Source organism: Rhineura floridana, chromosome 3, assembly GCF_030035675.1.
Source record: "Rhineura floridana isolate rRhiFlo1 chromosome 3, rRhiFlo1.hap2, whole genome shotgun sequence".
Taxonomy (NCBI): domain Eukaryota; kingdom Metazoa; phylum Chordata; class Lepidosauria; order Squamata; family Rhineuridae; genus Rhineura; species Rhineura floridana.
In genome coordinates, this window is record NC_084482.1 from 93,610,266 (window position 1) to 93,712,352 (window position 102,087).

Here is a 102,087-nt window from a genome sequence, read left to right on the forward strand (position 1 = left end):
AGACTTTTCCTCAACCTGTCCCACTGAAGCCAGTTGTACAGTCAAGTTGGACAGCTCCAAGTGCAATCCATTTAGTTCCTTAGATAGAAGACAAAAGTGGCACAATCGTTATCTCAGGGTGGGTAGAATCATGCAATCATACAATAGTAGAGGTGGAAAGGACCTATAAAGCCATCCAGAACTGGACACAGTACTCAAGATGAGGCCTAACCAGTGCTGAATAGAGGAGAACCAATGCTTCATGTGATTTGGAAACTCTACTTCTGTTAACGTAGCCTAAAATAGCATTTGCCTTTTTTGCAGCCACATCACACTGTTGGCTCATATTCAGCTTGTGATCAACAACATTCCCAAGATCCTTCTTGCATGTAGTATTACTGAGCCAGGTATCCCCCATCTTATAACTGTTCATTTGGTTTCTTTTTCCTAGGTGTAGAACTTTGCACTTATCCCTGTTAAATTTCATTCTGTTGATTTCAGCCCAAATGCTCCAGCCTATAAAGATCCCTTTGAATTTTGTTTCTGTCTTCCACGGTATTAGCTATCCCTCTCAGTTTTGTATCATCCCTGCACCTCCTCATCCAAGTCATTAATAAAAATGTTGAAGAGCACTGGGGTCAGGACTGAGCCCTGTGTTACCCTGCTTGTTTTGAATCCCAACCTTCCCAGACCATAAGAAGAGCCAGCTGGATCAGGCCAGTGGCCCATCTCGTCCAGCATCCTGTTCTCACAGTGGCCAACCACGTGCCTGGGGCAAGCCTGCAAGCAGGACCTGAGTGCAAGAACACTCTCCCCTCCTGAGGCTGTAATACACTAGCTGCTATCCTATGCTGCCTCAGTGCAGCACTATCAAAACTTTAATTTTCTGTGTACATTCTTCCTTTGGCCCTAATTACTTAAGAATCTGTTCAGGAAATTCTTGAGTAAATCTCTGGTAGGAGTCATGTGAAAAATGCTGTTACAGCATAATTCTGTTCTAACACTTGTAGAAGCAGCAGCAGTAACATGTTTGCCAAAACAGATAAAGATTTATTGGAGATTAAATTCTGCTACCATCTAATCTTGGAAAGCAGTTAAAACTATTGAGTACACATTGCACTGCAGATGATCCTGTGGCTAGACTGTCTGTCTACAGCAGCACTTAAAACTGTACACCACAAAATATGAATCTGGTTAAAATTGACCATGTCAGATCAAAAGGATCCCTTAAGTGAAGGTATGAGCTGTCCTGTGGCTCAGTATTTTACTGAATGACCCTTAATGTCACTCTTGCCATGACTCTCTTCTGTGAAATGATAATGACATCAAATCCTTCCTTCATAAAGGCATTTTGGGCTTTTCATGCATGAGCACATCTGCAATGCAAACCTGTACATGTTTACTTAGGGATAAATCGATGCTGACTATAGTATACAGCCACTCTCAGATAATAATTCACAGCATTAAACAAGCATCTTCTGGAGGAAATTATCTCTTCCCCCTCTAGCACCCCATTTAACTTGGATGTTTCTTTCAAATGAATACATTGCACAAGCAGTCTTACAGAAATTTCAGCTCTTTTTTGCTTTGTGTTATGTGTGTGTGATAGATTGCTACTGGCCTAACTTTATAGAGCCCAATGCTGGCAAATAACTGTATTGGGCAGTGGTAGACTTCTGCACAGACAGCTGGTATTGGTATTCATGCCTCAGACGCCATGGCTGGTCTAGCAAGGAAATCAACACTGGAGTTTTTTTCTGGATGGATGGGCCACTGCTAATTTGCACATTTAATTAACATAATTGGAAATGTTGATGGTTGACAGTACGGGAATTGTGACAAGTCCTGTCTCTCCAACTGAGTCTTCCAACAGATTTTCAAACAAAAAAAGCTCTGATACTGCCAACTCCAAATGTTCAAAAACAGGACTAATGTAAGGGTCCTTTGATTTGCCTTCTGGTTTCTGAGCTTTCAGGATTCATTGCCAGTATATTTCCAGTTTCTTCGCTGCAACTGACAAGTGGTACAACCAGGGTTTTGGTTTTTTTCAATTAAAATTAAGATCCCTGTTTGAATAAGAGGGGAAATTGCTGCATAGAGCACAGATTTCCCACCTCTTTAAACAATCTGTTACAGACCTAATATTCTGACCCCATGCATAGCAACAGAATCTAAATCCTTCCTATCTATATTATAACCCACGCAACAGTTAAGTGGACTGTGCTATTTCCAAATCAGATTTTATTTCAGAGTAATATCCCACTCATGCATAGCATTGTCAGGTCACAACTTGGAGATCTCTTTAAAATCACCAAGTAAGTGAGAAATGCAGGAGCCACCACTTGGCCCTCCTCCTCCTTGTTCTGGAGTTCCTCTTGTTGCAACCATAAAATGTGGTGGGAAGAAAGACTAAGGAAGGACTGTGCAAGAGAAACTGGAGTTCCCTTATTTTGAACTTTTAAAATTTAAAAGAGCAGAACAAATCTCCAAGTTACAACCTGACAACTGTGAAACTCCAAGATAATCTTAGTAACTTGTGCTATATAAGCAAATACATAGAAAAACACACACATGGGTGATAGGAAGAGGGGGAGAAAAACACCCTCCCCTGCTAGTATTTACTTCCTTTCTTCTCTCATCCTATTTCTGTATAGCTTCCCTACCATCTAATATATCCACCCTCTGGAAGATTGCTTCAGCCACATGGTAGATGGTTGGAAATCAAGATGAGAGAAGAAATGCACAGGCAATACTAGCAAACTGTGGCTGGTTTCTAGCTGATCACAGATTTGGTTTTAATATAGCCAAGCTATTAATTGGTTGAATGCATCAATTAATTAACTGAACATTAAATGAATCACAGTAGAAAGGAATGAAATATTGAGGCCATTAAGTAAATGACAAAGGTCTCATTGACCAATGTTCTCTATTTACTGTTCTACCCTCAAGTCAAGGTGCATAGTATCCAAGGCTGGCCAGGTTATTTTGGCACCTGAGACAGAAAATCCCACAAGCACCTCTCCCTGGTTGCAAAAGATACCTAACTTTTTCCTGCCATTTCATGGCACCCCAAATCAGCTACCCATAATTAACTGATCTATGTTGTTTTAATATTGAATTGTGGATTTTAAATTTTCATATATACCACCATGCAATCTATTTTTGGATTATGATGCAGTGTATAAATCCTTCAAATAAATAAATGAAAACACATTTTGAGTTGCTAAGCAGACTCCTTTTCTCATTGTCATCTTATTTCTCACAGGACTGCCCAAGGAGCTGATGAGGGGATCTTTAGGAATGTCACCCAGTAGATACAGAGACAACTTGGATGGATAGAAATAAAAAATGGCTGCTCCTATTTGAAAAAGAATTCTCACGCACATACTCACAGTAGCCAACAACCATGTCAAAAAAAGGACGCAGCAAGGCTGAAAAGCCAGAGGTACTGATTATGTCCTTACAAGCTGCCAATGAAGATCTCAGGACCAAGCTAACAGACATTCAAATTGAGCTTCATCAGGAAAAGTCTAAGGTGAGTGAAGAATTGGCAGCAAATGGCAGGTGATTATAAAGATGGTTGCATTGCAAGTAATTAATGAAAAATGCCTTTTGTTCATCCCAAAAGAGGGGATGAATCATTTTAGCCATGATGTTTACTTCTGATCAACACCAGAGAAAAAAAATTAAAAGAATATTTGGCCAGTGAATTTGAGGTGCATCAACCATTTTTTCCAGACCATCTTCCAAATACTTTGCCTCTGTTCTCCTTCTATTGTAGTTGAATATAACAAACTTCATCTAAGACTGGAGGCAGCCAAGAGTTTTTAAGAGAGTTGAGAGAGGCATCATTGTCACCTGTAGTCAAGCAGATGCTGCAGGGTTTTGACACAGTACCAAAAAATGATACACCTCTTTACCGGAGGTGAAAGTAGGATAAGTATACACACTGTAAGCAGTAATCCCAAATTCAAACTGCCTTCAGGTCTCAGCAGGAGTGGGGAGACCTATCAGCCGCCTACTATGTATTCTTGTCTTATAAAGTATTTCCTGCCTTCTGCTGTAGAGGAGTGTTCCAAATCAAGAGGAAGGTATAGTGTCCCATTTGAAGTCATTGGAGGAAATGATAGAGAAAACAGTAACAGGGTTTTCTTTATGAGGGATGCACCAGTTGCCAGGTTCATAGGTGAAATAGAAAAATGTGAGGAATCATATTATAGTAGAATTGGAAGAGGCCTATCAGACCATCAAGTCCAGCCCCCTGTTTAATGCAGGAATCAAAGCATACCCAACAGGCGGCTGTCCAGCTGCCTCTTTGAATGCATCCAGGGGTGGAGAGCCCACCACCTCCCTAGGTCATTGGTTCCATGGTCATACCACTCTAACAGTTAGGAAGTTTTTCCTGATGTTCAGTTGAAATGTGGCTTCTTGCATCTTGAGCCCATTATTCCATGTCCTGCACCCTGGGACGATCGAGACGAGATCCCAGCCCTCTTCTGTGTGAAACCCTTTCAAGTACTTGAAGAGTGCTATCAGCCTCAATCTTCTATTCTCAAGGCTAAACATGCCCAGTTCTTTCAGTCTCTCCTCATAAGGCTGTTTCCAGTCCCCTGATCATCCTTGTTGTCCTCCTCTTAACCTGTTCAAGCTTGTCTGCATTCTTCTTAAAGTGCAGTGTCCAGAACTGGACACAGTACAAAAGATGAGGCCTACCCAGTGCCGAATAGATGGGAACTAGTACTTCATCTGATTTGGAAACTATACTTCTGTTAATGTAGCCTAAAATAGCATTTGTCTTTTTTGTATCCATATCACAGTTGGCTCATATTCAGCTTGTAATCAACAATTCCAAGATCCTTCTCACTTGAGCCAAGTATCCCCATCTTATAACTGTGCATTTGCAAAGTCTGTGAGCAAAGGTGCAATGTTAAACAATGAATAACAAATTTTAAGATAGCCCTGACCAACAGGGCCTACATGTCACACTCAAAGCATGTGTAATAGTGTCCCAATGTTATTTTTGTAAAAGCAAACCAGTTTCAGAAGGGGGGAATTTGGAGCACAGAGGTTGGGAAAGAGGGAAAAGCTTTAGATCTTTGTTCACCTGCTGTTTCTTCACACACACACACACACACGGACTTTCCTCTATAGGGTTCTAGGTATGTGTTTACAAAGCCCCCTCAAGTAAGAAAATAAAATTACCTCAACCAAACCACAGTGCTGAAGCACAAGACTATACTCCCCACGTGAACAGGAGTTTAGGAGGCTCATCACTTTTCTGTGATCAGTTATCCTGTCCAGAATTCTTCTGCATGCTGTAGGTAGAGGTTCTAGGCATGGCAGTCCAAGGTGGGATATAAAGCCAACAAACCTGTTATTGTCCCAAATATGATTTCAAGAGAGCAAAATTCTTACCACCACCATCCCCATATACCTGCCCAACACTGGGCAAAAAAAATAAAATAAAGCCAGGTGAAAAGAGTGGAGTCTTGCTCCAACCCATATCAATAAGAGGTGTTAAACTGAACTCCGTCATGGTCAGAGTACTAGTGTGTTTGAGGGTTGTATTGGCTTAAGTTATACATAATCATATCTCTGAAGTTACAATTCTGTGTATGTTGGGGCCTGGATTGGGTGTATTTATAATCTATATTTAAATATGTGAGTTTACACACAAAATGCACACAACGGATGGCTTCATAGGCATAAAAAGCAACAGCTCCAAAGGGAGAGGGAAATATTTTATTGATCTCTCAGAAGCAACACCACTATTATTACGAATAAATTTTTAAGACTATGGGAACATGTTAATCATCTACTTCCCTAAACAAAGAACCAGGAAATAATGGCAAAACACCCTTCAGTAATACATGATGGGATCTGGGATAGGCCTTTACATCATAGCAACAGAACAGAACAGAAAAGTAAGTCACTAACTAGGGGTAGAGCTGCAGCACCCACAGTGTACTACTGTAGTTGCTACAGCCATCTGTGCTGCTCTTTAGCATATATTTAAGAAGCAGGCAAATTTCTCAATTTATACCACTTGGTAAGTTGGTTTTCTGTATTCACCCAAAGCCTCTTAGGACACTAGACAGATAGTGGTCTGACTACCTTTGATACAACATCCTTTAAGACTGGTTTTACATCTGCTAGTTTTACAGAAAAGAGCCATAGCTCAATGGTAAAGCATGAAAAAAGTCCCAGGTTCAATCAAATCCTGGGGAGTCACTGCCAGCAATTCTCCAAAATACTGAGCTAGATGGATTAGTGGTCTGACTTAGTATAACATTCCTATATTCCTGTGCTGCAGAATGAGGTGGAAATGAGGTTGTAGAATTCCAAGGGAGTAGAATGGAGTGTACTACCTCAGACTGGGGGGGTTGGAATCAAATTATGGATGCTCTCATGTGGAAAAACTAGCACAACAAGGAGTTGGCTGGACCTTTTTTCTTTTCTTTTTTTGGGGGAGTAACACACAGAAACATTGAAATAATGGCATCCCCCAGCTGTACTTTAAAGTGGTACAGGCCACTCCACATCCAGATTCTCTCTCTCTCTCTCTCTCTGCCCAGAGAACTGTCATTGACATCTATGACCCGGACCCTTGGATTCTTTCACCAATAAGCATCACTTCAGGCGAAACAAAACTAGGCTGCCACTAGATTCCATAATTAAGCAGCAGTGTTTTAGCTTCCATAAGGTCTTTCATCACAAATACCTTTCTGGATTGTCCATACATCAAGGTTGCCATTAACCTCAGTGGACAATCAAATGATTCAGTGGAAATCTTTCATTGCAGGATGATTGGAATGAAAGAAAGACTTTGGTGCTGCATAATCTAACCAGACAGTGTCCTCTTGAGGATTTCTCCTCTTACCCTTCAGTGAGATCCGTAGCCATTAGTCTGCAGCCCATCTTGCCAACAGAAAATAATTTGGCAGTTTTGGGTTGTAACCCTGCCCACCAGTATTATGCGGAAATCTCACTCAAGTCAATGGGACTTACCCATGTGTAACTGAGGATTCCCGCTTTTGTTTCCAATTCATCATGTCTAGTACTGTTTTTACAACCCTGAAAGACAGATTGTGTGTTTTTTCCCTTTCTTATTGGCACGGATGCTTTAGCACTCAAGCAGAAATTCGCTGCTCGGTTCACTTAGGAACCATGGGCTAGTTGCCAGAAACCTGGAAGACTGGGAGGGTGAGCAAGGGGGAGGTTGCCCTGACAATTGCTACTTCATTCTCTCTCTACAGTCGTCTCCATCTCTTGGTTGGCTGCAGCTATTTCGATTGAACTGTTAACAAGAAAGAGACAAAAATAGATTAAATGTAATCAAGTCCCAATCAGAATTTAACAGAGGGGGAAAGATACATGGTGTTCTATGCAGTTATGTTTTTCATTCTTGTAATGATGAGGGTTACAGGTGCTCATGGGTAATAATCTCATGTGTTTTTAAAAAGTGGGTGGATGAGAGCCCACTTCGCTAAATGGTACTCCTGTGTTCCACAACAGAGCCCCACAGCAAATACCTGAACAATCAGGATGATTGTCTCAAGAGCAGATTCCTGGCCAAAGTCACCTGGCAAGAGGTTAGAGTTACAAAATTCCAGGCTACAAGTCATCAGATATTCTGTCCTCTGTTGCCTTATCAGTGCAGCCATTGTCAGTTTTTACAGTGTTGATATCTGAAAATATGTGCACACCTTATCAGTTAGGAAGAATGTAAACATGTTTGAAATGTAGATTTTCCCTTTAAAATATATGGAAGAGTCAAGTGGCAGAGAATCAGCTCCTGGCTTTGTAGCAGAATGGGGACTGGATTTCCAAATCAAAACCCAATGTGCAGTGACAGCTGCTGGCACCATGACAGTGAGGGAGTGAAATCTGTTCCCGGTTTAGTCTCAATGTTCAAGGAGCTGTCCAAGGTGCTGAAGCTGACATAGAGCCACCATCCACCACTGCTAACATGTGCTGCTGCATTTGCTGAAATCCATCACTGTGCCGGAACCCATCTCTTCTGAAAAGTGTCTTAGGACCTCCTGAACCCTTATATCTCCACTCAGTCACTGAGATCATCTGCAGGAGCTGTGTTGGTCACCCCCCAAGTTGGTGAGGCTCATTTAACATCAACACAAAATCAAGCTTTCAGTGTTATGAGCCCAGTTCTCTGGAATGCTCTGCCAATGGAGATTTAACAGGCTCCTTCTGTTTTAACCTTTAAATACCTGCAGAAAACTGTTCTATTCCACCAGGCTTATGAAGGCAATTAAGAAGATGTCTTTTTTCAGTTGTTGACCTTTGCTTTTACTGTATTTCTAAATGGTTCTTACTGTATGGTTTTTATGAACTGTAAATCATTTTGATGTTTTTTAAATGAAATAAGAGGTATACAAATATATTTCTAAATAAATAAATGCACATTGGTGTGGTATCATCATCATAATTTTAAAAACAAATTTTCACAGAGGTGAATACCAGAAGCCTAGGTGGGGCAAATGAAAAGATCAGGCCAAGCAGCAACATACAAAGAACTGGGGAGGGGTAATCACAGAAAGAAAGAAAGAAAGAAAGAAAGAAAGAAAGAAAGAAAGAAAGAAAGAAAGAAAGAAAGAAAGAAAGAAAGAAAGAAAGAAAGAAAGAAAGAAGTATGATACAGCTAGGCAGATTAAGGAGAACAAATCAGGCCATTCTTTTTTATTGGACCCTTCCTCCAAAGAATTCAGGAGGTATTTAAGGGAGTTCCCCCATTTTACTCTCACCACACCCTGTGAGGTAAGTTAGGCTGGGAATAGGCATCTGGCCTAACTTCACCTTGTGAGCTTCGTGGCTCAGTTGGGAACTGAACTCAGGTCTCTCTAGTTTACATCCAGTACTCTGTTCACCTCACCAGTGGTGAGGAATCTTTTTTCACTCTGAAGGCAACATTGTAACCAACGTTCTGGGGACCACATTCCTGCAGTGGGCAGCACCAAACAAAGGTGGGTGTAGCCAAAGCAGGCGAGGCCAGCTTACACAAATGCATAACCCCCCATACACACATAGAGCACACACATACATTCATACACATTTACAACATGTATATGTGTATGCACACATCACACAGATACATGCATACAGCACATGCCACACACAGCACACATGTACTCACATACACACACGCACACATATGCAGACTCTTCACACTCCCTCCCCAGTGGTAAGGCTTGCTCTCATTAGGGCTGTGCACACACTAGCCTCAACATGTATGGTATATGGATGGACAGTGGAGAGGGACCCCACCCCCAATGTCCATGCAGCTTCCAGAGCCACCATCTGAGCACTGAGCAGAATGTCAGGAAGTATAAGCATGTACTGTATGCTTGTAGGGATGTGCAGGGTTTCCCATTGGGTGGAGAAGCTCCACATATTCATCTGTACCTGCACAGGGCTGGCAGATACACAAGGACAGTAGGTGGTGTCCGACTCCTCCCTCCAAGTGTGTACACATGGAGGCTACCATGTATATTTCCCCCTCAAATATGAATGACATTGAAAGAAGTAGACTTCTGTTTAGAAGGATTCTCCTAGGTTGATTCTGGGGACATGTTTTAGTCTACTGTTTCCAAAAGCCATATGAAAATTGTTCTTGCCCTAGGAAAGGCACTGATCAGTTTCAATTCTGATGGGAAGACTTTGGTGACCTATGCTAAACTAAAATTGCACTTTGATAACTTTCCCTCCCTTTAGCAATTATGGTTTAAAATATATTTGATACCCATGGAGGAAGGAACAAAATTAAGCAGGGAGGGGGGTACTTTTGTTGCCTCAATGCATCTTGCAGGGTGTGACATGATGTCTCCTGATATTAGCAATTTCTGTCTTGACAATGAATTTTCATTGCAAACAGACATCCTCTGATTTCTCACAGTGCTTTTTTGAGCCTGAGCCCTTGTACTAATTTTATCGGTCTGGCAGCCAAAGATTTAGTCAACATGTAAAATAAGTTTCAGTCAATATGTAAAATTCAGCTCCACTCCACACTTTCCAGGTTTTTGGTCGCCTTTTGGGTTCCCTCACTCTCAGCCTCCAAACTTTCCATTACATTTCCACTCTACTCCATTGATTATGCTGATGATATTTAACATTTATTTACTAATAGGCAAAAAAAAACCACCTTGTGGTTTAAGAACGTACCTATAGCCCACAGATATTTCTATCACACTTTAAAAAGCAGGGAAATTGGGCAGCTATAGTGAATGCACCAGGGGAGCAGGACACCTGACCTCCTCTCTGAGATACTGGACTGCTCTACAAATTTGTCAAAATGCAAACATAATTTGGGTTGGTCTTTCACAGTCCAATCCACTTCCTGTGTAGCCTGGAAGAATTTGGGAGCATGTGCCTCTGAGCATATGGTGACTGGTGGTGTAGGCAACACCTGCAATCAGCCCAAGTAACAGAAACAAGACATGTGCTGTGCTGATCTTGTTTTAGCAGGGAGGAAGGAACAATATTAAGAAAGTTGATATATTTCAGATAGTCACTTTAAATATGTTTGATTTACTTTGCAATTTTAGTGAAGTTTAGTGAAGGGATTTTTTTTCAGCCCCACTTTCTCACTGGCCTTAAATTTATTACTAGTATTCCTCTTTATCTAGTTCTGTGTTGTTGCTTGTTATATTTTCTGCTATTTGTATTTTTTATTCTTTTGTAGGAATACTGACTAGCTGTATCTATGCGCAGAAATGCTATTACAGAAAATTTTGTAAATGATCTCTTAACCTCAATTCATACATCTTTTTAATGGAAGATAGAAGAAACAAAGCCAAATTCACAGATTACAGGACAATTCAGCAGCCATAATACAAAACACACACCTACATACGATATAGTTCATGACTGTACTGAAATCTCAGGAGAGCAAAATGTTCAAGTGTCATAGCATAGTGTGTGGAATAATCTTCAGAAATCACCTGTGTAATGTAGGCCATCCTCTGTGAAATCACAATCTTTAGATTTGCTTTTTGGCATCAGGCCTGACATGAACAGATTCTTCCTGAGGCAATGATGTAGCCTTGGAGAATTTTTTATGAAACTGAGTCACAAGAGAACAAAGATTTGATCCTCACTTTGGCCTGAAAGCCATACTTTCCTTTACAAAATAAGCTTCATATGCAAAGTAAGATGAATATGAGATACCACTTTATTCTGCATACAAATCTAATAAAGAAGTGGCCTGCACTTCTTCATGATGAATTGAACCCTAAACTGTAGGCTGACCCAAAACCAAACTGTCCAGCCATACCATAGCTTAGTGAGCTATTCTTAATTCCTTTCTGGTGACCAATTGAAAAATAGCAAACATTGGATCAATTATGAATCCCAGACATGGAATTAAGACAGTTATGCAAATTTGATTGCAGGAAGAGCACACAATATCCGGCCCTGCCCCCTGCATCTTCACCCTCATAAATTTGTTGCTTAAGCCTGCTTTCCTTAAATGCATCATGTTAGAAAGAACATATACTAAAGATAGCAACAGCAAGCAAAGCATCTTTCTAGATTTATCTCTATGATCTAGAATTAATCCAACAGGAGTATCCAGAACTGTGTGGAATTCCCCAAAGGTAGAGATCAAAAGATTAACTTGTACACTTTTTAGTCACATGCAAATTGCTAGGGACTCAGTGTTCACACTTCAGCTAAGGTTTGGTTGGAAACCTGCTGCTGTGGACTTAAAGATATTTGTAAACACGCATTTCGTTTCCCTCTTTGACAACCACAAGCCATTTGGAATTGTGTGACCACTGCAAATTCCATGAACATTTTTAGGACTACAGAATCTATGGAGCCACAGACTGTACACAAGGTTGTCATCAATATCAACTTTTATGCACCAGGCAAAGGCAGTCCCAGGCAGATAGCTTTTAATTGGGATCATATGGCATGATAATAGCCCACCCTGTTCTGATGTTCATCTTTTAACAGGGTAGGGTAGGGTATAATGTTTTAGTTTTTGATTTTTTAAAAACGTTTGTATTTGTATGGGGGGTGTTACAGTTTATTTATTTATTTATTTATTGCACTTGTATACTGCCCCATAGCCGAAGCTCTCTGGGCGGTTTACATCAATCAAAAACATTAAAACAAATATACAATTTAAAACACATATTTTAAAAAACAATTTAAAACAAAATTTTAAAATTTAAAACAATATAAAAACAATTTAAAACACATGCTAAAATGCCTGGGAGAAGAGGAAAGTCTTGGCCTGGTGCCGAAAAGATAACAGTGTTGGTGCCAGGCGCACCTCATCAAAAACATCATTCCATAATTTGGGGGCCACCACTGAAAAGGCCCTCTCCCTTGTTGCTACCCTCCAACAGAGATGGTTCTAGGAGAACCCCCAACCTACGAACCTGCTCCTTCAGGGGGAGTGCAACCGCATCCAGGACAGGTTGGATATCCACCATCTGGTGAGAAGAACCACCCGCTAGCAGCATCTCAGTCTTGTCTGGATTGAGCCTCAGTTTATTAGCCCTCATCCAGTCCATTGTTGCAGCCAGGCACCGGTTCAGTACATTGACAGCCTCACCTGAAGAAGATGAAAAGGAGAAATAGAGCTGCGTGTCATCAGCATACTGATGGCAACGCACTCCAAAGCTCCAGATGACCGCACCCAACGGTTTCATGTAGATGTTGAACAGTGTGGGGGACAGAACTGACCCCTGCGGAACCCCATACTGGAGAGTCCAGTTGTAAGTCACTTCAAGACATTTTCTGTAGCAAGCGACGAATAAATGTAATAATCACCATCATCATTAGTTTTGTAACATCTGTTTTCTCTGTCTTGTTTTATTTTCTTACTCTGTAGGTAAGTAGACTGGAAAGGGAGAAAACCCAAGAAACGAAACGGATCCGAGAGCTAGAACAGCGCAAGCAGACTGTGCAGATCACTGAACTGAAAGCTAAGCTCCACGAGGAGAAGATGAAGGAGCTGCAGGCTGTGCGGGAAAATCTCATCAAACAGCATGAGCAAGAAATGGCACGGACAATGAAAATCAGAGACAGTGAAATCCAGAGACTCAAGTCGGCCCTGTACGCATTGCGGGAAGGGAGCAGTGACAAAGTACGGACAGCACTGACCATTGAGGCTCGCGAAGAGGCCAGGAAACAATTTGACTCTGAGCGCCTTAAGCTTTTGCAGGAAATCACTGAACTAAAATCTGCCAAAAAGCAGGTGGATGAAGCCCTGAACAACATGATCCAGGCTGATAAGATCAAAGCGGGGGATCTTCGGAGTGAGCACCAATCTCATCAGGAAGCGATCTCTAAGATCAAATGGGAGAGTGAAAGGGATATCCGCAGGCTGGTTAGTAACCTTATCTGGGTGGCAAGCCACTCACTGGGCTCAAAATTACATCATGATTTTGAGGTTATCACAAAACATATGTGAAGTCTACAGTCACAGAGGCATGGCTGCAGGGAGAGGAATGAATTAGCTGTCAAAATTAGGCAGTGTTGCTTGAGATGCCCCCATCCTCTCTTCCACCCATACCATGGCATGTTAGTCAAATTCATTATAGGGACATTGCATTCTCCTTTTGATTGTATCAGGACTGACATATAAAACCAGCTATCTTAACTTATATAACAGTGGTTAGTCTCTCCTATTATTATTAGGGCACATGAACAACGCATGCAAGAGCCCTCTTTGACTCTGCCTGTGTACCTAGGTGCACAACAGCCAGGAAAAAAATTAGTGTGAACATAGGGTGGAGAGGCTGGTAGTACATAGAGAAACCTACAGTCATTTCTCTGAGCATGGCATCTTGGGGGCAGGGAGGAGAGTGAAGCCACAATTGTACACATGGCAGTGGCTGTTTCCATGTAGCCCATTTCCCCATTTTAAACTAACCTTTCTCTATGCTGTCAAGTACTCACATATATGATGGTATGGGGATGGGACGGGGACAGCCAATGGTATGGCCTGTAATAGCACTCAAAGTGGTACAGCTTCTTTACCTAATGCAAAGATTAAGGTTGTGTACCTTCTGCTGTTTAAGACATTTTGTCCCAAATCTGCCATTGAAAATGTTTCTATAATCCTAAATCTAAGGCAGCAACCCTATGCACACTTAATTGGGACTACGTCCCATTGAACTCAGTGCACAGAATTGTCCTTTTAGTCTCATCTGTGAAGTTTGGGATATACTGATGATGAAATCTGGTTTAGCAGCACCAAATCAGGTAAGAATTAATCTGAGCCAAAACTAGGTAAGCCTTATCTTCTTTCAATGACTCTTTGTTTTCAAACATCAATTTCTTTGGGGAAAATACATTCAAAACAAGGGTGTGGAATCTCCAGCCCATGAGAAGAATGTGGGCCTCCAGGCCATTCTCTGGCCCATAGAATACTCCCCAGGCCATGCCCAATCTCTCCAGGCCATGGTCCTCATCCACTCTCCTCCATGGTTCTTCAAGTGATTTTGCCTTTTTGGAATGTATCTTTGACTTGTAATTAAACCTTTTGCTTTCCTGTATAGAGGATGGGTGTGGGTGGGTGTGCGCACACACATGCACGCATGTCCGTGCATGAGTGCGCAGAAACCTGTGGCTTATTTTGGCTGGAATGAAGCTTGCTGCAGGGACTCTGATCCAGCCTATACGTACCAGTGCTGACTCAGCAATCCCCACCCCCACCCCAGCATTTGCATGTTAAATAGCCTTTGGGGGAATGCTGACCAGCCCTTCACAATTGAAGATTGCAAGTTGCCTTGTTTTGGAAATGGTCAGGATGTGGATTCATCCGGAGTTCAGACATAGAGAAATCCCCCTCCCCCAGCCAAAAAAGTCATGAGGCGAGAAGTATTCAGTTTAGGCTAGTTCCACCACAAAGCTGCCACGTAATGAAATGTTGTGTGCATGAGTCTTATTGAAGAAGAATGAACCCATAGTGCCCACCAAATAAAAGATTTTATTGAGTCTATAGCATCTGTTCATTCTTTTTTGATATCCTATCTTCAGTTGTGGCTTGCGTAGAGCTGGCACAATGGATCGTGGAAAGTTGCAGCCTGTTTTTCTGTTTTTTCACATGCCATGACAGTCAGAAATTTGACAGGTGCAATGTTTCTAAGCATCCAGATGCAGATATGGAGATTCTTTGCTTATTGGATTCATGCCTGCCTGCTGTACAGGTGTAGAACTGTGCCTTGACCAAGTCGGCAACCATAAGGGAGGGGAGTGGATGGGAAACAACTAACTAGATGTTTTTGAAAATAGATTAAAAGGTGTGTTTGAATGTAAACAAGTTAATTTCAAGGCGCAATGAAGTGTTTTGTGCTTCCATAATTTTGTAAAGTAGAAACTGCCATTATGAATGAGTCATGAAGGTCATTCTCTTGCAAAGTGCATAAAGTGTATCAGTTCATTGTAGTGCTTATGGTATAACACTGTTCTCGCATGTCTTAATTCAGATGGACGAGATCAAAGCAAAAGACAGAACAATCTTTTCCTTGGAGAAAGAGCTGGAGACCCTTACTGGATATGTTCAGAAGCTTCAGCTGCAGAAGGAGGCTTTGGATGAACAACTCTTCTTAGTAAAGGAGGCCGAGTGTAACATGAGCAGTCCCAAAAGAGAGATCCCAGGCAGAGCAGGAGATGGCTCTGAGCACTGCAGCAGCCCTGTAAGAAAGGTTTTATATTTCATCACAAAGAGACACATCCGGGCTTTGATTGGAGCCACTCAGAGCCCACTTATTGCATCATTTCTCTTACTTCTACCAGGAAAGCATCCATTTGTGGTGTATAAAATGTGCCCTCTTGTGGTTGTCATAACGCTGCACTTCAGAACTGACAACTGAAACAGCACAATTTACGAGTAACAGTGGTAGCAGATTAATAAAGCTTGCATTTATGTAGTATATTCAGTTGTTCAGAATGCATTGTGTACATTATCTCAAAAATTGTACAACAGTTCTGTAAGTTGGGGATGTTGAAGCTGAGAAATAGTAGCTTACTCAAGTCCACTGAGTTCACAGCTGATTCAGGAGACACTGTACACTTTTATTTGCTGCTTGAAGATCTGATTTTATATGAAACATAAATGAATTTAATACTCCTAGAGGGTAAGAGGCATGGCTGCAGGGATGGGGACTATACATTTTGTCTTCCTTGGGATCCTTCATTTCTGCCAAGGAACTTTCCACCACAGTCCAATTGGTAACCATGCAGCTTTTTCAGGACTAATGGGTTATGTAGTCCCTTTATCCAGCAAATGTAAGGAACCCAGCAGATGCATTTTGGATCATCTTAGTTTCTGAGCAGTCTTCAAAAGCAGCTCCGGACAGAGCACATTACAGTAGTCTTATCTAGATTATGGTTATACAGAAGGATAGACTCAAGTAATTCTCCCAGGGCCAGCCCTAATAGGCAGAGGGAGGAGGTCACTCAGAAGCTGGCTTGGGGTGTCACGAAAGGTTAGCAAGTTATGATTTATTTAATTTATTGTATTGTATTTTTTTACTGTCAGGAAGGGGGAGAAGTGCTTGTGGGATTTTCTGCCTCAGTTGCCAAAATAATTGATTTGGGGGGTGCTCCACCTCTGACAGCAAAATGTCTTAAGCAGGCCCTGCTCCCTGCCTTTCACTCACTCTGAAAGGGATTAGACACGTCCATGTGAAGAACAAGGCTCTCAGTGGCTACCAGTTGTGATATTTGTATACTTCCTCCAGAATCAGAAGCAACTTGCCTTGGAATACCAGTTGCTGGGACACAACACTCATGCCCTGCTTGTGGGCTTCCCAGAGGCAGCCTTTGGTCTGATCCAGCAGGGCTTTCCTTATGCTGCATTCCCAAATCCAGAATGGTTAGTTTAATATGCCATGGAGCACTCTTTCACTTTGTGCAACTGCACACACACACACACATATATTCTCACATATACAAACAATACTAAGGTACCTTGTGAAATCACAGCTAGGCTGTGGAAGCCACTTTTCCAGGGGTTTATCCTGTCGAATGGCTGTAATTTTTAAAGGTTCGCAACCACGTGGGCTGGGGCCAATCATGCAGGTTGTTAATGTGAAAACATCACCCAGCCAGGATCATAGGGTAATGATTTCATGTTAAGAAGTCCTTTGCTATTGGCTCCACTCATATGGCTGTGGATCTTTACAAGTTACAGCCATACCATGAGATGAACCCATAGGAAAGGGGCTCCCCTCTGCCATGGCTATAACATTTAGAAAGGCAGCCATCTAAGGTACCTAAGAGGAATGTTTATTTATTTATTTATTTATTATTTCAATTTATATACCGCCCTTAGCAGAATAGCAACTGACAACAGTTTGCCTATACGTAGCTATTGTACTAAATTATTTAACCGTTTCCTTTACAGGACCTACGCAGAAACCAGAAGAGGATGGCAGAGCTGAATGCCACTATACGAAAACTTGAAGACAGGAACACCCTGCTTGTAGATGAGCGGAATGAACTGGTGTGTGCACTTAGGAGTTTTTGAACGGTGGCTCAGAGGCCATTAAACAAAGGACAAAAGGGCCTCAAAAGGGCTGTGACTATTTTTATTTTTATTTATTTGAAACATTTTCATGTCAGCCTTCAGTAAAACTTCCAGGGCATTTTACAACAAAGTACTAAAATAAAGGATATAATACTGGTGGCTCTTTTTTCCTCTACATTCCAGTACTGCTGGATTTAAAAGTTAGGGGAAATGAAGGAAATCTACCCTTTTCAGTTCAAGAAGGGTAGTGAAAGTTCCCTTGCTGCATTCAACTAATGTTCACTGCCTGAACCAAACCTTTGCAAGGTCCACTCTTTTCATATTATCTAAATATGCAGTACATGAGGCTCCTCACCCTTAGCATTTAGCCCACTACATCTGTTTCATCCCAAGTGTTAAACATCCACCTGCTACTTCTTATGTTTGGAAAAGTGACTGGTGGTGCATCTAGAAGGGAGGGTAGCAGTTCTGCTTTACCCCAAATCTTTTTTCCTTCCCTTATTTTGGCTCCTCTCCATATCATATTCTCTTCCCAAGGCCTTCCGCTATTTCCCTAAGGCAGAGACATGAAACTTGGATAGGAAAACACTCACTGTCTGCCAGTTCTAGTGTGACTCTACCTCTCTTTTCTGAAAACGGGGGCACACAATGCTAGTCAAAGCTTGTCCCTTTTTATTGTAAAACCTGGTGGGATCAGCTCAAGTGCTTTTTTAAAAACTTCAGCTTCAAAGAGATTTCGCAACTGATTGGCAGAGCAACCCATTCCCCCTCCAATGAAAACATTTTGCTGTAAGCAACTAGTGTGGTCACAGCCCTCGTGGCCTTCCATATGTTGTTGGTCTCCAATTCCCATCAGCCCTAACCGGCATGGCCAAATGGTGGGGATGATGGGAGTTGTAGTCCAACAACATCTGGAGGGGAGCAGGGGAGCCACCCTTGCACTAAGGAATTCTTCTGCTGGGGGATAAATGTGGCTCCTCATCACCCCTAGATGGAAGGAATAAGTACAGCTTCCAATCCTAATGCCACGCAGCATGGGTAGGAAAGAGGGAGGACAATCACAAGCACATTCCCTACAGCGAGAGGTGGGGTACTTCTCACGTCCAAGTTGCAGTCCAATGATGGCAGCCAAAGCAGTGCCCTAAAGATGTTGTTGGACTCCAACTCCCATCATTCCTGACTAGTAGCCATTCTGGCTGTGACTGATGCAAGACCTGGAGGACCAGAGGTTCCTCATCCCTGATGTACACCATGAGGAGTAAACCCTCTTTCAAATCACCTTCAGTGCTCCAACCTCCCTCCCCCCCCCAAAAAAAACCCTCAGCACTTTGTTTGTCTTCAGCCAAAAAGTTAGAATGGCCATGTTGTCATCCATTTCACAAATTATACTAGAGACGCTCTTGGACTGTGAGTACCAGCTATGGGAAACAATGCTGAAGTGATGAAAGGATTGTCATATATATCAGGTACTGATTATGAATTATTGCGATTGTTACAGTTGAAACGTGTTCGGGAAGCTGAAAAACAATGCAAACCTCTTCTGGAAAGAAATAAGTGCCTCTCCAAAAGAAATGATGAACTCATGCAGTCGTTGCAGCGCATGGAGGAGAAACTCAAAGCAATCACTAAGGAAAATTTAGAAATGGTTTGTGCTTAGAACAATTTTTCTGCTTATACATAGTAGTACCAACAAGATTTCATCCCTGAGATTTACAGGCAATGCTGATACCTTTTTTTATTAGATGAAGGTTTTTCCTGCTTTGGAATGTGGTGCAAAAAGATTTCAGGGAATTGAAACAGGGAAATTGTCAATAGAAAAAAACAACCCAGTCAATTTCATGCTGGCTTTTGATTGTCCAGTTGCTGGACTCCAACTCCCATCATCCCTGAAAATTAGCCATGCTGGCTGTGACTCATGGGAGTTGGTGTCCAGCAACATGTGACATTTGACAGATCCCACAAATCTGGTACTCGACCATCCTAGTGCATGTAGATTTTCCTGATAGTAACCTGCATACCTAAACAACAAAGAATCTTGTTCCATCTTACAGACTAACAAATTGATAATTATGGCATAAGTTTCCATGGACTACAGTCCACTTCATCAGGTGTATGACCATAAAGAACAGACATCATATAACCTCCATGCAAGCTTTGTGCAAGCAAATCAGGATGAATGCTCAGTAAGCACATTGACTTATGCAGCTGTTTAAAATGTATTTGAGTAGCCATTACTTTTATGATTGTTTTGTATTGTTTTTAAATGTTTTCGTGTTGCTGTACACCACCCTGATGTTTTGTAAGAGGGCAGTATATAAATACTTTTATAAATAATAAAGAAATAAATAGGCCACATGGAAGAGGCCTTTGGCTTCCATACTTGCAACTGTACATGTGATTCACCCAGTTCCCACTTAAACTATGCTTGTGTTTGTACACATGAACATCCAACATGCATCATGATTCCCTTTATGAAGTGGCAGGGAGGTTCTCTCCTTAGAAGCACTCCCAAACCACACTTCATGGGGGATGTTTGAACCAGCTCTAAGGAAGCTGCCTGACTTTACCTCACTTAAAGCAAGTGTAGGGAAGCTTTGGCCCTCCAGAAGTTGCTGAACTACAACTCCCATCAGCTCCAGCAAGCATGTTGTAGTTTAGCCACATCTGGAGGTCCAAAGGATACCTACACCCCACTTAAAGCTTCCTTATTGTATAAAGAGAAATTGACAAGCAAGAGCATACATTAGAACCAGGGATTATCTACACAGATTTTCTCCATATCATTTCTCGCCTGCTGTCCGCTGCATTTTTCTTTTTTAAAAATTGTGGGTTTTTAGCGTATAGTGAAAGATATATTCATTGAATCCTAGTCTCCAGGAAAATGGGTTGAGATTCATTTTCATTACTTCATGCGACAAAACTAGATGTCTAATGTCCAGGTATTAAAGTTACAAAAGTAATCTGCCTTTAACATAAATTAATTTTCTAGACAAAAAATAAATTCCTAAGCATTTATACTCAGAAATAAGCCCTCCTGTGTTCAATGGAGTTTGCTTACTAGTAAGGGTGTACAGGATCAGAGCCCAAGTCAGAGAATACTACATCCATACTAGAATGTTGGATTTTCAGCTCCAGAAATGTTTTGCCCAATTTTCTGAACAGAACAGTATATGCTCCATACCTTCAAGAAGTTTTAAAACATCTGTTCTTAGAAATACACACGGTGGGAAAATTGCAGCCTAACTCCCTGACATCCATAATGATTTGGCACTTAAGGTAGGAGGCAAAAAATAAAATAAAAGACTAAAAAAGGCAAAGATAAACTGAATGTCAGTTTGCAGATATCTGACAGAAAATGTTAATTAAACAAAAAAATGTTGTTTAAAAGAAAAAAAAGGATTTGTTTTTAATAGTTTTTGTTTGTTTTATTTGTGACACAGAGAGAAAAAATGACGTCGCATCCTCCTCTGAAGAAATTAAAATCTCTCAATGACCTGGATCAAGCTAATGAGGAGCAAGAAACTGAATTTTTGAAGCTTCAAGTTATAGAACAACAGAACATAATTGATGAATTGACACGGGTAGGTTGTCATAAGGCATTAAAAGTAAAAGGGTAGATCCTGAAAGCTTTCATTATAAAAAAGTGAGATGGTTTATAATTATGGGAACATTTCTTAAACCCTGATCCTAAAGTCATGAGCGGGGCTTCCAGAGCACATAGAACTAGCTGTAATAATCCTAAGAGATGATTCTGCCATTGAGAATTTCACCTTAGTTTCAGCTCATGAGTGCGTGCCTAATAGGAAACATTGGCTGAACTATGGTGTAGTCAGCCACAAACTGAACCCACTATGGGCAAAGTAATTGTGAGAATCAGTCTTTAATTCAGGGATGAGGAACCTATGGGCCTCCAGATTTTACTGGACTCCAACTTGCATCAGCCCCAGCCAGCAAGGCCAATGGTTAGGGATGATCGGAGTTGTCATCAAGCAACATCCCTAACCCTGCCAATAGTCATGAGTAGGGAGGAATTAGGGGAGGCTGTGGGCTTATGGTCCTTCCTATATGTAAATTGGCAAAAATTCTACTTTGTGTTAAAAGGTATATGGAGGTTTTTTAAATTATTATTCTAACTGTTGCTGAGTCATGTCACTTTCCATGTCACAAAGATATACCTCTTCCTCTCTGTTCTGTTGGCAAACTTTGGTCCGTGTCCTGGCTATTCCTTGCCTAGACTACTGCAGCTTTCTCTGTTCTGGGCTTCCATTGCCTCACCCCAGACCCATTACCTCTAGCCAGCATTTTGCTGCCAAAATCATTCAGCTTTCTCATCTATGTGACATGCCTCTTTAGGCTTCCAAATTCTGCATAAGCTTCTTGTGCTTCCCTTCCAAACCTGCCATGACCTTCCCCTCCCTGCCTTCTCTCTCCACCCTTCCCTCCCAGCATCACATTCCTGTGACCTTCGCTCATCTACCTCCCTTGCCTTCAGTCATCCAAAGCTGTCCTGCTCCTTTAAAGAACTCCACCCTTTCTCCCTTGCTTCCCTTCATGCCTGGAACTGCCTCCCAGAACTCCTTTGTGCAACTATCTCACTTACTTCAGAACCATTCTCATCTTTTTGGGGAAGCCCTTGGAAAGACCTTCTGGTCCTAATATTCTATTCTAACTAAGCTGTAGGACATGCAATTGAAATAATCACATCTTCTTCCCATGCTTAGCTCTGCCTTCTGTTGTGTCGCTGAAACCCATTGGGGCAGGGACCTTGATTATCAAGCCTGTATTTTGTAAAGTACCATGTTTTGAACATAGATGGTACTATGCAAATAAATGAATGAAAATGATGAAATAAAATAATAAGGCATGTTACTTTTACTACATGAATCAATAGCCACCTTGAGCACCAGAGATGGAAAGATGGGATAGAAGTGTTAGAAAGAAATAGTCAGTCAATCAAATGGAAATTTGATAGCATATAGTCACTGCCATATTTCTGCTGAATATTAACTTAGAAGCTTATGGTCAATGCTGATCTTTGAAAATCTATGCCTTAGGCAACCTCAGGCAACTTTTTTCAGCCCATGTCCACATTCCCTCATGGGCAGCCTTCCAAGGGCCATATGGTGGGTGGAGCCACACGCAAAAAGTGTGGGGAGCAACAGAATGATTCTCACCTTTGTACAGTAGGCCATGCAAAAGCCAGAGATTTCTACGCACACACACCCCCACAGCCTTCCTCTTCCAGGCAAATAAGATGCATTGTCACAGATCAAGAACACATTCCAGCTAGGCAAAAGCACCTGAGCAGGGCCAGTGGGGGATGTGGCTTGGGGAGAGTCCCGACAGGGCTGGCTTTAGGGAGGGGAGGGGGGCGCTTGGGGCACCAAGCTGAGGGCAGCACAAAGCTAAGCTCAGTGGCTGCATTTTTTTTGAATGTATTGTCTGCAGTGAGCTAGGGTGGCACAAAACAAGCCTCCATAACCTTTTTTCAAAGTTCTACAGGTTGTTTTTATGCTAAAAATGCATGCAATAATTCTTGCATGTTGTCCCCAGCTTTGGACACACATACATGGGTCCTTGTAGGGGGCAGCAGCAGGGCCCCCAGCGTCACACCTGCACAAGGCTCCATAAAGCCTCCGGGTGGCCCTGCAAAGCTGACCATGGTGGGGGAGGCACTTGTCGCTCAGGGTGCTATTTATCCTAGATCCAGCTCTGAGGGCCAAAGAGAGAGGCCTGGAGGGCTGCGCTTGGTCCCTAGACCTGATGCTCCCCACTCCTGCCCTCGCACTCACTGTTCCTTGATCTTCTTGTATAGGATAGAGAGAAACTTATTCGGCGTAGGAAGCATAAAAGAAGTTCCAAGCCAATTAAGGTAAGTGAAGCATGCAAATGTTAAACCAAGAGCTCGGCTGTATTTCATTCCAGAACCAAATGTCTTGACTGTTGAGCCCCAGCCATTTCAGCAGGAAAGGCACGAGGCCTTGCAGAAATAGCGTCAGACAATGCACTTGCACAAATGGCAGTAAATCCAGGATGCATCTACCAGTTATGGAATATGTGGAGCCAAGAAGAAAGCGAGGGTGGAGGGAGCAGACCCTTGTGAATCAGTTCACCAAGCTCCATACACTTCTGGAGCTCATATCTATGGAGACGGGAGCTGCAAAGCGTCAGACAGTTGACCATGTATATCCCATATGTTTTCCACTCATGTGATGCCTTATCCTTTATGTGGGAATAAAAACATTGTAATGCAAGTGTGGCTTGAATTCTCATTGATCAGTCTGTCTGCGCAACAATTTCACTTTGCTTGGCAAGTTTTAAATGCTGACATCAGTACTTTGCTGTCCTACCCACTGATTAGGCAGCTCTGTCATCTTAGGGAATTACTCATTTTTCCTTTGATGTTTTTAATTCAGTTTGGAAGGTTGAAGGCACTAAACTACTAAGGAACTGAATTTCATATGGCAAACTCCATAAGGTAGCAGTTACCAAAGCGTTGTTCTTACCAACGCTGTACCATAGCGTTGCCTTAACTACAACTAAGCCTGTAACCAAGCATAAGGGCTGGAACAACCATATATTGCTTCCCTGTTTACCCACAACCCTTCCTCTGCTGTTTCCCCTGTGTTGAATTTTGGACTGGAAGCTCCTAACTTCTTGTCTTCTGTAAAGCACCATGCACAGTGATGGCACTATATTCATAAATGGATAAATAGCAGCAGCAGTTATAACATTGGGTTGCATCCAGTGGCTTCCTTCTAATAAAGAAAGGCTCTTTGATCCAGCAGAGGCTTCCATGAAGAAAAGGGGGAGGCAGGTGATAGTCACTGATTCCCTGTGCCTCCCCAAATCTGCTCCAGAGGGCTGGGAGACCCGCCAGAGTAGCATGAAAAGGGATTCAGGGGGCTGCAGGCAACTTTACAAAAAATCACCTCCCTCCCCCTTCCATTCACACAATGCCTCTGCCAGGTCTAGCAGCCTTCCATGAACTGAAGGGACACCATTGGTTGCAACCCACTGTTAGCAGACTGGAATCCTGATACCCCTGTGCCCTGATTTTAGTGGGATTTCTCCCAGTTGTACAGCACACCACAAAGCACTATCTGCATCAATGGCTACCACTGCTCTGACACAGTAAGGAGTGAGAGAAGGAATTGTGGTGTACACTGTCCCTCTAAAACCAAAGAGGACCCACCAGTGATGCCATACTGTGCAGACCTCAGCACAGCAAACACACCAATTTGCTTTTTAGATTCTGTGGCTCAGCTGCACATGAGAATATAGTCAATGCAGAAGCAGACACCCAGACTGCGCTCATGTGCTCTATGGTAGATCATAATGGCTGGATTTGTAACTCCAACCAAACATTGCCTACGGGGAGGAAATAATATTGGCAGTATTTTTCATGTGAGGTGTATTTTCTTTCTTCAGAGGCATGTATTGGACACCGTTTATGGGGGTGATGATGACTCTATGGACTCTGAAACCTCATCCATGGCTTCCTTCAGGACAGACAGAACACCAGCAACTCCAGATGAAGACCTGGATGAAGTAAGATCTTTTGCCTGGTACTATAAAGTTTGAAGAGCTAGCGATGGGGACTGGTAGAAAACCATTCAGTCACTCATTGGTCAGAATTTTAAAAATAGTAAGTCCCATGACCCAAACCTGCACAAAACTCAGATGTCTGATAAGTATTTGTGGAAGAAACAATGTGAAACAGGAAGTGTCGTACAACATTTTCAAATATGTATTTTAAATTTGATTGGGGAAGAGCCAAAGATCAGTGGCAGAGCATCTGCTTTGCATGCAGAAGGTCTCAGATGCAATCCCTGGCATCTCCTGGCGCTGGAGAGAATCGTGTCTGAAACGCTGGAGATCCATTCACAGCCAGTGTAGACAATTCTGAGCTAGATGGACCAATGGCCTGACTTGGTATAAGGCTGCTTCCTGTGTTCCTAAATGAAGGGTAAACCACAGTATTGATAGTTGCTTGTCAAAGACTGCCACAGCGAGAAAAAACATTGCAATTTTTTATGTAGTTCTTTGCATTTTTTAATGTATTTCTGGCTAATTCTTTGCATTGTGTGACATTTTGTTTTCAAGAAATTCCTAGGTCTTTGAAAGCATGATAAATACCTTCTTATCAGCTGAATCATCCATTCAGCTGACCTGACATGGGTCGAATGACAAATGATGCTAACCACTTCTTTGAATCTCATGATTACTTCTGTGGTGGCTGTTTTTTTAAATAAAATACCCTAAGAGGAGACTGGCGGCAGGCAATCTGGATTAGGACTGTGGGAAAAAGGGGGACTTAACTCTTCCCTTGTACCATTGTGGGTAAATAAATAGCAGATGGGGGGGGTTTCAGATGGAAAATAGCATGGAAGGATTAGATTCCACATCTGACACTGCAATCCTGATGCATATATTCCCCCACCTTGCAGCTGCTGTTAGTTAAAAAGAGAATTCCAGTGACATTGTTAAAAAAATGCATTTAGTTTCTTGTGTAGTTTGACCAAGAGTTCTAGTATTGCTTAACTCTCAAAATAAGGAAGGGGTATAAATCATGAACAAAATTAAATTTGCAATCATTTCTATCTGGTGTGTTAGATCTACACTTTAGGTATGTTGACATCACATGCTTTGAAAGAACTGAGTGTTTGTTTTTATATATATATATATATATATATATATATATATATATATATATAAGGTATAACACAAGCTATAGCAATGATCTCTGTAGGATGCATATAAATTGCCTTCCCTTAAAAAAATCTCCAGAAACCTAGGGGTCGCATTTTTTTTCTTTAAAAATACATTCTTGATGGTTGCATTTGTAGTCAGTGACTCGTTTTCAATTAACATTCATTAAAATATTTTCTAAACTCTTAAATACTACACATACAACATTCTATGCCTTTCGACACCCTTGCACATTCCATGTTTTTGTAACATTCATTCCTACAGCTGGTACCCACCTGAGATTTTCTTTCTTTCTCTGGCAGAGCTTAGCAGCTGAAGAATCAGAGTTGCGATTTCGACAATTAACAAAGGAGTATCAAGCCCTGCAGAGAGCCTATGCATTACTGCAAGAGCAAACAGGGGGTATCATAGATGCAGAACGAGAAGCCAAGGTTAGTATTTGCTTGCTAAGGGCAACACAAAGCCATCCCCCATACTTAAAAATAGAGGAGGTGAGTTGATGAAAGAAACAAGAGCAGAATTTTGGTATGGTTCATAGAGGACCATCAATAAGTGTGGTGCCAAACTAGATATGACACCATTCATGCAATTAGCAATAGTGTGAATGTGTACTTTTTTCTATATAAAAAAGAAAAGTACTAGGGACTCTGCCCCTGCTCGCTTTGCTTGCCAACCCTGCCTATTGTCACTGAATCACCCCCCTTCTCCCCCCAGGTCACCAAACTTTCCCCTACCCCCCCCCCCCCGGTCTCCAGCATTCCCACACACACAGGTTGGAAGCATTCGTGGGTAGCGTGACACTTAGAAAAATATAGGAAGAAATAGGGGGTAATCAGGAATGCAGTGGATGGCAAAGGGTTAAAGCCCCCTAGCACATTGGGACCCCCACTCCTTTTTAAAATTTTATTATAATCACACAATGCCTGCATAGTATTACATATAGCTTGGCCCAGAGTTATATGATATAAGCGAAAAGACAAGATCCTGTTCAAAGGAACTCAATTGAAATCTGATAGTAGAGGAGACAACAAAAGTAGGAGAGGAGGGGAGGAGGGTGGGAAGGGAGAAACAAGGGTACCAAAGTGCATTTACCCTTGCTTAAGCTTTATACATTTTCTGAGAACCAGTATCAATAATGGGACACACAGGCACAGAATCATGTTTCATTTTGTGTGCATGTGCATAAATGCAGGTTCAGGCATTGTCTCCCCATCTGGAACATGTATGTGCAAATGTTAACATGTGGAAGTAGTAAATTAAAGTTAAATCTAGGCATCAAAGTGCTGCATTTCAGGAAATCATCCTAAATTATGTCCAACGCTGATGTTGTATAATGGATATTGTTCCAATAGGAGTTCCCTCCCTCTCCCAATGTAAATTGCACTCACAGGGGCCCTGATCAAGACCATGGCAGGGGACAAAAGGTTAAAGCTCCCCTATCTCCTGCACCAGGTTCCTGACATGGATTGGGGGGCCCACACTGGCAGTTTGTGAAAAAGAAGTTTACACCCAGGGCAAACTACTACTATTTACATGTAATATCAAATGCAGTTTGGCCCTAAGTTACAATCAGGGAAAAGTTTGTTTGAATCTTTGCCTCTGCTATCAATGCATCAGGTGGTGTTAGGCATTCAGTCCCATATTCAATGGCGAGACAATAATACTCACCCTATTAAGGATTGTAACATCATCATCATCATAATCGTTTTATTTATTTATTTATATCCTGCCTTTCCTCCAAGGAGCTCAATGTGGCACATATGGTTCTGTCCCTCCTTTTTATTCTCACAACAACCCTGTGAGGTAGGCTCGGCTGAGAGACGACTGGGCCCAAGGTGAGCATCATGGCTGAGTGGAGATTTGAACCCTGATCTCCCAGGTCCCAGTCCAACACTCTAACCACTATGTCACACTGGCTCTATCATTTATTTATGTATAACCTGTCCTTTTACAAAAAGTACACAAGACAGTTTGTATAAAAGGTCAGTAAAATACATAATGCAGAATGAAATACAACCTAAAAGCAAAACTAAACTAAAAAAACCTACAGAATCAAGAACAGGCCAGTGTAAATAAAACTGCCTTCACCTGTTCCACCTTGGTGGGGAAGGTTAAATTATGAGTTTGAATGGCACCTTTCTTCCACCTCTAAGCCTTCGTTTGGGTCTCACCACTCATTGGGCTGCTTGGGCTCTTGGGACTGTTTCAAATCCTGCATGCCAGAACAAAACAGACTCTCTCTCGGGTGCCCGGGCAGCTCAGCTGCCTTATCCCAGGTGGTGTTGAGACCCAAACGAGGGCTTAGAGGTGGAAGAAAGGTGTCATTCAAACTCATAATCCAACCTTCTTCAACAAAGTGCTCTCCAGGTGTGGTTGGACTACAACTCCCATCATCTCTGATATTTGGCCATGCTGCCTGGGGACGATGAGAGCTGTAGTCCATAACATGAGGAGTGTAGCGAGACAATTTTCATTGGGGCGGTGGCAGAGTCAAAAATTGGGGGAGAAGGGTTGGGGCGTTGGTCACTATAAAAGAGGTTTCTGGGGAGGAGTGTTCATAGATAATGACAAAAATAAACCCCTATTGATTGGTTGATTGGTTGATTGATTGATTGATTGATTGATTGATTGCGTTTGTATACTGCCCTATAGCCGAAGTTCTCTGGGCACTTTACAATTGAAACAATTAAAAACATTAAAAACAAATATACAAGTTTAAAAACACATTAAGAACATAAGAACATAAGAAGAGCCTGCTAGATCAGGCCAGTGGCCCATCTAGTCCAGCATCCTGTTCTCACAGTGGCCGACCAGGTGCCTGGGGGAAGCCCGCAAGCAGGACCCGAGTGCAAGAACACTCTTCCCTCCTGAGGCTTCCAGCAACTGGTTTTCAGAAGCATGCTGCCTCTGACTAGGGTGGCACAGCACAGCCATCATGGCTAGTAGCCATTGATAGCCCTGTCCTCCATGAATTTGTCTAATCTTCTTTTAAAGCCATCCAAGCTGGTGGCCATTACTGCATCTTGTGGGAGCAAATTCCATAGTTTAACTATGTGCTGCGTAAAGAAGTACTTCCTTTTGTCTGTCCTGAATCTTCCAACATTCAGCTTCTTTGAATGTCCACGAGTTCTAGTATTATGAGTGAGGGAGAAAAAAAATTCTCTATCCATTTTCTCAATGCCATGCATAATTTTATACACTTCTATATTGTCTCCTCTGACCTGCCTTTTCTCTAAACTAAAAAGCCCCAAATGCTGCAACCTTTCCTCGTAAGGGAGTCGCTCCATCCCCTTGATCATTCTGGTTGCCCTCTTCTGAACCTTTTCCAACTCTATAATATCCTTTTTGAGATGAGGCGACCAGAACTGTACACAGTATTCCAAATGCGGCCGCACCATAGATTTATACAACGGCATTATGATATCGGCTGTTTTATTTTGAATACCTTTCCTAATGATCCCTAGCATGGAATTTGCCTTTTTCACAGCTGCCGCACACTGGGTCGACTGTTTCATCGTGCTGTCCACTACAACCCCGAGGTCTCTGTCCTGGTCGGTCACCGCCAGTTCAGACCCCATGAGCGTATATGTGAAATTCAGATTTTTTGCTCCAATATGCATAATTTTACACTTGTTTATATTGAATTGCATTTGCCATTTTTCTGCCCATTCACTCAGTTTGGAGAGGTCTTTTTGGAGCTCTTCGCAATCCCTTTTTGTTTTAACAACCCTGAACAATTTAGTATTATCAGCAAACCTGGCCACTTCACTGCTCACTCCTAATTCTAGGTCATTAATGAAGAAGTTGAAAAGTACAAGTCCCAATACCGATACTTGAGGGACTCCACTTTCTACAGCCCTCCATTGGGAGAACTGTCCGTTTATTCCTACTCTCTGCTTTCTGCTTCTTAACCAATTCCTTATCCACAAGAGGACCTCTCCTCTTATTCCATGACTGCTAAGCTTCCTCAGAAGCCTTTGGTGAGGTACCTTGTCAAACGCTTTTTGAAAGTCTAAGTACACTATGTCCACTGGATCACCTCTATCTATATGCTTGTTGACACTCTCAAAGAATTCTCATAGGTTACTGAGACAGGACTTTCCCTTGCAGAAGCCACGCTGGCTCTGCTTCAGCAAGGCTAGTTCTTCTATGTGCTTAGTTAATCTAGCTTTTTTTAAAAAAGCAATTTAAAAACACATGCTAAAATGCCTGGGAGAAGAGGAAAGTCTTGACCTGGCACAGAAAAGATAACAGTGTTGGCGCCAGACACACCTCATCAGGAAGATCGTTCCATAATTTGGGGGTGTTTTTAATGCATTTTAATTAGGAACTATGACTTGAGAAGTTTACAAAAAAGCAAATCAATTTAAAGTGCCATATTTTCCACATGCAAAATAGTTATGTAAACTAAATAACAGTGACTTGGAGGCAAATGTACATTGTGCAAGTCATCCTATCATAATGATCTGAACTGTTAACAAAGTCTAATGCACCATGATTTCTCTGCAAACATGCAGAGGAATTGTTCATTTGAAATTCCTTCAAATATGTTACTTTCAAAAGCCAAGTTTACTAAGTTTGCTTTTCTCTGAATGCCTGTATGGTGTCAACACGTATGTCAAAGCTGAGACTGAATTTTCACACACAGCTGTAGGTGCACCAAAGGTGAGTCCTGCTGAATACAAAGTGTACCTGTGTGGAAAGGCTTCCTTGTACAGGTACAATGTTTTAATAAGCTCATGAACAGTGAGTTTTGTTTTCCTGAGTCAGCTGCTTCCCAAAACTGGTCTCCTTTGCTCTGGTCTCCTTTGCCATGCCAGGAAAGCAATTAAGAGATGTTTCACTTTAAAAATTAAATTAATACCTATAAACATTACTTTTTACGAGAAAATGCTTGACAGCATGTCACATGGGAAGTATACTCTCCCAACTACAGGTGCTAGAATGAACTGGACAAGCACACAATCTCTGTTCTACAGAAAGGCCCTGGGCTAGCCAGCTAACTGCTTCTGATGGCTCTACCAGCAAATCTCACACACCCTATTTTGGTAGTACGTAAGTTCACATGAGAAAAGTTAAATAAGGAGACTAATGATCATTTGCACAGTTGGGTGGAGGTCTAAAACTGTTGCAACTAAGGCTCTAGCCATATTATACTCTTCAAAACCATTTTGAAATGGAGCCAGCTTGAAAAGATTGAAAAAAACCATTTTGAAATGGAGCCAGCTTGAAAAGATTGAAAGGATATATTTTTTAACAAACTACAGAAGAAATGCCCCCAGACTTGCACAGACACACCATATTCCAACTCCCCATTGCCTGGGCTAAGTTAGTACAGTCACAGTAGGCTTCCTGGGCCCTGGAGAGCCAACTCACTCACCTCTCTGCTCCTTCTCAGGTCTTGCCCTGGACTAGGCTAGGCTACTGCACAGTCAAGGCCCCAAAGCCTAGGCACACCCACTAGATGCATTAATAATACCCATCACCTACAGAGGCTGGCCGAGCACTACAGGGGCAGGGGAGATGTTCTGCAGCGCATAACAATATTTTTCTTTATTATTAATTTATAAAATTTATTAGTTGCTTTTCTTCATAAAATTGAACCCAAATATGATACCCAAATAAAAAGATTAAAACCAATATAAAACTAACACAATTAAAAAAAACAGTACATGGATAAGACAGTGGAACAACCCACCCTCTAAAAGAGGCTATAATGTCAGAAACCCTCCAAAAATTAAGAGCTGCATGCCTTGGAGAAGAGGAATGTTTTTGCCTGGCACCTAAAGATAGATAATGGTGGCATTAGGCATGTCTCCCTGAGGAGAACATTTCATAAGCAGGGGGCCACCACTGAGAAGGCTCGTTCTCATGTCACAACCCACTGCACCTCCCTTGGAGGAGGCACACAAAGAAGGGCCTGAGATGCTGAATGCAGGATCCTTCCCACCTTTCCTTTCTCCAATTGCAAACCCTTAGGTTTGCCAACTCCTTCCCCCATCAAGATTTGTGTTCACTTTAACTCTTATATTTGCCTGTCTTTGCAATCCCTTGTTAACGTTGCCCTGCCCTTCTGTTTGGATGCCTAAGTGGTATTTTTAAAAACTCAATTGAAGTTTTAAGTTATTGCAATGCTAGAAATTTGGGAACTTAAGGAACATTTTATTTGGGGGATCAGAATTATCATTTGGGGGTGCAATGCCCTCATTTCCCCACACACATACTACACCCCTGCATAACATCCAGAGGACACAAGGCTGAGGAAGGCTGTTATATGCCTTAATGCTTTCAATATTCAGAAACGCTGTACAAATCCTAAGTATTATTCAAGCAACACATGCTGTGTAAGTTACTGGGCCACAGTTATTTCCTTTTGGCACTAAATAATTTAAAAACACAAAATGATACCAGTGTATTGGTGGTGGCAGCATTTTCATTTTCTCACTTTTCTGCCTCATCTGTTTCCAAAACAGTCTCCTAGGTATAGCTGACAGTGTATTGTTGAGTCATAAATAAATACAGAGTTGTCCTGAAGGTCACTGTCACCGAGATAGAAGTTTTGATGCTCAAGTGTGCCAATACATGGCCGAGCTCAGTGCTATACTATAAAAATTTAATGGGCTGGATCCAGGTTTTCACTCAACAGAGATGATAATGATGATATTTTTTAAATGTTTGTTCTGCCCTTCCTCCCAAAGAAGCACAGGGTGGCAAACACCAAAATTGTAAAACAATAAATTAAAAATAATTGAATTTTTACAATTATTTCCTCCCATCACACTGGACGAAAGTGGCAGGGAAGGGATATTTTCTCAATTTCTCCTTCCTCCTGCAGTCCACTCTGTCCCCTGCTCTAGTGGGGTGTGGGCTGTGCGGTTCTCTGGAGCATAAGAACATAGGAAGAGCGTTGCCTGATCAGGCCAAAGGCCCATCTATTCCAGCATTCTGTTCTCAACCAAAGCCCTCAAGCAGGACCTGAGTGCAACAATGCTCTCTGTACTTGTCATTCCCCACTTGTGAGCAGCAAGAGTGGTGGCATTTGGAACTGTAGGGGGAAGAGGAAATTGGGGGGGAAATCACTTCCCCACCCCTTTCTTTCAGTGGGGAGCCTCCACTAGATCCCACTTCCCAATGACAATTGAAGGCACCCTTCTGATCACAGAGGGTCAAGCCTAGAACCCATCCAATAAATTAATAACTAGAAGGGGCTGCCTGCCTGCCATAAGTGTGACAACGAAGCTGAGTGCAAAACCTGCTTGAACTACTACTACTACTGCTACTACCAAGTACAAATTGTGGTGTTCAAACTTGTTCACTGGATTAGAGACATGAAGTACAATCAACAGGGATTAAGGACACTACGTGCCCTGCTTTCTCTAGGTTGGATTGCATCCCCAGTAACCTGAAATCTAGGTAGTCTGATGTGCACGCTGAAAGTTTTTCGTAATGATGTGGCTCTTATTTTTAACAGGCACAGGAACAGCTTCAAGCCGAAGTCCAGAGGTATAGAGCTAAAATAGAGGATTTGGAAAAAACACTGGCCCAGAGAGGACAGGTAGATTATTTGCCAATGATGTTTTCCACAGCTGCTTTCACCCATAGACAATATTTATTCACATTCACACAAGGAAACCACAAGTATGGCTTGTTGTATAGCTTGCATAAATGAATCAACTATCTGAAAGATGACCTGTGAAGAACATGAGCGATACATAGAAAAGTGTGACAATGTGACCAGCCATATGGGCATACATGTCCACCCATGAAATTCAGCTACTTGGATGTCCCATTTCCTACAGCACAACTATGGATCAGTTTGGTAGTAAGTGAAATATAAAGCTGAATAAGAGTTGAGTCAGCACAGTGAAAATAACATCCATTCTTTTCTTAGTCATAGTAGCTTTAATTACTATAATGGTTTCCTGTCTCCCCAAATGCCAGCCGTATTAGGGCCAATTCACACAATACATTTTCCTACACGTGTAGGAAATGCAGTTCTGTTAAACAAACCCATGTGTACATGTACCATAATGTGTGCCTACTACTTCATTGCATATAAACTCATCTTTTAATTTTAAAATATTTCCCTCCATCAAACAGGACTCCCATTGGGTAGAAGACAAGCAACTTTTTATTAAGAGGAATCAGGAGCTTTTGGATAAGGTATGTTCAAACCTTGAATGTCTAGAATGATTGTACATCAGGACATAGCATTTTGTGTAAAAAAGTAGTTCCATGGTATCTTAGTCTATCCTGGATCCTGAATGTATGATTAGAGTTACTTTTTTCTTTTCAAATTCTGAAAATGTTAGATCTAACAACAGGTAGGCACAAAGAAGATATATCCAAACTTTACTGAAGTTTCCGTATGAAGAAAGTAAAATACCCTAATTTCAAAATTCAAGAAATCAAATATAAATGAAAAATATTAAGATTAAATGTAAGATTATAAAAAGGCAGTAATTATAATATAAAACAAAACAAGAGACTCTCTGGCGGCATCCGACAGTAAAACTATCTTACACTAGCAATTTTTCATAGTTCTGCCAAAGGGGCTTTTCAGAGCAGCTAAGGACTCTTCCAATTTTGCTCAAAAGCCAGTATAATACAAAACATGAAAACTGAAAAGTCATCCAAAAAAAATCCCTGCAGGAATCATTAAAAATAATCTTCAAAAGTATCTCTTAACCTCAAGGAACGATGAATCCCCCCAAAAGTCCCAAATCAGCACATGCAGATCTTGTTTTATGTGCCAAGATGCTTTTGATATCGTTTCTTCCAGTTTTAAAGGCAATTTATGCCTACAGCACATAACCCATATCCCTTGTAGACTTTATTATATGTTTTCCATTATCAGGCTGACAACAAAGTTAAAATAGTTGGATATCTTTCTATGAGCGGGAGGATATTGCAGGAAGGAGGGGGGACCTTCTAAAAAAAAACTTGTTTTGGAATCTCTTCCATTAATTATATATTTACATCTAGATTGAAAAACTGGAAACAGATAACAACCGATTACAACAGGAGCTGCAGGATGCCAGAGATCAAAACGAGCTGTTGGAGTTTCGGAATCTGGAGCTTGAAGTAAGAAGCTGTTAAGCCTTAATTGTGTGTGTGTGAGAGAGAGAGAGAGAGAGAGAGAGAGAGAGAGAGAGAGAGAGAGAGAGACTTACAAAAAAGAAGAAAAGAACAAAGTAACAAACAGTTACAACTCTGGTTTGTGGAGAGTAGGGATGGGTGAGAATTTTTATTCAGTTCGCATTTCAAGCCGAATCTATCAAAGTTGCATTTTCCAATACAATATGAGAACCGGAACACAGCCATCCTTCAGAAGTCACACTTGTACTTTGTGATGCAGTTTGCCAACCGATGTTTACAAAAATGAATATGTTTGGGGAAAGTGTGCATGAGAATGAATATATGAGTGAAAATATCATGCAAACACACATTGTATGACAGGAAATGGCTTGCAGAACTCTGTATGTTAATCAAAACTGCCTGCAAAATATGTTTATTAGGAGAAAATCACACTAAAATGCTAGAGAATTTTCATGAAGATTTTTGTTTAAAAAAATGCAAATTGCTACATAAATGTGAAAAACTGAATTTAAGATTGGAAAAATGAAAGAGAACCGTAATTGATGGGTCTTTCCATCACTAGTGGAGAGCAAAAATACAAGATTGATATAATTTTGAGAAATCTAAGATGCTGCATGAAAGTATCCGCACCATAGCATAGGATGTGATTCAAGAGGAGCATGGATATTCCTATGGACTTTGATAAAACTGCCGAATGTGAACCATGTCACATTGAAATGGTCTCATTTGGATATGCCCTTTATCCCACTAAATGTTCTGGCAATGTTATATCCCATCTCCTATCCAGTCACCCCTTTTGTGTCTGTGTGTGTGTGGAGGGGTCCGTCCCCTTCCAGTGCCTTGCTATTTCTAGGTGGGCAGCTGCCAGCAGCATACCGACTAGGTCTTTCTGGACCACTGATGGGTTTTTATTGCTTTCCATAGAGAGCAGTGCAAGTTCAGTTCGTGGTTAATAATAATAATAAATAAATAATAATAAATTTTATTTGTTAGTCGCCCATCTGTCCGAATTAACGGACACTCTGGGCGACTTACAACAATATAAAATACAATATAAAACACATACAATCAGCAGTCACAACATTAACATCAAAAAACATCATCATTAACATCATTAACATCATCTAAAACCATCCCTTCAATAATACAGTATAAGAACCTAGCCCACCCCAGAGATCCCATAGGCCTGCCTTAATAGCCAGGTCTTTAAGGCTTGGCGAAAAGCCATCAGGGAGGAGGCATGTCGGAGGTCAAATGGAAGCAAGTTCCAGAGGGTGGGGGCCACGATCGAAAAAGTCCTCTCTCTGGTCCGCACCAGCCTAGCTGTTTTCACCGGTGGGACCAAGAGAAGGTCTTGTGAGGCTGATCTTGTTTGGCGGCATATTTGGTGATACTGGAGGAGTTCCTTCAGATAAACTGGGCCAAAACCGTATAGGGTTTTAAAGGTCAACACCAACACCTTGAATTGGGCCCGGTACACAACTGGCAACCAGTGTAGCTCCATCAACACTGGGGTGACATCGTCCCGGCGACAGCTCTGCTTTATTAAGCGTGCCGCCGCATTCTGTACCAGCTGCAATTTCCAGACCGTCTTCAAGGGTAACCCCACGTAGAGTGCATTACAGTAGTCTAATCGAGAGGAGACCAGGGCATGTATCACTCATGGGAGCAGATGTATAGGAAGGTAGGGTCGCAGCCTCTGTACCAGATGAAGTTGGTACCAGGCTGCCCGGCTCACTGCCGAAACCTGAGCCTCCATAGACAGCTGGGAGTCCAAAATGACCCCAAGGCTGCGGACCTGGTCCTTCATGGGTAATACAGACAATATCCAAAAAAAAACCACTCTCAGAACATTTGTACAGTTTTATTTATTTATTTATTTATTAAATTTATTAGTCGCCCATCTGGCTGGTTGTCCAGCCACTCTGGGCGACGTACAAGATAAAAAACAATACATTAAAATGTTAAAATTTAAAACCATAACAGTAAAAACCTAACCCACCCCAAAAGCCTGCCTGAAGAGCCAGGTCTTCAAGGCCCGGCGGAAGCTCATCATAGAAGGGGAATGGCGGAGATCATTTGGGAGAGAGTTCCACAGGGTGGGGGCCGCTATTGAAAAAGCCCTCTCTCTAGTCCTCACCAGTCTAGCTGTTTTAACCGGTGGGATCGAGAGAAGGTCTTCTGAGGCTGATCTTGTTGAGCGGCATCCCTGACGATGCTGGAGGCGCTCCTTCAGATAGACTGGGCTAAAACCGTGTAGGGTTTTAAAGGTCAAAACCAACACCTTGAATTGGGCCCGGTAAACAACCAGTGCAACTCCTTCAGCACTGGAGTGATGTGATCTTGCCGGCGGCTGCCTTTAATCAGACGAGCCACCGCATTCTGTACCAGTTGCAGCTTCCGGACCGTTTTCAAGGGTAACCCCACGTAGAGCGCATTACAGTAGTCTAGGCGAGTGGTGATCAGGGCATGTACCACCAGTGGGAGCAGATGATTGGGAAGGTAGGGGTGCAGCCTCCGTATCAGATGGAGTTGATACAGCGTCGCCCGGCTCACAGCCGAGACTTGAGCCTCCATGGACAGGTGGGAGTCAAGAATGACCCCCAGGCTGCAGACCTGGTCTTTCAGGGGCAATCGTACCCCATTGAGCACCAGGTCCACATCCCTCAGCCTTCCCTTGTCTCCCACAAAAAGTACCTCGGTTTTGTCAGGGTTCAGCTTCAGCTTATTCCTTCCCATCCCGCCACTCACCGACTCCAGGCACTTGGACAGGGTTTCTACAGCCAACCTCGGTGAAGATTTAAATGAGAGATAGAGCTGCGTGTCATCCGCATACTGATGACATTGCAGCCCAAATCTCCTGATGATTGCCCCCAGCGGCTTTATATAGATGTTGAACAGCATCGGGGAGAGGATGGAACCCTGTGGCACCCCACAAGTGAGAGGCCAAGGATCCGAGACCTCATCCTCCAATGCCACTCTTTGGTACCTACCAGAGAGGAAGGAATGGAACCACTGCAATACAGTGCCCCCCATGCCTAACCTCTTCAGGCGGTCCAGGAGGATAACGTGGTCAACGGTATCGAAAGCCGCTGAGAGATCAAGGAGGACAAGGAAGGTGCATTCGCCCCTATCCCACGCCCTCCTCATATCATCTACCAAGGCGACCAAGGCTGTTTCAGTCCCATGTCCAGGCCTGAAGCCCGATTGAAATGGATCCAGATAATCCACTTCCTCCAAGTGCGCTTGCAACTGCTTTGCCACCACCCGCTCAACCGCCTTGCCTAAGAATGGCAAACTTCAGACTGGGTGAAAGTTGTTCAGATCTTGGGGATCCAAGGAGGGCTTCTTTAAGATTGGTTTTATTACTGCCTCCTTGAGCGCAGTTTTATAGGACCACCATATATGGAGTTGCAGGGATACCTTCTCCAAAGATTTTTTAATTATATCTTTGATTTACTATGCTTTGTGTTTACAGTTTGCTAGTTGGAATCTGCTAGCGGCTCTGAATATTTTATACAGAAAAGCAGAGTGCAAATATATAAAAATATATTAATAATAATTGGTGAACAAAGGTTACTGAACTGGAAAGAGCAGTGTGGAGCAAAAGTAGTCCAATCTTTCTTGCTTGCTTGCTTGCTTGCTTGCTTTCCTCTGAATACCAGTTGCTGGGGAGCACAAGCAGGGACAATGCTGTGTGGATGTCCTGTAGGCATCTGATTGGCCACTGTGAAAACAGAATTCTGGACTGGGTGGGCTTATGGTCAGGTCCAATAGGGCTCTACCTATGCTAAAGAACAGGTGAAATAATTAGATGAACTTGCTAACAAGTCCTGTTTAATAATAATAATAATAATAAATTTTTATTTCTAGGCCGCCTATCTGGCCGAATTAACGGCCACTCTAGGCGGCGTACATAGACTAAAATATAACATAGAGTAAAATATAACATATAATACAAAACAACAATAAGTATACTCAATGCAAACCTACCCCCATCATACAAAAATTTAAACTAAATTAGACAGAGGTCTCGAATGCCTGCCTAAAAAACCATGTTTTCAGTTCTCGGCGGAAGCCTGTCAGGGAGGGGGCATGGCGGAGATCATAAGGCAGAGAGTTCTGTCTGTAGCAAAACAAGGTATTTTACCTGCCAAGTTTCCTGCTTATCTGATGGATGTAGTAGAAAAGCACAAGAATGCTCTCAGGAAAATATTGTGCTCACCCTTCTGAGGAAGAAGACTTTTCACTGGATCAATTGACATGCCCACGGAAGAACTAAAAGATCCACGTATTGAGATAGGAGAGGTGGCTATCATAGTACAACAAATATACTTGAAATTCTGGTACATGTTGTTCCCCAGTTAAAGAGCATTGCAGTCAATACTGCCTGAGCCACATTGACTTTTGCAACTTCTACATCTATTCCCAATTCATATTTGCTTCAGTGTCTAGACCTGATTGGCTAGTGGTGTGGTTGCCTCTCTGTCCCTAATACTCCCACCTCTAAGGTCAATTGCAGGAGAATAGTTTCCAGGTAGACTGCCAGGAGGGAGTGCACAGGTTATGGTGAGAGGCGGGATAAGGATAACAGGGTGGCCTGACTGGGTGTTGCCTCTGCTCTTACCTACGAGAGGGACCAAGCCCATGCATCAGAAGAAAATGTGTAGGAAAAACTATTTCCCATCTTCCACCCAAAACAAACAACAGCTGTAGGAAAAGCAGGAATGCAGAAAGTTGCAGGATTGGGACCAAGGAGGCAAAAGGAGAAAAGGCTTGGGAATATGGGGAAAGCCTTGGCAAATGGAGTTTGAAATAAAAACATTGCAGTTTGTTGTACACAAGTCTTCCTACTTCAGAATATCTCCAGGTACAAACAGTATGGTGCATTCAAGCTTGTTGTTGTTGCTGTTTCAGGAATTATCCAGTACAGTGTCCTATAGGGAACTCATCAGAACATGCACTTTTAATCTAGATCAATTAATCCAGAAAAAATAATGTGCTCCAGATCTATCACAATCACTCATGCAGATTGTCTTCTTGGAGATATATTCACAATATCATTAACAGCAGATATGTTTCCACCACTTAATCCAGTCTCTCAGGGCACTTAAATTAAGGAATGTTCTGTAGTGACTAAAAGGTTGGAATAGGGCCTAAGAGAACTAGGTTCAAATCATCCATTTGCCCATGAAGCTTGCTGTGTGACCCTGGGCTAGTCTCCCTCAGCCTGAGTTATCTCAAAGGGTTGTTGTGAGGATAAGAGGAGGAAAGAGAGAATGATGTACTGTTGAGCTCCTTGGAGGAAAGGTATAAATGAATTTAAATATAATAAGGACAAATAAATAAATAAAGTCAGTGTGAATTTATGAAAATATTCTTGCAATCATGTGCTAACCCATATATTGGATCTCAGATTAGCATTCTCCTGATCCATCTTTATCTTTTATTTATTTAATAAATTTATATATTGCACACTAAAAAAAAATCTAAGCAATCATATCAAATGCAGAGACATGCCCTCCAAGTTTAACTGCAATTTAGAAATGAAAAGTTCCATCAGTATGCTATGAATTATTTATTATTTATTTATTTATTATTTGATTTATATCCTGCCCCTCCTTCCGGCAGGAGCCCAGGGCAGCAAACAAAAGCACTAAAAACTTTAAAACATCATGAAAACAAACTTTAAAAGACATTAAAACAAAACATCTTTAAAAACGTTTCTTAAAAAAAGATTTCAAAACATCGTCTAAGATTAAAAACATGGTTAAAAAGGTTTAAGAACATATTAAAAAGCAATTCCAGCACAGATGCAGACTGGGATCAATGAAAAAGGAGTTGAATGAAAAGGAGTTTAACAAAAAATTATTATGAATCCAAAAGTGATCTTGCAAAGCTGCCTAAAGTCTTAGAAATAGCTGAACTGTACATGTTTCCATTAGATCTCTGAGAATGTGGAATAGCAATTTTTAGTAGACAGCTGAGCCAAGGTTGTTCCTTGCAGGCAGGAGCAGCTAGTGTGGTGGGGTGATGCCATGGAGCTGGGATGGGGCAGGGGCACGGCAGGGGCAATGCCAGGGCTGTGCAGGATGCACCAGCAGAGCCAGTCTGGCACTCCCGCCAGTGCACATGCAGCCCCAACTTCACAGCCTCCCTGCTCCTGCACAATCCCAGTAAGCAGCAGTAGTGCTGATGTCAAGAGGGTCAGTCAGAAAATCTACACAGGAAGAATACTGCAACCAGTGATACTATTCTTCTAGAAGGTGCACACCTACAGGAGTGTGTTAGCACTGAGCTAGCCCTCACCTCCCCTTTTCAGTTTTGCAAGAATTTAAGGTACTTTAGAATAAGGCCCCCTGCAATAAACAGCATGCATATCAGCACATAATACTGAAAACACCGGGGGGGGGGGGACAAAGGTAGCCATAAACTGGACCATAAGGAAAAAAAACTTGCTCACTATTTTGTGACATTTTGGTTGGTTCTAATAAAGATACTACCCAACTATGGATTTTGTAAAATATACAAGTCCGAGAAGAAAGAAGGTTCTCATAATTGATTAAATGAATATGCACTGCAGATTACAAGGCTGGTTTTAGGGCTCAGTATTACTTCCAGTGCAAAAAAACACTATAATTCCACTGTCTTTTTGTCCCTTCTTAAAGGACAAAGAACAAATTGCTTGAACAGGGTATAGAAAGCAAAATTGGGGATGGGTGTCTATTCAGTAGACAATGTGCATTACTCTTCTTCTTATATGAGTCTTACACTTTATTTCAAGGAAAGAGAAAGGAGGTCTCCACCATTTAATCTACAAATCCACCCATTTTCTGATGGTGTAAGTGCTCTACAGATCTACTGCATGAAAGAAGGTGTCAAGGTATGTTAGTGTGGATTCACTTAAAAAAGAATCATGCTATCCTTCTTTTAGAACTAATTTCAGTTGTTAAATTGTTCATCTATGTACAAATGAACACAAGAAGTGAAGAGCAGAGTTAGGATTATGACCTCTGCCTGAACCCAACTTCAGCATATTTAATGGTGTCATTTGCATGAAGCCTGCACAATTCATGTATACAGGAGCCTTCACAAGTTCAGCTGTACATGCAAAGGCTCCATGCACACAGGATCCTTGAATTCATGGAAGTTAGGCAAGGATCATTAGGCATGACCCTGATCAGCTATTCCTAAAGTTCACTGAACACCTGAATAGGGTTTTGTGAACAAAGGAAGTGTGGTAGATGATAGAGCCAGACATGATTTTGAGCACTCTAGTTTTGATGATTATCTAATCTAATTTATATATAGTCTAGTGCTGAAATCACTAGTGTGCTTGAAGCTTATCCACACTTCATGTCTCCTATGTGGAACAGAAGGCATTCCAAGAAATAATATTGGCATTGGACGGTGTTTAACCATGCCAGAATACAGACTCAAACTACTGAATTCAATATCAAATAGGAAATTGTTACTCAATTTGGAAAAGGTGGATGTCAAGAAATGTACTGTATGATGGGTTGACTACTGATTAAAGGGAGGAAGACAGAGGGTTTCACTGATTCATTTCATTAATGACCTAGAATTAGGAGTGAGCAGTGAAGTGGCCAAGTTTGCTGACGACACTAAATTGTTCAGGGTTGTTAAAACAAAAAGGGATTGCGAAGAGCTCCAAAAGGATCTCTCCAAACTGAGTGAATGGGCGGAAAAATGGCAAATGCAGTTCAATATAAACAAGTGTAAAATTATGCATATTGGAGCAAAAAATATTAATTTCACATATACGCTCATGGGGTCTGAACTGGCGGTGACCGACCAGGAGAGAGACCTCAGGGTTGTAGTGGACAGCACGATGATAATGTCGACCCAGTGTGCGGCAGCTGTGAAAAAGGCAAATTCCATGCTAGCCATAATTAGGAAAGGTATTGAAAATAAAACAGCCGATATCATAATGCCGTTGTATAAATCTATGGTGCGGCCGCATTTGGAATACTGTGTACGGTTCTGGTCTCCTCATCTCAAAAAGGATATTATAGAGTTGGAAAAGGTTCAGAAGAGGGCAACCAGAATGATCAAGGGGATGGAGCGACTCCCTTACAAGGAAAGGTTGCAGCATTTGGGGCTTTTTAGTTTAGAGAAAAGGCAGGTCAGAGGAGACAATATAGAAGTGTATAAAATTATGCATGGTATTGAGAAAGTGGATAGAGAAAAGTTCTTCTCCCTCTCTCATAATACTAGAACTCGTGGACATTCAAAGAAGCTGAATGTTGGAAGATTCAGGACAGACAAAAGGAAGTACTTCTTTACTCAGCGCATAGTTAAACTATGGAATTTGCTCCCACAAGATGCAGTAATGGCCACCAGCTTGGACGGCTTTAAAAGAAGATTAGACAAATTCATGGAGGACAGGGCTATCAATGGCTACTAGCCATGATGCCTGTGCTCTGCCACCCTAGTCAGAGGCAGGATGCTTCTGAAAACCAGTTGCCGGAAGCCTCAGGAGGGGAGAGTGTTCTTGCACTCGGGTGCTGCTTGCGGGCTTCCCCCAGGCACCTGGTTGGCCACTGTGAGAACAGGATGCTGGACTAGATGGGCCACTGGCCTGATCCAGCAGGCTCTTCTTATGTTCTTATGTTCTTATGAAAAGATCACATTTCTTGAAGCTGGAGATAAGTAATCTATGGAGTTGGTGAAGGATCATTCTAGGATCCAATGAGGATCTACTGCACCAAGTGCTCCAGTTTTGGTGCTTTTGAATCTGCAGTCTAGTCCTGTCATGCACATCGGACTGGATTCATCCCTCCACATGAATGACTATACATTCATGTCACCCTTCCAGCCTGTTCATGTCTTTAGGGCTCAGTTGTTAAACAGAGTTCTTTTCTCCCAATAAAGCAATAGGGAGAGACGTTGTGGAATCCCCAGGTGTATATAACTGTGAAAAGCCTTGATCCTTCTATTCTTACTAATGCCATCTTCTTTTTTATAGGATGTTAGCATTCCAGATCTCATAAAACAGTTAGACATCTTGGGCGACAATGGGGTAAGTGATATGCACAGCTGACAAGTTCATATTATGTACAGTACCACAAGGAAAACTCATAAGGTTACAGAATCATTTAGCAATCTTTTTATATCAAAGCAACAGAATTTTACTATAAGAGATTGTTCATAATCTCCCCTTGTAAATAAAACTTTGTCTGAGATGTTTGGTTTTCAAGAAGCTTTAGATGCTACATCAAGCTACAGATGGTTAATAAGGTACTTGATAACATTTGTGAAAGTTTATAAAGATATTTGTTTGCATAAATTAAATACACAAGACATTAATGGGGTAGACATTTTACCCTGGGATAAATAAATTGTTATTTTCCCTGAATGTTATTTTTTCTTTGTTTCAATTTATACTGAAGCTCCTGTATATTTTTCTGTCACATCAAAAATAAAAATAGCCATGTTTCATAAGGCAAAATTCCAAAATCTGCCTAATACCTTTATTAAGACCTCACAAAATAGTAGCAAGTTTTAAAGTTCTTGAGTCCTGATTAAGACTGAAGAACTCAATAGTTTGCCACTATTTTGTGAATTTTTGGCTGGTCCTAATAAAGGTATTGCCCAGCTGTGGATTTTGGAGATATTTCTGTCAGTTTACAAAGATTAGCCTGTTGTGAACAGAAAGGTTTTGTCTCCAATGTAGAGTCCTGTATTTGCTGCAGAATGCTCATATAATACCAGTGCCTATAGGTTTCCCCATTCATTTGAACAAATGTGATTTTGCACAATGCTTTGCATCTACACAAAGCTGCTTCCTCCATTGAAGTGAATAGAGAAACCCTTTTGGGTATGGGAATGCTGAAAGACATCACACTAGATCATTGGAACTGAGAAAATGAAGCAGGATTTTCTCTAACAATAATCAGTATCTGTGTAGAAAGCTGCTCCTGCTTTTGTAATCTGATTTTTTTGCCTTTTGGAATTTATAGAATTTAAGAAATGAAGAGCAAGTGGCCATAATTCAAGCTAGCACCGTATTATCCCTGGCAGAAAAGGTACTTTTTGGACAATTTGGTGTCTTCCAAGTGTACTAATAGCTATGAACTGGAAAGCTATACAAAGCACATTCTACAGAATTAGAAAAAAGGCTGAACTATGTATATCCATCTATCTATCAAAAAGCATGCAATCTTCTGGTTTGAAGGCATGGACAAGAATAAAATACAATTCAAGTACATTTTCCACAAAAGAAAACTTTATTGCTCCTGTTGTTCAAGTTGGCCTGGAGATCTGATTTTTTATTTATTATTATTATTACTAGTAGTAGTAGTAGTTGTAGTAGTAGTAGTTGTTGTAGTAGTAGTAGTAGTAGTAGATTTATATCCCACCCTTCCTTCCAGTGGGAACATAGGGCGGCAAACAAAAGCACTAAAAACACTTTAACACATCATAAAAACAAACTTTAAAATACATTAAAATAAAACATATTTGAAAAATTTGTTAAAAAAAGTTTTTTAAAAATCTTTTTTTAAAAAAAGGTTTAAAAACATATTAAAAAGCAATTCCAACAAAGACACAGACTGGGATAAGGTCTCAAACTTAAAAGGCTTGTTGAAAGAGGAAAGTTTTCAGTAGGCCCCCAAAAGATAACAGAGATGGTGCCTGTCTAATACAGTAGGGCCCTGCTTCTTGGTGCTCCACTAATACGGCAGTTTTCAATTACAGTAGGGCCCCACTCATACAGCGCTTGTTCCACTTTTTTGGTGTTTTTTGGATGTCAGGTGCCATTTTATTGTCGGTGTTCCACTTTTCGGCAATTTTCGCTTTTTGGTGGGGGTCTGGAACCGAGCCCGCTGTATGAGTGGAGCCCTACTATATTTAAGGGGAGGGACTTCCAAAGGATAGATGCCACTACACTTAAGGTCCATGTCTTATGTTGTGCAGAACGGACCTCCTGATAAGATGGTATCTGAAGGAGGCCCTCATCTGCAGAGCGCAGTGATCGACTGGATATATAAGGAATAAGACAGTCTTTCAGGTATCCTGGTCCCAAGCTTTGTGCACCAAAACTAGAACTTAGTCCGGTAGCTAATTGGTAGCCAGTGCAATTCTTTCAGCAGCTGGGTGACATATTGGCAATACTATGCCCCAGTGAGCAGTCTCGCCACCGCATTTTGCACCAGCTGCAGCTTCTGGACCAACCTCAAGGGCAGCCCCACATAGAGCACATTACAGTAATCCAGCCTGAAGGTTACTAGTGCATGCATAACAGTGGTCAGGCTATCCCGGTCCAGAAACAGCCGCAGCTGTCTTACAAGCCGAAGGTAACAGGCATTCCTAGCCACTGAGGTCACCTGGGCCTCTAGTGACAAAGATGAATTGAGAAGCACCCCCAGACTATGGACCTGCTCTTTCAGAGGGAATACAACCCCATCCAAAGCAGGCAACTGACCAATTATCCAAACTCGAGAGCCACCAATCCACAGTGTCTCCATCTTGCTAGGATTGAGAGTCAGCTGATTGGCCCTCATCCAGCCCACCACCGAGTCCAGGTTCTCCCGAAATAGAGAAATAGAGCTGGGTATCATCAGCATACTGCTGACACCTCACCACAAATCTCCTGATGACTGGTCCCAAGGGCTTCATATAGATGTTGAACAGCATGGGGGACAAGATGGTACCCTGCAGCACCCCACAGCACAACTGCCAGGGGGCCAATAGACAGTCACCCAATGCTATTCTCTGAAAATGACCCTGGAGATAGGATCAGAACCACTGTAAAACAGTGCCTCCAATATCCATCTCACCAAGTCGGCCCAGAAGGATACTATGGTCAATGGTATCAAAAGCCACCGAGAGATCAAGTAAGAATAACAGGGTTGCACTCCCCCTGTCCTTCTCCCGATAAAGGTCATCCATCAGGACAACCAATGCGGATTCAGTCCCATAACTAGGCCTGAACCCAGACTTGAATGGGTCAAGATAATCTGTTTCATCCAAGAGTACTTGCAATTGCTGCACCACAACCCTCTCAGTCACCCTCCCTAAAATGGGGTATTTGTGACCAGTCAGTAGTTGTTGCAAACCAATGGGTCCAGGGTGGGCTTTTAAGGAGCGGTCAGATCACCACCTCTTTCCAGGAAGCTGGAACCACTCTCTCCCCCAACTGTGTGTTGACCACACCCTGAATCCTCTTGGTTAACCCCCTCGGCAAGCTTTAACAAGCCAAGAAGGGCAAGGGTCAAGAGGACACGGTGCTGGCCGCATCATCGCAAGCACCTTGTCCACGTCATCAGCCGCATCAACTGAAGCTGTTCCCAAGTAGTTGCAGCAGACGTTGCACTGGACACCTTATTGGGGACTATAGTAGATGTGGATGGATATCAAGACTGCTAGGGAGGCGAGCAACTTTACCCTCAAAGTGCCTTGCAAACAATTCACAGTGGGCCTCCGAAGGGTCTAAGACTCCATTTCCTGGAGTTGATGTCAACAGGCCCCTGACAATACGGAAAAGCTCCACTGGACGGCTACTTGAAGATGCGATGGAGGCGGAGAAGTGGGCCTTCTTCGCCACCCTCACTGCCACACAGTAGGCACGGTTATGATGTTTTGCTTGTGCCCGATCAGCCTCACAGCACCTCTTTTGCCACTTGTGCTCTAGCCACTGTCCAGCCTGTTTCATTGCCCTTAGCTCACTGGTGTACCAAGGTGCAAACCGGGCTCCACAATGCCAGAGAGGGCATTCGGGGGCAACCCTGTCAAGAGCCCGACACACCTCGCTGTTCCACAGTGTGACAAGGGCTTTAAAAGGGTCACCTGCTCTCTCTCATGGGAACTCCCCCAGGGCATTCAGGAATCCAGTGGATTCCATTAGTCTCCAGGGATGGACCCTCTTAATCCGTCCAACACCCCTGCAGGGGAGGATCGGAGCCATAAGTCTAAACTTCACCTGGAAGTGGTCTGACCATGACAATGGTGTGACATCCACCCCCCATCTCCAGACCATCCCTTCCTCCATCTGGAGCAAAAACCAAGTCGAGGGTGTGCCCTGCCCTATTCGTTGGGCTGGTGACAACTTGAGACAGCCCCATGGTCATCATGGAGGCTCATATTACACCTGTTCTGGCTCGTCTGCACTGGCTTCCTATTTGTTTCCGGGCTAAATTCAAAGTGCTGGTTTTGACCTATAAAGCCTTACACGGCATGGGACCGCAATACCTGGTGGAGCACCTCTCCCAATATGAAACTACCCGTACACTGCGCTCAACATCTAAGGCCCTCCTCCGAGTACCATCCCATCGAGAAGCTCGGAGGGTGGTGACTAGAAATAGGGCCTTTTAGGTTGTGGCTCCCGAACTATGGAACGGTCTCCCCGATGAGGTGCACCTGGCGCCGACGCTGCTATCTTTTCGGCGCCAGGTGAAAACCTTTTTATATTCCCAGGCATTTTAATGCGTATTATTATATGTATTGTTGTATTTTGCTACTGTTTGATTATTTTTGTTTACCTTTGTTGGTTTGATTCTATTGTTTTATTGTATTTATATATTCCTGATTGCTTTATTTTATGTACACCGCCCAGAGAGCCCTTGGGCTTAGGGCGGTATATAAATTAAATTAAATAAAATTAAATAAATAAATGAAGTCCCGAGCCGGAACACTAGAGGCAGCCTCAGCATGGCCATTGAAATCACCCAGGATTATCATTCTGGGCTCCCCCAACACCACAGCCAAGATGGCCTCTGCCAGCTCAGTCAGAGAAGCTGCAGGACAGCAGGGTGGATGGTACACCAGCAGCAACCGTAGTTTCCTGTATGCTTGGCTTGACACCAGGTGCAGGTCCTTACAGCCAGCTCCAAGACAGAGTGGTTTCCTGGTGACAGAGATGGAAGTTCTGTAGACCACAGCAACTCCTTCCCCCCCCATCCCTGCAGCCTGTGCTGGTGTTGCACCAACTATCCAGGTGGGCAAAGCTGGGTCAGATCATCTCCTCCCAGCTCACCCACCCAGGTCTTGGTAATGCACACCAAATCGGCACCTTCATCCATAATCCAATCATGGATGAGTGTGGTGTTATCGTGCACCGATCTGGCGTTAAACAACAGCACATACAGGCCAGTGGGCACAGCAGATGAGCAACGAAAAACCCATCGATGAGAGGAGTAGGAGCAAGGAACAAAGTGTAACTAGCCTTGCCCTTGTCTTCTGTGGTAGTTCACCTCCTCCTTCTGCCCATAATCACTGAAACTGGGGTGGCATCACCCATATTCTTCCTTACTAAGACTCCTCCTAAACTCCTGATATGGACCCATCAAAAGCGCACCAAAAAACCTATCTGAGCCAATTATCCCAGTAGGCTTATGCGAGAATTGGGAACAGTCAGTCCCCCTCAATATTTTTCACGCCCAGGGAGGGCCAGCCTTCTGCCAGTTACAGACTCTCACTCTGAAGGCATCTGGTGACTTTCTCCTATTCAGTTTACTGCACAGGCTCTCACCCTGCGTAGGAGCTACACATGTGCCATACACCCTCTCCTTTACCAATCTCCTTTAGATTGGTTAAAAAAATGGAAGGGGGTAGCATCCTCACCCTTGGGGCTCCCTAAGGGGCTCCCCAAGGGCAATTCCCTTTGGTGTCACCCCTTCGGTGGTGACCCTGCTGGCAGCAGACCCGCTGCCCAAGGGCAGCTGGCTTTTATGCCTCCTGACCCAGCCAGGAGCTGATGCAAGAGGTGGCAAGATTGACTGCAGCCTCTCTCTGGAGTCAGGGTCAGACAGGGGGTCCAGTACTTGCAGCTCTTATCTGGGACCACAGCTGTCTCAAGAGACAGCAACCCAGAGGAGCAAGCAAGTAAGCACCCAGATGCTCAGATACTCACTCCCAGGGCAGGTCTCCTCCAGTCCCCCAGTGCTGCAGCTGTTCCGAAGGATCACAAGGGCAGCCAGGCTTTTATGCTCCCTGACCCAGCCAGGAGTAGGATATAGGCTAAATCATTTCATTTTGTGAATATGTATTACTTTACAACTGTCCAAGGCACTGTTTGCTTTAGCATTCTGGCTCTAGTAAGAGTTTATTACCGTTAAGAGCAGAAACCAGTATTTCATTGTACAGATAAATTACAATTTATTTGACCTGAAAGCTCCTCCTTTGGGAATAATAGCAGATTAATGTGTGATGATGGGAGGCATACTCTAGCAACTTCAGGAGGGGCACAGTTTCCCCACCCCTACCCTAGACCATGTTTTCAATGTTTGAGGCATGAATGGTACTAACAAATTGCCTGTGATGATGTGGAGGTTTCTTTCTTTCCCACTGGGCAATCACAGCCTGCCACCTCACATTCGGGCAGAGAAAGTAAGGATTCCAGGTCAAGGGCATAGCATTCAGCAAGGTTTGAGCCTTGAGCCACCATCTCGACCATCCTCTTTTTACAAATTAATTGATGGCAAGCAACTAGAGTCAGATATTGATTGATTGATTGATTACATAAAAATTGTGTCCTGCCCTTCATCATAAAACGGTCACAGTGTGGGTTACAACACGGCATACAAAATACATAAATATCTTTTAAATGTTATTTTTTATTTTATTTTATTTTTCATTACCTTGTTTTGCTGCTTTGGAAGGTCGGGATAGACATTTAATAAATAAATAAATAAAATTACAGTTCAATAAAACCAGGGCTGTCTCTGTTAGAATGCCATCATTTGGCTTTCTGGTTGGTGAAATAGAAAGCATTACAGAAGGTTTCTATTTCTTTTGTTTGTCATCTTGGCAATCATAATGAAAGACGTTGCAAATAACATGTTGGCCTTGCTCATTTCCTAGTGGATACAGCAGATTGAAGGAGCCGAGGCAGCTCTGCACCAGAAGATGATGGAACTGGAGAGTGACATGGTAGGTCAAAACAAATAGAAGATTTATTTGCATCATTTGTGTTTTTATCCCATGCATCATCCTAAATAGGCTTTTTCTCCCCCACCCCCTGCATCAACCTGAGTGCCAAACATATCTTCTGCTACAGCTTCTTGAATAATTAATTTGGGTTTTTTCCCCTTTCAAAATCATCATTCTTTGCAGGAGCAGTTCTGTAAAATAAAAGGTTATCTAGAGGAAGAACTGGACTACAGGAAACAAGCTCTTGACCAAGCCTATATGGTAAGCCGAAAGCAAGAGCCGGAGAGAACACAAACACGTGGATTTCAGCCAGAGCTTGGAAGATTACTTTTAAAAAGTAATAAATTACAGTTACAGTTACATGGCCCCCCAAAAGTAGTAATTACCGTTACAATTACCATTGCTCTGAAAGTAACTGATTGCTTTACTTTTCCTCCAAAGTAATCACTACAATTACATTTCAGTTACTTTTAAAAAAAAAGACCTACAAGGTGCTGGCCTTGGCTGCTGCACATCTAAGTAGCCTAAAAGAACATTAAAAATAAACAAACACATACAGAGGTAGTAGAATAATTATTCTTATTCATAAGATAGCAGCGGTGGTCTCTCTGCTGGTAAGGGTGGTGGAGAGGGAGGCAGAGGCCACTACTCAGATCTTTGCACATCAAACCAAGTGCAACTGCCCCCACTCAGCTAGCAAGCATAATCTCTCTCATTTAACCACCTCCCGGACCCTGCCCTGCCATCAACTAAGGGACACTCACCCAAGCAAACATTTTCCCCTGAGATGCAAAACAATTAAAATACTGCAAATGCAGCACAGTAGCCAGAGAGGGTGGTGGAGGCCACTTTGTGTGCCAAGTGCAGACACAGTATTCTCTCTCTCTCTCTCTCTCTCTCTCTCTCTCTCTCTCTCTCTCTCACACACACACACACACACACACACACACACACACACACGTCATCATCTTTCACCTCCACAGTTCTTTATCTCCATTCTGCTGCTGCCTCCTTCTCCTCCTTTATCCATGTTCTTGCCCTCCGGATCCTTTTTCCACTCCATTCTTCACCACTACCATCCATTTTTTAAAATAATTGTTTTCTCCACTCCACCCCGTCTCACTCTCTGCCTCTTCCCTCGTCGCCTCCTACCCATCCACAGAGCATGAGGAAAGAGCAACGCTGCACAGAAGCCCAGTTTGAGGCACATGATTTTCATCCACAAATCAGAGGAGCAGAAGACTTCCCCTGCTCCCCCCCCAAGTAATGCCCAATAGTAATTCTGGAAACATTATAATTACTCCACAAAAGTAGTAAAATTACTCCTAGTTCTATTACAATCAAAATGTAAAGGAATTACCTACTCGTTACTCAAAAAAGTAATGAGTTACAAGTAATTCGTTACTTGTAACTAGTTACTTCCAAGCTCTGATTTCAGCACACCAGTTACATGCACTTCAATGCATGCACTTGGTGGTAAATTCTCAGGATGTCAATTGAAAGTCTCTCTGTGTGTTTAGGTTTTTAGAAGGTGGGGGAGAGAAATCAACCTTATCTATGGGCTTCTTGCATATGTGAGAGCGTCAGTGAAAACATGAAGCTCCCATGGGCATAATAGCAAAAGATGGCACATATTGCTCTCTGGATTCCATCTGCTGTTGAAGTGAATGTGAAAATCTAAATGTGGCTGTTAACATTCACTACAGCATGTCTAAAAAGTGGGAAGACAGGTAGATCATTTTTAGAAATTCATATAGAATAGTCAGATATTATGACTAGATATTATGTAAGTAATACGCTCAGTAATGTGTGTGTGTGTGCGTGCATGTACACACACACACATACACAATCACAAACGTTCCATTTTCATTTTTACCCCTCCACTCTAGTTGGCTTGTTCTTCTATGTAATAATTTTAAAACATATGTATGAATTAAGAAAAAGAGATGATACCTACCCAAGTTGTTTTGTATGATATTATATGTCCCCTGACCACCTTTTCCTGTTCCATTGCTTAGAGAATCCAGGAGCTTGAAGCCACTTTATATAATGCTTTGCAACAAGAAACAGTGATCAAGTTTGGAGAATTGCTCAGTGAGAAACAGCAGGAAGAACTTAGGACTGCTGTAGAAAAATTAAGAAGGCAGATGCTGAGAAAAAGCAGAGAATATGATTGCCAGATCCTACAAGAGAGAATGGAGTTGCTTCAGCAGGCACATCAGGTGAGATTCAGGTGACAGAAAAAATAATATTAGGCTTTATTGTGCAAAAATGGGCCTTGTTATCCACTATTCCTGCTTCATGGTCAAAGAGTCTGACCTGTAAAACATCAGCCACTAGTCAGCTAGAACTAAGGTATTTTAGGGCACCTCTTCACGGAGGGCACCTCTAGACTGACAGTATTTTGCGGGAGGGACTCAAGCACATACCAGGAAATTTAGATTGGTGCAATTAAAATGGATTAAAGCACACTGTTGCTCTAGCACAACAATTCTACTTTAAAGAAGAAAAAAGACTTCACATAGGAAAGTGACGGGTAAATATGTTGAAATGAACAAACAATTAACAGAAAGACAAACACCCTGCAAACATATTAAGATGAATGTTTTTGTTGTATAAGCTCCCAACAAACAAATCTGAATGAATGCTCAATAAATACCTGATCCTATTTAACCTGCACATAAGCTTGGTGCAAGCAGATCAGGATTTATTTATTTTATTTTATTTATTAAATTTATTAGTCACCCATCGGGCTGGTTCTCCAGCCACTCTGGGCAACGCACAACATAAAACATACAATTCACATTAAAACCTTAAAATTCCAACAGTAACACTAAAACCTAACCCACCCCAGGATGTTCAATGAATAGGTAGGTTGTCTGGAGGAACACGAAGTGGTAATTACACCAAAATCAGAAGAACACAGACTTCTTTTTAACTTTTTCTACCCAGTCACTTGGGAGTAAGCTTGTTGAACTCAGTAGCACTTATGTCTGAGTAGACATGTATAAGACCCTGCATTCTGCTAGAAGAATAACTGCTCTTCATCTCTATGAGTTCTTCATTTAGAAATCTTAAATGATTTTTTCTCAGCCAAAATTCAGCCAACCTAAAGTTTCTTTCTCTTTTTTATATATGCATGCATGTATGTATTTTATTTCTAGAGGATTAGAGATTTAGAAGATAAAACTGACATCCAGAAGAGACAGATCAAGGATTTAGAAGAAAAGGTTGGTTTATTTACATATTTAAAATGTGTGAAGTCCTGAATCTTTCAATATTTTATGAGTTCCAGACTCATAAAAACATTAATAAAATGTTTATTAATATAACTGGTGTGAATTAAATGTTCTGTTGTTTTGCATTTTTCAATCTACAGATTGTAATCCATGAAACTTTAGAGTAAATTTTACTGTAAACCTCTGCTTTTCCACTAGAAATAAGTTGTTTCTGTAAGAGCTGATCCAAAATGCTCCCTTCTCCTCTTCATCAATTCCATGAAGTCTTTTGGAGCTTTGGGAGGGTAATGCCCCACTTACCAGCAAGAAATGTTCATGCTCCCCATTGTTACTGGTTGCTGTATTTCCTCAACATTCCTCCCTACCTAGAAGACATCAGAGTAAGGTAAAGCTTCCTGATTCTGCTCTTACTCTGATTTGGATTCAGGATGACATCATCAGAGTGAAGGCAGAAGCAGAAAGCAATGCTTCTTTTCCCTTACTCTGGCATTCTCTAGGTAGGAAAGAACATTGAATGACATTTATGCTTAGCAGCAGCAAGCACAAAATCACCACCAGCAAAAAGAAAAGAAAAGAAAGTTGAGAGATGAGTGTGTGTGTGGGGGGGGCAGTTTCAAGAAGCTTCTCGCCCTTCTAGCCCTCTGCTTTGAGCAAAAAAAATGTTCTTGGAACAATTTTCAGCTCAACCCTAGTGCCTATTAAAATTTCTAATATCCTGTTTTAAAATAGATAAAAGTAAAAGGCACTGGTCTGAGATTTTACTTGTGATCCAAATTTGCTGATGTTTCCATATCTGTATAATGGCCGGACAAGAAAAGGTGTGTGTGTGTATGTGTTTAAGTCAATCTACCCTTCTTCATAGATTTTTTTTCCTGGCAATGACTCATCGAATCAAACAGATGTACTGGTAGTGCACTTCATAGCAGCAAATGGATTTTAACTGAAGAAGCTATTTAGCCTTTAAGCTCTGTGTGGAAATCAAAGCAAAAATATTGGCACTATCCATTTATGCCATCATGTTGGAGACTGTTTCAGGGAAAGGAATCAACCCAAAAGATTTTCTGTCTTCGTTAAGGATGAATTGCTGATGATCATAAGTCAAAGGCATGCCATATTTTCTGACTGTTTTTGCTTTATCAAATTGTCATCATTCTATCAAGCTTTGTTGTAGAAATTAAAGTCGTTCAGTCTAACCCAGTATTGTGATCCAGATGTGGTAGCTCCAATGCACCCAAGGAAATAAACATTTCAAAGGAACACCCATTTTTGTGCACATTGGGTCCTTCCAATGATATGAATGAGGATTCCCACATGTGCATCTAAGTACACATGCTTCATCAGATCACACATCTCCAACTGTTCAAAGCCAGCCTAACTTTCTGATTTCTATGGAAATTTACCAAGCTGCTAAGAATGAGCCCCTTAATCATTTTTGGTGCCAGTTGATATTAGCCAAATTAGCCAGTGGGATGTAATCATACAGTGTCAATGCTATATCACTTCTAGGAGAAATGATCTACTGGATGCATAATTATTTTAATCACACATCCAATGGGGTAGATCCTTACCACATATATAATAAAAAAATGGTCCTGATCCCTAAAAACTATTTATCTTTTCCCTTCTCCTTCTTCTGCAGTTTCTTTTTCTGTTCTTGTTCTTCTCTCTTGCCTTTATTCTTTGGCCTTGATGTCAATGTGCCTCTTGAAAGGTAAGGCTGCTTGTGTTATTTTTTTCCTTAAAATAGTAAACCATATGCATACAACTTTCCAGGTTCTTACTGGAAGCACCACAATTGAATGAATATCTAAACCAAAGGTTCCCAAACTGTGGTCCGCAGACCACCAGTGGTCCACAAGCTTCATTCTGGTGGTCCACAGCATGTCTGCATTAAATAGTCATACTGATTTTTAATTGGGTTTGTATTGCTTATTTTATTTCTTATGTTCTATGGAATTCAGATTGTAATATAATAAAATACAATATAAGAAATAAAAGAAGAAATAAAAATACAATTAAAAATCATACAGCATCTAGCACAGGCATTACAATTGCTATCTCTCAGACAGAAAAAATCATTGAGAAGTCACCTAAGACCCTCAGCAGTTTTCAAGTGGTCCATGGGGAGATGAAATTTGGGACCACTGCTCTCAACCAATGTTGACCCAGAAACAAGATAAATCAGATGACTTTCAAACCTTTTACTAATGGCCATTTCATACCTTATGCAAAGGCCAAATGTAGTTTCTCCACAGGAAGCTATAGCCAATCTCAGCTCCCTGAGCGGCCCTGTATGATGTATGTGTTTGTAAACATGTTTAGTGCGTTCACACTTTACATTAGGTTATCACCCCAAAAATGTAAGGTGTGATGACCCTAAGACAACCCATCAGTGAAATTTTGTCTTTGATCAGAATATATGTTTCATTGGTTCTAGTCTCTGTACTCTGAACCCTTCCCTCATGCTTATGCTGTATTTTCCCTAACACAAGCTGTTGGTAACCTAGAATCCAAACCATAAGCCATCATTTGGAGTGACTAGTTTAAGGTGCAGAACAAAAAACAGGATCCCATGGTTTGTATCTTTAGAGCATAATAAACTAATAGCTACTCACATAGACTGAAAATACAGAACTGTCTTTGAAGACACTACCAAAGGGGGAAAATGTCCTCAAATTCTAAATATAAAGACTGATCTCTTCTAAATAAATTTAAAGGAAGCCTTTGTACATTATTTCTGGTGTCTTAATATGTCTTAATAACTGTTGATATGTTACTCTGATTTTTAATGTTGAGTTGATCCACCAGCACTCACTAATGAGCTCTACTCTCTCCCGACTGCTGTGGGAGACAAGGCAGGATGGTCACGAGTGTCCACTGATAGCATCACAAATGGGTGTTATTTGCTCGCCAGCCAACCTGGCAATCAGCTGAAGTCATGATTCCAGCCAGCTGGGCAAGAGAATTGCTTTAGTTAGGAATTGCTTTAGAGCCATTTAAATGACCCAAAGATGCTCAGAAGGAAAGGAGAGAGACAGATATTGGAATAGGGTACTAGAAAGGAGGAAGAGCAGAAAAAGGGAAAGAAAGGCAAGAGACAGAGGGCTTGGAGGGAAAAAGAGGGCAAGGAGAAAGGAGAATGAGTGACAGTTATATGTCCCTATGGTGGATGGCAAGATGCCAGTCTCTTAGATAGCAGAGGCCACATAAGAGGGAATCCAAAGCTGGGATTGCAAATCAAGCAGAAAGTGAAGCAGAAGAAAGTGAGGGAAATCCAAGGGAAGACCTCTGCAGAGGTTCTCATGAGTGCTTTATTGCTAGCCTTTTCCCTAGAGGCACTTTCCATCTGGGACCCAGAGAAACCTACCAGAACATACCCTTCAATCCTCCTCCTTGGCAGCAGCAGCACCTTGGGCGATGATAGCAGGATGACTTTAGAGAGTGGCCTGCAAAGTATAAACAAAAAACAGCCAAAAGGGAGCAGCCCCTAACTGCCCGAGGAATTGCCATCTGTAGGAGCAAGTACCCACTCTTACCTCCCATCCAGGGACTTCAAGAGACTCCTTCCCATAGGGAAGATTTGAACTTCAAAGAAAGGGCAACCAGTGACATAACTGGTGAACCAATAGAGAGTACTGCTTTAAAACTTATTTGTTTACGCCTGTTGCTTCCAGTCTCAGTGGAAGAGGGTAGATTTGATGTTCCCCTACCAAGTGAAAGGATAACACACATACTTTATTGCACACAGATGAGATGGCACGTGAAAGCTATATAGATAAGCTGCGAGACAGCTACATAAAATAAAGTGTAGCTAACTGTGCTTATCATGATGTTCTAATGATTTAATTCATATACTCATAGAAGTGATTCAGATTATTATTTGAATCTGATGGTAAAGAGACTGGTGGCTTAGTATTTATGTCTGTTCACAAATTCATTCATTAAAGACCAGCATGCCCTGAGTGGCTTCAGCAGGATCAACCACTGTCACCTGGGCCATGCTAATTCTAATTTGGTTTTGCATATCATGTTTGCAAGGATCAGACAATTTCAAGTAAATCCAAAATATTGTGGTTTATTCCTATATATGTAAGAACTCCTTTTGCAGCAAAAAATAGGTGGGCAAACTTTTCTCTGTTGAGGCCCATATTCTTTCTGGAGGGGGGGGTAATCTGACCAGGGCAGCATGTCAGCAGTGGGTGGAGCCAGAACCAATGAGGCAAAAGTGTTCTGGATTAACTAATATGGAGTAAAACCCACCCTGCTTCAATTTTCACCGTGGTTAGCTCAGATTACTATACAGGACTACTCAGAAGCAAACCCCACTGGGTTTGATAGGGTTACTGTCAAATAAGTATACAGAGTACAGCAGGTAAATATGTTGTTGTTATATGCCTTCAAGTCGATTACAATTTATGGCGACCCTATGAATCTTTTTTGGATATATTCATAGGGTTTTCATCAGATGTAGTTTACCATTGCTTTCCTCTAAGCCTATGGCACCTGGTATTCCCAGGCGGTCTCCTATCCAAGTACTAACCAGACCTGACCCTGCTTAGCTTCCAAGATCAGACAAGAAGGGGCGTGCTCAGGATAGAATGGCCGTAGGCACAGATTAAAATATATATTCAGAGGGTACCTTCTGTTTTCACCCTTAAACATCTGCAGAAAACATGTCTATGCTACCAAAATTATGCAGGCAATTAAGAAAATATATTTCTGTAATTGTTAGTTGATAATCTCTGATTTTAATTTTTTTAATGGTTTTTTTCATATATATGTGTGGTGGTTGTAAACTGCTCTGGTATTTTTTTTAATGAATAGCAGTATGGAAGTGTTTTTATAGATAAATAAACCAGGAATTTTATTTTATTTTTTTTTAAATCAGATAAAATACTGCCCCGATTTTTCTTACACTACATGGAAAGAAGGTAAAACACTGTAACAAACCAGGAAAAATAAGAGAAAGAAAGAGAACTCCAATGGAATGGAAGTGTGGGGAAGCTTCAGGAGGCCACGTAAAATGAGCTTGGAGGGCTACCCACCTGTGCTTTAGGTTACTGTCCATCAACCTTGGGCCCCCAGATATTGTTGGACTACAATTCCCATCAGCCCTGGCCATTGGCCAAGCTGGCTGGGGATTATGAGAGTTGTATCTAACAACATCTGGGGACCCAAGCTTGAAGAACACTGCTTTAGCTTGTCCTGAAGGACATGAAGTATAGAGTTCATTTGAATTACGTCTCCTTTTACCATATATGTTTTGTTTTCTAGAGTGATCCACTATGCGGAAAAGTCCTCAAAAGGGCGGATGCTTCCAAACCCATGAAGAAGAGAACACTGTTTACAACCATTTCAAAACAAAGCAGCACTCTGCCTCCAAAAGACCACACCCACCATGTAGTTTAAAGCCATTCCTCAAGATTTGTTACTTGACAGTTCCCTGTCTAAAGCTACAAGATATGCTGCACTCAATAAAATTCTCTAAGGAGGGAGAAGAATATCCCATCAGCGTATATCACTAGGAGTTTTTTGTTGTTGTTAAGATAAAGAATTGGCAAGGAAACCACATTCAGCCAATTGAGTGAAGGTATGTCAGGCAAGGAACCAAAGTTACTATGAACAACCTATCCCTGCTGTGCAGGGGGATTATTTTAAACATGAACACCAACTTCCCATGAAAGTCATCAATAATAAAGGGGATGGAGCAGAGGAAACTTATCCAGGACTCTCAATAAAACAGTTAATGTGGAAAATCTGGCTTGCTTAATACAGGGACTCTTCTCTCTTTCTCTCTCTTTCTCTCTCTCTCTGATTTTAAACTCAGGAACAATGACAGCTGTAATGTGAACAAAAGGGGGAATATGTACTCTGTTTTTGTTTCATAATGGGTGGAACTTGACAATGGAATAGACATGGTTGGAATGTTAACCTGCTGCCTGCAGTAGCATGAATGATCCATCTAGTGGGAATGGCTGGCAATGCTCTTGAGGATTCCTAGCAATGCTGGAGCCTTATTTGTCATCAGGACCCTTCCACAAAGGACAGTGTGTTAGACATGGATGTTACATAAAGTGAAGAACTTAATAAGGACACAACAGTTATTTCACTAACCATTTAATATATTTTTAGTAACCGGAATGGGGCAGAAAGGTCTTCCAACAAATAGCTGTGTCAGAGAGGAAGCAAATGCCAGTTAATCAAACCTCAGCTTCCGAAGAGTTGCTGCCTCCACTCACTTTCTAATGTACAAGTGAAATCCTGCTAAGCAATTTGTTTTTCCTTGTCATGTTGTTTTTCTCAGTTGGCTGTATGAACCAAAATGACAAAATGCAGAACGTACCCCTTATTATCTCACCCATACACGACAAATGCATATCTTGCTGTTGAGGATAGGCTTGAATTCATCATCAAGGCCTGCCTTTAAATGCGGCATTTATCTTCCAATTGACAAATATATTTCACTGGATTTTGCAAGGTTTCCTTGTAGAAGTAGCCGTTGCATGTGGAAATTCCTATTCGAAATCTTTGGTTTGTACTCTGAGAAGTTCTGATGACTGGCAATGTGCATTGAAAGCAGATGTCATCCCTGTGCTGAAGGCAGCAGTAGAGCCTGGTTTGGTGTTTCGTGTTAAGAAGAACCTCAGCTCTGTTCCTGGAGGCCCCCACTGACCTCTTTCATTTCACCACTTTATTCCTCTTCCTCTCCCCTTATAGACTGAAAGGGTTTGTCTCCCTTCTGTGCACTTGCAGAATTTAAATAAATCTAGAAATATAGTGGCAAGCACAGCATTTGCTTGTGGTTGTTTGCTCCTGAAGTAATATGAGTAGTAACAGTGTCCAACAAAAGATTATGCTGTCTACTGTTTAGCATTCAAACTGGGGGCTTCATGCAGACATATAATAAAGCCTCCATTTTTTGAATGTTGGAATGCTGCAAGAGCACTAACACCCATTGATTCATCACCATACCATCATGTCTAGCTCTGCAACACCCATGCTCATTTATCACCCCTACATGCATACCTGTCTGGACCTGCCATCTTGTTGGCACCTTGATAAGGCACATCCTTCCTATCACCTCCTCATACAATTAAGAAAATCAAAACTGACGGGATGAAAAGCATTCTCACCTACAATGGGGCCACTTTACTCTCACATCGCATTGAGTCTGCCACAGCACAACCTTGAAAACATGAAGCTCTAAGGCTGGGATCACCTATGGGACCTTCCCTGATTCCTGTGAAATATTTAACCTTCCCCATTGCCCTTCTTCCTTGTGTGGGTGGTGACGTCTCTCTCCCCGCACTCCCGAAAACCACATATAAGTGAAAGAGGAAGCAGGAAGCATAACAGACTGTCATGGTGCAAAAAATGGGTTTTTACAGATTCTCATAATTTTTACCAGGGATCCCCTCCAAACCGCCATCATGTCATAGGTCATTTCTATGTCCTTAGTTGTGTCCTGTGACTTTTTGTGGTTTTGTTGTCATGTACAAATAATTAGGATCCACCTCTTGAATCCATGCTTTTTTCCTATTGGCAAGCACTGGATCTGTGATTTTTACTGTGCAGTCTACCAACGTAAGCATTAGTTTGATGATGGTGGAGGGTGAGATGTAAAATCATGCAAATTCAAGAGGATCCATTGTAATCCTACTGGATCTGGCTTTTATTCAGAGCCCATGGAAAAACAAAGTGTGTATGTGTGTGTTTTCTCTCTGTTTGGGGGGGAGACTGACTCAGGAAAGGATTAGAGAGAAGAAACTGGAAGGGGTGGTGTCCCGTGGCACTCAGGTGTAATTTTATTTTCCAGCCATATGTCTGTGTGTATTGTGGTTACTTCAGCTGGAATTTTCAGATCCTCCAGGCTTTAGCCTAATGAGCCTAAAGACTAGCTATTAATCATCCAGCTGTGCGGTCCTTGGTTTCTGAAACAGTGCTTTTAAAAAACTGTTGTTGATTCTGTGTTTATCCTTTGTATCATTCTAACACAGGGCAATAGAATGGCATGTTGAATGAATGCAGTATCATTACTTCTCAGTCACAACCCTGTGCTAAGGAACTTGGAGTGGAAACACACTCACTCTTCTGCCGGTTCCAGTGCATCTCCACCTCTCTCTTCTGAAAACGGGGGCACACAACGCTAGTCAAACCTCACCCCTTTTTACTGTAAAATCTGGTGAGGGCAGCATGAGTGCATTTTTTTTAAAATTCAGCGTCAAAGAGATTTTGCAACTGATCGGCAGATCAACCTGTGGCCAATGGAAAATTATTATTATTATTATTATCTTTATTTATACCCCGCCATTTTTCCAAAACTGGAACTCATGGCGGCTTCCAGATAAAAAATACATATAATTAAAAACATACAAAGTCTACATTAAAATAAGATTAAACTATTTCCAATATTAAAACCATACACACATATAGCTAAAAGAGTTCAGACTAGTTTAAAAATGATGTAATAGACATTAGCAATGCAGCACCCGTCACGCCCTATCCTTAGCCTTCAATTTCAAAGGCTTGTTGGAATAGGAAGGTCTTTGCTTGTCGGCGGAAGGACTGCAAAGAGGGGGTCATTCTTACCTCCCTAGGAAGGGAATTCCAAAGCCTAGGGGCAGCCACCGAGAAGGCCCTCTCATGCATCCCCACTAGTCATACTTGAGAAGATGTGGGTATTGAGAGAAGGGCCTGTCCTGAGGATCTCAGGGCCCGGGCAGGCTCATACAGGGAGATACGGTCTGATAAATAGCCTGGACCTAAGCCGTATAGGGCTTTATAGGTCATCACCAGCACTTTGAATTGTGTCCGGAAACAGACTGGCAACCAGTGGAGCTTTTTTAACAGGGGGGTAGTATGGTCCCTGTAACCAGCCCCAGTTAACATTCTGGCTGCAGCACGTTGTACCAACTGAAGTTTCCGAACAGTCTTCAGAGGCAGCCCCACGTAGAGCGCGTTACAGTAATCTAAACGGGATGTAACTAAGGCATGTGTCACCGTGGCCAGATCAGACAGCTCAAACTGTGCTGTAGTGACTAGTGTGTTCATAGCCTTGTTTGACCAGTTTAGTTCTACCAGCCAAAGAGCTGATAAAATCTGTTCCTCAACTGTGTCCATGATCCAAGAGGAACAAGGATCAGTTTTTTGCCCCTCATAACAGCTTGTTGTGCAGATAACAGATGCATTGAAGGTTACATTCTAACACACTTTATTGCTAAACTAAAACTTGCTTAAGAGACGTTCTGATACCTATCTGGGTCCAGTCTTCCTCCCTTCTTCCAGGTCTCCTCCCTGCCCACTCAAACTACATCTTCTTGCATACATTGCTCCAAGCCCATGGCTGATTACAAGCAATATATTATCTAAGATCACCGCATGGCTCTAAATGAAAAATATGTCCCACAGGTGTGACTTTCCCTCCATCCCAAAGGAATAACTTCGGATTACTTTAAGTGCAATTGGTTTTGAAACATGCTAGCTTCGGAGAAATCATTCCTCGCCAACTTGTCCCCAGAGCTACTGCTGGAGGTCTGCCATGGAACCTCATTGTTATTGAGGATTCTGGAAAGTGTTCTATGAAAGGAGAGGGCAGACTCTATGCTTGTGGGATCTGCTTTGTTTTTTACTAGAACCCTGAAATCCACCAAGTGGAGCCTGGTGCAAAACACACAAGCCCTATTCACAAGTAACTCTTATGTAGCACAATACCATGCAACTTGGTGGGGGGGGGGGATGAGGCTAAAAGTGTAGCTCCACTCCAAGTAATACGACAATGCCCTATATGTGGTTAATGTATGAGTAAGGTTTAGAATTAAAGAATTCTGAGCTCAGGGAACAATTTGGAGACAGAAATTCTTGCTGATTCTTACAGATCACCCAGAGATCTATCAGTAGATCCAAATCAGCCTTCTGTCCACACCTGTTCTAGTGTACATTAGTTCACGCAAGTCATTGGCCAGGCTTATTGAGTTTCACAGTTGCTCCATGTCAATTGAGAATATATCATCATAGCACCCAGCACACACAATCAGTAATGGTAAGAAATCTGTCCTTCAGAGAAAGAGCTAGAAACTCTATCCCTTTTCTGTGACTGCTTATTATATATCCCTTTTGCAATATGATTAGCATTTCAGAGGGCAGATCTGGACTGAACAATTAAGGTAGGTAGGTCTCATGTTTGCACTTATTGCTGAACAAAGTTTGTAACATATCAGTTTGGAAACAAAATTCTGTGCTTTTCTATCTGCTTCCTGTCATTTCTTTCCTTTGCACCATATTCAGTCTTCACTTGGCATCTTGTGAAAAGTAAGGGCAGGATTTGCTTCTCAAAAGTCTTGTGTGGAGAATTGCTGCTTGCACCACAAAGAGCTATATCACCCATGCAAGATGCTGAGTAACCAGTATTGTCTTCTGCAACATTTCATATCTCATAAAAATGTCCTGACCTAAATATTGAGACAGAGCTTGTTTTGTCTTGCCACACAGAGTGCATGAATTCTGTCACGTCAGAGCAAGGAAATGAAGTATATAAAGCTTGTCTACTTGCAGAACAGTGCTGTGATTTTCTTTGAAACCATTTCTTTTGCTGTTTGGAATCCCAGAAGACTGTATTATGTGATACTTTGCCTTCAGTGTGTCCTTACTTTTATGTTACTGGAGACCCTACTTTTCACAATATCCACAATTTTTTCCTCATTATAAATGAATGCCCTAGGCTTTTGTGAGGAAATGCTAAACCTGACACTTTTAACAAAACTTCATATAGATGAAATATAGCCATTTACCATGGTGTACATGTAACCACGTGGCAATCTACTGCTAAGTACAAGGGAAATTTGACTGTTTCTTGTTTCTCCAGATTTCTGATGGGGTTGCAAAGTGTGATAAAATTCTCCTCACTATCTGGCAGAACTTCATAGACAATTAACTTCCAAAATGGTTGCATGCACAGAAGAATGTTAGCACTTGCTAAATGGTTGTTTGTTCACCTGTTGAATGAATACAGTGCTCAACTGCCACTTCCATTCTCCTAGCAACACAAGAACCAAATTCCAGTTGATATATAATGTGCTTTTATTATTGTTCATGGTCTGATTTTATTTTATTTTTGTACATTTTACTAGATATTAGAGCCTTACCAGATCCCCTGACAAGTGGATGAAGATATACCTGAAAAACATATCCCTGCATGAGAGCCCTTAAAAGAAATAAGTACACTGCCCAAAATAAAATCTAACATTTTCGGCAGAGAGTTGTTTGAAATCTAGCAAAAAGTATATATGGCACTGGTGGTATCAGAACACTTCTGGTAGATGGGATTTTGGTTTTCAGAAATTTTGGGGTGAGGAGTAGAAAGGAGTCATGCAGGCAAACAGAACACCTACACTATTATGTAGTGTAGTTTCTTTATGCGGTTTATGTAGTTTCTTTATTATTCCAGTGGAAATAACTATTGTCAAGGGAGTGCAATTCAGTTTGTGACATGCCATTTTGTGGGGAATCTTACTACATATGTTCAAGTTGTTTGTAGCCCTGTAATTACTGTGGAATCCACCTTCAGTATACAAAATAGTTCCCATTCCTTTAGAGAGTGAGTGTTGTTCATCCCACCAATCCAGATTTCCATTGCCAAAAATGAAGACACACACACAAAGATCTTGTTACCGCCTTGTATTTTCCCTGTATAGTGCTGATGCAATTTTTGCAATGTAAAGCATGCATTGTCCTATAATACTACATCCCCAGACTCTAAAATATGCAAATAATTGTGGAAGCTGTATGTAGGGACAAATAACATTGGTGGTATGCCACAAATATATAGCATTTCTCAAACACGACAGTGATTTTGTGGTATGGAAGCAAGACCCTTCAGAATTCTGTAATAGCAGAGTGCTGCAATATTACTTTCTTTGTACCACAGGGGTCTTTGGACCAGTACTATCATTTTTGCTATATCCTTTTGTGTGTGTGTGTGGAAGTGCACATTATTACAGGACTGCTTCCTAAATACCCAGTTCTGCACTTTAAAGTGCTTTTAACATGTGAAAATGTGCCTTGTGTGCCCACACATACCAGTTATCACAAGTAGTGCCATTTATTCCTATGAGTACAGCATCAATTAAAAAAAGTCCAAATACAAACCACTCGTACCTTCATTGGATGACTGTCTACTGTTACTATGTTTAATCTTGTATATGCCTACCATTATAAATATTTATGATCTATTTTGGGTATCATAATATAATGTGTAATTAACATACCTATGTCATTCAGTTTTATGCATTTTTACTATTTGAGATCCTTTATATTGGGTGACTCAGATTTGGTTCCTGTAAAGATTCCATGGGTCTTAAGCTTTGGGCAAAAAGGTTGCTTTGGCAGAGTTTAGCGTGTTGTCTTTTGTCATCACAGTGTTCTTGTTACATGACATATTTCTATTCTCATGGAAATGAGTGGCTAAATTCTCATAGATTCTAATTTCTTTCCCCCAGCCCTTTAATGGTGTGGGAAGATGGAGCTGCTTAAGGTGATGTTCCACAGCATTCTTAGCATGCGGAAGAAATTGACATGCTCTCAGTTCTGTCTTTGGTATTGCAATATGTTCTTTGTGTATGCATGTTCATCTCACTTTATCTAATAATACAGCCAATGCTTTAATTAAGGCTCTGGAGGCGGATGGATAATAACCAGCCCCTTGGTGACAATTTTACTACTCATAGTATAAAGTGGTCTGTCAGATATGTTCTTTGGAGGCACTTTTCTCTCTCTCTTCAGTGCAACACAATCTGTGCCTAATATTTACTTCTTGACACTGACCTTGCAAACCCTTTACAGATTAAAATGACTTCACCTTTTAAAATATGTACGTATGAGTAAATACATACATGTGCTATTGTACATATATCTATCTCCCATGTATATAGTAGGATGCTTTTAGATATTATAAAAGTGTACTTCCTATTCTAAGAATGAGGATGTGGGGCTAAGCGTGGTTCAAAGGTGACATGACTAGTATGAATGAATGGCATGACTTGTAGCTCCTGGAGAATTTCTTGGCAAATCTGCAGTTCCACCCTGTAAGACTGACACCATTGTGCTAAGAAGGCCTCTCTGTGCATGACAGCTAGGCCTACTACATCACCAAACCCTATAGAGCTGGTCGGAACTCACCAGAATCTAGTACCTTAGAAAATGGAAATCAGGGCGTCCAGGTTTCATAACAGGTTCTGGAGTGTTCAAATGAAAAAAAAAAAGTCTGTGTCCATCAAACCTTTTCCTGAAATGGAGCTGATGGCTCCACCTATTTAGAGTAGCTCCTCATGTTTCAGTTAAGCATCTCACTGATGCAACTCAGTGTTTTCTATTTAGCAGCAGTGTGAGGCTCTTTTCCCTCTCTGTGCCATGTGGTCCTTCCATTCATTGATGTGGAGCACTCAGAAAGACCCCTCAAACTGGCCTTTTGCAGTGCACGTAAAGGGGGAAATGCTTTGAATGGCAAAGACAGTCCCACACCATGCAATTCAGCAGTATTACCATCCACATTGATCACAATTACAAGCCTTCTCTTTTGATATCAAAAGGGCACACTAAATAGATTACTTGTAACTATGGCAAACCTCCCCGTTTCTCATTCTGAGGGCAATGTGAAGATACAGGGAACCTCCAAAGTGTTTCTCTCTTCTCTACTCCATTTGGACTCAGCTAGCCAGTCCCTTTTTATCCCACTGACTTTAGATTCAGGAATTTGCTCCTGTATTGGACAAGAGTCCACTTTCTTTCCCTGTATATAACTTGCTCCCATTTTTGTGTCGATAATTCCAGAAGAGAATTGTAAATTATTGGGCAGAATGACCCTTTGATAAACACCACGGCTATGTATATGTACTGTATGTATTAACGTGTAGATGAGAATCCTTATTGTATGTAAAGTTTTATGAATGGTTATTTTTTAATTTATGTATTTAATATAGGATTCAATGACCTCTGGTGTTTTAGTTTGTATAAAAAAATTAAAAATAAAACAGCAGCATTTTTTAAAACTTCACTTTACATTAATGGATGTATATCCACAGCCAGCTTGAAATCTCTTTCAAAACAATACACAGAGAGCAATAAAATAACACACCTGCTTCCTGCTGTGTGCTTAATTATCACAGGAAAGTGAACAGTGTGTGAGAAAAGGACAAGTTTCAGGAGTTGTGCCAGAGATCATCAGGGTTTGGCCTCAGTATTTGTTTTCAAGACCAAGAGATGGAACACATGAAGTAATAAAGACTTGTTCTTCTGAACATGTGCCGAGAGAATTTTCTTCACCAATAAATCCCCACATTTAAGATTTAGATGGTCTTCTATGCAGCTTAGAGCCCCGTTCACCTTTTGTTTTAGGAATTAAGCAGTAGAATCAGCAGAAAGACTTTTTAGTAACAGAACTGATGAGGTAGCTCCTAAGCCACCCTCAGCAACCAAATGGTTTCAAAAGATACGTGGGATGCTCTAATTAATAGTAAACAGCTCTTTGGTTTAGAACACAGTATAGGTAAGAGACAAAAAAAAGGTTAGTATGTGAAGATTCATGGTTTGGTGATAGAGCACACGCTTGGCATGTATAAGAGCCCAGGTTCAGTCTATGAGCACTCTATTTAAAAGGATCTCAGATAGTGGAAGACTGGAAAGACGCCAGCCTGACATCTTGAGAGCTGCTGCTAGTTAGGGGTAGATAGATTACTAAGCAAGCAGGACCAGTGGTCTGATTCTGGATAAGGCAGTGCAGCCTCATATGGTTGAAATACAGAATTATTTATATGCGCTGATTAGCCCTGGCAATCTGGTTGACTAAATTATACAAATTATTTTATTATTATTATTACTCTTTATTTTTACCCCGCCCTTTTCCCAAAACTGGAACTCAGGGCGGCTTACAAATAAAAACTACACATAGGTAAAAAAACATACAAAAATATACAATTAAAATAGAATTAAACTATTCGTAACATTAAAACCATGAAACATACACTTAAAATACTAAGACAATTTAAAACATTAAGAATAGCAATGGCAATGTAGTGTTGATAAAAGCCCTTTTCAGATGTTATCCTCCACGCAATCATGGGTGTATGAAGGACAGAGTGGGGCAGTGTCCACTGCCACTACCCCTGCACCTCTGCTATCCACACGTTGGATATACGTTCTGTTATAAGCACAGAAGATTTTGAGATTGGAACCCTAATCCCAGAGGGTTTCAAATCACAAGGAGAGCTTCTCTGTGTTCAGCAGTCCTACTGTTTACAAATGTTTTGTTAACAAATGAACAGTGTGGGGTGGGGTGCCAGCAATTATGATTGTGTGGAAGATAATGCCTAAAAAGGACTAAAGTTATACTGATAAACAGAAAGAAGGGAGGGAGCAGTTAATCATTACTTCTTTAATGGACTTTGGATATGATCCAACCAAAGTTAAGCACTTTTAAGTCCCAGAGTTCTCAGCCAGAAAGATTTAGGCACATGCTTAACCATCCCACTACAATCAATGGGACTTAAAAGTGCTTAGCTTTAGCTGGATCATGAAACCTTAAGTAAAAGTGCCAATTTCTGTAACACACACATAATGAATTAGCACACAATTACTTTATTTTCCAAGTGAAAGGAGCATCTTATGTCATGTTAGCAATTGTGCATATGGTGGTAATTAGGATTAACAAACACTTTCTACAAATATTGCTACTTATTTATTTTCTTACATTTATCTCCAACCTTTCTTCTGATGTGCCACCCAGCATATATGTGGTTCACGTGTGATCACCCAGGCATGCACTGACCAGACCGCAGTGTGCAGACCCCGATATGCTTTGCTTCAGCCCAATGGTGGCTTCATGTACCTACAGACTATACTCGAGGTGATACGTTATCCTTGTGCATGTGGCATCAAATACTAATACAACCACAAAGATTAATATAATAGTAGAGTTGGAAGAGGCCTATAAGGCCATTGAGTCCAACCCGATAATGCAAGAATCCATTTTAAAGCTTACTCGACAAATTGCTGCCTCTTTAATGTTTCCAGTGTTGGAGTCACCACCTTCTGAGGTAATTGGTTCCATTGTCATATCACTCTAACAATTAGGAAGTTTTTCCTGATGTTCAGCTGAAATCAGGCATCCTCTAACTTGAGCCCATTTCTCTAACTTCCTCTAACTTGACCTGAACTCTGGGATTATCGATAAAAGATCCTGGCCCTCCTCCGTGTGACGACCTTTCAAGTACTTGAAGAGTGCTATCATTTCCCCCTCAGTCTTTTTTTTCACAAGGCTAAACATGCCTAGTTCTTTCAGTCTCTCCTCATAGGGCTTTGTTTCCAGTCCCCTGATCATTCTTATTGCCCTCTTCTGAACCTCTTCCATTTTGTCTGCATCCTTCTTAAAGTGTGGTGTCCAGAACTGGATGCAGTACTCAAGACGAGGTCTATGCAGTACCGAGTAGAAGGGAACAAGTACTTCACGTGATTTGGAAACTATCCTTCTGTTATGCAGTCTAAAATAGCATTTGACTTTTTTGCAGCCACATTGCACTGTGGGCTCATATTCAGCTTCTGATCAACAACAATTCCAAGATCTTTCTAGCATATAGTATTGCTGAGCCAAATATCTCCCATCTTATAACTATGCATTTGGTTTCTTTTTCCTAGGTGTAGAACTTTGCACTTATCCCTGTTAAATTTCATTCTGTTGTTTTCAGCCCAATACTCCAACCTATCAAGATCCCTTTGAATGTTTTTTCTGTCTTCTAGGGTACTAGCTATCCCTCCCAATTTTGTATCATCTGCAAATTTGATAAGCATTTCCTGCACCTCCTCATCCAAGTTATTAATAAAAATGTTGAAGAGCATTGGGCCAAGCACGAGCCCTGTGGTACCCCACTCATTACCTCCCTCCCACTTTGAGATAAGCACTCTTTGAGTACAATTCTGTAGCCAACTGTGGATCCTGGTAGTTGTTCCATCCAGCCCGCATTTAGCTAGCTTGTTAATCAGAATATCATGGAGCACTTTGTTAAAAGCCTTGCTGAAGTCAAGATATAGCATGTCCACAGCATTCCCACAGTCTACTAGGGAGGTTACCCGATCAAAAAATAAAATAAGATTGGTCTGGTAGGATTTGTTCTTGACAAATCCATGTTGGCTTCTAGGAATCACTGCATTGTTTTCAAGGTGCTTACAGATTGACTGCTTTATAACCTGCTCCCAGAATTTTCCCAGGGATGGATGTCAAGCTGAGTGGTCTGTAATTTGCAGGTTCCTCCTTTTTGCCCTTTTTGAGGATACAGACAACATTAGCTCTTCTCCAGTAATCTGGCACTTCACCCCTTCACCCATCCTCCACTAGTTAATCCAGTCATCCTATCAATCACAATCACTATCCATACTGTGTGTGTGTGTGTGTACACATATCCCAACGGTTACATTTTAACAGGCATTTTGTTTTTGTAATTTACAGGTTTCAAAGAGCTATGTGTCCAACCCATATACAGTCCTCATCTTAATGCTTATTCAGTTCCTGATCCTTTCCACAAGATGGCAGCTGTTTGCTATCATTCACGGAATAACAGGATTGGATAGAAGACCTGGGATTAATTTCTTATTGTGAGCATTCAATGTAATTCTCTCTGTGCATCTAGAGATTGTGCCTTTTCTACTACACACAAATGGGTCACAAATCCAAAATTATTTGACATATGACATAGTCCCAGCATATGGTCTCTGGGCAGTCACAAATGTGGGAGAGACAAACAAAAATGTTTCACTAGATATGTCTTTGTGAGAAATCTCCACATTTCCGCCTAAAGACTGGGGCTGGCTGTGTACTGACAGATGCAGTAAATTAGCTTACAGATCCAAAAGACTCAGCAGTCACAAAGAGCTTTGGAATGAAATAATTGCACCCAGAGCAACTCATCCTTGCTTTTCCACCAGACAAGAACAGGCGAAAGGTCTGCATGAGTCACTCTCTAATTTTCAACTTTTGGAGGTGCAAGTCATTTGCGTCTGTTTTAAGATGAGAAAGCATTTTATTGTTTGTACAAGCCTTCTGCCTCTAGTACTGTTGTTGTTCAAGCATAACCTTCCCTTGTAATTTCTCATTGTTCTTTTCAGACCTGCTTTCTTCCAGTGCTCTGTTTTACCAGGGGACTAGAAAAACAGAGCATGTCCCTGATAAGGCTGCAATCCTACACATACTTTCCTGAGACAGCTGTTCCTGGCAGGTGTGTGTATCTAGAGGACTAGGGTCACATGGATATGTGTCACATCTTCAAAGTGATTAAGGAGAAATTAAGTTTATAGCCCCTTATTTATGCTTTCCTTTTGCATCTCTTTTCTTCTGCTATCCCATGTTACCCCGTTACCCCGGCATTGAAAGAATTACACAGGCTGCCAAGTAGCTACCATGCTAAGTTCAAGATTCTGGTTTTGGTGTATAAAGCTCTTTATAGCTTGGGAGCAGAATACCTGAAAGATTGCCTTGCCTCTTATATACCCAATCGGTCATTGCACTTTGCAGTTGGAGGCCTCCTGCAGATCCCATCTTATCAGGAGGTCTGCTCCACACAATATAGGAAGCGGACTTTGGAATTCACTCCCTTTAAATATTAGACAGGTGCCACCTCTGTTGTCTTTTCAGCTCCTACTGAAGACCTTCCTCTTTCCACAAGCCTTTTAAGTAAAGACCTTATCCCAGTCTGCATCTGTACTGGAATTGTTAAGATGTTTTTAAATATATTTTTAAGATGTTTTTAGTGATTTATCATTTGTTTGCCACCCAGGGCTCCCCTTGGGAGGAAGTGTGGAATAATAATAATAGTAATAATAGTTGTTGTTGTTGTTGTTGCCTTTGCAAGATCAGGATTAAATCACCCAGTAGCCTGTGCATATATTTTATGCAAGACAGCTTTAGCCTTTCAACTGATATTATCCTTCAAAACCAGGGGTAGACAATTTGGTGCCCTCCATATGTTGTTGGACTCCAACTCCCAGCATGTGCAATCCAACATGGCCAATGGTCAGGGATGATGGGAGTTGTAGTTGAGCTTTCTCTCAACTATACCAGCCTTCGCCAACCCTAGTGTCCTCCAGAAGGTTTGGGGAACAAGTGCCATCAGCCTCAGCCAGGTTGGCAAAGGCTGCTCTAAACTCTCAAAACAAGCAAGAGATCAGACAAACCCAGTCCTAGCTGGGTTGTTGAGCTTTGCCAATAACAGTTTCCCTCCTGCAGCAAGCAGCAGCTTGGGAAGGGTGAGTTTTGACAGGACAAGGGGGTGGGGGTGGGGAGGATGAGAGAGAAAAAACCTTCCCATACCCTACCGTCCCTATCTGATTTTTTTAAAAAAATCAACAACACAAGACACTTTAAATGCGGTTATGCATTGAACATAGTATGTAGTTTGGAGCTGAGAGAGGCCACTCTGTCACTGGTACCTTGTTTGGCCTTTAGTACATCTGCTGCTGTTGACCAAATATTTTAGAAGGCTGTTGATGTTATCTCGTCCCACAACCTTTGCCTGCATTCTTAGCAAGGAGCTTTGGCTTGCTACTGCAACCTTTGTTTTCTGAGTAAGATAACAGCAGGGCAGATACTTTGCTTTCTTTCCTTTTTTAAAACTTATTTAAAACATTATTTAACATTTTAATCAATTTTAGTCTTTTTGACCTCAAGTGGTTGCTTGCCTTTATAAAAGCATGCCTTTATAAAAGAGCAGGAATCAGCAATTTAGCACATGACAGCTCAACAAAGTTCAGTGAAATCCAACTCCTTCCAAATTCTCCATGAACAGCTTCCATTGTGCTAGTTTTACACAGTCCAGAAAAGGAAGCAGCTGGGGGGGGGGAGAGAGAGAGAGAAGGATGGACTTTTTTTACTGAAACAGCGAGACATGATACAAAGGCAAAAAGAGCTTTGGATTGGACTCAGTTTGTTAATTTAAACAAAAGAAGAGCTCTTATTTTTAAACACTACAGCACTGCATGCAAGTATTAGTTACACATTCTGTACACATTGAACGGCAACCCAGTCTAAGACCACTTTAAAGATAGAACCGTGAGAACAGAAAGCAGCAGCTGTGACGTCGCCCATCAACAGTTAGCACCTGGACAGAGACTGAGCCCGGTCACCTAGTCACAGTCTTTCTTACTACATTGAGATGTATTTAAATTACACACCTTATCTTACTCCTTCTCAGTCACTGCCAGTTCAGACCCTATGATCATATATGTGAAATTAAGATTTTTTTACTTCAGTATACATAACTTTATACTTTACTATTTTAATGCCCATTCACTCCATTTGGAGAGGTCCTCTTGGAGCTCTTTGCAATCCCTTTTGTTTTAACAACCCTGAACAATTTAGTATCATCAGCAAAAGTGGGCACCTCACTGCTCACCCCTAACACTAGCTCATTTATGAACAAGTTAAAAATTGCACATCCCAATACCGATCCTTGGGGACTACATTTTCTACAGGCCTCCATTGGGAGAATTGTCCACATATTCCTACTCTCTGCTTCCTGTTACTTAACGAATTCCTGTTTCACTACAGGACCTCTCCTCTTATTCCATGACTGGTAAGCTTACTCAGGAGTCTGTGGTGAGGTACCTTGTCAAAAGCTTTTTGAAAGTCTAAGTACACTATGTCCACTGGATCACCTCTATCTATATGCTTGTTGACATTCTCAAAGAATTCTAATAGGTTAATGAGACAGGACTTTCCCTTGCAGAAGCTCTGCTGGCTTGGTTTCAGCAAGGCTTGTTCTTCTACATGCTTGGTTAATTTGTCTTTAATAATACTTCACCAGTTTTCCTGGGACAGAATTAAGCTGATAGGCCTCTAATTTCTGGGAAACCCCCCCATCTTTTTGAAGATTGGCTTTAAATTGGCCACTTTGCAGTCCTCCAGTATGGAGGTGGAGGTGGGGGACAAGTTACATATTTTTGTTAGAAGAACAGCAATTTCACATTTGAGTTCTTTAAGAACTCTAGGGTGGATGCCATCTGGACCCAGCAATTTGTCAGTTTTTATTTTGTCTATTAAGCCTAGAACTTCATCTCTCATCACCACTATTTGTACTCAGTTCTTCAGACTCCCTCCCTGCAAAAGTTAGTTCAGGCACAGGGATTTGCCCTATATCCTCCACTGTGAAGACAGATACAAAGAATTCATTTAGCTTCTATGCAATTTCCTTATCCTGCTTTAGCACACCTTTGACTCCCTTATCATCCAAAGGTCCAACAGCCTCCCTATATGGTCTCCTGTTTTGAATGTATTTAAAGAATTTTTGTTGGTGGTGGTTTTCATGTTTTTAGCAATGTGCTCCTCAAATCCTTTTTAAGCATCCCTTTTTCTTGCATTTCTTCTTGCATTTCTTTTACCAGAGTTTGTATTCTTTTTATTTTCCTCATTAGGACAAGATTTCCATTTTTTGAAGGAAGGCTTCTTGCCTCTAATAGCTTATTTGATTCTGTTCATTAACCATGCTGGCATCTTTTTGTTCCTGGTGGTACCTTTCCTGATCTGTGGTATACACTCCAGCTGAGCTTCTATTATTGTAACAACTTCCAAGCATTTTGAAGTGATGTGACCCTCTGGATGTTGTTTTTCAACTTTCTTTTTACCAATCCCCGTATTTTTTGATAGTTTCCTCTTTTGAAGTCAAATGTGACTGTTGGATTTTTTTGGCAATTGGCCATATTTATATGTATGTTAATTTAATAGCACTATTGTCACTTTTCCCAAACAGTTCACAAGACTTACATCTTGCACCAGGGCCTGGGTGCCACTTAAGATTAAGTCCATGACCAACTGTTCTAGGGCACAGTCATTTAGGGTATCTTGAAATTTTGCTTCTTTGTCATGACTGGAACACGTATGTAGCCAGTCTATGTCATGATAGTCAAAGTCACCCATTACTACAACATTTCCTAGTTTGGATGTTTCCTTGATTTCATTTCTCAACTCAAGATTTCTCTGAGCATTTTGATCGGGGGGATGATAGCTAAGTTACTCTTGGGGCGCAGAATCACTACCCACAATGATTATGTGGAAGAATTGGCCTCTTTGAGGGTTTCTAGCTTGTGGGAATCAGTGCTGTCTTTCACATATACAGCAACACCACCTCCAATATGTCCTTCCCTGCCCTTCTGATATAGTTTATATCCAGGGATAACCATGCCCCACTGGTTTTATCTGTTCCACCAAGTTTCCATCATAATCACTATATCAATGTTGTCCTCTAAGACCAAGCACTCCAGTTCTCCCATCTCGGTTTGGAGGATTCTAGTATTAACTTATACTGTAGATACTTGTAGACAGTGTCTCTCTTCAAGTGTCTTTGGTACTTTTTGTTTGGCTCGTGGTAGTTTTGCCTTTCTGAATTGCTATCCTGTGCCTCTGTACTCATAGTGCCTAGTTCTAGGCCTACCCCATTTAAATTTTCATCATTTTTTTTCTTTTTATCCCGGGGGGGAATTTATCCCAAACTGTACCCTCCTCAGCTCCTGTCGGCTTTCCCCCCTCAAACAGTTTAAAAGTTGCTCTGCTACCTTTCTGATTTTAAGTGCCAGCAGTCTAGGTTCCATACTGGTTCAAGTGGAGCCCATCCCTTATGTACAGGCCTGGTTTGTCCCAAAGGAACATAGGAAGCTGCCTTATACTGAGTCAATTGATTGGTCCATTCAGTGCTTTTTCCCCTTTTTTCCTTTTTTGGTAAAAAATGAGGTGCCGGTACTCATATATGAATAAAAGTGTCACGGATACCAGCACAAAATGGCTGCCATTGGCAGCAAAAAAAGAGGTGCCAGTACTCCATACCGGTAAGTACCATCACAAAAAAGCACTGGGTCCATCTAGCTTAGTATTGTCTACACTACACTAACTGGCAATGTATCTCCAATGATTCAGGGTCTCTCCAAGCCCTACCTAAAGATGCAGGGGATTAGACCTGGGCCTTCTGCATGCAAAGCAGAAGGCAAAACTAAAGCGATGGCCCTTCCTCTTTTTCATCCCCTCTGGAAAAAAATGGTCCCTTTCACACTCCTTCTTGAGGTGGCAGCACAGCTTTGCTTTTATTGCCTTTGTTGTCAAGAGAGACAAAATATTATTCTGTCTTTCTGGCAAAATGTGCAGTCCCATTGACAGAAGAGCAGCACACAAGAGTGAAGGCAGGCTTCACCGCAGTAGAGGCCTTGTGATGAGGAGTTGCCAAGAAAAGCCTCAGAGGATAAACAGAAAGTACATTTTTATAACTACAAAGATTTAGTTAATTGCTTTAATTCACAGTCTCCCTCTCTCTCTCTCAGTTAGTTCAAATCCATAGCATACTTGGAAAAGTGTGTTTTATCACTACTGCCTTGGTCAAACAAACATGTCTTTTTTAACTGGAAAAAGTTTTGTATGTTTTTGTGCTTTTTGTATCCATGTGTAATGTTCTTCCCCATGACGCACTGAAGGATGGGAAGGCATGTTCCAATCATTTGTTTTAGCATAAATCAGAAGAAACTGCTATGAAGTGAAAAAGAATTATATAAATTATATAACTTATTCTGGCACTATAGTTTTAGAGGGGGTTTGTGAGTGTTTTGTTTTTTTAAAACTGTAACACTGACTGTTACTAAGGAAATAACATAACAAGGGATCTGGAATGTATCCAAATTTCACCAAGGTTTTGGAGCATCCAGGCCATCTCTGTAAATGAAAACATTCTTAAGATTAAGCCATTCTTTAAGCGTATGTTTGCTAAGGCAATAAAACAAATACAGCAGATGTGAAGCTTTTCAAACATGGTCCAGAACATTTCCAAGGATTTCACAGCAAACAGATTTGCAACATTCTTGGCCAACTAAAGTAGCTATAGAAAAAGAAATAAGGACATATTTATGCATATGAATAAATGAATAACACCTGGTTTTCACAAGACTCAAACTCTAATTCTAATAATAAATAACAATCTCTCATGTTTTCTTTTTTAAGGACATACTTAGCAAATGTTATCAAGTTGGGTGGTCAGCTTAATCCTAGGATTCCCAATGTGGTGTCCTCAGACACCTGTTGGCACCCACCAAGGTCTTCTGCCCCCCCATTTTCTTTTTTAAAATAGAAGCTATTTTGTGTTTTTGTTTTTGCTTTGCTTTGCTTTATTTGGTGGGGAGGATTACCTGTTTTGGGGTGTGGAGAAGTTTCTGAGCATCATCAACATTTTTTTTCCTCCTGTGAACATGTGAAGAATATGTTGAACTCACACCAAAAGACACAGGTTCAAATTCAAAAGTGACTCTTTTGCAGGGCCTTGGGCACAGTGTTGTCCTTCAGCATCAAATTCTGCCATTATGCATAAGGAATAGTCCAGAGCCAAATTAGAATTTGAAAGACTCCTTTGGTGGTACTCTCATATTTGTTAGTTGCTGTCATTAGTAACTAACTTCCTCTGTACTAGGAGGAAGGGTGGGATATAAATCTAATAAATAAATAATAAAAAATAATTAGTTGGTGCTAGTAACACTAGAGCTATATAACATGAACCAAGCCAAGGAAACCGTTCTTTGTTACACAGCAAGCCTAGAGTGTGTCTCTTCCTTCTCACACAGCACCCACTACAGAATTATAGTTCAAGAGTGGAGAAAGGGACATAAAGCAATGGAGATAAATATCCTAACTGTTCTCAGGGTGTCTCAATTGCTGCAATGGACCACACCGGGAAAAAGGTTGAATGTGCACGGAGGAAGGACATACAATACTGTGAAAGCAAGTGCTTTAGGCAGGAGTGTAGTGGCAAATTCAGAAGTGCAGGGTCACTTCATGTTAATCATAGCCATGCCCCCTCCCTGTTTTTTTGAGAATGTGGGGTTGAGAATGAGATCCTTGATAATGGCTAGGAATCAGTAAGCATGAAAGAGAGTGTTAGCTACTGATAAGAATCTTCTCAGTGTTGGACTCACCTCCTTTTACTCTGCAGTGAAATACACAGGAAAAGACAAGAAAGCATGTTAGAAGACTCTTCTCAATGGCTAGCACACACCCCTTTCATGTTGATTGGCTTGTAGGATGCTGGAGACACTGCTGGGACCCTGCTCCCAAAAAAGTACAGGGTCTAAGACACCCTGAGACCCTGCATGACTACACCCCTGACTCTAGATTTATGAAGCATGGAAGGACTATTTCTCCTAAGAAATGAACATGTGGAATTTCCAAAAACATCAGGAACTGCTGCGGGTGTTTTCTATGCCTTAGAAAGCAAGCCATATAGCTGTTTAACTTTAGTAATTTCCGTGGCCTAAATCTTTTGCAACGGCAGACACTAAACAGCCATTTTGCATCAAAGAAATGTGAAAACTACAGAATAACTTCTAGCCAGAGCCTGGTTCACAGATGTAAAGCTCTTTTGTGAGCCCAAGTACAACAGATGAGGTCTTCAGAGAAAAGATCTGATAATCTGTGGATTAAAGATTCCCTAATTACACACCAATTACAGCTGTAATGTGGGAGCAGAGAGAACAGGCAGACACAGGCATGTCTACTCTAAGCAACAATGAGATGGCATTTAACCTGGAGGTCCTTTTCTTCATTAGAAACAACCTGGAATCACACAGTGGCTTTCTTTGCTAAGTAAAGAGAGGAGCAGCAGCCAGTGTGGTGTGGTAGAGGCTTCCCAACTCTGGTGTCACTACAGTTTACCTGGGTGGGGCAGGACAGTGCTGTGGCATTCAGACTGGAGCTGCACAGATGCACTGGCAGAGCCAATTCAGTGCTTCCACTAGTGCATCTGCACAGCCCCAATCTTGCAGCCTCCCTGCTCCACCCCAGCTGTGCCTAGGTAAGATGTGGTGACAGCGGTGTCAGAAGGGCAACACCATAGCTGTTCCTCACCACGTTGCCGCTACTGATGGCCAACATCTCTACAGTCACTCTGGCTCTCCCATTGTATTTTCAAAATCTATAAAGATAGAACTATAATCCAATAGAAACAATAAATTATGAACCACTCAAAGCTTCTGATCCAGACACAAGAAGGCCATCAGTCTCCTGTGGATCCACACAATGAAACTGCTGATATCTGAAAAGGCCAAGGGACCAAGGCTGTTCCTTCCTAGGACCTTGGCTCAAAATAAAACCAAGTAAATTAGCTTAGTTATGTTGACATTTGTATTCATATTTGTTCAAGTTTTAAATTTGTGTTTAAAAACAAACATATAAAGTCAGGTGACACTGTACATTCTTATTTTAACAGGCTGCGTCTGCTCATTTGCCCATTCTGTCATTCATAATTGCTTGCTTGATATTAGCAATTCTATCCTTGGAGGCTGATTTTGTATAATTGCCAGCACCATTGTTGAAGTAGCATTCCATAACAAAGATATGTAGTGGGAAATACCATCCTTAGCTATTTTTCAGCACTGCTCACTTAGAAACACTTACACACAAGTACTCCTTTCAAAAATTATTGTTATACAGCACTAGCAATAAGGCCTGGGTTATCTCCTAGATGTGGGTCTCTTTGCCTTTGGGTAAGGAATCCTGTGGCAACACTTATGCAATTAAAGGGAAAACTAGTATCCCAATGAAAGGCAGGCAGCCATAAGAATGTAAGAAGAGCCCTGCTGGATCAGACAAAAGGCCCATGGAGTCCAGCATCCTGTTCTCACAGTGGCCAATGAGACACATGTGGGAAGCCCACAAACAGGACATGAATGCCACACATTCCTGCTTCTGATTACCAGCAACTAGTATTCAATGGCAAACTGCCTCCAATACTGGAGGCAGTATACAGCCATCATTCATGGCTAGTAGCCATTGATAGCCTTATCAGTTTGTCTAATCCCCTTTTAAGGCCTGTGCCCTTGCAGACAATTGAAATTGGCATGAACAATACTCTCTAATCCCCAGCATGAGATTGGCCAGGAGTTTCAGGACACAAGATTACAACCCTTTAAAAATTAGAGAGCAGAGTTGCCAACTGGGATGTACGTTCCTGTGCCTGCTCGTCTGTTATATCTCCGAAGCTCCAAATTAACAGGACCCCTACCTAGCACCCAGAGTCAATGTCACTCCAAGGCCACTGAATTTGTTTAGCATGTCTGTTAGAGACTGGGAGGAAAGCATTAGCTGTGGCAGTTGCAGAAGAAACTGGCTAGTTATTACGAGGCGAACAAAGTGCCTTCCTACCTCAGGACCACGCTGTGATGACCTAACTCTTTTACTATGTCTTTACAACACAAGTGCAGCCTGGGAGCTATAGGCAAAAGAGCTGCATCCCAATGTGTTCTCTCTGCTTTTCTGCAAGGGGCAAGTGAGTCAGCTCATACATCATTCATTCTTTGCATAAATAACAGGACTTATTCTTCTCAGTTAATTGCATGCTGGGCCTTCAAAATTTGTAAGAGACAACCCGTCTCCCACCCTTGGATCCAGACATTCTTTCCGGAGGCACATTCCAACACAGGCTTTGAGTTTCTGAACACCTCCAGTTCCACAGAGAATTTCTCATGTCTCCTCAATAACTGGAGAGGAAAGGCATTTTGAGATGTCTGTAGCATTTTGTTGCAAGTCATTAATCACAAATTACAAACTATGACAATTATCCCCATCCCCCTAAACCAAGAGACTTCAGTATTATATGTTGGGATTGTAGCCCACTCCACATCCCGATCCTATGTAAATCTTAAAAACTATATGCATCATAAGAGTAACAGACTAAAAACATGGTAGGTACTGAAACACAACCTATTATTTCTCATGGGATGGCTACTAAGAATAGCACTGTAAATATCCACATAATTAATTTATGGAACCCACTGCAATGAGTTTTTGTGAAGGCTACTTGATTAGGTGGTTTGAGAAAGTGATTAGACAGATTCATAGAGGATAGATCTGTTAATGGCCACAGGGCCAGCACAAAACATTGCACTACCTGAAGCGGGTTGCTGCTACCACCTTCTCCCTCTTCTTCTGTCCACCACTACCTTCTGCCACTACACCCGTCCTGCCACTCGTCAACTTAGTGCCTCCCCCATGACCTGCCATTTGCTGCCTCCCAGGATTTCTAGGGCTATCCTTACCCCTCAGTGCTGTGCTCTGGTAAAGTGGCCCTTCCTCAGAGTAAGGCATTGTGGTTGAGGTGGCTGCGGGGAGAGTTGGCACTAATGCCCCTTGCCATGACTGTGGCAAACGCTGTTAACAATCCCTCCTGGTCTGCTGCTTGAGCCACGTGGCCCTGAATGTCTACCAGTCATTATGGCTATATAAAACCTCCAGGTTCAGAGGCACTATGCCTCTCAACACCAGTCACTGGGGAGCAACAGTAGGAGAGAAATATTGCCTGGTTTGTGGGCACGGATGTCTGGTTGGCTGCTGTGGAAACAAGTTGCTGGACTAGATGGATCACTGGTCTGACCCAACAAGACTCTTCTTACATTCTTTACCTGCCCCACATCTGACATGATACATGATATCAGATGTCGGGCAGGTGGGCATGACTTGACCAAAACAACCTGGCAGACTAGATGGGGATGTCCAGCAGGCCTAATTAGGTTAATGGGATGGAGGTTCCCCAGTGACTTGCTACAGCCATCGAGTGATCGGCATACACCTGGGAAATAATTAGCAAATATACCCAATGACTTCACTACAGGCAGATAATAGGTAGAAGTCCTGCATATCCTGTAATAACAGGCTTTTTATTACACTTGCAGGACACTGACTAAAACAAGTAGTTTTTCCATTCTTTCAAAAGTGGGGTTTCTATCCAAGTGGACAATTAAGACAATAAAGTAATCCTGAAGCACAATACTCTGTATATCTATTCTGAAATAAATCACATTGAGTTCAATGAGGCTTACCCCCAGGTAAACCTATGTATGCATAGGTTTTTAGCCTTACTGTCAAATGGTGTTTTCTGCCCTCATTGCAGTAACTCTTGTTCTTGACCTAAAAACCAAGAACGAGAGTGGTTAGTTTTTTTAAAAAAATCATAATCATGCCATATGTATGTCTGATTGTTTTTACAGAGATATATGGATAAGAAAGAAAGCTATGCCTGTGGAGATGGATGGAAATGCTGCATCTGCTGTTTACTCTGCAACAGCACACTGAGATTTTTCTTCTTGTTGTTATGTGCCTTCAAGTCGATTATGACTTATGGTGACCCTGTGAATCAGCAACCTCCAATAGCATCTGTTATAAACCACCCTGTTCAGAGCTTGTAAGTTCAGGTCTGTGGCTTCTTTTAGGGAATCAATCCATCTCTTGTTTGGTCTTCCTCTTTTTCGACTCTCTTCTGTTTTTCCCAGCATTATTGTCTTTTCTAGTGAATCATGTCTTCTCATTATGTGTCCAAAGTACGATAACCTCAGTTTCATCATTTTAGCTTCTAATTATAGTTCTGGTTTAATTTGTTCTAACATCCAATCATCTGTCTTTTTCGCAGTCCATGGTAGCTGCAAGGCTCTCCTCCAACATCACATTTCAAATGAGTTGATTTTTCTCTTATCCTCTTTTTTCACTGTCCAATGTTCACATCCATACATAGAGATCGGGAATACCATGGTCTGAATGATCCTGACTTTAGTGTTCAGTGATACATCTTTGCATTTGAGGACCTTTTCTAGTTCTCTCATAGCTGCCCTCCCCAGTCCTAGCCTTCTTCTGATTTCTTGACTATTGTCTCCATTTTGGTTAAATGACTGTGCCGAGGTATTGATAATCCTTGACAAGTTCAATGTACTAATTGTCAGATTTAAAGTTACATAAATCTTCTGTTGTCATTACTTTTGTCTTCTTGAAGTTCAGCTCTAGTCCTTTTGTGCTTTCCTCTTGAACTTTCAACAGCATCTGTTTCAAATCATTACTGGTTTCTGCTAGTAGTATGGTATTGACTGCATATCTTAAATTATTTATATTTCTCCCTCCAATTTTCACATCTCTTTCATCTTGGTCCAGTCCCGCTTTCCGTATGATATGTTCCGCATATAGATTAAACAAATAGGATGATAAAATACACCCATCTCACACCCTTTCCGATGGGGAACCAGTTGGTTTCTCTATATTCTGTACTTACAGTAGCCTCTTGTCCAGACCCCCATTTCTTTTAAAGCATTCCATAGTTTTTCATGATCTACACAATCAAAGGCTTTTCTGTAATCTATAAAGAACAGGGTGGTTTTCTTCTGAAATTCCTTGGTCCGTTCCATTATCCAATGTATGTTTGTGATATGAACTCTGGTACCTCTTCCTTTTCTAAACATAGCTTGGACATCAGGCATTTCTCACTCCATATATGGTAAGAGCCTTTGTTGTAGAATCCTGAGCATTACTTTACTTGCATGGGATATTAAGGCAATACTTCGATAATTACTGCATTCCCTGGGATCTCTTTTCTTTGGAATTGGGATATATATTGAACGCTTCCAGTCTATGGGCCATTGTTTAGTTTTCCATATTTTTCTAGAGCAAGTTATTTGTGGTTTGTTGCTTCATTCTTGGCATAGTATGAAAAATGTCAAATGAAGGGTGCTACAATGAAAAATGATAATGTAATTTGTAACATATTAACAATTAGATAATTAGATCCAGGTAAAAGAGGACCCAGGAGTGTCCATGTAAAAACACTTTATAGAAAGTTCTCTGATTAAACAGAATTCTCTGACTAGATATAACTTACTTAGGAGAAACACTTAGAGCCTTGTAGCGCTTTAAAGGCTAACACATTTATTATGGCATAAGCTTTTGTGTAGAACTATCAGCCACTTCATCAGATGCATAACATTTTATCTTGTAGTCTACAAATGCTTAAGCCATGTGTTAGTCTTTAAAGTGCCACAAGAGTCCAAGAGACTAACACAGCTACCTCCTCTGGAAATGGAGAATACTCTATTGATGGAAGAAAAGGCTAGTTACTTTCAGCCTATAATCAAGCTTGTGTGGCATCTTTTAAAAAAATCCTTTTTGCTTATCAAACTATTAGTAAGCTCTGTGGTTATTGTGAGGGTCTCTTCACCGTTTGAAAGATTCACAACTAGGAGTTTATTTTCTCTGCAATGCAGTAATGACTTTCACATGTACTTCATTGATTTATATGCACACGATCAGTCAGTCTGTTAGTCCATCTAGCACTGAACTCTTGATTCCACAAAGTCTTAGGCAGGTACCTATCCCATCTCTGCCTTCTGAGTTTCTTTTAAATGAAGATGGGATTGAAGTTGGGAATTTTTGCATGCAAAGTATGTGCTTTACCACCCTGTGCACATTGCTTATGCACAAAGCAAAACTACTTTTCTATGCCGCTAAAACACAGTTAACTTACAAGAAAAGAAAATGCTAAAGTAATTACACTGATTGACTCTCCCTTAAACACTTTTTAACAGCTCAGCAAAGCCATTTCCACTTTGTATATATTTCTAAGACAAAGTTCAGAGACCAAAGCAGTCATCACTCTCCTTTCCAGAGTTACATGCCCTTTGTCAATAGTTCTTTTAGGAAAACCTAGCATATTTGGCAATATGTTGGTTCATATGTTACTTTGGAGAGAGAAAATCAATGAGGTGATCCAAAACTTCCAAGATACTTGATTAAAGCCCAAAGGAATGGCAGTCTTTACCATATATTTATACTACAAAACCCTCAGACTGTGCTAGTTAAATAACATGAATTCCTTTGTATGTGAAAAAGGGACACTTGTAAGTAACTGGCTCTTCCATTATTTCTCTCTCAATGCTGGAATAATTGTAACTTGTCTGGGGGTGGAAGTTGAAGCAATTCAAAGGATGGAAGTATTGGTATTCTGATTTTTGTGTGTTTATGAGCCCATTCCTATCCATGTACACAATGTTCAATAGAAAAGCATTATCAAGACTCCAGGAATCTTGAATTCAAGATGGGAGGTTACCTAGTGAGCTATCATGGATACTGTGTATGCTTAGGCTTCAGAGCCCTTTTCAGGGAAAGAGAAAAGCACACTCTCCAGTAACTCACAAATGAAAACTAGAGGGACTCGCAACAAAATGTTGCAGTGTGGAGTGCTATTCAGGATTCAGCAGTCCGCTCTATTCCCTCTTCTCCCTGGTTTTCCATTTTTCCATTTCCCTTCCTTAACAGTGAGTCAACATTTCATGGCCACTGAGCATGTTCAGTCCTCACTGGGTTGTTCTTGAGATCCTACTCCTTAGGTTTCCCCCCCCTAACATTTTTCATACATCTTCTCCAAATCTTGGAATTCCATTTTGGCTACAGAAGCAATGTTGCTCAGCCCAAACATCAAAACAGAAGGAACAAAAGGGAGACACTTTTTTATTACACCCAATTTCTCAGGTCTTCCCTGCACAGCACACTGCTCCATGCTGCGTTGTGTTCATTTCCTCTGTAATGATAACCTGGACTGCACAGTTTTTAGAAAACCAAGAATGAGCATGTGGTCTTGGCCAAGGATATGCTAGAAAAAAATGAATTGCCCTACAGTCTCTTCTCAACAGTTCAAAATGAGCCCCACCAGCATGTCAAATAGCAGGCTATGCACTACATGGGCACTTTAATGTTTGTATTAATTTGCCAGTTGTCCTATAGACTTCAATAGGATACATGCACAGCCTCCAGCAAAGACATTTAACTTCTTAGAGCAGTCGAAACCTGAGTAAACCTAACAGCTTGCTCAGCAGGCAGAAACAGAGACAAAATGGGAGCAGCAATTTGCCAGGGACAGGGACCAGTAAACAAGGGGCGGTGGGAGCTCATAGAAAAAGGGTGTGTAACATCAGCCTCTGAGATTGGTAGGCATTCTGACACCGGGGGATTGGCCAGGTCTGGTCTAAAGACTAGGATTCTAGTCTTCTGCCATATCCTGCTTAATAGAACAGGACCTTCCTGCTGTGGTTCTAGTGCCAAGCCACTGACTCTGGTTACATTGAGCTGATTCTGGTTACATTGAACACAACCTCCAGATTCATGTTATGTCATATAGCCCCAGGCAGCCTGGCTATCTCATGAACAACAGTAGTCATGATTTTGGAGGGATAGGGGGGAATCCCCTCTCAATTAATTAACATTGAGAATATCCCACCCTAGTCTGTGCCAACAATTTTCAAACTTTCCCTAAGCATTTTGTCTTTGGTGTGCACCTCACACTGAACTTGCCAAGTGGAAGCTTAAAGTGACAGGTACACTCTATGGATTTTAGTAGCAAAGAAGTCCACTTTAGTAATCCCTAAATAAATTGGGTGATCTGTTTGTCGCCACTTTTTGCTGATAGTAGCTAGGTTAAGGATTATTCTTGGGTTTTTGCCCTCCTCATTTGGTTATTTCTGCTGACTAGGTTTTTCTTTACAATCCATCCCCTAGTGTTATTATTTGGCAGCCACTGCAAAGGAAGAGCCCAAGAGCAAATGAATGCAGAATAGATAGGAATGCTAAGCTTAGACATAACAAATAGAAGCATTACTCTACCAGAGCTTGGAAAAGTTACTTTTTTGAACTACAACTCCTATCGGCCCCAGCTAGCATGGCCACCTGATTGGGCTGATGGGAGTTGTAGTTCAAAAAAGTAACTTTTCCAAGCTCTGCTCTAAGCAAGTCATTACTGGCTGTGACTGGAGCATCTGAGGGGCATTCTCACCTTTGCCATGTTGCATCTCTTTCTGCTTGAAGCCTTTTTGTGTCTTACATTGGCCTAGTTCCCTAACAGCTTCTTCAAATGCCAAAGACTTTGAGTTCATTCATTTCATCCCTACAGTTCCTCCTGCTAAATCCTGGAGCCTCACTGTCTTGCCTGATTAATGAAGGCAGACAGCTTTCTTTGGCTCACATAATCAGGAGGAACCACTGTATACTCTCCACAAATGTACATTTCCATAAGGATTTGTTCATCTCCTGATTTAATTTGATGTAAATTCATCCAAGAGATGAGATTCTAACTTTATCCCCCCACCACCAACTCAAAAAAAAAATGAACAAAAGTAATGAACTAAAACAGTAGTGTTTCTGTTAAGAGATTCCATTTAAATATGTAGTGGTTAAAGTGTTGGACTACGACCTGGGAGACCAGGGTTCGAATCCCCACACAGCCATGAAGCTCACTGGGTGACCTTGGGCCAGTCACTGCCTCTCAGCCTCAGAGGATGGCAATGGTAAAACCACCTCTGAATACCACTTACCATGAAAACCGTATTCATAGGGTCACCATAAGTCGGAATCGACTTGAAGGCAGTCCATCATCATCACCAATAAAATAAAACTCACAATCTCCTGTAAGAAATTTTATTCCTCACCCTTTGGACACCTATTCCCTGTAGAAGTTCCACAAGGCGCTGATGATAGCCTACTACTTTCTCTATCTCTGCAATAAGAGTGGGGATCCTTTTTCAGTCTGAGGGCAGCATTCCCTTGTGGGCTCCCTTGGGGAGGTGGGCACATGCCAGTGGTGGGCAAGACCGGAGGCCAAAAGCAGGCAGGCAACAGACATAATCTTTACAGAGTAGGCTACATTCCAGCAATGCAAACATCAGTGGTTTGGTTTCTACACACAAATCTCTCCATCCAGTCAAGCAAGAGACATTACTGCAGTACAAGAACACATTTCATCAAGGCAAAAGCTTTAAAGAGGGCATGGAGCAAGGCCCAGTGAAGAATGTGGCCTGGGTGGGGTAGGAAGCATAGCCTGGGAAGAGTCACAAGGTCTGGACAGAGAGGCCTGGAGGGTTGTATTTGGCTCCCAGATCTGAGGTTCTTCAACCTTGCTCTACACCAGGGATCCCCAAAGCAGCACCCAGGACCACCAATGTGCCTGCCAGTACCTCCTATGGCACCCACAAAAGGTTTCAGTAAATATCCACTCAAAAATCCACAGTGCAGAAGAGATTATTTGCTCCTCCTGTTTGCACTGTTTTGGCCTCTCCATTGAATGTAGCCCCTTAAACATGCTCACAATTCATTGGAGGCCAGGAATGGACACCTACTGTCTCTTGCCTTAGGAAAGGAGCAAAGAGCTTCTTTCTGTGAGTGAGTGTGGTGGTAGCTGGTATAGGTGTTTTTCCCATTGCGGGGGCATTCACACATATGATTAGATGTGGCAGTCATTTTGTGTTATGTCACAATAGTCATTTTCACTCCCCCATGGCAGCTATATTACAACTGGTACCGATGGCACTTTCTCAAAATTCCAAATGTGCCCACTGGCTCAAAAAGAGTGGTGATCTGTTAATTCATTCTGCGGCGGCGGCGGCTTTATGCTCATGGTGCCAAATGATGTTGATTTCACTTTCACATGCCCTCTCACCCTTTGTTCAGATCTGTATCTCATATTGTCAGCTCTTGGCCAGGTTTCCCACTGCGTAAAGTGACATGTGGAATAAAGGATTATCCATACACTGAAACAGCAGTACATGGTGGAAATGTTGTCAATTTGGATAAGCAGCAGTTTGGAACAAGGGGGTGGAGTGGGGCCTCTACTTTGATGAACGTCTCCAGCACCTGAAACAAAAACAGTAGGAAAAGATTTGGGTTTTAAAAAAATAGTAAAAAATATTTAAGATTCAGGGCACAACGTTGAGAACATCTGTTTTCCTTAATATGCAGTATGCTCTGTTTTAGGACATAAAGAACTAAAACATATTTTCATCTGTTCTTACTTTGTCCAGCAGCAGTTGTTTCTCAAAACACACTTCTGCCAGCATCTAGGTTCGTTTCATGGCCAAAAGTATGTTTTTCTGTAGGCTTTCCTTTGTCTCTCTTTTCAAGTGCACAGCATTAACCCACCCCCACAAATGCTAAACATACGATTCTCTTCCATTCCAGAGGCTGCGATACTTTGAAATTTGGTTTTAGAGACAAACTGTCAAACAATGAAAGTGGGATCAGCTTTGTTTTTCATGCCTTTGGTTGAAATCAGTGGTATGCATCCCAGTATTTCAAGCCTCCTCGTTCACTGTAAATCCCTCCAGTTTATACTGCTAGCCTAAATAACATTTTTAATGTACTCTTAATAAGAGCTTGGAAAAGTTACTTTTTTTGAACTACAACTCCCATCAGCCCCAGCCAGCATGGCCACTGGATTGGGATGATGGGAGTTGTAGTTCAAAAAAAGTAACTTTTCTAAGCTCTGCTCTTAATATCAGACATAGTGACTAGCTGTACATGACAGACAGTTCCTACTCCTGGGCTTTGTACAGGTCCAGCTGGTGCTAAGAGGAGAGAGGTGAACACAAATCTTGGGTTGGAAAGGAACCTGACCATGAACTTGTAAAAAAAAAACCTGGAAAATTGTGCAGATAAGAATAGATAAGATATTTTGTCTAACTGAATTAGACAACATGTATACAACACACTTTCTCCTGGTGAAGGGTCAGAATGGAGGCACTCTGGCCTTATAATAGGGAAAGAGGCCATAGATCAATAGTACAGCACATGCTTTGTATGCAGAAAGTCCCAGGTTCAGTTCCTAGCATCTCCATCCAAACAGGATCGGGTATTCCGGAGAGCTCCTTCCCAGCAGAGTAAATACTGAGCTCAGTGGACAAATACTGATCTAGATGGACCTGGCAGAAGTCAGCTTCCTAAGTTTCTAATACATTAGGGCAGGTATAGTCAGACCTGAAGACACTTGCTATAGCTGGTCAGTGCCAGAATCCCATGCACGGCATCTTGAGTCTCATGGAAGAAAGGCAGGATACAAACTTCAGCTTCTGCATTTATTATTATTTTGAACGTTTATATCTGCCTTCCTATCTTTTAGTGCCCAAGATTTAAGATCAGAGAATTATTTTTAGAAATCAGTTAATATAAATAAAATATAGAAACAAAAACCTGACATTATGCCCAAGAACATAAAAAATGAAGCTAGAGAAGCAGAGCGACTAACAGACAGCAGCCATCAGGAAAACCAACGTTTCCGCTAGACATGTAAAAGAAAACAGAGATGGTGCTAAATCAGTTTTTTGGGGGGAGGGTGTTCGAAAGGGCCCTGTCTCCCTTCACCGCCTACCTTCCCTCTGAAAATGGGGGCACTCTGAGCAGAGCCTGTCTTGATGACCTCAGTGAATAAGTTAGTTCATCCTGGAGGAGACAGGCCTTGAGATATCCTAGTCCCAAACCATTCCAGGCTTTGAAGGTCACAGCCGATGGCATTATATAGTAGTATTACACAATAATTTGTAGGGGAAATCTTTAGCTCAAACAAGGATGTATTCTAGTAGACCGCTGAAAAATAAATTTGAATTCTGTTTCCTGTTAGCGACAGAAGAACATAAGAATAGCCTGCTGGATCAGGCCAATGGCCAATCTAGTCCAACATCCCATTCTCACAGTAGCCAACCAGTTGCCCAGGGGAAACTGGCAAGCAGGACCTGAGTGTAAAGAGCACCCTCCCCTCCTGCAGTTTCCAGCAACAAGTATTTGGAAGCATACTGCATCCGCCTATGGAGGCAGAGCACAGCCGTCATGGCTAGTAGCCATTGATAGCCTTTTCCTCCATGGATTTGTCTAATCCTCTTTTAAAGCCATCCAAGTTGGTGGCCATCACTGCTTCCTGTGAGAGCGAACTCCACAGTTTAACTATATACTGTGTGAAGAAGGACTTTCTTTTGTCTGTCCTGAATCTTCCAACATTCAGCTTCATTTGATGTCCACAAGTTCTAAAGTTATGAGGGAGAAAAACTTTGCTCTGTCCAATTTCTCCATGCTATGCATACTTTTATACACTTCTATCATGTCACCTCTTAAATGTCTTTTCTCATGCTGCAACCTTTCCTCACAGGGAAGTTGCTCCATCCCCTTGATCATTCTAGTTGCCCTCCTCTGAACCTTTTCCAACTCTGCAATATCCTTTTTGAGGTGAGGTGAGCAGAACTGTACATAATATTCCAAATGTGGTCACAACATAGATTTATATAACGGCATTATGATATTGGCTGTTTTATTTTCAGTACCTTTCCTAATGATCCCTAGCATGAAATTTGCCTTTTTTACAGCTGCCACACACTGGCTATACACTATGTGTATACACTATACACTATACACTATGTTCCCCAAATCTCATTCCTGGTCAGTCACCGCCAGTTCAGACCCCATGAGTGTATATGTGAAATTAATATTTTTGGCTCCAACATGCATAATATACACTTATTTACACTGAATTGCATTTGCCACTTTACCCCCATTCACTCACTTAGGAGAGGTCCTTTTGGAGCTCTTCACAATCCCTTTTTGTTTTAACAACCCTGAACAATTTGGTATCATCAACTTGGCCACCTCAGTGCTCATCCCTAACTCTAGATTGTTTATGAACAAGTATAAAATCACACATCCCAATACAGATCCTTGGGGGACTCCACATTCTAGTGCCCTCCATTGGGTGAACTGTCCATTTATTCCTACTCTCTGCTTCCTGCTACTTCACCAATTCCTGATCCACAAGAGGACCTCTCCTCTTATTCCATGACTGCTAAGCTAACTCAGTTTTTATGAGGTACCTTGTTGAAAGTTTTTTGAAGGTCCAAGTATACTATGGCTGTGGGCATACTAGTTGCTTCAAGAGCAGTCAGTATGGTTTTTCTTGCTGTGTTTTGAAGCAACACTGCCCTCTGCTGGACACACTTCCTTTCCTCACTGCTGACTTCAGACCATTTTGGACCGCCCACAGCAACATGTTGGGCCAGTCACTGTCTCTGCCTGAGCCTACAGCAAAGTGTTTCATTGGCTACACCTGGAAGACAAACAGGTTGATCTACCAATCAATTGCAAAATTTGCCTGAAGCTGATTTTAAAAAATGCACTCAAGCTGATCCAATCAGGGTTTTAGAATAAAAAGAGGCAGAGTTTGACAGGCTTTGTGTGTCCCCATTTTCAGAAAGGAGAGGTGGAGACCTAGTGGAACCATCACAACAGTAAGTGTGTCTCTGCCCTATGTCAACCAGACCACCATCTTGTTAACACTCTGAAAGAACTCTAACATGTTAGTGAGACAGGACTAACCCTAAAGCCATGCTAGTTCTGCTTCAACAAGGCTCACTCTTCTATATGCTTGGTTATTTTATCTTTAACAATATTTTCTACAAGATTTCCCTGAACAGACATTAAGTTAACCAGCCTATAATTTCTAGGGTCTCCCCAGATTCCTTTTTAAAGATTGGTGTTACATTGGCCACTTTCCAGTCCATCGGTATGGAGATGGACCTGTCGGACAAGTTACATATTTTTGTTAGAAGATCAGCTATCTCACATTTGAGTGCAATAAGGACGTCCATCATGGTGGAACCTCTCTCACTCCGCGCAGATACATGTGGTCACTTGTAGTATCACTTTCTCTAAGCATAATTTTTTTTCTTTCCCCACGCATGAAATAAATGCAACAAGCTATTTATATACAATAATATAAATAACTATAATTTCTTAGGAATGTAATTCTGACCCTAAAGAAGCATATGCTACCATAACAGCATGACCTGCTGAAATCCAGACATTAATACACCTTGAATTCTTTGCCACGTTGAGCCCTTAAGCTACAAAATGAATATATTTGCTTGCGTGGGCCTGCCATTACTTAAAGAAATGAGACATGTATCAAATTAACCACTTGCAGTCTCTTTAGAAAGACCAAAGTGGATTGGAGACTGCCTGCATTTTGTCTTGCAAAGAAGCTTTTTCTAGGATGAATTCCGTTTGGTGCAGAGCACAGGAACAGGATTTGAAGCATTTTTCCTATGTACAAGTGTTGGTGTCTTGCTACAGCTGGCACTTTTCTGAAATTGTATTAATTATGTAATACAGTCTCACATCTTTTTCGATTTGGAGAAGAAACATTAATTTCCCCTCACTGAAGGAATCCACTGCATTTGACTCTATTCAAGAAGTCTTGCTCTAACTTAACCCGCTCAGTGTGCTATGTATTTTCTGAAGCAAGAGTGAACCCATCTTATTTTGGCTGTGAGGAACAACCAACAGAAGTAGACAGAAGAAGCAGTGCAAGAGGTACGGCAGCATAAACAAAATATCTGCTTACTTTCAGCCTTAACAACTCTGCTGAGTTATTGTTAACATGATTTTTCTTAACAACCATGCATAATGGGGAGGGCTGCCCTTCTGCAAGGCCTACTTTTTTAGAAAAGGGAAAGATATAATTATAGTATCTTTCCCTTTGTAATTTCCCTTTATTGCATTTTCAATAGATGATCTATGGAGTTAGCTGTATATCAGCTATTCCAATCAGGTTATTCCCTCATTACATGTCTTCTGTGTACAATAAGGAAAAGGGGCTGTCTCCAGATCCACCAGAAAACCATTTTAATATAATTTTCCATTGATGTGGTAGAAGAGAAAAAAGGAATTTCCTCACTAAGAACTTGACTTTTAGATGGTTATTTTGGGATGAATAGAATGAACGTAGGCAGTTATTTCCTTAATATTATTCCTCATTTCATTTGTCTACCACTCTTCTTCCGAGCTCATGTATTTTAGATAATTGTGAAAGGTTGAGAGAAAAATTGTGGTGCAGCAGTTAGAGCGGTCTTCTCCAACCTAGGTTGCATGCACACCATACATTTATAGCACATGAATCCCACCAAAGAATCCTGGGAATTGTAGTTTGTTAAGGGTGCTGGTAATTGTAGCTTTTTAAGGGGTAAACTACAGTTCCCAGGATTATTTGGAGGAGCCAATGTGCTTTAAATGTAAGGTGTGTATGCAGCCCTAGTACCCTCCAGCTGTGATGGCTAGAACGGCTGGGAGGTATAGTCCAAACACCTTGAGAGCACCTGGTTGGGGATGGCTGAGTTACAGTGATGGACTAGGATTGGGAAGACCTGAGTTCAAATCTCTGCTGAGCCATGAAGCTCACTGAGTGACCTTGGGCCATTCACCTTCTCTCAGTCTAACTTCCCTTGCAGGGGTGTCATGTAAATAAAACTGAGAGAATGCCATGCATCACCCTAAGCTCCTTGGAGAAAGGGTGGGGCACAAATAGTAACAAACAGTAAAAAGGAAATAGCTGGCTGTACATTTTAAATCATCTTCTCACTTAATCCTTTTAAATAATGTGGAGGCTGAGCAAATGAGCTTGAAAAACAAATTTTGAGCACCATTATTTACCTGATATTGGCTTTATTTGGGAACAAAGATGAAGAGCAGTTGTTGGGCTAGTGTAAAGCAGGATGTAACAAACACTAAAGAGGGCTTAGCCTTTAATGTGGGAAGTAGACAAAAGTCAGGGCTGTTGGCAGGGAAAATGGTACTTGTCAAAATGCTAGACAAACAGCAAGAGAAACTTTGTGGTCATGGCCCTGAAAACAGCTGTATGTGTGCAATCACCAAAATATTTTATCCCCTCAGCACCTAAATCATCGGACCCACATGAGACAATCCAGAAACATCAAGATTCAAGGATGAAAAAAATTATTCCTCAGTCTCTATAAATAATTGGTGGCCAGTATAAAATACAACTAGAACATTTACTTCAATTAAGAACTAGATTTATTGTACCACAGCATTCCATTTTGTTTCGACTGAGGTGACCCACGTCTGAGGCAAGGATACTACTACTAATAATTTTTCAAAAGTATTGCAAAGTATAAGGACTATAACTATTGAACTGAAACATCAACTGATCTATGCTCTTGGGGATGGGCCATCATAGGTCAGTGGTAGAGCAAATACTTTGCATGCAGAAAATCCCCAAGTCCAAACTCTGGTGCCTCCAATTAGAGGATTTTAAGTAACAGGGCCAAGAAAGGCCTCTGTCAGACAGTACTGGCTACTGGATAACAGGGTAGATTGTGGCACCTACCATCTGCTGGGAGTTTTGCAAACAGTATTGGCATAGTTGGACGTAATCAAGTTACAGGAAGCCAGCTTTCAGCTGAACATCAGGAAAAACTTTCTGTTAGAGTGGTATGACAATGGAACCAATTACCTAGGGAGGTGGTGGGCTCTCCAGCACTGGAGGCCTTCAAGAGACAGCTGGACAGCCACCTTTCAGGTATGCTTTAATTTGGATTCCTCCACTGAGCAAGGGGTTGGACTCGATGGCCTTATAGGCCCCTTCCAATGCTACTATTCTATGATTCGAGTCTGGCCAAGCAAAACACGTTTATGATTCTTAAGCAAGAATGCATACTCAGGATCGCTTAACACAGGTCAGTTATGCATGTCTTATGCAATAAGAGATGCTGAATGTGCACTCTTTATAAAGTTGAAAACACACAAAGGGACATGGAACAGCTACCCCCCTCCCCCTATGATGGCCATGGGAACAGTGTGGCATTCCCACTGGGCATTTTATAGGAATGAAGAACACCAATGGACTGCTTACTGCAGCTTTGCTGCTGCTTAAAGAGATATCAAAGTTTTTAAACCTGAGGTTGGGAACCTTTTTCAGCCCCAAAACTGGATTCCCTTCTGGGCAATCCACAGGTGACATGCCAGGGGTGGATGGGGCCAGAGGCAAAAGTGGGTGGGGTAATGAAGGTAAACTTTCCGTTTGTACAGTAGGCTAGTTTCTGTGTGCACGTGCGCATTCGCATGCAAGCACACACTCACGCACTCTGTCCATCGTCTAGACAAATGAGGCATTACGAGAGTTCAAGGACACACTGCAGCCAGGCAAAAACACTCAAGGGGCAAACCAAGGTCAGTGAGAGGTGTGGCTTGGGAAAAGTTCCAAGGGCCAAAGAGAGAAATCTGGAGGGTATTATTTGGCCCCCAGACCTGAGGTTTCCTACCCCTGTCTTAAACTCTATACTGCCTCGTCTCAATGGATGCTTCCCACTCTCAATGTAATGAAACTTACTGGAATTCTGCACTCTCCTCTGGAAAATCTCCCCAAATGGCATACAGTTTCAAGTGTGTCCACGTGGTGATATGTCTGCAGATTTGTGATATACAACTCAACTACTGTCCTGGCAGAAGCTGATGCTCAGAGCCAATCAAACCTACCAGAAGCTGGCATGGATGGATTAGTAAACACTAATGTAGAAATCATCAGTATGGTATAGTACTTACGCATTTCTAAGGAAAGGCTCAATGAAGAGATAAAGGCAACCTAAAGCTGTGTACATATTATGGCTTACTCTGTATCCAGTGCAGTCCCAGACTCCTACTGCTAGTTTTTGAAGCTGCATACGCATGGTGTTAGCACACAACCCATATCAATCCTGTAGTTTCTTGAGGAATACTGCTGTTTGATGCATTTTCCCATAAACCAGCTTCACTCTGACTGGAAGACTTAAGCCACACACACTTTGTAGTTAAGCCTGGTGTGTATACATGGGCAGATGACAGCTTCATGAATAGGAAGGAGTTCAGGTGGATTGCAGGGGTAGGAAGCCAAACAGGTAATGTGTGTCGGGTGAAGGTGATGACTCAGGGCCAGCGTTTTTAAGAAAAACAAAGAAGAAACTAAATTTTATAAGGCCTAGAGAAGTTACATGCTTGCTGAAGCTTATCAGTAAAATACGTGCTTGGAAGCTGCTGTTGCAATGGCTAACTTGGAATGCAGATATGGGTGGAGAAACTAATGTGCCGTGTGCATAACAGATGGTGGGCATAGTCAGAAGACCGACCAATGGAAAGGTGACAGGTTGGGACTAAGGGGCCAATTAGAATGTGCCATGAATTTTTGCTTGCAATGTATAGAAGTGTAGCACCCCCATAAGGGGTGTGCTTGCTTTGCGAATTATGGCCTTGCACCTCTTTCTGGCCAGAACGAAATAAAGTTTGTTGGACCCTTCAACCTGGGTGTGGTCATTTGGCTGTACTGCGCACCAGGCAACGGACCCATTTGGGGGACAACAAAGGCATCCCTGCCCCCTCTTGAATGTGTATAGCAACATGCAAATGTGACTTGAAACACAGTGGGGGGAAATGACTTCCCTGCATTTTAAGCAGCTAATGCATGCCCTAAGTGTTTTGTGCTTCCTGTAAGGAACCAGGAACAAAGAGCAACAGACATTTCCTCTAGTCAGAGGAAAGAGATAGGCCACAGATTGAGACAGTTCTGTAAACCCTTTGCTTAAATAAAAACTTAAATTGGTTGATTTCGAAAGGAAAGTCTTATGCGGTATGCAACCCCACCATCTTGAAGGAGTGGGCTCTTAGGAAGAACAGAAACTAAATTGGCAGAGTGAGCCAGCTCAATAGATCTCAACAGTACTTACATTTTGGCTAAAGCTGCCTTCTAATTTCCTTATAGACAAGACCTTTAAATAATTACATACTGTGGAAAACAGGCCTCTAATCTGAAAAAAGGGCCTCTAATCTGAAACACCAAGGTTTCCAGTTGGGAAAGCCAGATTGCTAGCGAAGAGGAAGCTGATAATTGCAGTGTTTCCACTTTCCTTCTGACCTCCATTCAGTTTTTATCACATAGTTTGTCTTACTATAGAGATCTTGGAAAAAGAGGCCTACTAAAAATAAAGAGATGTTTAATAGCACATGTTTTAATGAATCATCTACAAATCATTTGTGGGAGACACTGAAATTAGACAAAACACCAGAAAATATGTTGTGGCATTCCATCCTGCCTTGGCAGCGAACATTCAGACAGACAAGTAAACTAGTAGGAATTTGTGTAACATCAGAATGTAAGTATTATTCCTCACATCTACATAGAGTAATATTATTCCCCACATCTACATAAAGATTACAGTTCAAATCAACTGTTTTTCCCATGACAAGTTCACATGCATATTATAGTTAAAAATTATTCTCACCTTTAACAAAACCCAGCTAACAGACCCACATTAGGCAATAAAGAAAATGCACAATGGATTGTAGGAATCCAAAAATTATAGGCCACACCATGTGGAGTGATTATGTCTCATTTCATTAACTAATCCTCCAGTAAAAAGGGATTTGCCTAAAGGATATTTTTAAGAAGGTTGCACAGTTCTTCCTTATTCATAGCTGTCCTTAAGGATTGCTTGGTAAAGCAACCAGGAGCTTTTTAACATTTAAAAGTGTCTGATGATGAAAACAGTATTTCTGTCATTTCCAATTAAAATATAAAATATGCATTTTAAAAATTAGTTTAATTTGATATACAGCAATCTGGCATGAAAAAGAACTGGGTTGCTGAATGAAGGATATGGCATTGTTAATGGGATACATATTTGTTTTAATGTATTTTAAGGTCTGTTTTTATGATGTTTTAAAGTGTTTTTATGGTTTCTGTTTGCCACCCTGGGCTCCTGCTGGGAGGAAGGGCGGGATATAAATCAAATAAATACTGTATGTTAAGTCCCAGAAACTGCACTAGAAATTAAAATAGAAATAAGGCTTTTGCCTGCAGAGTTTTGGAGGGTCTGGAATATGCTCACTTAAACTGCAATCCTATATACTCATTTACCTGGGAATAAACTGTGTTGAACTCAAAGGGGCTTACTCCTGAGTAGCCATATATTGGATTGTGTTGTCAGTGCACCAAGTTACCACAAACAACATATCCATATTAACATCTTGCACATTCTTGCATCGCATATGCAGGGAAATGCAGGCTACATGCAGGCGCTTGTCCTCATTAAAAGTTGTAGCATATAAAAATAAAAGTACAGAAGGCAGCTGAATTCATCTGCTTGCCACTGCTTCTAGCTGCATTAGTTGGGGTTGGGATCAGTATTATTTAGTCTGTATCTCTCTATATTCCTTTGAACTAAATTCCTTTAGTTATGAATTTGGAATAAGTACAGTCATATGCATTTTGGACAGTTTCACTTCCTGTGTTTCTAGCTCTTTTAGACTTTGGCTACTGTTTTAAAAATCAATCATATTAGGCCAAAAATCCTTTTTTTATCTTAAGATCCACACCATCATTGTCATTATTATGCCCGATATTTTCTTTGCCATTTCCAGTCAACTAATCATATTAGTAATATCCAACAAATAAACTAAAATTATAACTAGTTCCACCAAATCTTCAAGTTAATTCTCTAGGAATGTGTGATTGTACCAACTATTTTGTTTGTTCTGACCACAGATGTATTGTGCAGTCTATACCTCACCTTTTATACTGCTTTGATTAGTTCTGCATTTCCAGGGTTTTTATTCTGAAATATAATCCCGCAAAAACAGGCACACGCAGTTACATTATATTCCTTATCACCGTTCGACAAATATTGCATAGTCCCTCATTCCAGTCAGTGTCCGTGCTGCTCCACCTCCACTATTAACTACTGTTTTCTTTCTCTTCTTAGCAAATTACACGAACATTTCTACTTATTGATTCATCCTAAATGGCAGACTCCTTTCTGTCTCTTAACATTGAGCAGATAGGGACAGTTTCTCAGACATTTGGCAATGAGGCTAATTTTGATAAATAGTTGTATCTTCTAACTGAATTGTGTATAGTATTGTCGAGTAGTACACACGGTTTTCACATTAATATTTCAGACGCTAATACTGTAAAAGGAGTAACTTGATTTGTCATCCATTTAGTAGTGTGACTGTATAATGAGGTTTCGAGATGGAGCCATTAGGTGCTGTTGCATGGTTGTCTGGTTAAGATGTATCAGGACCAGTGCTGGATACAGCATTTTGCTAATTAACCCCCCCCACACACACACACACCTGATATGCTTTTCCTTCCCTTTGCAGAAGTGTGCATCTGATCCACCATCCTCAAGTACCACCACAAACAAGCTGGTGAAGTTGGACTTAAGAGGACTCTGAAACAGTGGGAGCTTTCCTCTTACTGCAAACAGTAGGCATGGGGGAAAGACTGGGAGGGTTCAGTCAGGATCTCTGCAGAAACAATTGATTAAAGCCTTCTCCCCCACATGCCACAATTTTGATCCAGCCCCCCTGCTATTTTTTTTAAAATACTGTAAAAGCAATGGGCAAACTGTGTAACAATCATTGCATTGAGTTTGGCCCCAGCCTCACTTTGTGCAGGGAACCTAGCCAATTGTGCAGCAGAACCTAACACTCTTGTACTTTTAACCTCCCAGGGTCATCTGCAGAAAGGGAGAGGGCAGTTGATGCACATGAAATTTGCTGCTCCTAAATTTGCCTCCCAGACTGATCTCTGTGCTTATCATCTGGCCAGCCTTTGTTCAGAAGAGGTTCCTAAAAGTACTATTTTGACTAAGTCCTCCTCAAAATCTTAATTTTTACTCAACATAAGTGTCAAAGGGGAAATAATCTTTTGTAGTGTAAGATTTAGAAATTCTGTTTAAAGAGTAAAAAATGGGTGCCTTGATCTCTAACATGTAGTGGATAGTGAAAAGTTTGAGAATCAGATTTATTCAGAGGTCATGGCTCATTTAGTGATCATTTATTTCTCTTCCCTTGTTTTCTTTGCCCTCAGTTCATTGTCGGTTTTTGAATCACTTTTACAGACAGTGGTATATATGAGAAGAAGAATCTTTTGCTTTGAGATTTTTTTCCAGCTGCTCTTGCTAATGACAGACTGGTATAAAAATCATTGTGGGTTCTGACATCATTTTCACAAATGACATTCAGACATGAGAATAAGTCAGAAATTGTGGTAGCGGGAGTGGGAAAGTGAGCCAGACATGCTGACAGAAAGAAGAAAAAATTAAATTATCTCTTGTGTTTGCTGTGTAGTAAATGAAAATCTAGTAAGCAGAGCTTGAGATGCACATTAAAATACATATATAGTGGTCAGAGCCCTGTGAGTGATCTGGGAGGGTCCACGCTTCTTT

General features: G+C 41.4%; 1 protein-coding gene and 1 pseudogene across 4 annotated transcripts; one reads left to right on the forward strand and one right to left on the reverse strand.

Moving 5' to 3' along the window:
- Window positions 1-3,379: 3,379 nt before the first annotated feature.
- JAKMIP2 (janus kinase and microtubule interacting protein 2) lies at window positions 3,380-60,044 on the forward strand. Of its 4 annotated transcripts, none has more exons than XM_061621903.1 (20): window positions 3,380-3,514; window positions 12,836-13,333; window positions 15,438-15,647; window positions 17,360-17,458; window positions 18,981-19,127; window positions 20,923-21,063; window positions 23,298-23,354; window positions 24,914-25,033; window positions 26,497-26,625; window positions 33,666-33,749; window positions 34,295-34,357; window positions 35,180-35,278; window positions 42,078-42,176; window positions 44,283-44,336; window positions 45,277-45,342; window positions 51,116-51,184; window positions 51,368-51,445; window positions 53,203-53,406; window positions 54,349-54,414; window positions 59,698-60,044. In XM_061621903.1, exons 1-20 carry the CDS (start codon window positions 3,386-3,388, stop codon window positions 59,830-59,832), a joined length of 2,547 nt encoding a protein of 848 aa, XP_061477887.1. In that variant the 5' UTR covers window positions 3,380-3,385; the 3' UTR covers window positions 59,833-60,044. The 4 variants fall into 4 exon arrangements, with proteins under 4 accessions (XP_061477887.1, XP_061477888.1, XP_061477889.1 ...); XM_061621904.1 differs by having other exon boundaries at window positions 54,349-54,439; window positions 59,700-59,829; XM_061621905.1 differs by lacking the exon at window positions 59,698-60,044 and adding an exon at window positions 56,063-56,113.
- On the reverse strand, window positions 58,915-59,033 carry LOC133382542 (5S ribosomal RNA; annotated as a pseudogene).
- Window positions 60,045-102,087: the final 42,043 nt, after the last annotated feature.

Excerpts from the sequence above, each read along its gene's own strand:
- JAKMIP2 (XM_061621903.1), top strand. The coding sequence starts at position 3,386 with ATGTCAAAAAAAGGACGCAGCAAGGCTGAAAAGCCAGAGGTACTGATT. Across the intron at positions 34,358-35,179 it reads ATCAGGAGCTTTTGGATAAG|ATTGAAAAACTGGAAACAGA; the intron begins GTATGTTCAAAC and ends ATTTACATCTAG. Across the intron at positions 45,343-51,115 it reads TATTATCCCTGGCAGAAAAG|TGGATACAGCAGATTGAAGG; the intron begins GTACTTTTTGGA and ends CTCATTTCCTAG.